At 44.5% G+C, this 144,179-nt stretch overlaps 1 protein-coding gene across 1 annotated transcript; it reads right to left on the bottom strand.

Annotated features, from left to right (window-relative positions):
• Positions 1 to 75,329: 75,329 nt before the first annotated feature.
• On the bottom strand, positions 75,330 to 127,269 carry LOC146772942 (intelectin-1-like). Its single transcript, XM_085637464.1, has 8 exons — positions 127,165 to 127,269; positions 123,470 to 123,540; positions 121,941 to 122,111; positions 100,969 to 101,216; positions 99,723 to 99,881; positions 94,033 to 94,153; positions 78,506 to 78,609; positions 75,330 to 75,808 (listed from the first exon to the last, which is right to left on the bottom strand). The coding sequence occupies exons 2-8, from the start codon at positions 123,525 to 123,527 to the stop codon at positions 75,656 to 75,658; spliced, it is 1,014 nt and encodes a 337-aa protein (XP_085493590.1). The 5' UTR covers positions 123,528 to 123,540; positions 127,165 to 127,269; the 3' UTR covers positions 75,330 to 75,655.
• Between the last annotated feature and the right edge of the window lie 16,910 nt (positions 127,270 to 144,179).

Here is a 144,179-nt window from a genome sequence, read left to right as displayed (position 1 = left end):
AATCCTGAGACATAGACTAGTACATATTTTTTTAGCTTCATACTCTGCACAATAATATCTAATCCCATCAAGATAGCCGAATACCAAAAAAGAGACACCAAAAAAAGCACATAGTTGGGTTATAATATGGCCAATAATTATAACTTTGAAGAATGCTAAAGTTTGTAGCTGGATTTTTTTCCCCTCCCCCCTCCACCGACACCACTCCCCCCTCGCCACCCCTCTCCCACCCCTCCCCCTCAACCCCACCCAACCCATGGAGCTTAGGGACAAATATCCCTTTTGATGTAGAGTCGATCCCTCCCATAGACCTCCTCCCTGATGCAGTGCGAACCTCAGCAAGAGAAATATCATATCTAACTTAAAACAAACAGAGATTAACAGAGTAACAAGCAGATCAGAGAATCAAAATGTAGCCTTCAAAAGAACGATTTAAGAGCACATGGTTTGCAAAAATTCATTAGCTTTCACTTCAGAAAAAAAAACCTGTGTACGATCTTTAAAGGTTACTTTTAGCCTAGACGGATTTTGCAAAACAAATTGTGCCCCCTTAGCCTGGAATAGTGGGATTAGCTGACGCATTCTCCAGTGGGTCTCAACTGTAGCCTGGCAAAAATCCGGTCTTACAAAAAATTTGCAACCCTTTCCATGGGCTTTTTTATGAGGGTGTGCCAAATCATATAGAGCTTCTCTCGCTAAAAAATGATTGAGTGAAATAAGAATAGCACGTGGTAGAGACTCATTCTGACCCCTTCCCTTCTTTTGATTAAATGGAAAGCGATGCGCCCTCAAGACCTCCTTTTGCCAATCCCAGTCCCCCAGTCCCGGGAAAGCCTCACTCAATAACTCAATAACAAATTTCCTAGCATCAGAACCTTCACTTCCCTCCGGGACCCCCAAAATGTGCAAATTATTACATCTGGCCCTATTTTCTACGTCAATTAATTTCCATTGGATATCGTCTCTCTGAGAGCTTAATGATGCTGTTACTTCTTTCTGTGCTATTAAGTCATCTTCTAGAGTTGATATCCTGGTTTCAGTCTCGCCAACCCGTGTTGCGATATCAGAGCAAGTCTTAGATACTCTTCGTATTGCACTTTGTAGCCGCTTACATGCACTCTGAGAGCGATTACTCTCAGCCTGGGTTTCTGCTCTGTGAGCCATTATGAGGTCGTGAATGGTAGTAAGTGTAATTTCCCCCGAGCTTTGTTCTTTCTCTACGGATATAAGCCCACCCACATTGGTAGGAAGAGGCGCTACATTCGGAGAGTTCTGATAATCCCACGACAATGAAGCATCGGATCCCTGTTGACTGTCCACCACAAGATTATTCTTATTATGCCCAGTCCCATGCTAGACAGTAGCATATCCCGGTATATCTGAGTTCCCTTCATCATCATCAGCATTGGAGTCTTCCAGCCATTCTTTGACTAGACTCTCGACAGAGGAGCGCTCAGACAGTGAAAAAAAATCATCCGTGTTTGAGATTTTGTCAGGAATATCCAGACTATCAGGGGCCTCCAGGTTTTCAGGTGCATTGCTGGCCTCGCTGCTCATACCTGCGTCAGTATTGTATTCTATTGTTCTCAGATCTATTAAAGACATAAGTTCATGCAGACATGGTCCCGATGGAACTTGCATCTCCCGTAAGTCAATAGAATTTTCAAGAGAGCCTGCATTTCCTAGAATGCATTGTTTTGGCAGATGCTCACTAGAACTTTCCGGGATAGTTTCAGCACACGGAAATCGGGACCCAAATCTGTAGCCACATCCAAAACCTGGGCCCCCCTGGCAGATATGGAAGTTAACCGAGCCTGGAGAAGAGAAGTGATCTCACCAACCACGCCATCCGTATCACCCTCCACATCGCTACACACCATGCTACTACCTTCCATAGGCACGACCGCTGATTAAGAAGCAGGTCCTCTCTTCGCAATCCGCGAAAACATTGCAGGTACAGTTGTAGGTGCAATTTGAATGTTTGATTGTGTGCCTAACACACGGCCGGGCGGTACAACATTGGAGTCCGTAACCAAAGATGGAGGGGTCTGCATTAGAGAACCCTTATGGGTCATAGACCTGGTAGTTTTGACGGTTTGCTTGCTCGCAGTCTTAACTCTCGCAGCAGCCGTAGCGTATCTGGTCTTGACTGGAGTCCCAGCCACTGGTGCAGTGCCTTTACCACGCTGAACTTGAGTAGCTTCGAAGCCATCATTGTCCATACGCTCAAACACCACGGCACTCCACCGACGAGGTAATACAGAGACAAACCTCCGTGGTCTCTCCAACCTCGGAGCGAGAACACTCTCCAGTGCATTGGCACCTCTGGAGCTCAAAATCACCTCCTACGGGTCCAGCCAGTCTTTTTTCTCGAGAGAAACAGTTTAAGCTTGCCACTGCATCTGCATCATCGGAGAGAAAGCCGACTCAACCGGCCGAGATGTCGGCCACCATCTTGCCCCCCGGACCTCTGTTTTTCTCTGTCGCTAGTTAACAGATCACTCAGAAACTCTCCAGGAAGGAGCAGAGGTGGATGAGATTTAGGTTTGGAACGTTTTGAGGGCATTTGTCAAATGGTGCCAAAGTTATTAGCAGACTTGAAAATCCATTTGATTTGGAAATGTGGTCCTAACTATAACTATCCACTTGTATGCATACCCCGGGGAGGCCGATCCAAGTTGTTTTTTGGGGGCAGGAGGGCGTGTAGCTCCCCTTTCCAAGCCTCAGTGAGGCATAGAGGACTATTTTCCCCTTGGCCGAAGTAATAATGAAAGGAGGGGGTTGCGAAACCTCCCTCCCTAGCCTCAAAAGGTCCTGGGGACCCCACCCCCCGGGGCCAGCTCAAGCACTCTGGCTCAAGTACTCCATCCCGGGGAGCCCACTCGTGGGACAGAGTAGTTTTCATGCCCCCACTGACCTGTCAAACTTTCTCCAGATGGTCAGTAATAGTGATTTTTTAACCTTTAATCTTTTGACTGTAAATGACTGTTGGATGTGAATTATCCCTTTTGGAACTAAAATAGGTGTGTTTAGATTCACCGCTGGCGTGAGCCGCTGCTGCAGCCTGCTGCTGCAAGCTATGAACCACTACAAGCATTAAGCCATTGCCACAGAATTCGTACGAGGGCGAGTGGGCGGCGTGCAGAGTGAAGAAGGTGTGGGAGGAACAAAAGGCTCGGCAGAAGCCCAGCGCATCCACGAACGGAGGCCCCGCATGTAATGCTGGTTAAGTGTTGTGACTCAGGGGTTCCCTTGAACAGCATGGCAACAAGGGAGGGTTGCTACAATATGCAGAGGGGTAGAGTCTAACGAGACGCGAAGCGGACACTTTAGAGAACAGTGCAGCTTATGCTGCAAGATTTCCCTCGCTTCCCTGCTTGCATGAGCTTTGAGGCTGTGGCTGAGGCTGCAGTTGCCACTTCCCACCCTCACCCCCCTGGCGGAGCAGTCAGAGGATCAGTCACGTGCCTCAGACCGTCAAGACGGAGGTTCAACCCCACATGTGCTGCAATGTGGTGTACTTAGATGGCTGGGTTAGGACCAAGGAATCCGAGTGAAGTAGCCAGAAGAGCTTGAGACACCAAAAAGAGCCCACAGAGGCATCAACAACAAGGAATTGTAGCAATTAACCTGCAACAGATGCCACTCATCATTGCTTACAGCTGTTTGTTGGTCTGCAGAAGGTGCGGTTAGAATAGACTGTTTAGGAAGATCAGGGGGGTCAAGGTCCAGGAGGACCCCGCTGCAACAGTACAGTACAATACACTACAGTTCACCCCAGCCCTCTGCTCCACTTCCCTATGCCCCCGTCAACATCAACACCACCATCCACTCCAGCTATGAAGCAGTTGAGGTTGTGAAGTGGAGGGAAACATAGGAGGTGGAGGTGGAGCCTTGCAGAGGGCAAACAGAGTTATATAGAGCATGAGAAGGGCAGCCCCTGGCCACAAGGTGAGCAAATAGGGAAGTGTACTATATGATATAATGGAACACTGAAGATAAAGCGCTAAAATTAGTGCCAGGACAAGCAAGCTGTTCCATGGTAGCTCATGCAGCTCAAACAGCTCTATAATAATCCAATGCCCCAATAGTTAACAATAGGTCAGGGAGAACCAGAGCAAAGCCCAAATTAAGCCTAACTAAAAAGAAAATACAGCAGGTGGACACAAACCTGAGTATGAAGGACACAGAGTAGTGCACGCAGCCAAACACAGATCCAACTTCTCTGCTGTTGCAAATTGTAGAACTGTAGATCTCTACCAAAGCACTCTTCTGAACCTTACTTATTCTTAGAGGACGAACAAGCGGATGTATTATTTTTAACCGCAGCCTGGCTCCATACGGAGTCTGAACCTGATCTGGTGCAAACCCACCCCCCCTGGCTATAATATCCAGTGGAAAGACCATGAAAAGAGCAAAGGTGGAGGTATTGCTATCATTTTTAAAAACTCCTAAAAAACTCGAGCATAATCTTATACCTGATTGTGAAAGTCTATCCTTCTCTATTTTACTCTGCCACTCATACTTTATCAGGGATCCTAATCTATCGCTGCCTGGGTGTCTGTGGACAATATCTTAATTCTCTTCCTGAAATAACGGCTACTTTAGCACGCTCTACCCCTAATATCACCCTTTTGGGGGATTTCAACCTGCATTTTGATGACCCCAAAAATACAGATGCCTCGAATCTTGCCCAAAACCTATTAGCCATTCAGCTTTTACAAAATGTGAAAGGCCCCACGCATAAGAAAAGCCATATTTTAGACCATGTTTTTTCCAACAACAATGAGCTGTCGGTAGGTGACCCTCTTCCCTTGCCTTGGTCGGATCATTTTTTGATCCCTATTTCCCTGAATTCACTACCTCAACCCACCACTACTGACCCCATTAATAGGAGAGCCCACCCATGGTCCAAACTTTCTGTAAAATCCTAGACCACAGCACTTGAAATTCTAAGCCTAAGTTAGACCCCAGCTCTATCTCCACCTCAAATAATTTTACTCACTGGATAGAGTCCTCATTGGACACAGTTATTCCTGTTAAATCCAGCTACAAAAAGGTGAGAGAGAGAATGTCACTGTGGTATTCGCCTAAACTTCTATCACTCAAACAAGTTTGCAAAAGCCTGGAGAGGAAATGGAGGAAAGACTACTATGAATTGAGTACGCAAAAATACAGAGAATCTATAGAACTCTACCAAACTGAAATAAAAAAAGCGCAAGCACTTTACAATGAAGGAAAAATTAATTCGGCAGCTAAAACTCCTCTGAAAATCTTTCGAATAGCAGAGAATCTCCTAGAGTTTCCATCCTCAGGCACACCACAAGTTGTCTTGTCAGCTCGCTGTAATGAACTAGCGGAATTCTTCCGTGGAAACATTCAAAATATTTACAATGCTTTTCCTTCTCTCCATGCCCCAGTGATCATCTAGTAATGGATAAGCCCCCTCCTCCAATGAGCATTTACTAGAGGAATTTCCTGCCATGAATTTGGATACCATATTGGAAATTTTCTCCCAAATAAAATCTGGCTCTCCTCTTGATCCAACATCCCCCCATTTCCTACACAAAGTCAAAGAAGTGTTCCCAGTCATATTAGAGGTGATAAACCTATTTATCTCTTCCGACATGTTCCAGCTCCTGGGAAGCATGCCATGGTGAAGGCTTTACTCAAAAAGTCAAGCCTAAATCCTGATGTCCTAGGTAACTACCGTCCCATCTCTCTGCTTCCCGGGATCTGCAAGATCTTAGAGAAGTACGTTAATACGATCATTTCCGAATTTTTAGAAACTCACAACATATTACATTACTCACAGACTGGTTTTCGCCCTCAACATGGAACAGAAACCGCTCTTCTTGCTGTAATCGAAGAATCTTAGAGAATTCTTGATCAGGGAGGAGCAGTAGCTATCATCCTCCTTGTTCTAAGTTCTACATTCGATACTGTCAATTTTGATATTCTTTTAAATAGACTTAGTAGCGTCGGAGTGCCCCAGGGCTTGTCCTTAAGCCCCACACTATTTAATGTGCACATGAGACCGCTTGCAGATATTATTTTACCATACGGGATCAAAATCGTCACATTTGCTAATGATATGCAGTTGGTGGTTGCCCTTAACCACCATCAGAACACTCCATCTGACCAGGAAGCCTGCTTAGAGAAAGTAGCATCATAGATGGGTCATGTCTTAGACTCAACAGAGGAAAAACAGAGTTAATGCTCGTGGGAAACTCGCTGAATATGGATCTTAATCATGCTTGGCCAATTGGTCTTGGCCCTGCCCCGACTCCCAATACCAAAATTAAAAGCCTAGGTGTTTGGTTGGACAAGTCCTTTAAATTTGACCACCAAGCAGTGATGCTGGCAGGAGTCTGCTATGGCACTCTCAGACTGCTGTGGAAAGTCTTACCCCTCCTTCCCATGAGGGCAAGAAGAATCATGGTCCAGGCCTTGGTTCTCTCTCGTCTGGACTACCGGAACTCCCTTTATCTGGGAGCCCCTACTCCAACGATAAGGAAACTCCAAGTCATTCAGAACTGTGCTGCTCGGTTGCTGCTTACCCCTAAAACTCAGTCAACTAGGCCAGTTTTGAAGATTTTACATTGGCTTCCGATTGTGGATAGAATACATTTAAATCTCTGTGTATAGCCCACAAGACCTTATGGGGAAAGCGCCCTTTAATCAATGGCTCTCTCATCACTTTCTACCACCCCACGAAATGCCATTGCTTGGCTAATCCAAATTTAGCTGTAATCCCCAAAACTAAAAGGGTGAGATGTGAAGGCAAGTCCTTCGCATACAATGTAGCTAGACTCTGGAATACTCTTCCTTTACATCTTTGTCCAGAGTCTGGCAATCTCCCTTAGTGAAATCTCCTCTAAACATGGTTGTTTCAAAATGCCTCTCTATAAAGCATCTAGCTCTTCCCTGTCTTGTTGCTAGCGCTGGGATGTCTAAGGGTAGCTATGCGCTCAATAAATGCTTTTTAAAATTAAATTAAATGTTCAAAAATGAATCAAAGTTTGTACAAAAACCCAGCTCTAAGATGGATAAGGACATTTCCTTTTCATTACTGTCCAAAAGCCAGACAAAAGAGCCAGTCTCCTACCACCTATGTACCCAATTCTAAGTGATACAACAAGCTAAAAAATGTGGTAAGCTGCAACACCCTGAGGGGACATGGGCAGAGCACGCTGTCACTCAGCAGTAGTGACAAAATAGTCATAGAGCAGCTGCCATATGTACAGGACCTCTCCACCCCAACATTGCAGGAACATACCATAACTCATGCATGAAAGCTGCTGCCAGAAGAAGAAAAGCTCCTTGGCTCTAATAGACCACAAGGAGAAAAGAAACTGAATGTGTTAGGTTGAGCAGACCAAATGGCAGAACTATTCTAGGCCATGGAGGTTGTCAGTCTAGGACACCAGCTAATAAGCAGTGCTTAGCAGTCCACAAAGGGAGATTATAAAGAGGTAATGGTCATGGAGGGCAGCTATAATCTCATGGGACAACTATTAACAGGATGAGAAACATGGATATCAGCCCAAACAGGAGGTGAGACTGGTGAAGAGGCAGGAAAGAGCAGGTAGGGAGACCTGGCAGAGTCGGGAACAAGAATGTACAGATAAGCTACTCCACAAAACAACCACTGCAACAGAAGATACAGATAGAATACAACCCCATGGGGCCCACACTATCAGCACAGGACAGGCAAACAGTACTGCAGACTCACAGGCAATTCTACTAAAAGGTTTTCAATCAATGGTGGCTGCCCTTAACTATCAATCAAAAAATGTGGCCTGCAAGTAGGCCGGCTAAACATGCTGGCAGTTATTTGTATCAGGGATAGACAGTTAATTGGGTGAACTGAGTAACATGGTAAAAAGAGTGCAAGACAGTTTGTCAATTCAGAAAGTGAATTGTCTGTGCTCACCAATAATAGACAAACTCACTAGCCTGCCTGCAGTTCCAAATAGCTACAGACATGCCCAGGCCTTGCAAGGCTTGTGGAAATGTGCGCCTGATAGAACTTGATTCAGTGTACAGAGTGATTCACAGCCTGAGTAGACCTTTAAAGGACCAGAAGGGCAATCTCTCCAACCTGCACCAGGATCTTTCAAGGTGCACAAAGATGCAAATGCCTAAAATCCTGACATTAACAAATTATCAGTGCCTGGCCAAGGGAGAAAATGGACCAAGCTTACAGTATATTAAAGCAAATATTCATTACTGTGCAACTCAACGTGAAAGTAGTTTCAATTTAAAAATTGCAAATATAACACAGAATAATTCAGGAATAGCATGATTACAGGAGACCCATGCCATGGGTTTGACAAAAATGCAGCGAAGGAGGCAAACGACAGCTAGAGATAAGGGATCAAACCACAGTGAATAAACATAGGGCATTGAAAATGTTCCCCATATTTGAACCAGCAGGGAGGTATGAAATGGACAGAAATAAAGAAGAAGGAAGAAATATGGGGGCCTTGCATGAAATGTCAAAAGGAGATCATCGAACAATAGGAGCGGATCACATAAAGAGATCAAGTCACCCCACCAACGACAAAACAGCTGACTCCCAATTACAACCAGATGGGATAAGACAAATGAATTAGAGGAACCATGAGTCCAGGAATCAACCGAAAAAACTTTCCGCCATCGACCGTCAAGAAGGGCAGTCGCGTGACAACAAGCATGAAGTCTCTGAACATAATGAACAGTTAAACAGTGCAGCATAACTGGGCACTGGTAGATGTGCAGGAGGTAAGGTCATGAAGGTTAACCTTAGAGCCTAGTAATCAAACAGAAGAGACCTTACCACCATTAAATGTCAAGGAGGGCAGTGACATTACAATAAGGATGAAGCCTCTGAAGACAATGGACAGTCAACCTGTGCAAGAGGCAGGGTCAGGAAGGCAGACCTTATTAACCCAGGAATACCGGGCAAGTGGACCCGGCTCCATTGTAAAGTGTGGAATCAAAGGAAATATCAATAAACATATCTTGAAGCCATATAGAAACAATAGAGTTTCAGCCACCACAAGGAGACAAACAGTACAGTGCTACCTTAGTAACATGGGCCTCAGCAAGGGTGGCTAGAGAGATCCTTGTGGAGGCAAAAAAACTCAAACAGTGGAGTAAAAAACTAACCCAGTATTAGGTACCAGGTTACCATTTGGAAGACTGGTCAGCACCTGAAGGAAAAACTACACGTCCCAAAGGGAGGATGGTCAACACCATACTGGGGAACGCAGAGGGGAAAACAATTTCAGCAAAGGGTCAAACACATCAAGAGGTTTACAACATATCAAGCAGTAACAGTGCAAATAACTTGGACTGGGGATGTCTACCAGCTGGGCTAAAAGTAAAGCCCCAAATCTGAAACAAAGTTGTAGAGCGAAGCGCCTGCAAAAACACACAAATTCAGTCCCTAATCTGTTCATCGAAGGCTTATCAAACAAATGCATAATACCGATTGATGTAACAAATAAATCCAGGTCACAAATTGCTTCGGAAATGATGCTCAAAGGGAGGCTTGGTAACCTATGTTAGTGCATCAATTCAGGTGGAATGTGACATAAGGCCACTTGAGGACTCTGCAATCTTGGTGGAACCAGTGTGAAATTATAATCAGGAACACGAAGTAAGACCTACACTGATAAATGTCTACATACATCCAAATTAGATCTCAAAATAAAATTTAACAGAGAATCTAGTAACACTAATAACCAGGCTTGATTGACCATATAATTTCAGGGAACTTTAATATGAACCTAATCCACATCTCACAGTGAGATGAGCAATATCTAATCAAAGACCTAATGTGGAATGTCCAACCACAGGAAAAGTACCATTCAACCTGAGCTGACAAAAAAGGGACGTATTTTGCCACAGACCAGCTGGGTCTAAATATATTGAATGGGATACAAAAACCAATAGGCCAAATTTGCTAGGATATATAACAATAATCAATATTGTATTTTCTTTAAACATCATCCATATGTAGGAGAGAGAGAGAAAGAAAACACAAGTGAACACGTTATATATGAAAATCAATTCAATACTTTGTATTTTTATATTATATTGAAAAAAGTTAATTGGTATACAAAAAGTTAATTGGTATACAAAAAGTTAATTGGTATACAAAAAGTTAATTGGTATTCAATAAATGCTTAAAGGTTGCTCAGATAGGTGCATAAGGAGGTGCTCGTAGAAGTGCTTAACTAATGTGAAAGGAGTAGAAAGGGCGAATCTGAAGATTATTTACAAAAAGTTTTAAGAATAGTATAGCAGAACCGTGTTAATTCAGAAACTTTGGAATGCCTGTCTAGAGAAGGGTCTCACATATTAGACAAAATGCATCCATATAAGAAAGAAAAGGCCGATTTTATCAAGGCTCATCTATCTTTGGGTGATGCGAAAAAAGATCCAGGCACTTATGGTTATATCGTCGATGTTTCGGCCCAGGTATTAGATGCGGCAGTTAAGGACCTAGTAAGCGGATCTTCATCGGGACGAAAATAAAGCAACCTACAAGTGAGGGGAGTGTATGTACAGTTAATCAGTGAAAATAAAACCTGTGTTCTCTCTCTAAAACAAACAAAAGATGGACCACTGACCTTCAGTGGCGTTGGAAAAGCGCACACAGATGTGCTGGTTGGCTCTTTATCTTAGTCTCCTGCGCATGCGGGGAAACAAACCAGAATACAGCTGTAAGTTAAAAGATGGTACATCACTATTAGTCAAATAAATGTGCCTATTGGTTAATTGAGGAAGGATAATGAATCACCACCCACCCTCTTAGCAGTGAAAGACGCACGTAGAACCCATAGGAGAACAATGTACAAATTAATGGCAACACAAACTTGCAAGAAGATGAGACCATGTTTTCAAAGCGACCCCATGCGTAGATGCTACCACAGAACTATGAAATTGATCCTTGGAGGTAGGGTTCTCCTTCCATTTAAAACAAAGGTTCTTGCAGTACACGTTTGGAAACCTTCCCTCACTTGATAATATGCCAGTTTGGCTAAAACTAACTGAAAGCACAGTATGTAGACTGTGTGGGCTGGGCGGAGAGGACCTAATTCAACTAGTATGCATCTGCAAAGTGCTGATGAGAAGCCAGAGGTCCCTTCTGCATCTGACTTCTGTAGGGAGGAGCATACACACATGAAGGGGAGCAAGACTAGCATGCTTCGACTTGAAGGACATAAGAAGGATCTGAAATACCTGAGACTTGTTGAAACTGATTTAAAAGCAGCTGCTACCCCTGTCGGTTTGAAAGTCTGATCGCAGCTTCTCATGCAGTGCTAGTAGGGCACAACCAGTCAGCACTCACGGTACTCTGACGGCTATTACATCATCAAGATCCAGATATCTTTTTGAGAACTGAGCCACCACGATTTCAAACAAACTTGTCATGATCATTGCCACAAAGTTTTGAATTCATATCTGCCTCGATCAGTGTTCTTGGCATAGCAAACACAAAGAGACGATGGATGAAGTGCTTACACTTTTCAGACATTCACCCCCAGTCACAGATCTGGGTTGAATCCATCACGTTCTTTAACTCACTTCGCCATCCCAGTTCAGACCCGGCCATATGTAAATCAGTCTGACCCTCTGCCTCATGGGAGCAGTCCAGCCCGAACTGCCAAGCCTGGTCTTCCCTGGACCGGAAACAAGCACCCTGGGACTGGTTTCAGGGAAACACCCCTCATCAGCCAGGCTAGCTTGAGTCCAGTGGCAAAGTGAGCAAGGGACCCACGTCTGGACTTACCCTGCCAACTTGGGATGAACAAAGCAAATACAAGGAGACGATGGACGGAGTGCTGAAACCTTTCAGACACTCATCCCAGTCACAGATCTGGGTTGAATCCATCATTGTTCTTTAGGTAACTTCGCCACCCCAGTTCAGACCCAGCCATATGCAAACCAGTATTGACTCTCTGCCTCATGGGAACATTCCAGCCCAAACTGCCAAGCCATGTCTTGCATGGACTGGAAACAAGCATCCTGGAACTGGTTTCAGGGTAACACCACTCCTCAGCCAAGCTAGCTTGAGTCCAGTGGCAAAGTGAGCAAGGGACCCACATCTGGGCATACCCTGCCAACTTAGGGCGAACAAAGCAAACGATGGACGGAGTGCTGAAACTTTTCAGACACTGACCCCCAGTCACGGATCTGGGTTGAATCCATCATCGTTTTTTAGCTCACTTCACCACCCCAGTTCAGACCCAACCATATGCAAATCAGTCTTGACTCTGTGCCTCATGGAAACAGTCCAGCCCAAACTGCCAAGCTAGGTTTTGCATGAACTGGAAACAAGCATCCTGGGACTGGTTTCAGGGTAACACCACTCATCAGCCAAGCTAGCTTGAATCCAGTGGTTAAGTGAGCAAGGGACCCACGTCTGGGCATACCCTGCCAAATTAGGGCGAACAAAGCAAACACAAGGAGATGATGGACGGAGTGCTGAAACTTTTCAGACACTCACCCCCAGTCACAGATCTGGGTTGAATCCCTCATTGTTCTTTAGCTCACTCCGCCACCCCAGTTCAGACCCACTCATATGCGAATCAGTCTTGACTCTGTGCCTCATGGGAACAGTCCAGCCCAAACTGCCAAGCCAGGTCTTCCCTGGACTGGAAACAAGCATCCTGGGACCGGTTTTGGGGTAAAAGCCCTAATCAGCTAGGCGAGCTTGAATCCAGTGGCAAAGAGAGCAAGGGACCCACATCTTGGCATATCCTGCTAACTGAGCGTGAACAAAGCAAACACAAGGAGACGATGGGCGGAGTGCTGAAACTTTTCAGAAACTCACCCCCAGTCACAGATCTGGGTTGAATCTATCATCCCTCTTTATCACCCACTTCCCGCCAAACTGCCCCTAAGACATTTATAGTCAGAGATGGAAGTGGGAGTCTGACTATCCACAGTGAAATGGTTTATTTTAGTAACTTGTTACATTATTTCACGGGCATACTCCACAGGGACATATGTTGTCTCCTCCCCTAAAATGATTAGTTACTGAATTATACTAATTGCAAAGGCTCAGGTGAAGGTGTATAGCCTTACCTGCTTGGTGATTATTTCATCCTTTCTTTGGCACTTTGGGGAAAATATCCGGTCGCTTAGTATCTCCTTTCACCCTTTTGTTGGGGCAACCTATGACCTAGGTGGAAGACCAGGTTTTTTTATTAATTCTTTGCGTTCAGGCAATGTACCACTGCTTCAGCACAGTGGCGTAGCAAGGGGGGGACGGTCTGCCCCCATCAACACCCACCCCGCTCTTAATCACCAGCATCCCCAGCTCTTCCATGCGGAGCGGCAAAGGCAGGGACGGCCACAGGCGGCAAAGTGGCTAGCTATGCCACTACTTCAGCATGTACCTTCCCTGGGTGAAACAGAGGTGATCTCTTCTGCGGCGGGGCAGTCTCGCTCCAAAAACACATCGATTGACATAGCTTGGATATGATAGTGACTCCTCCTCAACCTTGTCTCAGGAGCTCATTATTAAATGGCCAATGGCCTACAGTAAAATACTCTAGCAGATCCCCTTTAAAAACCCTGATTACAAGAGGTATCTAATAACTGGTGGGATGAGTAATTGTGATGGAATCATGAGGTCTGGTAAATTACTGTAGACTTGTCATGTTTCCTCCTGAGATTACAGCAGCCAAGGCAGGTCGCTCCCCCCATCCGCCACGCAGCCCCCTGTGGGATGAACCTCCGTTGCCGCTTTTGCCGCCTGACTGCTCGCTCCCTTTTTTATTCTGTACCCCTGCGCTTGGCTTTCTGTGCCACTTTGTTTTTTTCATTCTGTGCCCCTGTGTCTTGCTTTCTGTACCCCTGTGCTCTGTTGTCCCTCTCCCGCCGTCTTTTCCCGCCGTTTTTTTTCCCCGGGTTTTCCCCAGGTTTTCCCCCGCCGCTGAGCCCCTGCGGCCCCGCCCCCTTCACTCCCATTGGCCGCCCCGCTCCCACCTCCCAGCTGTTCCTCCCTCGCTCTGCCCTCTTATGGCGGCCGCGAAGCGGGCGCGCCGAAGGCGCGCCTAAGGCAAGCTCGTCTGCGCCCGTCCGCGCCTGGACCGCACCCAGCGCCAGAACCCCTGGACCCCGCACCCCCCGCAATGCCAGAATGCACTACGACGCAAGCACCCTCCACGCACTCAACACCAGACGAGACCACCCCTGCTACCGGGCCACCCCGAAACACACCCAGGGGCCTTTCACCTGCCGGAACTGCAGATTCACCAGCATCCAACCCTCCACACCACCAGCCAGAGAACCCAACCACCTCCGCTGCATCCTACTCAACACCCGCTCCGCTCGCAAGCACGCCATCGAACTCTGGGACCTCCTAGACTCTACCGCCCCCGACGTCGCCTTCCTGACGGAGACCTGGCTGAATGCCACCTCAGCACCAGACATCGCCATAGCCATCCCACAGGGCTACAAGATCTCCTGCAGAGACCGCACCAACGGAGTGGGAGGAGGAATTGCCATCATCCACAAAGACTCCATCAAAATCTCAACGAACACCGATGACACCCTTACCACCGCCGAGCACATGCACTTCCAGATCCACACCGACCCCAACACCACCCTCAGAGGAACTCTCATTTACAGACCTCCCGGACCCCGCCCACAGTTCAGTGACACCATCGCTGACCTCATCAGTACCCACGCCCTCGCTTCCACGGACTACATCCTCCTCGAGGACCTGAACTTCCACCTCGAGAACAACAACGATGCCAACTCCACCGCCCTGATCGCCAACCTCGCCAACCTCGGACTCAAACAGCTCGTAACGACACCTACCCACGCCGCTGGACACACGCTCGACCCCATCTTCTTCGCAAGCCCCCACGTCTCCTTCAACCACACCACCGAACCACACTGGACCGACCACAGATGCGTCCACTTCACCTTCAGAAAACCCACCACACACCACCGCACCCAACAGCTACCACGCCGCTGCTGGGGCAAGGTCACCGAGGACCAACTGACTACCGCCCTCGCCCTGAGACCACCCACCGACCCCACCGACCCAGACACCACCGCGACCATCCTCACACAGTGGATCAACGACTGCGCCAACACTCTCGCCCCTCTCAAGACCTCTACAACCAACCACACCAACAAGAAAGCCGCCTGGTTCACCGAGGACCTCCGGATCTCCAAGCACACCTGTCGGAAGCTGGAGAAGAAATGGCTCCACGACCGAACACCAGACAACCACACAGCCCTCAAGAGCGCCACCCACAGACACCACCAACTCATCAGGACCGCCAAGAAGACCGCCTAGACAACAACGCACACAACACCAAAGAGCTCTTCAGCATCGTGAAAGAACTTTCCAACCCCAGCTCCAACACCAACGACATCCCGCCATCTCAAGACCTGTGCGACTCCCTGGCCACCTTCTTCCACCGCAAGATCACCGACATCCACGACAGCTTCAACTCCGACACCCCCGCACCCACCACCGAGTGCACCACCCCTGTGACTACCACTCGCACCAGTCGCCTAACCGTCTGGTCCAGCGTCAGCGACGAAGACACCATCAAAACCATGAACTCCATCCACTCCGGATCCCCATCGGACCCCTGCCCTCATCACGTCTTCCACAAAGCCAGCGCAACCATCGCGCCCCACCTCCGGAAAACAATCAACTGTTCCTTCGAGGCAGCAACCTTCCCAGAAAGTCCCAGAAAGCTGGAAGCACGCCGAGATCAGCGCCCTTCTGAAGAAGCCCATGGCGGACCCCAAGGACCTCAAGAACTTCTGGCCCATCTCCCTGCTCCCTTTCCCGGCAAAAGTGACCGAGAAGATTGTCAACAAACAGCTGACCCGCTACCTCGAAGTTAACAATATCCTGGACCCTTCCCAATCCGGTTTTCGCAGCAACCACAGCACCGAGACCGCCCTCATCACCGCCACTGACGACATCCGGACCCTGATGGACAAAGGAGAAACAGCCGCCCTCATCCTCCTGGACCTATCAGCAGCCTTTGACACGGTCTGCCACCGCACCCTATCAGCACGCCTCCATGACGCCGGTATCCAAGAGAAGGCCCTGGCCTGGACCACATCCTTCCTCTCTGGCAGAACCCAGAGCGTCCGCCTCCCACCCTTCCGCTCCAAAACCACCGAGATCATCATCGGCGTCCCACAGGGATCCTCCCTCAGCCCGACGCTGTTCAATATCTACATGGCCCCCCTCGCCCACGTCGCACGACAACACAACCTCAACATCATCTCCTACACCGACGACACCCAGCTGATCATATCCCTCACCGAAGATCCCCACACCGCCAAAGCTAACCTCCACAGAGGAATGAAGGCCGTAGCCGACTGGATGAAGGACAGCAGACTGAAGCTGAACTCAGACAAGATGGAGGTCCTCATTCTCGGACCCACCCCATCAGCCTGGGACGACTCTTGGTGGCCCACGTCACTAGGCACAGCCCTGGAACCCACGGAACACGCACGCAACCTGGGGGTCATCCTCGACTCCACTCTCTCCATAACCAGGCAAGTCAACGCCATCTCCGAGTCCTGCTTCAAAACCCTCCGTATGCTCCGCAGGATCTTCAAATGGATCCCCCTCGACATGAGCAAAACCGTTACCCAGGCCCTCATCACCAACAGACTCGACTACGGGAACGCCCTCTACTCAGGAACTACAAGCAGGCTCCTGAGACGACTCCAACGCATCCAGAACGCCTCGGCCCGACTCATCCTCGACGTCCCCCGCCGCAGCCACATCACACTCCACCTGAGAGGCCTGTACTGGCTCCCCATCAACAAAAGGATCACCTTCAAGCTCCTGATCCACGCACACAAAGCACTGCACAACACCGGACCCACCTACCTCAACAACCGACTCAGCTTCCACACCCCCACCCGAAGCCTCCGCTCAGCCAACCTCGCCCTCGCCACAGTCCCCCGCATCCGAAAAACCACCACCGGCAGCAGATCCTTCTCCTACCTCGCCGCCAAGACCTGGAACACTCTCCCCACAATCCTACGACAGACCCAGGACCTGCTGGCCTTCAGAAGACTCCTCAAGACCTGGCTCTTCGACCAGTAGCACCCTCCCACCCCAGTGCCTTGAGACCCTCTCGGGTATGTAGCGCGCTTTACAAATGCAGTGATTGATTAATTGATTGAAAATGTACAAGAGAAACTCATAGGGTGGAATGAGGAATTATTGTGTGAATTGGACCCCAAATTACTGAATCCCTGTTATATGTCTTTATTAGTCTCAGATCCAACCCATAATCCCTGTTAATCTTGCATCTGAAGGGATGGGTAATTATGAGAGAATTATGAGCCCTGCAAGGTTAACTCAGACTTATCATATTTCCTGTCGAAATTACAGCAGGCAAAATCTCTGGGATTAATTCTAGAGGTGAATGAGCAATTAATGTGAGTTTAACCTTTAATTTCTGGCTCCCCCAGTAATTTCTCTGTATTCCTTAGGGGATTATCAGACTCAGCCCGAAATTCCTGTCAATTCCGCACCCCCAGAATTAACATAGTCACCAGTATAGTTGAGGCGGACGTGGAGCTAACATCCCTCCACTCTGGGACCCAAAAAGGTGTAAATTAATTGCTTGGCCCATGCAACTAAACCAGGAGCTGCAGTGTCTGGTATTCCATATTTTCATAAATTGCATATCCGGCAACGAGCAGCAGTTTTTGATACAAATGTGTTACTGCCTGCCTCTCCACCTCAGGCTATGTCCATGGCTGACCCAATTCAGGCAGAATCTCAAAACCTGGCTCTTCGACTGAAACACAGCACCCCTCAGGACCTGCATCCATATAGTGAATGATTGACTGGTGCATTGATGGCAATGCAACGCAGAGAATTCCCACACAGTCACACCAGAGATGCTGATCATTTTTTAATGGTCCGAGCAAACGATCTAAAAATCACAGATACACAAGCACCTGGAATTGCCAGAATAGTAGTGTAACATTTCTTATGGAACAAGGGAGACCCTAGATTACAAAGAGGCTTGGAGTAGCAAGTAAGAAAAGTAGTGATGGTTGTGAGCAGCGGCCCCACATTTTGTACGACCGAATCTTCGACTTTGCTCAATCATCTGTGCCCTATGTTAGATTAACAACAAAAAAAGTTTTTTTCACCTGACCCTCATTTCATTGCAATGCATTTAGGGAAAATCTGAAAGTGCTGATAAGTGACACAACTGAGCTCTCGGGTTATATAAATAAGTAGGAACAGCAACTGACAATTTAATAGCCATTTTTGTGATCAAAGAACCATGTTCTGGACGTGACCTTCCAGAACATCCGCATGCCCAAGGTATTTCAATAGCAGGTTACCGTGCCAGCATGTAATGCAAGAAGAATCTTTGCCAGGCTGTAATAGCACGATTTATTCAAAAAGCAGCACCATGAAATGGACTGGGCATTGCGTGTTGAAACTCAGCAGTTTGTTATATAATAAACTTAAAAAAACAGACACCTGCTCATTTAAAACAATGGCACAGAATAAATGACCCAAGAAGTCAATAGAGCACATACAATGAGGCATTGTTTTATGCTCTTAAAATCCAGCTGTATTTTGGACACTGCCAACCCGTCTCCAAGTTGGCAGAAATCGTAACTTTTTTAAAACATAAAGCACATGGGAGGGGGGCGGGTTAGGTCAGAGTGGGATAGTTTATTTTTGTTAGGGGAGATTAAATTTTATTCTATTTACTTATACGATGTTAATGTTTTGTGGTGGGTTACAGTTTTCAGAATTCAATCTAAGTTACATGGTTTGTTACTTTGTTTCCGTGCTGCTGCATGCCCACAGCCAGTGTTTGATTTACAAGATCTGCCGATTTTGTAACACACAAACCGATAGATGCAGTACCCCTCACTGACTTATTTTTAATTGTCATAATAGTACTGTCAGTCTCTCCTCCTAGTCCATATCTCCCACCAAACTTATCTTACCTGTGATTGATGATGAAGTTCGGCACACTGATGGCTGCATGGTTGGTTTCCCAAATTCACAGAGAAGATGCCATTATTGTGGTGGTAGTAGTAGAAACTGGCAATAGCATTTGAAAAATGAAATAGAAAGTCACTTGACTGAAAGACTGGGAGGAGTAGTAGAACAGAACACAAAGTAAACTACAGCATGGGTGGGCAAGCAGAAGAAGATCCTTGCCCTGCCTTAGTTGAAATTCAATTAGTGTTGCTTTCACCACATCTGCCCCAGCAAGCGTGTGATCAATTGGTGTACATTTATCATGACATCACACCTCAATATAAATCACACAGCCCGGGGAAAGAGGGTTAGGGAGTGATGAATGGATGGGAAGTGGGGTTTTGGGAAAGGTTTGAGAAAGAAAAACAGACAGTATGCATGGACACAACAAAAGTAAAACACAATCTTGTAAGACGACCATGATCCATTATCAAATAAATCCAAGTATAAAGTGAGAAAAAGCGAATGCATGCATGCTGAGGAAGAGAACTTGATGGTTAATGATAATGAGTTGTACTTACAATAACTACTATTCCCAATGAGACAGTACAGTCAGGGAACAAAATTGAAATTTGCCTTGCCTGTCTGCCGCCCTCAGAGCTCAGACCGAACCCAATTACATGCTGTACCGGGCTTACTTTTATTTTTCAAGCTAGTAAAGGAAATTAAAAAATAGTTGTATGGATCAATTACCAAACAAACCACAACACACAGTCGTAATGATTGAAGAGAAAAAAGCAATCAAATAAATTTAAAGATGAATGATGAATGATACTAAAGTTACTGTATTATCCTGGTCCAAATGTGGAGTTGCATCATTCTCGTCATTCCTCTTGGTCCTCCCTTCCATGGACACTCCGCACATCAATCTTGGGTACCACTGCCTGCCTGATGCGGATTGGTAAGGTAAGTGCGAGTCGTTTCTCCCACTATAGCACAGGTTAAAGGCCGGCCTGTAAGTGTAGACGGAAAAACAAACGGGGTATTGAAAAATTACTGCATTTAAAACAATAAACTCAATTACAGTGGAGTGCAAGACGAGAAGACAACACTCTGGAGAGAACACTTTCAGACTGAGGCAGCTTGGATAGGATATATAGTCTCTACTCTACAGCATTAAGGTACAACAACAACGGGACAGGACTCAGTAGCCAGCACAGCCACAGAACAGGAGAACCGCGGCACAGGCCAGGCACCCTACCCCTTACTTACATTTTGACCGAGCCAGAGAAATGTCATATGCACTGCAGCAACCTAGCATTTTCCAAATGAAGTGACTAAATCAATGCGCCACTGTCCCTCATACCACTACACTCTACTCCAGTCCACACCACTACATGCACATCTAGCCTAGGTCTGCTGTGGTTCTTGTTCAAACTGTTTACCTTTTAAGTCAGGCCATGAAACGCAGTTATTCCATCAATTTTCTCCGATCCAACTGACTGTGTGCAAAGATAGTATGCTCAGCAGCATCATGATGATGACCGTGTGGTACGTATTCTCCAACACCAACTCAGTCTGTAGTGACTGATTAAGTTTATAATATATTCCATATTACAAAATTGCAACGGATATTGGCCGGCACCTGCAGTGGTAGGAGTACAATGTGGTTATTATTAAACAACAAGGAAACATTAACTGTCACCACACCCAATGCATGTCACCATCATTCACAATAATCACTCATTACCTGTCTTGGTGTTCTCTTTGGCTGTCTGATCTGATGCCTGCCTAGCCTTCTGGCAGTCAGTGATGAGTTTCTTTCGGCTTGGAAACAAAATGGAATATAGCTGGAGTCACGTTTCACTTCTTATGGAGGGACTGTTAGAGGCAACATGTATTGTACTATTCTCCATCTCCATCCAATGTCTGTCTTGCTTGAAATGTACTTAGGGAGAGTAAGGAAGATGGAGCAGGACCCTGAGGAGTGGAGTGGACAGTTATGCACAGACGTGCAACTCCAATAGGGAAATAAAAAGAGGAGACTGTTGATGGATTTGTTGTGATTAGATTTTGAACCAGAAAAACAGATACACAGTCACACACAAATAAAGGATGGGAGAACAATTTGAAAGCCTAGTTGTCAGGGAAGAGGAGCTTGTCCTCAAACTCTGGTGGTTCGGACAGAAGTACGTCTAACAACCCACTACTTATGTTATCGAAGTCGCTCTCCTCTTCCTGCTGTGATTCACGTATTTTGTACTCCAGTGGTATAAAGTGTTGATTCATTTTGATCATGGTTAACCTCTCAACGCTTTTGGGCGAGAGACTGGTCCTTTTGACAGTAACAATGGCACCAGCAGCACTGAAAACACGCTCTGAAGAGACACTTGCAACAGGGCAAGCCACATACTTTATCGCCAGCCTGCTGAGCACTGGCCATTGGCTTCTTTTCCCATACCAATACACCAATGGGCTTTGCTCCATGAAGACCTCTGTTGTGTCATCTAGATAGGCCTGAACCATCCGCTCAATGTTCAGGGGTGCTCAGATTTCCTGGGCCTCTTTTGCCTTTGCATCAGTCATGGACGTACAATACCCTTTGCGTAGAAACCAATCACCTGCCGTTTTTTTAAATGTGCCTGATGATCCTGTTGGTGCTGTTGATGTTATTGCTGGCAGTGTTGTTGACTGCTGGGAGGCAAACGCACTGCTCTTGGACTCTGAAGTAGAACTTGACTATGGGTGCCCTGCAGTACTTTTTCTGCCCTGGGGGGGCGGGCCTCTAATTAAGATCCTTTCGTTTTCAAAGTCAGTGGCTTCCTCAGCTATCAAAGTTTTGTACTGGGCAACATCCACTTCTGAAAAAGGAATTACTTCATTACTGCGCAGCAATAATTTGAAACGTGGATCCAAAATTGAGGCAGTAATGTAATGTGGATGTGGCACAATGTTATTTTGAATCCTTGTATTGTCAGATAAGCGAGCGGCTAAGGTGTCTGCCAAATAATATGCGTCTACTTTGTCTTCCACACCTGCGTACATTTCTAACACCTCCTTCAGCTCTTGCTCTAGCATGTACAACAATGGGATAGCTTCGCCCATAGTACTGTCCTCCCTGCTCACTTCACATGTGAAGACCTCAAAAGGAAGTAGCATCTCTGTCAGGCATTTGACGAGGTCCCATTGGGCCATCTCAACTCTCATGCCTTTCACAGTAGGATCCCCTGACCTTTTCATGACATAAGCATTAAGTGGTATGTACTGCTCAAACAGACGCTCAAGCATGTAATACATTGAGATCCAACGTGTTGGCACCTCCTGGATGAGTGCTTTGACTGGCATTTTATGCTCACGTTGAATGACCCTCAGCTGCTTCCGGGCTTTAAAAGAATGGTTGAAATGTGTGCATATTCTTCTGCAGGTGGTCAGTAAGCTGCTGACTTTGCTTTCATTTTTCAGAAAGTCCTGAACAACAATGTTAATGCAGTGTGCCAAACATGGCACCCTGAAATAGCCACCATCTTTCATGGCCCTAACTACATTACTGCCATTGTCCGTGGCAACAAAACCAATGGTAAGCCCTCTTGGTTGCAGCCACTCAAACACCTTGCTGTTAAACTCATCCAAAATGTTTGCAGCAGTATGAGATTTCTCCATAGCAAACATGGCTACAGTTGCATGTTTGCGAGTGTCTTTAAAAATCTCAGCGGTGTCAACAACACCATCAGATATCTTATCTTTAACACCCGAAAAAGAGACCCAGTGTGCAGTGATGCACATGTAATCAGTGGCTTGGCAACTGGTCCACATGTCTGTTGTCAGGTGTATACTCTGAACAGCACTCTGTTTTAAGGCTTTTCCAAGCAATTCCAGCACGTCGTGATGTAGTGCTGGAACAGCAACTCTTGCGAAATAGTAGCGGCTGGGAACTTTCCATTTTGGGCAGATGGTGGTCACAAATTCAAGAAAACCCAACCCTTCAACAAAAGAAAAAGGGAGAAGGTCCAGTGCTAACATTTTAGCCAGCTTTGCATTGTACAAACGTGCTATCGGGTGGTTGCATTCGTACTGCCCCTCCGGCCTACTAAACATGCTAAGAATGGTAGGCTGCATGGTATTCCTTCCTGTGGTCAACGTCGCACTTTTTTGGCCAGCAGTACTCCTTGGTGTCTCAGGCTGACTCTTACTCTTGTGCCAATGAGATGTGGCTGAGGATGCGGGCGTTACCACTGCAGTGCTGGGGACAGGGCTACTTTGTGTACCACTACCACAGAGAATGTCTCCCTCTTCTTCCTGTTCCACCGTGAGCGGACTTTCTACTCGTTTATGCCCAACAGCAATGGTTCCACTTTTGATAAGACTAAGGTGCTCCTCCCACTGGATTGCGTGGTGTTTTTCAGATGGGTCATTTGGCCTCCGGTACCATAGTTTGTACCAAGCTTACCACGACTAACAGAGGTATGACAAACGGAGCATATAGCAATGTTCTCCTCCTTTCCGCTAACCGTAAAGTAGTCCCACACTGGGGAGCTTAACTTTTGTCTCCTGCTGGAGGTGCCACTCCCACTTCCAATGCCGGAGGAACTGGAGGGTGTGTGTTGAATTTGACTCTGTGCAGTACCACTACCTACTTCTGCTGAGGTGGTGCTTGTGCTGGATGTAGGACGCTGCCGGCCCTTTGCTAATGTAAATATGGAATCTGGAGGTCGTGTTGGTGTTACCTGTGTTGGAGGTATGCGTGCTACATCCCTCGCAGCCATTGTGGATAGTGTAAAAATGTTGGTCTCCATCTCCTCAGGCCCGGGAGTGATGTTTGTGATGACTGGCTCATCATCATCATCATCATCATCATCTTCCTGCTCTTCTACATCAACATCCATAAGTGTAAGGCTTTCTGGAACCTTCCTTTTCCCATGCCTGCTCTTGTGATGTGTTTCCCTCTCAGACTCAGTTTGTGGCTTCCAAGTGGCATCTAGATCATCAGAAGGGGGGCTTGGTGAAGAACTTGATGTACTAACCCTCCTTTTCCTTGCTGGGGATTTGGAAGCCAATGGAACTTCTAAAGGAGTGGCTTTCTCTTCCTCCTCTGCATGAGGCTCAATTTCCTGAACTGCCCCTACTTCGGGAGGAACAACAGCTACTATTGCGGGCGGTGGCTGCGGCTGTTGACCACTTATCTGCTGTATTCCCTCCTGCGTTGATTGTGTACTACTTTGAGATAGCGATAAGTTTAGTTCAGGCTCAGCATCACTGCTTTCCACCATAAGACTGGCTACCTCTTCCACACTCATCTGCTTGGGCCTGGGTTGGTGGGTTGGGCCCACTGATGTGGAGGTGCTGCCCCCAGCTTGGCCCCCAGACACCGCTGCTGCAGGCGTAAATTTTGGTGTACCAAAAAAAGTTTTGGGAGGCACCCCAGACTTAAGTAACACTTCCTTCTTCTTCTGTTCCTTCTTCTCCATGGCAACTTTCTTGGTACCGGAGGACCTGCTACCTGCTTTCTTTGGGGGCATCTTCAACAGATGTCAAAACAGCACTCAGTTGCAGAGATGCCTGGTCAGGTCACTGACACGTCACGTTGTGTACAGCAGCAGGACGTCGGTCTGGCACCACAACGGTGGATGATGATGACACACCTCCTCTGTCTTTTGTGCACCTAAAAGCAAAAAAGCCAGAAGAACATCAGTCAAAAGATCCATAATATAATATATAACTTATTAGTGTCTGGTGGGTGGTCACAATTATTAAATTTTATGAAGTCAGTGAACAACAACAGTATAGCCAGCCATTAAGAGACTGACGAGGCCAAGGATCCTGTTGTATTTGTACTGTGTACACTCAGGAAGAAGAATAGCAAAGAACGAAAACATAAATGTAGTCTAGCCTGTTTGCCCTAAATAAAAATTTGTGCGTCTTATGGGATGGATACAGCATCAGGGAGCAACAACAACAAACATATACACAAAAACTAAAAGCATTTATTTACAACACCCAAAAAGTGAAATCTACCCCCGTAAAAAAGTAAAGGCCACATTTTACAATTCAATCCAAAGCCATACATGATGTTGAAATTTAACGCACAACACAAAAACTGTTGTTTAAATTCCATGCACCCGTGATGATTGATGAGTAGTACCCCTGGGCCTACTGTACGACTAGGCCACAAGCTTGGCCTATGCAAAAAGCACAATGCCTGCCACCCACCACAAATGACCAAAAAGTGATTACAAAGGACAGGAACAGGAAGTTGTAGTGTCTGTGGAACTTACTTCCTCTCCTAAAAATATTTTCAAAAAAATAAAAGCTTCTCCGTGCTCCAAACCTACAGCTGAATGACAACCTGAGGATTTTTTTTAGCAAAATGCACAAAAAAAGCGTTTGAGAAGGATTTATGTGGCTCGAGATATTGTTTGCCAGATTGCAAATGCTGCGTGTTCGGGATCGTGAACTGTACAAAAAGGCTTTATCGCGAGCGCAAACACGCATATTGAGAGCGCGAACATGACGAAAACTGTAAGTCCGCGTTGTCGCGCTGTGCAGAGTTACCAAAAGTATGCGAGCTGAATCCCTAGGGTTACCTACTGGCTAAAAAGCCCTATTTATTTAACACACACCCAAAAAATGCTATTCCACCCCAAAAAAACACCTTTTTCAATAAAATCCAAAGCCATCCATGGTGTAAAAACAAAAAATCAACAGACAACACAAACTGTAAATTTAAATAACGCACCAAAGATTTGAGGATGACTACCTCTGGGCCTACTGGCAGAATAGGCCACAAGCTTGGAACAGTCAATGTAAGCCTATGGCAAAAGCACAATGCCTGCCTTCACAAAATGTCCGCCACACACATGGCCAGGAGGACACAACAACAACAAGCATAAGCCAAGGGGAACAAAGAAAAGAAATGCAGGCCTTTATGGAAAAAGAAGCACAGACTACTAAACTACCACCACAAAATTGCCACAAGCCACATGGGCACTCACAGTCACAACAGGCCATGGAAAACAATGAACTGAAGCAGGCCTATAATATATGACCGGACAAAGGAGGCCTGCTAAACAACACAGCTTTAATACAAAAATGAAAATCAACAGGGCTACGAAAGGATTGGAAAGAAGTTACACATCAAGCACACACATCCAACAAAGGTATTTCACACACACACACACCAACAGTGAAATACACCACAGCCACATTTAGCATTTCAAATAATCCTATGCCATCCATGTCCTACATGATGTTGAAAATTCTACAGACACCACGAACCATGGACCCATGGGTACCCTACTGGCTGAAATTGCAGAGAAAAACAACTAGGCCCCTATTGAAAGCACAGGCCACCCGCCACAACAATAATTTTAAAAAACAATGAAAAACCCAGAAAAATGTAGGTAATACAAGCCCCAATGAAACAAACACACCAATTCTCCAACTTACTTGTAGTAAATTAAATCTCAAATCAAAAAGTCCTCAAATAAATCCAATCCAATGGTATGATGCAGCAGACAGACACAAAAAGTGATCCTTCCAGCTCCAAATCCAAATGAAAGTGAACAGCACATGCACAAAGCACTGGGAGGAGCCTGCTGGACAGGAACAGGAAGTTGTAGACTCAGGGGCACTTCCCGCCTCTGGAAAAAAAAGAGTTAAAAAAATTAAAGGTTTTATGAAGATCGCGAGATATTCTTCGCCAGATTGTAGTTTTTGCATGTTTGGGATCGCAATCTTACCAAGACAGCCGCCGGAAGTCAGCTCGCGCGCCCGAATGACGTGTTCGCATTCGCACACTCTCGCGGGCTTGGGCAGCCATATTACAAATCTCGTGGCGCTCGCGAACGGACAGAAAAGCAAGTTGGCGATCGCAGAATCACGGTAAGACGTTACCGCGGGCGCGAGAATGAATAATGAGCACGCGAGGAAGCTAAACCACTACGCTACGCGCTAGATTGCGTAGCAATCTGCAACTTTGCGCTCTGTGCGAATCGCGAAGTTGCCTAAACTTCACAAGCTCCGCGAAGGGAGCGTAGTTCAACGCCCAGGCTTACCCAGAACCATAGAATAGAGTGAAAAACAAGATGGCCACGCCCATTCGCGACCGCATGGGTAACTTCACGCGATATTTCTCGCGAACATGTACTATTCATCGCGAACAAGTAAAATGCGCTCTCGAACACGTCAATGCACATCGCGAACACGCTATCCGCGACCCGGAACAGGAAATAAGGCATCGCGAGCGGGCGGGACAATAGAAAAACATGATGGCCGCGGCCGTTGGCGACCGCATGGGTAAGATCGTGAGATATATCCCCCGAGCATGCAAACAGCTCCCCGAACACGCTCACCGTGCTCCCGAACAAGAAAAAGCCATCGCGAACGGGCGCACCAGGCAACTACGCAAGCTCGCGAAGCTACGCGAAGGTCGCGTAGTGCAAGTACATGTTCGCGAAGCTTCGCGAAGCGCGGCTACGCGAACTACGCCCAGGGTTATGGGATCAAGGTCTCCTGAAGGCCGAAACGCGTCATGGCGGTAGTGCTGGGAGTTACTAAATAAACTAACCTTGCACAAACTTTTGGGTCCGTATTAGTCTGTACCTGTTGAGCTGGACTTGCTGGGCAAAATATGCTGTATATATATAGGACAGCCCTTGCGGTATAAAAATGTCCTCACCCTCCATCTCACCCTCTAATCCAGTATGCGCACATCTCAGAGCAGAACCTGCCCTCCCTCTATGGCCTCTCACTCGCACTCCAGGAGCAGACAGGTGGAATCCTTAGATATCAATCTAGATTCACATCCCGTAGTATGGGAAAGGAATAATAACAATAGGGAGAGAGTTTTGCCTCTTTTGCATCAGGAACGACATTTATGCGTTATTACAATAGCAAACTCTCTTTAAAATTCCTGATGTAGCATCTGATATGTATAGGTTCCCGAGTATGTGCGCAGCAGATATGATGGATAATTTAACAATTCTATGAATAGAGGAAGGGGCACTACACATGAACTACTTGTGTCGCTTTTATGTCTATGTTTGGCATTTTATTTACTTCACACACGTTGTCACGTCCACTATGGAGGTTAGGAAATAAATAGTATAGACATATCTCCTTTTATTTAACATGAGTGATTAGTTTAACTCGATTTACAATGTTAGGGGAACACTATTGTCCTATACATTATTATGTTGTTTGTGTATATATATTCTTTTCCCCACTGTGTTTTAATTTATGCACTGTCATGTATCAGTCTCGCTGAGGAGTTTCTATATCTATGAGAAATTCTGGTTGCCATGGTAACCAAGGGATAATGGCGGTTGTTTTCTTTAAGTTTGACATTCACAGAACTGTTTATGCAGTGAACAAGGCGGTCTTGCCGCCGAAACACGTCTGACCATGTTTGAATAAATCGCCTTCTGTGCCAGAATTACTCACGGAGTTGGTGCCCGTTTGTTGAAAGACTGTCAGGATGGCAATATATTGAAGAGGTTCGCCGGGACCTGAACACCGACCCTCCTTGATCTGGAGCACTGAGTACACGGATCCATTTGTAACAGTTCCTAGCAAAAGGAAAACTCAGCACCCCCCAGCAGTAAACAGGAAGAGATCGTATTCACGACTTAGACACCCGAAGCGCCGCGGAAGGGGAGAGTGACTGATCGGTGTGGGAGCTGGAGGGCATTCACATTATCAGGTAAGCTCCTCTGAGTGGTAGTGTTTTTGGTGCAGAGTGAGAATCGAGTGGTGCTTGCTGGGAGAGGTAGTCCCGTGTAGCAAAGAAAACGGACAGTGAATGACACAGAAGGTAATCGCATATTCAAAACAATTGCTGAGGCATGGATAAAATAACGTGAAGAGGCAGCTCTCGATGTCTTTAATGATGTGGACAATGACATAGAGCAAGCGCAGTCTGCCAACAAAGACACAGAACCGATGGCAATAAACAATAGTGCCAAAATGCTCCATGAGTTAGGAAAACTCCGTAAAAACGAAAAAGCAAAATGGTGGGAATGTAAGTCTCTACAGAGATATATGGATGTGTGTAGAATTCCCAGAGACCTCCGGATTCTTGTGGCGCCTACATATGAAAATCCCGACCCTGAAATGCTTAAGGACTGGGCTGACAACAGCACTGAGTCCTCCAGAAGGATGCTCCAGACCTTGATTAAGTATGCCGAGAGTGACCGAAAGATAATACTAATGAAAATAGAGCCATTACTTAAAGACCTTGAAAAATGTTAAAATCAAGAAGAAATCAAAAAGAAACTGGGAGAAATGACTATTAGACTGACAAAACACGAAGACTCAATCAAAGAAAGAAAGGTCACGAAATTCCAACGTGATAGGAATGATTACATGCAAGGCAGAGTATACACGTTTTCAAAGAAATTCGAAAATATACGAAGGCAGCAATTGTCAGCCACTGCTGAAATGCTACCAAAAGAAACAGACCCAAGCGCTTCGGAATTGAGCTCAGAAGTTGAATCTGAAACAGAATTAACAAGCAATACGGCGCAAATACGCAAACCGCCGACAGTGATCCAAGAATTGGGTTTTTTACGCTTGGAAAGACTTACGAGCCTACGCCCGCGGCCACCACGCCAAGATCAACAAAAAGGTACAAACCGGGAACAACAACGGGATGAAAGAGAAAAGACAGACGCTGGGGCAAGCAATGCACAAATACAACAACAAAAAACAAACAAATAACAATACAGGAGAAACAAGCGCAGATAAAAGAAAACCGAGAAATTAAAAACACAGTAATCAATCTAACAAAAATGGATTTAACGGAAAATGAACGCAAAATACTCGACTTAGGCCTTTCCTTTTGTGAAAAAGCAAACTTTGAATACTCACAGACACGAATAGATCTCTTTCAATTTGTGAGGAAATTAAAATTGCAAAAATATTTTTCAAATAGTACGAACAGAGATACTATTCAGTCTACGTGCGAAGACTCAAATAATGGATTGATAGTAGCAGATGAGACTCTACTACAGGATCTATTACAAATGCAACATGAGAATCAAGATACCTCAGAAGTTTGGATGTCAAACACAAGGCAGGAGGCACAAGGCCCAATACGCACTCCTTTCAAGCCAAAGTCAGTGTTCACTCCGATGATGCCCAAAGATGGACTGGACATTTTCACCGAAAATGTGGTCAGAGATCTTAAAAACCTAGTCCTCAAAAGCGACAAAGAATTTACCAAGACACACAACATTAACCCCTTCAGTGCCACGCCCTTTCCCCGCCCTGTGCCCAGCGTTACATTAGCGGGTGGGGTTCATGACGAGATAGTCTCGTCATGGGCACAGCGCAACCGTGCTCCATGACGAGACTATCTCGTCATGGGCACTGAAGAGGTTAACAGGACAAAATACAACAACGTTATGAGCAAAATTAAAGAACGCCAGGATGTTGTGGTCAGATGGTTGGACAAAGGGGGTAATGTGGTCCTGTGGCCCCTGGATGACTACAATGCGGAAGCAATGATACAACTTAGCGACAAAGATTGCTATTGCAGTATAGCGCCAACCGTCATTGTAGGCTTAAAGGAGAGATATCATAAATCACTTTATGAATGGAGAAGTGCCAATTTGATCACTAAATCAGAATTTGAATATTTAAAAACTGATTACCCAGTAACACCGCAGCTGTACCTAATGCCAAAAATTCACAAAAACGCCACAAATCCACCAGGGAGGCCTATTATTGCAGCTATTGGGGGCCTATTTGAAAGTACATCACAATTTATTGACTTTTTTTTTCTACAGCCACTATTCTGTGAACTTCCATCTCACATTAAGGATACTGGCGATTTTCTGACTAAGATTTATGATGTTAATTGGAATGATGATTATGTTTTGATGACCCTTGATGTCAACTCGCTATATACGAGTATAAGACACAGGGATGGTCTCAATGCTCTACAACACTACTTGAATAAGAGACCAATCAACTTGAAAGAACACTCTCAAATGTTGTTGCATATGGCAGAATGGTGCCTTGAGAACAATGTGTTTATTTTTGACAAATTGTTTTACAAACAGCTACAGAACACAGCCATGGGTACTTGCTTCGCCCCCAGCTATGTGAATTTGCATATGGGCTGGTGGGAGGAGCAGGTACTCATGACGGGACAAAAACGGCTATGACAGAAAATGTGGACATCTATGTCCGTTACATAGATGATATATTTATCCTATGGCATGGAACTATGGAAAGTGCCGAAACATTTGCCAAAGAACTTAACAACAACAATCTCAATTTGTCATTCACCAGCCACACCAGTAAAACCAGCATTCAGTTTCTAGATATAGAAATGTATATAGAAAATAGTTGTGTACAGACCAGAACATACAGAAAAGACACAGCAGGAAATGCAATATTACACGCTCGTAGTTTCCACCATAATAGTGTCAAGGAAGGTATCCCCTATGCAGAGTGTCTCAGAATGAGACGTAACTGTAGCACAGAAGAAGGTCTAAGGAAATCTACAAAAGAGCTCTTTGGCAGACTAAAGAGGAGAGGGTACAAAACCAAAACCCTAGACAAAGGTAAAAATAGAAGTGAGCTAAAAACAAGAGAAGACCTATTGTTTAAAGACAAAGAACAAATTAAAAGTAATGAAGCTGGTACACCCAGACTCATCACAGGGTTCAATGCATACCACACTACAGTTAGAAAAATACTCTACAGACATTGGAACACTGTTCATAGTGACCCGGTTTTGGGACCCACCTGCCCCAAAGTCGCAGCTGTCAGTTTTAGAAGAGCTAAGTCTATGCGCCAGGAGCTGGTATGCAACTCACCCTCAGTAGTAAAAATCCAGAACTGGCTACAGTCACCCAAAGGCTTTACCAAGTGCAGTAGATGCAAGGCCTGTAGACATGGTACTAACATGTAATCTGTCATCATGCCTTTCAGACATACACCATACTTAATTCGTGGTAGCTTTTATTGCAAAACAGATTTTGCTGTATACATTTTGCATTGCACGTGCCCTAAGATCTACGTAGGCAGTACTATTCATCAGGTTCAGGTTCGCATCTTACAGCATCTAAGGGCTATTGCGAATGATGACCAGACATATCCTGTGGCACGCCACATAAATTCGTGCCATGGAGGTAAGTCCCAGGACCTCTCCTACTTTGTCATTGACAATGTCCCAAAAAATCCAAGGGGAGGAAACCGACAACTGGTATTACGGAGATTGGAATCAAGATATAAAATTCTCTTCAACTCCAAAATCCCACAAGGGATGAATGCCGATGAAGCGCTGAATGGTCACCTCTGACCCCGTAGTCAGGGACTCACGCCTCTCCTCTTTTATCCAATCCTGAAAACATAAAAGTTCTTACACTTTTACATATTTTCTATTGCACCATTATCCCTAAAAGCGCTCACCTTCAGTTTATTATTATTTATTTAATTTGATACAATTTATTTCCTGTAACACTACAACACACTCTTAAGCCCGGTTGGGTTTAGTTTTGACAGAGTCTATTTGGTTTCCCTACCATAGATTTCTTATTGGCACCGCAAGGCCACTTGGGCAGGACAGTCCTTGTGGTATGAAAATGCCCTCACCCTCCATCTCACCCTCTAATCCAGTATGCGCACATCTCAGAGCAGAACCCGCCCTCCCACTATGGTCTCTCACTCGCACTCCAGGAGCAGACAGGTGGAATCCTTAGATATCAATCTAGATTCACATCCCAGAGTATGGGAAAGGAATAATAACAATAGGGAGGGAGTTTTGCCTCTTTTGCATCAGGAACGACATTTATGCGTTATTACAATAGCAAACTCTCTTTGCAATTCCTGATGTAGCATCTGATATTTATAGGTTCCTGAGTATGTGCGCAGCAGATATGATGGATAATTTAACAATTATATGAATAGAGGAAGGGGCGCTACACATGAACTACTTGTGTAACTTTTATGTCTATGTTCGGCATTTTATTTACTTCACACACGTTGTCACGTCCACTATGGAGGTTAGGAAATAAATAGAATAGACATATCTCCTTTTATTTAACATGAGTGATTAGTTTAACTCGATTTACAATGTATGGGGAACACTATTGTCCTATTCATTATTATGTTGTTTGTGTATATATATTCTTTTCCCCACTGTGTTTTAATTTATGCACTGTCATGTATCATAGTCGCTGAGGAGCTTCTATGTCTATGAAAAATTCTGGTTGCCATGGTAACCAAGGGATAATGGTGGTTGTTTTCTTTAAGTTTGACATTCACAGAACTGTTTGTGCAGTGAACAAGGCAGTCTTGCTGCCGAAACGCGTCTGACTATGTTTCAATAAATCGCCTTCTGTGCCAGAATTACTCACGGAGCCTGTTTGCTGAAAGACTGTCCGGATGGCAATATATATCTTTATATATATATATATATATATATATATTCACTGAAAAAACCATAGGTTTCACACATGTTATAGTTAGCTGGAAATTTTACTGATAAAAAACCTATGAAATTCCCCCGTTATAGTTAGTGCAGGCAACTATAACTCACGCGACCGCAATCCTCTGCTGATGCTAATACTGTATTTAGACACTTATTTGCCCATGTCTTCTTCCATTAAATTTTAGCTATACATATATTACAATTATTTTTTTTTCATAAAGACACATATGTCATCAGCAGAGGATTGCGGTCGCGTGAGTTATAGTTGCCTGCACTAACTATAACGGGGGAATTTCATAGGTTTTTTATCAGTAAAATTTCCAGCTAACTATAACATGTGTGAAACCTATGGTTTTTTCAGTGAATTTGCAAGGTTTTTTAAATGCTAATTCCTAACTATAACGTGTGTGAAACCTATGGTTTTTTCAGTGAATTTGTACGGTTTTTTAAATGCTAAGTTACTTTACGCCATTCGTGGCGTGCGCGCCCACTTAACGCAGTTCGTTCCGTGCGCGCACCGTGCGCGCACAGTGAGCGCCAACTTTACGCAGTTAGTGCCGTGCACGCACGGTGGGCACGCGGTGCGCTACGCGCACCGCGTGCCCACGTTACGCTGGATGGGCCATGTACGCACGATGCGTTTCGCGCACCGTGCGCACATGGAGGGCATATTACGCGCTTCGTTGTGCAAGGTAAACTTTTACATTTTCATTGCATACAGATGCCATGCACAAATGGTGCCCTTCGGCCACCATTTGCACACGGGGTGGGGAGAGTATGGTTAATTTTTTTGTTTTAAACATTTACATTTCCTTTGGTGTTATATGCAATGCACAAATAGTGCCCTTCGGGCACCATTTGCACACGGGGTGGGGAGAATATTGTTAATTTTTTTTTTTTTTTTTTTTTTTACAGTAGTCGTACGGTAAGCGTAATCGCCGATTTTTCGTAAAAAATAAATATTGCCTTTTTGCCATTGGGGGTTCTTTGGGGACACCTACATCAAATCTAGGTGGTTAGGAGCAGTCTATACAGCTCCTTTATATGTTTTTTCCCTTTGTTTTGCCTCCCCCCGTCTGAGTGCGAGAGAGAAAATGGCGGCCGCCGCTTCCTGGTTTCGACCGATTCGAATGTTTACTAAGATCTAACAGCCAATCAGAATCGCGCTCGCGCACGTCACCGTACGCGTACGGTAAGCGCACGGTAAGCGCACCGTAAGCTGCCACAGATATATATATTGATTTAAATGCTATTTTCTCAGGAACTACTGAACAGATTTACACCAGACCTACAAAAGGCACTTCCTTGACCTGAGGACTACCTCTCTGCCAAATTTCAAGTAACTCTGTTCCGCTGTTCGGGCTGTAGCTGTGTCTAAAGGTCCTGTGGAAAAATGCATGGGAAAAACGTGTTTTGGGACCCCCCTTTATTCTCAGCCCCCGCTTGACGAATCCCCCCGAGACTTTCAGGGTAGGAGCGGAGCGTAGCGCCCCACCTATTTTGAAAATTTCGCGAGGATTCGTCGACCGGCGCCAAAGTTATTCCAAATAGAATGTTGCGGATTTCCTATGGAAACAGGGTCCTAACTATAACTACCTACTGGCGACCGCCAGTAGGTAATATATATATATATATATATATATATATATATCTATTTTTATAGGTACACCTCCACTTTACTGGGGGCCCCCAGTCCTTCAGGGCGGGCTCATTTGCAGGAATGGAGATCCTGGGTCAATGTAGTTTTGCCACGAAAAGAAGAATGAGCCCAACATCGACTTGGAGAGCAGCTAACTTTATTCGTTATCACAGCAGACAGAACGCACTCAAAGTCTTCCTTACGCATTTCGGCGTCGCTGACGCCTTGATCACAGGTGAGCGCTTTAATTCAAATCCCAGTGGTCACGTGCCTGTGGTGGTGTACCACAGGTCCCAGCATGCACCATAGTGAGTCATTTGGAATACACACTGAAAGATCTTGTTTTTTTAGCTTGATAGCGTAATTCTTCTTGCAGTGTTGCCATGATTTTCATAATTAAAAAGTGCATTATCATTGTAAATATACTGCTTGTATGCATAGTTCTGTCCCACAAATGCTTTGCGTTGGTGCTTCTCCTGCGATGTTGTCAGAAAAGAGGTTTCCCTCTTTCCCTGTCCCTTACTCTTCCGCCGTCACCAAATTGCTGCGTTTGTACCTTTTAGCTGGCAAAAGACGGAGAGCGGTCCATGCCCCCACAATAAACATTACAAGGTACACCTCCACTTTACAGGGGGCCCCCAGTCCTTCAGGGCGGGCCCATTTGCAGGAATGGAGATCCTGGGTCAATGTAGTTTTGCCACGAAAAGAAGAATGAGCCCAACATCGACTTGGAGAGCAGCAAACTTTATTCGTTATCACAGCAGACAGAACGCACTCAGTCTTCCTTACGCGTTTCGGCGTCGCTGATGCCTTGATCACAGGTGAGTGCTTTAATTCAAATCCCAGTGGTCACGTGCCTGTGGTGGTGTACCACAGGTCCCAGCATGCACCATAGTGAGTCATTAAGAATACACACTGAAAGATCTTGTTTTTTTAGCTTGATAGCGCAATTCTTCTTGCAGTGTTGCCATGATTTTCATAATTAAAAAGTGCATCATCATTGTAAATATACTGCTTGTATGCATAGTTCTGTCCCACAAATGCTTTGCGTTGGTGCTGCTCCTGCGATGTTGTCAGAAAAGAGGTTACCCTCTTTCCCTCTCCCTTACTCTTCCGCCGTCACCAAATTGCTGCGTTTGTACCTTTTAGCTGGCAAAAGACGGAGAGCGGTCCATGCACCCTCAATAAACATTTCAAGGTACACCTCCACTTTACTGGGGGCCCCCAGTCCTTCAGGGCAGGCCCATTTGCAGGAATGGAGATCCTGGGTCAATGTAGTTTTGCCACGAAAAGAAGAATGAGCCCAACATCAACTTGGAGAGCAGCTAACTTTATTCGTTATCACAGCAGACAGAACGCACTCAAAGTCTTCCTTACGCGTTTCGGCGTCGCTGACGCCTTGATCACAGGTGAGCGCTTTAATTCAAATCCCAGTGGTCACGTGCCTGTGGTGGTGTACCACAGGTCCCAGCATGCACCATAGTGAGTCATTAAGAATACACACTGAAAGATCTTGTTTTTTTAGCTTGATAGCGTAATTCTTATTGCAGTGTTGCCATGATTTTCATAATTAAAAAGTGCATCATCATTGTAAATATACTGCTTGTATGCATAGTTCTGTCCCACAAATGCTTTGCGTTGGTGCTGCTCCTGCAATGTTGTCAGAAAAGAGGTTTCCCTCTTTCCCTCTCCCTTACTCTTCCGCCGTCACCAAATTGCTGCGTTTGTACCTTTTAGCTGGCAAAAGACGGAGAGCGGTCCATGCCCCCTCAATAAACATTTCAAGGTACACCTCCACTTTACTGGGGGCCCCCAGTCCTTCAGGGCGGGCCCATTTGCAGGAATGGAGATCCTGGGTCAATGTAGTTTTGCCAAGAAAAGAAGAATGAGCCCAACATCGACTTGGAGAGCAGCTAACTTTATTCGTTATCACAGCAGACAGAACGCACTCAAAGTCTACCTTACGCGTTTCGGCGTCGCTGACGCCTTGATCACAGGTGAGTGCTTTAATTCAAATCCCAGGGGTCACGTGCCTGTGGTGGTGTACCACAGGTCCCAGCATACACCATAGTGAGTCATTAAGAATACACACTGAAAGATCTTGTTTTTTTAGCTTGATAGCGTAATTCTTCTTGCAGTGTTGCCATGATTTTCATAATTAAAAAGTGCATCATCATTGTAAATATACTGCTTGTATGCATAGTTCTGTCCCACAAATGCTTTGCGTTGGTGCTGCTCCTGCGATGTTGTCAGAAAAGAGGTTTCCCTCTATCCCTCTCCCTTACTCTTCCGCCGTCACCAAATTGCTGCGTTTGTACCTTTTAGCTGGCAAAAGACGGAGAGCGGTCCATGCCCCCTCAAACATTTCAAGGTACACCTCCACTTTACCGGGGGCCCCCAGTCCTTCAGGGCGGGCCCATTTGCAGGAATGGAGATCCTGGGTCAATGTAGTTTTGCCACGAAAAGAAGAATGAGCCCAACATCGACTTGGAGAGCAGCTAACTTTATTCGTTATCACAGCAGACAGAACGCACTCAAAGTCTTCCTTACGTGCAGCAAATCAATCTCCTCGAACGTCCGCAGCGGTGCGCACGCAGCAGCAGTGGCGAACAGAGGAAAACGGACCCCGATATGATGGCAGGTAGATTTTATTCTACTCCTTCTCTCAGTGACGCGTTTCGAGCACAGCCGTGCCCTTGTTCACACACTAGGGAACAGTCCGCCATTACATTTTAAATATGCTGAGTGAGTTGCTTACTGTGTCACGTGACCATAAACACAGAAGACAGGTTGCGTAAAGACACTCGAACGAAGGCCATGATTTTCTACACACAGTTTGTAAATTGAATAATGTGCAAAATATTGCTGTATAAATACAAAAGCATTGCATAAAACATATATTTATAGGCTCAAATTATAAATGAGAAATAAATATGACCTAAATGCAAATATATATGGTTATATATACATATCAACACTGGAATGGATTAAAAAGCAACACTTTGTTAAAAACTGTCAATAAATAGGATATAAAATATCGCTAATACATACAGTATCAATATAGTGCCACAGAATCCAGACATGAGCCAGCGAGAGTCATTTGTATATGCAATTGGTAATGATATCAGCCTAAGTGCTTGTTAAATATATTATGGTGTAATTTTGGCCCGAATTTATTTCATAGTGTGTCATTCACGTCATGCATTGTCGTCTGGAATACGTTAGAAAGTGCCATTAAATATGTGCAAAATATTACTAACAATATCCTTTCCTGTCAAATATCATCTCCATTAAGAGAAAGGATATTCTAGTGCAAATAAACCCATAAAAAATGTAAAAAGCCAAATGTAGAAAGTTCTAAAAGCAGCTAAAATTTCATAATGCATAGTGCGTACAGACAAAAACAATATCTACTCTAAAAATTAGCTACCAATGAAGGAGTGTTTGAGAAACCACATAGGGAAGTAAAAAAAGAAAGAAAGAGGATCAATGAATACTATGCAAGAGAGAATATCAAATATATCACAGTGATCACCACCACATGTTCCTATAAGAAATTATGCATATCTTCAGTCGTATTCAACCCATGTGGTGCTTTACTGTCTAATTCCAGAATAATGCGAGATTCCAGTTGTCTTAACTTCTTTTCTTTGTTGCCACCCCTCCTTAGGGGTGAAATGGCATTAATCACAAAATATGAGAGGCAGCTCAAGTCATTGTCATGTTCCCGTTTAAAGTGTCTGGCTACAGGGTAAGATGAATCGTTATTCACTATGGCTCTGATGTGCTGTAAAATCCTGACGTGCACCTGTAGCTTGGTACTGCCCACGTAACGCAAACCACAGGTGCACGCCAGGACATACACAGCATACTCAGTACGGCAGTTGTAATTGCCTTGAATGGCACATTTTTTATCCGAAAATGGAGTAGTGTAATGGGTGGTATTAACACCAAACTTGCACGCCCGGCACGGGGAACATTTAAAAAAACCTTTCCTAGGTTTTAATCAAGTGCTGGTAATTCCTGTCTCTGGACTACTTTTGACTAACTGGCTCCTCATTGACCTCGCTTTTCTGTAAGTTATAATAGGAAAATTGGGAAGGCGTGGTCCCAGTACCCCATCCGTAAGCACAATAGGCCAATTTCTCCTTATAATTGATTTAATTTTTCTCTCCTGCTTACTGTACATTGTGATCAATCTAGGACAGGTGTCAACTTCAGTTTCGCTGGCTACCTTAACTGTCTTGTGCAATAGGGTATCTCTTGATCTGTCTTGTGACTTAACAAGGGCACGAGACAAAGTTTTGTCACTGTATCCTCTTAACTTTAGTCTCTGCATTACATCGTGTGTGCACTTTTCCAGTTCTTCCGCTGTACTGCAAATGCGCTTAATCCGCAGCATTTCACCGAACGGAATACTGTCAATCAAATGTTTAGGATGGCTACTACTGGCATGCAGAGTACTGTTGCCAGCTGTGGGCTTTCTGAATAAAGTTGTTTCTAGTTTGTTGTTTGAGACCAGCACTCTAACATCAAGAAATTCTATTGTAGTTGCACTGATTTGGGAGGTAAAATGCAAATTCATATAATTGTGATTAAGAGTGGTAATAAAATTAATTGCACTCTCCTCATCCCCTCTCCAAATCAAGAAAACATTGTCAATATAACGTAACCAATGCACAACATGATGATTAAAGATTTCCAGATGTTGCTTCTTAAGGACCTGTTCCTCCCACCAGCCAACATGCAAACAAGCATAGCTGGGGGAGAAACAGGATCCCATAGCCACGCCTCTTAATTGTTTAAAAATGTCATGCCCAAACAGAAAAAAGTTATTATGAAGACACCATGATATCAAGTTAATCAGCATCTTGTTGTGTTGAAAAATTTCACCACCCCTAGTATCAAGAAAATGGTTAACTGCATTGAGACCATTAGTGTGATTGATGCTCGTATACAATGATTCGATGTCCAAGGCAATCAATAAGAAACCTGACTCCCATGTAATATCTTTGATCTTTTTTAAAAAATCATTACAATATCTATATATATTCACTGAAAAAACCATAGGTTTCACACATGTTATAGTTAGTGGAAATTTTACTGATAAAAAACCAATGAAATTGCCCCGTTATAGTTAGCGCAGGCAACTATAACTCACGCGACCGCAATCCTCTGCTGATGCTAATACTGTATTTAGACACTTATTTGCCCATGTCTTCTTCCATACATTTTTAGCTATACATATATTACAAATATTTTTTTATCATAAAGACACATATGTCATCAGCAGAGGATTGCGGTCGCGTGAGTTATAGTTGCCTGCGCTAACTATAACGGGGCAATTTCATTGGTTTTTTATCAGTAAAATTTCCACTAACTATAACATGTGTGAAACCTATGGTTTTTTCAGTGAATTTGCAAGGTTTTTTAAATGCTAATTCCTAACTATAACGTGTGTGAAACCTATGGTTTTTTCAGTGAATTAGTACGGTTTTTTAAATGCTAAGTTTTTTTCCCTTATAATAAGCCCTGTACATTTGGTGGCCTACGGCCACCAAAAGCACAGGGGGTGGGGTAAGTGTGGATAGTGTTTTTTTCCATTGTAATAAGCCCAGCACATTCGGCCACCAAAAGCACAGGGGGTGGGGTAAGTGTGGATAGTGTTTTTTTTATTTTTATTTTTTTACCGTACGCTTACCGTAAGCGTACGGTAAGCGTACCCCGCGAAATTGCCGAAAAAAAAATAAAACCGTTTTTGCACTTGGGGGATGTTTGGGGACTCCCTCAACATGACTATGTGGGAGGGAGTTGTCAAAACAGCCCCTTTACATGTTTTTGGGCTTCCGATTTTAAAAATCTCTCTCAGTGCGAGAGACAAAATGGCGGCCGCCGCTTCCTGGTTTCGGCCGATTCGAATGTTTACTAAGATCTAAGAGCCAATCAGAATCGCGCTCGCGCACGCCACCGTACGCTTACCGTAAGCGTACGGTAAGCGTACCGTAAGCTGGCTCAGATATATATATTGATTTAAAGGCTATTTTCTCAGAATCTACTGAACAGATTTACACCAAACCTACAAAAGGCACTTCCTTGACCTAGGGACTACCTCTCTGCCAAATTTTGAGTAATTCTGTTCAGCCATTCGGGCTGTAGCTCGTTCTAAAGGTCCTATGGAAAAATGCATGGGAAAAACGCGTTTTGGGACCCCCCTTTTATCTCAGCCCCCGCTTGACGAATCCCCCCGAGACTTTCAGGGTAGGAGCGGAGCGTAGCGCCCCACCTATTTTGAGAAATTCGCGAGGATTCGTCGACCGGCGCCAAAGTTATTCAAAATAGAATGTTGAGGTTTTCCTATGGAAACGTGGTCCTAACTATAACTACCTACTGGCTATCGCCAGTAGGTAATATATATATATATATATATATATATATATATATATATATATATATATATATATATATATATCACCAAAAAATGCCCTTGCATTAAAGACGCACTCCTCCAGTTGGCAAGTACAACTTTTATTCACCAGAGGAACAGGGTTACAGCTCCGCAATTTTGTCCATTGCCTGACGCGTTTCAGTGCATTCGCGCTGATTAAGATCAATTACCTGGACCCTTTACAGCCCCATTGGCTTCCAGAGCTGAAAACCTGTTCCAAAATTATGCAGCACCAACTGCGCCATCCTTAAAGTCCTGTCAGTCAGGCTTGACGGTCCCTTTCATTTAGAGGGAGGTGCGAACTTTCACGGCTGGACAAGGGCATTTTTTGGTGATTTATACACGGCTAGTCCAGCCGTGAAAGTTCGCACCTCCCTCTAAATGAAAGGGACCGTCAAGCCTGACTGACAGGACTTTAAGGATGGCGCAGTTGGTGCTGCATAATTTTGGAACAGGTTTTCAGCTCTGGAAGCCAATGGGGCTGTAAAGGGTCCAGGTAATTGATCTTAATCAGCACAGAACTATCGGAGGTTGCAAGGAGGCTTGAATTTCACTACAAGTTCCGGCATGCTTTGGAAAAAAATCGGCACACCGGAGGCTAATATAAATTGAGTAAAGCAATGCACTGGGGGCTTGTGGTGAGCCTGAAAATGGATGTGCTTTTAAAGACTGCCTCTGAAGAAAGTGCGCGAATGCACTGAAACGCGTCAGGCAATGGACAAAATTGCGGAGCTGTAACCCTGTTCCTCTGGTGAATAAAAGTTGTACTTGCCAACTGGAGGAGTGCGTCTTTAATGCAAGGGCATTTTTTGGTGATATATATATATATATATAATACAAAATACGCTGCACTCAGTGATTCCTGTATACCGATATAATTCAAAACAGTGCTACTCCACCAACACGTTTTGACCTCACATGGGTCTTTTTCACTTTTCACGGTGAGTTGGACTTTTCTTATTTTTTATTTATACTCTCTCCATCCTCTGCTCATTATGAAGCATGATGGGAGTTGTAGTTTATAACAAAACATCACATTAAAAGCATGACATTTTCATTAGCATTTTTATACAGAACAAACATAACTTTTTCTCTACAAAGGTGTTTTGCGCATAAAAACAATTAATTTATCTCATTATAACTCAGTAGTTAATTCATTCGTTGAGTAATTAATGACGGGGACATTATACCACCAATTCGCAGTTTTTCAAATTTCAATTAAAATGATAGGTATATTTGCTGTTACATCCTAGGTGTGATACCCTCAAGAGACTGTGCAGAAAAAAACATTAAATGTACTCTGCATCTTATCCTTTTTATGCCAAGTTCATTGTACGCTTCAAGTAGCTCAACCTTCTTTTGGTTTAGTACCAATGGCTCTGAATACCCAATAGAACAGTTTATTTATATTCACTGAAAAAAACAAAAGTTTCTGGGACGTTATAGTTAGACTGACAGTTCACTCATACAAAACCAAAGAAATTCCGCCATTATAGTTTGCTGAGCTAACTTTAATCAATTCTGTTCACAGATTGAGAAAGCCAGGAAGAATGTCAATAAAGCTGTTTCTGCTTACTTCAGAGACCATAGGATGGTCTCCATCTATAACAACAATCTAAGTTTTGATATGCATGACATCTACAGAAGTGATGGAGTTCATTTCACAGATGAAGGAAACAGTGTTTCTCAACAACCTTAAGCTGTGCAGCCGCACTTATATATAGCTCCAACAAAGTCATAATGAAAACAGCAGCTCTTTTTAGAGCCACCCTATAGCTCAGTGAATCTTATTTATTTTTTAACATACATACTCTTTTTAAATATTTTCCTGATTTGCGAACCCATCGCAAATTTCCAAAATAAAAGCATGAATTCAATGAACTAGAAGACAATGTAACTTTTCAAATGTAACTTTTAATTTGTATGTTATATATTGTTTCTAACTATCAAATGTAATGTAATAATTAACTTCAATCTCACTAGCTCTATAACAAAGTTTGCAAATGCAACACTACCTTCTGAATTATATACTAAGACATTTTTTATTTGAGATGGATCCGCGAATCCACTGTGATGTTACACTGGGGGGTTGTGCTGAGAGCTGAGATTGGGTCACCCCCCCCTCCCGGGCCATTTTTGGCCCCGGGGACGCCATCCCCCTGGGCTTGACCAATGTTTTTTTTTTTTAAATGAATAGGGGGGCCTGCGTGGCCCTCCTACCTGGGCCCTTTTGGGCCCCGGGGACCATTTTGGCCATTGTTTGGGTACCGTGAGGGGAGCCCCAATGCCCCTGCGGTCCCTGCCGGCTCCCCACCTCCTGAGGGAGCCAGCATTGCTTTTGGACAAAGGGAGCTGCTAACATGAAGCTGCTAACATGAAGCTGCTAACATGCAGCTCCCTTTGCCCAAAAGCAATTCTGCTTCACTTCATGGAAGCGAGAGCAGCTTTCTAGCTCTTGCTTCCATGAAGCAAAGCAGAGTTTGCTTTGAGGTCACATAACGAACTGCAATGTCCCGGCGGTGGGCTCCCCGTGACATTGCTGGAGCCGTCCCTGGGGGGTGGTGGTCCCCAGGGCCAAGGAGGGCTCCCTCACATCTTCTGAGTAGCCCTGGGGAGGTGATAGTCCCCAGGGGTCCACAATGGACCCCCACACTTAATTGATGTATGCCCTGGGGATGTAGTGGTCCCTGGGGCAGTGTGGGGGGCTCAAGCCCCACCTACACTTCATTTTTTTAAAGTAATCCGGGCAGGTGGTGGTCCCTAGGGCTTGGGGGGCCCGCAAGGTGCCCCCACCCATTGATAAAACCCCAGGGAGGTGGTGGTCCCCGGGGCAGAATGGGGACAGGCAGGAGCCCCCCACACTGTTTTCTTTTAAAAAATCTTTGGGAGGTGGCAGACCCCGGGGCTGCGGGGGACCCGCATTGCTCCTGCATTATGATTAAACATTGCCCCAGGGACCTGCCCCACCCAGGGGCTTGAAGATAAAGCGCGGGAGACCGCGTTTTTTTTTTTATTTCCAAAGGATTCGCGCATTGTATGTGACTCCAGCTGAATTTCTTTTTAAAAAAATGCTTTTTTTGGCCCATGGGGTCCCTGTGGGATCCCCTGAGCCAAAGCAGGCCAGGGGGGTTGAAGGATTTCTACCCTGCCGCCATTTCTTGTTATTTCACCATTTTTCTTGTGACTCGGTTCAACCGAGTCACAAGATGGCTGCCAGCACTTCCTAGTTGGAACTGCTGGCAGCCAATCACAATCAAGCTTGAGATCGGGAGGGTTCACGGATCCACAGTGGTCACCAGATATTGATATTTATAAATATATGAATTTCTCAAGAACTACTGAATGGATTTACACCTTTACACAAAAAGAGTGCACTCTGGACCAAGAGCTACCTTTCAGCCAAATGTGGTGTAATTCCGTTTAGCAGTTCGGGCTATAGCTGCACAAAAGTTTCCTATGGAAATTACCATGGAGAAAACTTGTTTTGGGACCCCCCTTTTTCCTCTGCCTCCGCTTGATGAATCAGCCCAAAACCTTCAAGACAGGAGCTGACCTGAGTGGGCCATTAGTTTTGAAAATTTCTCAAATATTCGTCGAACTGCGCCAAAGATATTGGCAAAAAAGAAAACTCTTTTCCTATGGAAACTAGGTCCTAACTGTAACTACCTACTACCGATATATTTATATATATACACACACACACACATATATATATACACACACACACACACACACACACACACATATATATATTCACTGAAAAAACCATAGGTGTCAGGCCTGATATAGTTAGGAATTAGCATTTAAAAAACCTTAGAAAGTAACTGAAAAAACAATAGGTTTAGGGGTGTTATAGTTAGCTGGACATTTCACTCGAACAAAACCATTGAAATTCCTCTGATATAGTTAGTTGTACTAACTACATCTCGCGCGCCCGCAATCCACTGCTAATGATGTCACATATTACATCATTCATGACATGGTCAGTGACATCACTAATGACATCTCAAATGACATCACTGATGACATTACTGATTACATCATCCAGTGAATGTGGTTTGTTTCGTTATTTTAATATGTATTATATATATATATAGCAATTTGCATTAAAGAATGAGAGGATATATAAATATGTGGATGGAGGATTTAGTAGCAGTGAGATTGACTGTTTACTTTACTAATTTATAGTGTCTCACTAAATATATTGGATAGTGACTAAACTGTGTGAATATTTGTATCACGTTGTCAGTTGTTGTGTAAACTGCTGCACCAGTTGGTTACTAGCTACGTGAAAGTCTATATTATTTATTGATTAGTTAACTGAGTATTTGTATGGGAGAGTGAATGTGTGTGTGGTTCGGTGGGGGGGTGTGACTGCCCAAAGATGTGTGAATAGTTGATTCAGTAGGTATATGAAGTTAAAACTACATGTTATAACAGTTGTTTGGGTGAGTGAATATCTTTATGGGTTTGGTGATGAGCCAATATATGTCTCAATGGTACATGTCCAACAAACTAGAAAAATAAAAGCCAGTGTATGTGTCAGTTGTTGTATATATAAGTATACATAAGACTCAGTGATTGTATGAGTGACTTATGGATAACTGTATACTTGTAATAGTGTTTTTATAACACACTAAGTATGAGTTATTATCTATATGAATAGATGAAGTGGTGTTTTTATAAGTGTATAGCTAAGTAAAAGTAAGTATGATCCATTGTTTGCATAAGTGAGTAGGATGACTTCATAATTGATTAGGATGTGTGCTGGTGTGTAATGTCGATATAGGTGTATAAGTATATTTGATATTGTTCTATTGATCATTGACAGCATGTATGAGTCAATCTATAGGTAAGTGATTAGATGTGTGTATAGATCTAGGAATCACTGAGTGGGTGTTTAGAAACTTGTATTGGTGTGTCAATGGTTTCAAATCTGTCACTCTGTATTTTACAGTGAGTGAAGAAAGGTTATACTAGTGTATGATGAGGTGTATCTGATTGTCACATGGATGATGTCATCAGTGATGTCATTTGAGATGTCATCAGTGATGTCACTGACCATGTCATGAATGATGTAATATGTGACATCATCAGCAGTGGATTGCGGGCGCGCGAGATGTAGTTAGTACAACTAACTATATCGGAGGAATTTCAATGGTTTTGTTCGAGTGAAATGTCCAGCTAACTATAACACCCCTAAAACCTGTTGTTTTTTCAGTGAATTTCTAAGGTTTTTTAAATGCTAATTCCTAACTATATCAGGCCTGAAACCTATGGTTTTTTCAGTGTCAAGTCAAGTCAAAGTCAAAACCACTTTATTCGATTAATTAAAATCATAAAAGTATGCTAAACAGATATATATATAAAATCTTACAAATCACAAATATACAGTTAAAAACATTCCAATTAAAATTTCATGATCGACCATAAACAACTTGATTACTTAGTGCAGGATCAGTTTCCTAATGTTAGATGGGATCCACATCTTGTAGTAATTTTAGTCTAGCCCTTCTTTCTCTAACAGCGGCTGCTAAAAAGCTAGCAACACAAAACATAATTAATGGACATTCAAGCAGGCTTAAATACAATAAAGCTGGCTTATACTGTGTAAAATTCCTACTTTTTAACAAAGGAATAATAAACTTTTTCCTGGCATATTTAAAAAAAGGACAAAAAAGCATAAAGTGCGTAGTGTCTTGTGGAGAAAGGTCATCACACTTACAAGGGGCAACATCTTCTAGTCTATTCCAGCCAACCACATCCCAAAGAACTATATGTAATTGGTTGAACCGCAATTTGGTCAACAGCCATCTATGAAAAGGGTTGGATACTATTGTAAGGTATAATGACAACCCTGAAGACTGGGATACCAGGACATGTCCCCTTACAGAGGGTTTACGAAGTTCATCTTCTTCACGCTCGGCCTCCCTTAATTTCATAAAATTAGATTTTACCCACTCAAGATCTGCCTTACATAGAGTTTCAGGGTTAAAAAAGATTTCAGGTCTCCCAATGTAGGCAGATAACGACTCTATATTAGACAACCATTGAATTTTATTCATGTTGTCAAGTCAAGTACAGTCCTTTAAGATTTTATGATTTAAAGTAAGGTTCGGGTTTAGCCATATTTTAATCCATAGCAGCAGAGGGGCTAATTTGATCATATCTGCTATGTAACCAATCCCGAGTTCCAGATGGACTGAGTAAGAAGCGGTTGATTGAGGGAGGCCAAGGAGGGAGCGCAAGAATTTATTTTCCTCCGTTTGGATCACGTCGTGTTTAATGTAACCCCAGATTGACGCCCCATACCTTACAATGGAGATAGTTTTAGCTTTATAAATTGTTAATATTGCCTCTATCGGCTTTCCTCCCAGCCTTTTAGCAAAACCAAGTACTGCCGCAGATTAATTTCTCGCGGAGTTTACCTTTATGGAGAGCTGAGGGGTCCATGAGCCTTTGTCATCAAAGACAACTCCCAAGTAAGTGAATACCTTCACTCTTGAGATTACAGCTCCCCTACAGAAAAAAGGCTTTACTTTATTTTTTGCTTGTCCTAACGACATAACATGAGATTTGCCGTTATTAACCACCAAGTCCAGGCTATGCATGAAGTCCCCAAACGAGTCCAGCAGTCTTTGCAGAGCCAGGGGGGTCCTGGCCAGCAGGACAGCATCATCCGCGTAAAGGAGGACCGGAATCGGGGTACCTCCCATACGCGGAATGTCCTGCGTTACTGCCAGCAGGTCTTGCTCCAAGGCATTTATGTATAGGGTGAACAACATGGGAGCTAAAATGCATCCCTGTCGTACCCCTCTGCTAGGCTTGAAGCTGGACGTACACTTCCCATCGGTCGTCATCCTTATCGAGGCATTCAGATCTTTGTGGAGCTCTGAAAGGAAATACACAAGGGGTGGGTCAAGTCCCATCTCCAGGAGCATTGTCCACAGCTTTGACCTATTTACGAGATCAAAGGCCGTGGACAAATCCATAAATCCCAGATAAATGGAACCCCCGGCCGCCCTAGTGTATTTAGCTGTTATTAGAAGGAGGTTCAAACATTGATCCTCCGTGCTCCGGCCGGCTCTAAAGCCATATTGTGCGTCTGACAGGATGTTATTATCAGAGGCCCACTTCGTTATCCTAGCAAGTATAACCTTCCCCAAGATTTTTATGGAGGAGTCTATCAGGGATATGGGCCTGTAGCATCTAGTGTCAGCCCTTTGGCCTTTCTTGAACACCGGTATTATAATGGAACGAGACCAGGATTTAGGAAAACCCACGCTAGCCGAGGTGTTAAATACATTGTCAGTATGTTGGCCCAAAACACCGGATTGGCCTTGTACATATCGGTGGGGACACCGTCAGGGCCAGGAGCCTTCTTTCCTGCAGAGTCTTCAATCGCTTTAGTAACCTCTCCTATGTGAAACCTAACTGGTGTCAGGATGGAAACTGAGGCTTGCCCAGTAAAGGTTTCTAAATCGAGGTGGCTACCATATATATTTTTAAAATGACTCAACCAGTCCTCCTATGCTATATTAGTTTCCAACACACCGTTTTTAACGTTGGAAAAAAGAGGGGTATTGATAATTGACCAAAATTTCGCACTATCTTTTAAGGTTGCTTTGTCCATAAGATCGGCCCAGGCATTTTGTTTAATTTCTTTTTTCCGGACCAGCATTGCTTTTTTGTAGTCGCTTCTTAACTGCGACACCAGGATTTTATTCCTCGGGTAGGCCTGAAGCGCTTTTTTGAGATTATTATGAGCTTTGGTACAATTATGATCAAACCAGCCAGAAACTACATTCTTGGGGGCTGGTCTACTTTTGCTAGTTAGGTCCTTTGCCACTATGGAGCAGATAACTTCGAACGAGGAAATAACTTTCTTCCCCGTGGAGTGTTGGTCGCCACAGATTTCCAGGTCCAGGGCCGCCTCTAACCTAATTGATTTGAAGAACTCCTCCGGAATTACCTTGGACCAGTTTAGCCTCCTCCCCTGGTCCTTTGCCTTAACTTCAGTGTCCGTCATATGTGGGGTTGAGATATTTAAAAAGGAAAAACCATCTAACAGTTCAATTACCACTGGATTATGATCGCTAAAAATAGACTGTATAGCATTATAAAAACATACATATTTTAAAAGACCAGAAGAAAGAAATATGTAGTCAATTATTGTGTTACTATCCCTTCCAATAAAGGTGGGAACCCGTGAGTTTTGATCATAGAAGCCTGGATCATACAGCTGGTTTTCGGATAGAAGTTTTTCCAGTGCTTCCCCCTTACTTGAGTGCTCAAAATGTTGAGGGGATGTCAAATCTGGCCCATCAATGTCATTTAAGCAACAGTTATGACTACATAAGTGTACATTAAAATCACCTAACAAAATATAATGACAGAAAGTGGTTTGCTTCGAATTATAAGTATTTAAAAAATCCGCCAACCATAACAAGTGAACATTCGGCGAATCCCCTTGCTGAGAATTATAACAATTTACCATTAATAGTTTTGTGTTATTGGTAAGTTTAAATTCCAGTATAAGAAAATGATTACATGAGCAAGTTATCCTGCTAACTGTTCCTTTTAGTTTCACCGAAAGCAGAACCATTAAACCCCCTATAGCCCTCCCAGATGCTGATTTTAATGCTGGAACAAAATAGGACGTATAACCGTCTAACCAGAAATCACATTCAGTTTCCCAGGTCTCTTGAAATGCCAGAATGTCATAATCTTTCAAAAAACTTAACCAGGATGTATCATCTCTCTTGGAGCGTAAGCCCGCAATATTCCACGTTAACATTTTAATTGATCCCCCCTTACAATTATCAACAGTCAAGTGACTAACATTAATACATACGGGAGATGCAGGAGGTTGATTTTCTTCATGAGAGGCCTGAACGGGGGATAACTCGTCCCCCCCACGAATACCAGCCTCCTGTCAATCACACATATCCAATAGAGAGAGTGCCTCAAAACGGTTACACGTGAGGATATTAGGCCCACCCATAGACTGATAATCAGCTCCTACACCCTGATGGGGAAACGGCGCCAATTCCGTCACTGGAGTGTGGTTTCTCCAGTTTGTCAGATGAGAGCGATCTCTGGGGGGGGGGTGGGTATAAAAGAAACTGAGGGGACGCGCCTGAATACTATTTACATCTTGTGCCAAGGATGCTGCCCTCAATAGAACGGTAGCCACATGTTGTGTGTGTCTAAAATTAACTATGACACACTCACCAGTAGATGATTTTTTGGAAGGCCCGATACAATTTACTCTTCGAGTACTTAAGATGTCATTAGCAAAATTGAAAGGAAACCCACACTTCCTATGTAACCACAAGACTGTTTTTTGCTTGAGGGAGTCATGCGATTCCTTATGCAAAGAAACTGAGTGCCTGTCCTGGGGTGGTACATTAGTTAGAATCACGACATAAGGGGAGCATGCCGGGGGTAAATTTATGGTTCTACTTTTCATTTCCACCTCATCTTTATACGGGACCGACTCCTTTACTGCTGGGATAACTGGATTTGAGGCTAAAGTAGTCGCTGGGACAGTTGGCGTGACTATAACATTAATATTAGAGGGCTGAGATGGTAACTGTTGATGTTCAACTCTATCTAAGCTTTCTTGCCCAGCTACACACTGCCCCTTCTTTTTGTTGCTGTCTACCCAATTTAAATGATTTGTTATTAATCCTCCCAGCCTCTTAACCTCATCAGCGACCATATCGAGTTTCTGTACTAGAGGTTGCATGAGTAGTTCTAGTTTAGCATCGAGTAAAACCTCAATGGAGCTGAGTAATTGGGAGAGTTGGTCAGGGAGTAATAGGGTATTTACACCATAGCTGCTGTTTAAAGGCTCGTCTAAGTCGGTCTGTGCTTTTTCCGTAATGTCGACCCTTTTTTTTTCCTTTGTATAAGCCCCCCCCTTTCTACTTTGTTGCTTTCTACAATTCCTAACGGGTCTGGGAGCAGAAGTAACCTCGTCTATAACTTCACTCGCTGTATTTAAGTCTGAGGCTAAAGGATCCATATGAACCTGAACTGTGGCCATAACAGTGGCGTTGGCTGGGGGAGGGGGGTCACAAGTACCTTTATCCAACGAACCCATCACAGCATTTAAAGGGTTTTGAAAACTATCTTGGGGGCTATCCATCCCCAGAGAGGCCCTTCGGTCACTATTAATTTTGTTGACCTTTTTCACTAGGTAATTGTCGAGAGGACCTATCCCCGATACACATGGTTCCCTTTGGCTTATAGGCATTTTAAAGGCAGAACAGGATTACTAATGTCAATAACAGTGGGTTAAGCCCTAGCTTGGTAGCACTACTGAGCAGTATACCAGTTAACAAATTTACCAGTGTAGATGTCTTCGCAGTCCTAGTAATCCTAAGCTCAATGGTAAAGGGTGTGGCCCATCCCTGCCTCAGACAGTCCCGGACTGTCACAGACTGTCCGCCCTTTGTCCGGGCTTCGTCTGGCGCGCGTCCGCTGCGCCGAAGTGGCAATGGTCTTTAAGGGCGCGGGCAGGCTGGATAACTGCGGCCAGGTGCGGGTGGTTACAGCGGGCCCCATGGGATCAGTAGTCCACGGCGTGGTTGTAGTCCTTGGCAAGCGAAGCGGCTCCCACGCCAGCGGGAGCGGCGAGGCGCTTTTGTGGGCGCGGGCAGGCTGGATAACTGCGGCCAGGTGCGGGTGGTTACAGCGGGCCCCCTGGGATCAGTAGTCCACAGCGTGGTTGTAGTCCTTGGCAAGCGAAGCGGCTCCCGCGCCAGCGGGAGCGGCGAGGCGCTTTGAAGGCGCGGGCAGGCTGGATAACTGCGGCCAGGTGCGGGTGGTTACAGCGGGCCCCCTGGGATCAGTAGTCCACAGCGTGGTTGTAGTCCTTGGCAAGCGAAGTGAATTTCAAAGGTTTTTTAAATGCTAATTCCTAACTATATCAGGCCTGAAACCTATGGTTTTTTCAGTGAATTTCAAAGGTTTTTTAAATGCTAATTCCTAAGTATATCAGGCCTGAAACCTATGGTTTTTTCAGTGAATTTCAAAGGTTTTGTAAATGACAATTTTTAATGTATTAAATGTTCTACTGATTTTTTTATACTGATTAACTACATTTTTTAAACTATTTATTTTTAGATATTTTTTTTTAATTACATTATAATTAAATTATACATTACAATACAAAATATACTTTCTCAGAATGAATTACTTTAGTTTAAATACTTTGCAAATAGGCAATAGGCTTTTAAGTACAGTAGTTACAGTTGTTGCAATGGGCAACACAATTTCAAACACAATGCAACATTGAGCTCAATGTGAATTTCTAGTCAAATGCAATTAGTTACTTTATGGATTACTTTTCTAACCACAGGACTGGATCCTAGATTCAGTCCTTTGACATCTCCTGTAAACAGTTGAGTAAAAGCGTTTTGGTTACAGTAGTGATTTTTAAGGAATATTATTGTATTTTAAAAGTTGACACTTAGAAGTATTTTCACATAGAATCACCAATGTTATCCTATGGCAGAAAATTCACTTAGCAGGTAAGTAGTGTTATTGTTACTTTTTCTTACTCAGTGGTGGATCCTGGATCCAGCACTGGTGAATCTCCTGTAAACAGTTGAAAGAATATGTTTAAGTCATACAGACGATTTTTTAGGAATATTTTTAGTTTGTGAAAATAGACATTTCGAAACTTTTCTGGTGAAAACCACATAATGGATTCCTATGGAAGGAAATACAAGTTACTGGTAAGTACGCTTAGAATTACTTTTTAGGGTCAGTGCTGGGCTAAAAGATGCAGCCCTGGGTTCTCTCCTGATAACAGGTGAGTAAATCAGAATTCGTAGTTCGGCTGATTTTAGAGGAATATTTGTACGTTTCAAAAATGGACACTTGGAAACTTTTCTGGTGAAAACCACACAATGGATTCTTATGGAAGGAAATACAAGTTACTGGTAAGTACGCTTAGAATTACTTTTCAGGGTCAGTGCTGGGCTAAAAGATGCAGCCCTGGGTTCTCTCCTGATAACAGGTGAGTAAATCGGAATTCATAGTTCGGCTGATTTTAGAGGAATATTTGTACGCTTCAAAAATGGACACTTAGAAACTTTTCTGGTGAAAACCACACAATGGATTCCTATGGAAGGAAATACAAGTTACTGGTAAGTATGCTTAGAATTACTTTTCAGGGTCGGTGCTGGGCTAAAAGATGCAGCCCTGGGTTCTCTCCTGATAACAGGTGAGTACATCGGAATTCGTAGTTCGGCTGATTTTAGAGGAATATTTGTACAATGGTGAAGGAAGGGGGTGGGGCCTGAGCTGACATGTGCAAACACACCCTGTGGCGCGTTTTAAGTTGGGGAATTAATTCCTCTTCAATCCTGCGGTCCCCTGGGGGCCAACTAGCCCACCAGGTACCTCCAGTAGGTAATATATATATTATATATAAATATATATGTATCAACGCTTCCCAACTAAGTCCATGTCTTGCAACAAAGTTCAGCACTCGCGGGGAGGTTCCGTATCAGTTTATCTTTAATCAGCAGATGAACAAAACAGCAAACAGACGCGTTTCGGAAATTCCTTCTTCAGTGTCTAAGTACAGACGCCGCGCACGGACATTTAAAAATCAAATTCATTGACATCACTTCCGCCGTAACAAAACAAATGACGGGCATACATGCCTCAATGAGATGCTATTTTACGGCAGCCATCTTACAACGGTGTGGACAACATGAGAACTATTTACATTGTAACAAAGTATTGCATTCATCAATGTCCAGACAGCGTATTTACATCAATGACATCCAGCTCCTCATAACAGCAAGTTTAGAAACACTGTATAGTATTCGACTCTCATCACCTTCTATAAGGGTATAAGCGCCAATTTACACATGTTGGTTAAATTGCATGGCAGCCCTACAAATTGTAGTGTAGAAACCCCATTGAATTCTGCCGTGTATCGGCAATTGGTTGTCCAGAATCCCGCCAACTATTGGCTCCCTTCTTGGTTGCTATACTCTCATTAATATTTGATATTAGGGGATTAATTGCTATTGATCTGCAAAAAATTAGGATACTCTCACATTTCGCCGTGTATCGGCATTCAATTACCCTCAATAACGACATGTATTTGACTTAATGCTTCCTTGCTATACTAATGTGAATACATGTGATAAGGAAACTTGTCGCTGTCGGAAAAGAAAGTCAAAATTACTGCAAACCTAGAGAAGTGGCAGAAATGTAAAAGTTGGAAAATGTGGCACATAGCCACGTGACTCGGGGATACGTATTAGATATGTCCTGATTTATCTTCCAAGATGTACAGCTAATTCCTCTCCACTATTAAGACCATAAGGCACTTTGGTATGTAGATCTATTATATAACGGGATTCCAGTCGCCGTAGTCTTTGTACTCTATCTCCGCCCCTGGGATTTATAGGTACATGGTCCAGCCCAAAATATTGTAGCAGCTCCCTGTTACTCTGATGTTTAAGGGCAAAGTGTCTAGCCACTGGGTAGTTGCCATCTTTGTTCATTATGGCGCGCTGATGTTCAAGGATGCGCATTTTGACATTATGGATGGTGCTTCCAATATATCTCAGCCCACAAGGGCATAACAGACAGTAGACCACATGTGTGGTAGAACATGTAATGAATTTATCTATCCTTTAAGGTCTTTTCACTCCCTCGATGTTGTAACTCAGAATTTTTTTACTGTTAGTACAGGTCCTACATTTTCCACATGGGAAAAAGCCTTTCATATCTTTGAGTGTACCTCTTGTTTGTGTGATAGATGGCTAATGACTCTGGACCAGTTTATTTTTGAGTGACCGTGATTTACAAAATGTTATTAGTGGCACCGCTGGAATATCTTTGCCTATCACAGAATCAGTCGGGAGAATATGCCAATTTCTATGCAGCATTTTCCTGAGGACATTGGCATCATCCGAAAAAGTTGTAATCATGCGGAATTTGCTAGCCTAATTGCTTTTTTTCTTTTTCCCAACTGTATTAGCATCTTTTTTAGTTAGAAGTTCTTTTCTAGGGATTCTTTCCACTTTCTGGAGTGCAGATGTCAGCACTTCCTGATTGTAGCCCCTTGCCTGAAATCTTGTGATACAGTTCGCAGCAGCGGTTTTAAAATCAGCCTCTCTAGAGCAATTACGCTTGAGACGGAGAAGCTCTCCGTAAGGTATACTGTTGATGAGTTTGGGAGGATGGCTACTGCCGGCATGCAAGATGGAATTTCCGGCAGTTGATTTCCGATATAATTCAGTCTCAAGACTTCCATCTCTCACGTATACCTTAAGATCTAAATAATTGACTGCTGTAGAACTGATTTCATATGTGAACCTAAGATTAAGATCATTACTGTTAAGTTCACATATGAAGTCCTCCGCCTGCTCGACCGATCCTCTCCAAACTAGGAGAAGGTCGTCAATGTAGCGGTGCCAGACAACTACATGTTCCACCCATTTTTTCTCTCATTGCTAAGGGCCACCTGCTCCTCCCACCAGCCTACGAAAAGATTCACATAGCTGGGGGCGAAGCAGGTGCCCATAGCTGTCCCCGAGATCTGTCTGTATAGCTGACCCTGAAATAAAAAGATGTTATTAAATAAACAAAATTGAATAAATTCAATCAGCATGTTATTGTGTTCCGTGAATTTCAGGGATCTCTTGTTAAGGAAATATTTCATTTCCTCTAAACCCTGACTGTGATCAATACAGGTATACAGACTAGTAATGTCTAGGGCAATTAATAAAATAGTGGGTTCCCATTGAATGTCAGTCAATTGAATGATGAAGTCTTTAGTGTCTTTAACATAAGATGCAAGTTGTTTAACCAGTTGAAAAAGAAAACCATCTATGTAAGTGGACATGTTTTCTGTGAGACCTCCTTTGGAGGAGACTATCGGCCTCCCAGGTGGATCAACTTTATCCTGATTAATTTTTGGAAGTTGGTACAACGTTTGTGTCACTGGGTCACTATTGCGCAGAAAGAGAAATTCATTAGTGTCCAACATCCCTTTGTCACGCCATTTAGAAATGAGGTTATGGTACAGGGTGATACTTTGATGATATTATTCCTTGTTCGTTTTTTCATAGTATCTGTTGTCATTTAACTGACTATAGGTTTCACGGCAATATTGTTCTCTGGTAAGTAGTACTACGTTTCCTCCTTTATCTGAAGGTTTACAAATTATTTGGTCATCCATTGCTAAATCTCTAAGGATCATTTCTTGTTCATCAGTCAGATTTTTCTGTTTAGGCTTGTATGGTATAGCCTTAGTTCTACATTTCAGGAGGTCCTGTAGTACAGCGTCAGAAAAAGAATCAATCGCATCGTATGGCATTTGCGGATTGAAGAGTGAAGGAGGCTTGAAGGTGGTAACTGGTGTTTCCTGTTCGATGCCCACCCGGCATGCTCTCAGAACTAAATCTCTGCTCTGACTGCTCCTCCACTCTTCTTCTACTCGCAACTCTTCAAGCATCTCAAGCATGCTCAGATCCTGGACCGTTAGGATATCAGTCTCTTTTTGGTGGAATTTTTGTTTGAGTCTCCTTGCTTCGGTTATTGATGGTTTGAGTTTACAAAATGTATGCAGTTTGATTTTACGTATAAATTTGAACAGATCTATTCTCGTCTGTGTGTATTCCATGCGGTCGTTGGGACAAAATGACAGTCCCAGTTTAAGGGCAGATTCTTCCGCTTCTGTCAATACTCGTGATGTGAGGTTAATGATGGTAAGGTCGTCCACATCTTCTACCATCTTTTGCCCCTGTTGCTGCGTTTTGCTCGAGATGCAGCTCTGCCCCTTCCTCTGCCTCGTCCGCCATCAGCCACCTCTTCGTCCGTCTTCAACAAATGAGTGATGTAATATGTGACGTCATCAGCAGTGCATTGCGGGGGCGCGAGTTATAGTTAGCTGAACTAAATATAACAGGGGAATTTCTAGGGTTTTGTACAAGGGAAATGTCCAGCTAACTATAACGCCCCTGAAACCCATGGTTTTTTCAGTGAATATATATATATATATATATATATATTCCTCCAGGTGCCCCAGAACATGAAGACGCCACTCCACGGAGGATGATTTACAAAACGTTTTATTGCAAACCACGGAAAGCAGCCCAGTCCTTGCTGTCCCTTACGCGTTTCAGTGTAACAAACACCTTAATCATAGGGGGAGGGGGAACTTGGCAAGATCCGGTGAGTACTTCACATCTTTTTATCCCATAGCGCAGTCACTTTCCAGTAAGTTGCATGCTGGGTAATGAAGTCAAAATTAAACCTTCCCGTAGGGTCCGTTTTCTTGCCAAAATGTTTTTAACCCCAAATGTTGTACGCGGCAGGCCCCAAGCCGCGGAAGATGCACCACCTGAAAATGACAGGACTGCGAGGCCGTGAATCTTCATTGCCTGCCAGCACGAGGGATGCGTAATTTGAATCAGGAAAGCAACCCAGCAGCCCACCGGAGGGCTGTGCAAAACGATAAAGAATATGGGGTTAAAAACATTTTGGCAAGAAAACGGACCCTACTGGAAGGTTTAATTTTGACTTCATTACCCAGCATGCAACTTACTGGAAAGTGACTGCGCTATGGGATAAAAAGATGTGAAGTACTCACCGGATCGTGCCAAGTTCCCCCTCCCCCTATGATTAAGGTGTTTGTTACACTGAAACGCGTAAGGGACAGCAAGGACTGGGCTGCTTTCCGTGGTTTGCAATAAAAGGTTTTGTAAATCATCCTCCGTGGAGTGGCGTCTTCATGTTCTGGGGCACCTGGAGGAATATATATATATATATATATATATATCAACCAGACTCTCTCCTCTTTTACTAAAAAGAGTGCGACACTGCTCCGGGGGTAAATCAGGAACGGCTTTATTTGAAAAACAGTGCGTGCATTAAAGAGTCTCTGGAAACGCAGGGCAGACGCGTTACCGCCTCAATGGCTTCATCAGTGCCCATCCAGATTGTATGTTGCTCTTCCGGGGGTTCCTTACTTGTAGTTGTTCCGATCATGACTACTCCCAGTCACGTAATCAAGCCCCACCCTTGCCTCACAGGTGGAAGGCACTAGGCGCTCCTCACTTGTACTGCTATATATATATATATATATATATATATATATATATATATATATATATATATATATATATATATATATATATATATATATATATATATATATATGTATATATATATATATATATATAATCTACTGGCGGTCGCCAGTAGATAGTTATAGTTAGGACCGTGTTTCCATAGGAAATCCGCAACATTCTATTTGGAATAACTTTGGCACCGGTTGACGAATCCTTTCAAAATAGGTGGGGCGCTCCGCCCCGCTCCTACCCTGAAAGTCTCGGGGGGATTCGTCAAGCGGGGGCTGAGAAAAAAGGGGGGTCCCAAAACGCATTTTCCCCATGCAATTTTCCATAGGGACCTTTAGTCCAAGGTACAGCCCGAACGGCTGAACAGAATTACTTGAAATTTGGCAAAGAGGTAGTCCTCAAGTCAGGCATGTGCCTTTTGCATATATGGTGTCAATCTGTTCAGTAGTTCCTGAGAAAATCAAAAGTAAAATCACATACATATCTGGGCGGAGCCAAACCACACATCTCATCGTGAGATCTGATTGGCTGTCAGTACTTCATCCAAGAAGTGTTGGCAGCCATCTTGGGACCAATATACAGGATAGCACCTCATTAAAAAGCATTGCAGTTAATAGAAGGTTTTAAGACTTTAGTTACATTATAAATCATTTGTTGATGGTACCATACTCATTTTAGGAATTGTGGTGTGTTCTAAGGTGATTTTACCATGTGAAAAAGCCTTCTGCTGTGATCTCACGAACCATGTTTGAGAGAAAACTATTTTCTTATACTTTTCCCACAGAGGTTTGGAAGGTGATCTATAAGCTAAACTGAGAGCATATTTTCTGTAAATTCACATTATCTTTCTCAGTCATGTAAGAATGAAGTCTGACATTCTCAGTAAAGCATGTACATCCAACAAGGGCAGAGACTGTCAGTTGATTCCTTTGTGTTCTACTGCAGCTTCCCAGAGTGCTCTAAAGAACAACTAAAGCGCTAACAGTCTTACTTATGACAAAAGTATGGCACACCTGAAGCCATTTTGATTGGAATAAAGTGGTAACACTTAAAACATTTAATTTACAAAGGAACAAAATGAGGGGCTTCATTTTGCCATATAAATTATGATTAGTGCTGCAGAAAGAAAAACTAGGGCACATTTTGACTTCTGAAATCCTCTTATTTCATAAAAACATTCTGACATGCAGACTGAAACATGCACTTTTAATACCAGCAGCAGACTTTTGTGGTGAGCAGTAGCTTTACTACAGTGATCTAATGAGCAACTAGAGTGCTAACATTCAGAATTTATGGCAAATGTGTGACATATCTGAATACCTTCTTGATGGAATCAAAGTAAAAAACTGAAAGCATTTCCTACTGAGGAGACTGCAGTAAATGAGGAAATTAGGAAACTTCATCACAAATAAATCTCCCAAGATGGCCACCAGAGACAAAAGAGCCCAAATGTAGCCCAAATATCACCCAGATGTAGCCCAAATGTAGCCCAATGACAGAAGTGTGCAAAACACTTATTTTTTGTGTATTTGCAGTTTTATATAGTGCAGACTTGTCAGGTATTGGAGTGCTTTACATGAACATTGGTTACATCACACAAGATCAAATTCATTTTGGTTGTAGACATGGGGAGATTAAGTGATTTGACCAGAATCACAGAATCTTGAGCTGAAGCAGACATTCCAACCTGGTTCCCCAGTTGCAAAGTCTGCAGCTCTGGAAGTAACACTACACCCTCTCCCCTTGGATGCAACATTTAATCAAGTGGTCAACTGGATAAAAAAACTAAGATTACAAATAATTTAAAAGTTCTTTGTCGCTATTTGAAAACTCAGAAAATATGTCCTCATTTTAGTTTTTTAGAGCACTAACCATAATTTTGATGCAAATAAGACCCTCTCATATATGTAATTTCTAAAGGAAATGCTCTAGGCATTACAGTTTTGATTACATCAAGATAATGTCAGGCATTCCACACTTTTGTAATAAATATAGAATGTTAGCAATCTAGTTGTTCATTGGGATACTGTTGAGAGGCAGAGGCCAGGGGCACGGACTCTGAAAATTGAAGGCAGGTACGAGAGTGCAGAGGCAACAATTTGACCACACTAGGCAGGTAGGAAGGGCAGTGGCAGCACAACAGACTTTGGAGGGCAGTGGAAAGGGGGTCAGGGGCAACAAACCAACAATACAGGACTGGCAAGAGAGGCTGTGGCAATATAATAGACCATTGTGGGCAGAAGGAAGAGGCAGTGGTCATACAACCATACATGCCAACAGACCCGTTTCAGCCAGGAAACGTCCAATGTTTTTAAGCTCAAATGGGCTTTACTTGATCTGTTTCCTGTCTACAATCTTCTCTTTTTCAATATAACTCAAAGGGGAAAATCAATACCCCAGTTTTATTTCAAAATCTCCCTCTTACCAAGTTCAAAATGTTCGCAAGTATGGTACATTGGATCATGGTAGGCAGGAGGAATTGGAGTAGGGACATGGACTCGGATAACAGAGGACAGAAGGGACATTGAGAAGTGCACCAAACTGACCCTACAGGGCTGGCATCAGGGTTTGCAGCAGCACAATACACCACACAGGGCATGCGGGACGGGAGTGCAGCACAACAATCCATAGCAAGCAATAGGGAGGGGACAGGACCATGCACATGGACAACAGACAACAGAGGGGAAAGAGGCAATGGTAGCTAGCTGACCATAATGGACAGACAGGAGAGAAAGCTGCAGCATAACAGACCATAAAGGGCAGGAGGGACGGATCAGGGGCATTACAATGGAACCGACAAGCCAGGAGGGAGGGAATAGGGGTCTGCACATGGAAACAGAGGGCTGGGGGCAAGAGGGCAGGAGCAGCAAGATGACCATGGAGGTCAGGCAGGATGGGTACTAGAAACAAGACACACCATGGAGATCAACAGTGAGACTATGATGGCATACACACAGACCATGGAGGGAAGGTGGGAGGGGGTCAGGAGCAGCTAGCTGACCACACAGGGAAGGTGGGAGGGGCCATGGCAGCACAGAAGACCATGCATGGCAAGCGGGAGGGTTAGTGGCAGCACAATGGCTATGATGGGCAAGAAGGAGGGTGCAGGGGCATGCACAAAGGACCATGGAGGATAGAAGGGAGGGTGAGGACCTGGGCACAGACAAGAGAGTTCAGGGGAAGGGGCCTCACAACAGACCGCGCGGGGCAGGCAGGAGGAGCAGTTGCAGCACAACAGACCAGGGAGGGCAGAAGGGTGTGGCAGTAAAATGGACCATGGAGGACAGGAGGAAGGGGATAGGGGCATGGCATGTGGACAGGCAGGGTGGAGGTGGCAGGGACAGGTTACAGTCATCTGACAATGCTAGGCAGGTGGGAGGGGAGCTCAACAGAACACTCAGAGTAGATAGGAGTGGCAGGTCCATGGAACATGGTGGTCAAAAAGGATGGAGCAGGGGCATGCACAAAGACATCAGAGGGCAGGGGGAAGGAGAATAGGGGCAGCAAGCTAAGCACAGAGGCTAAGCAGGAGGTCAATGATGGGCCATAGAATTGGGCAATGGAGGGCAGGAGGAGTGGACTGGTACATCATGCTAAATGGAGGGCAGTGGCAGCACATCAGACCATGCATGGCAGGAGGGAGGAGGCTAGTCCATGGATTCAGACAACAGAGGATAGGGAGGATGTGGATGGGGCAGCAAGCTAACTGTTCATAGAAGGTGGGTATTAGGAACTTTATTGTTTTTAAAATGTGTGTCTGTGCGAACTACTTAAAATATGAACAAGTATGCAGCATAATCTCACTTTTATTCAGGAAGAAGAGGACGTTTGGGACTGACTCCGGGCTCACTTGGCAGAAACATCCCCTGACCCTCCACCCCCATCGCAAAATGTAATGCCAGTGAAAAGGGTAGGTGGACGCAGTGTTATATAGAACATAGTCCTGAGAGCACGATTGAAAATGAAAACTAGATATAGTATATGGTATAAACTATGCACCAAAAAGTGTGATATAAGATGAACCGGGGCGTGAAATATAATATGCAATACATTGTGCGCAATGACAGATTCATTGGAGAGCGCGAGATAGCACAGGCACTAGCGCTTGCTATGTGATATGCGCCTTGGAGTGTAATATGCACAGGGCAGTGTTGTGTAACCTAAGTAGTCTCTAAAGTTGTAATATAAAATATGTGCTGGGTAGTGTAACATTGCATATGCACTGTGACAAAGATATGGATCCCAGTTTGTAATATGTATGGCATAGCGCTGTGCTTTATAACATAGGCATCGAGGAAGGCACGTTAGATGGGGCAATATAACCCGTGCGAAGGCAAGTGTGGCATGACATTCACGGGGTGGTGTTACAGTGCACATGGGCTAGAGAGTGTCATAGCATACGCACTAGCCGGTGGAATACAACACAGAGGTGAGTGGCACTCGGCGGGCACTGGTGGGTGTAACACAGCATTGGGCTCAGCCAGGAGCACGCTGTGACTCTCAAGTGAGGTTTATCTCCTTTCCAGAGAGTAAAATAAAAAGTATTACACATCCGGCGGTGGATGTGTGTTTTATTAACCGTGAGGGGGTTTCTTGCATAGTTTGGTCGAATTTTTGTCGAATCCCCTTTGAATGGCTCGGTGTGCATGTGTATTAAATGTGCCCGTCAATAGCTACCCATGTTTGTATAAATAAACGACAAGGGTGTCTACTTGGAGTGTACCCACCAGCGGGGGCGCCGGGATTAGGCACGGTAGGGTGTCAGACATGTCAGAGCTTAACTAGCGGTGTGAATACATTCTACGTGGGTTCATTGTATGCATAGTTGCCTTTTAATGAATATCACGCAAATCGTCATGGAGATAGGTACATACGGTATGTCCAGCATGTCCTAGGTGTTTCTATAAATATTTATATATTTTTTTTAAATAAAAAACAAAGGCCGGCCCCGGGGGATGGGGTCCCCGGGGCCATAAGTGGCCTGAGGAGGGGGGCAACACAGCCCCCCTCCTAAAGAATAAAAAAAATTTAAAAAGGCCATGACCTGGGGGTTGGGGTCCCCGGGGCCGATTAAGGCCTTGGGAGGACCAAATTAATTTTTTTCAACAAAAAAAATTAGGGTGCAGGCCCTGGGGGATGGGGTCCCCAGGGCTAATAAATTAGAAAAATAAAGGGGGCCACACAGCCCTCCTTCTTAAAAATAAATAAATAAAAGACCGGCATCACGCCGGAGGCCACGCCCCCTCCTTGAAGCACTCTGCAAACGCGCCCCCTGGCCAGTTGTAAGTTGAGGAATTAATTCCCCTTCAATACTGAGGGTCCCTGAGGGCCAACTAGCCCAACAGGTATCTCCAGTATGCGCCAGGGAGCTGCGTTGCAGACAGGTGTTCTGAGGCCACGCCCCTTTTTACACCTCCATGCAACGCAGCTCTGTGGCGCTTACTGGAGGTACCTAGTGGGCTAGTTTGACCCTAGGGACCCTTAGGATTCAAGGGGACTTAATCTCTCAACTCAGAACGCCCACAGGCCCTGTGGCGCGTTTTTAAGTTGGGGAAATAATTCCCTTTCAATCCTGAGGGACCCTGGGGTCCAACTAGCCCACCAGGTGCTTCCAGTAAGCACCACTGCTCTGCGTTGCAGAGAGGTGGTGCAGGCCGTGCCACTTTTTACACCTCTCTGCAACGCAGCTCTGTGGCGCTTACTGGAGGTACCTAGTGGTCTAGTTGGACCCTAGGGACCCTCAGGATTCAAGGGGACTTAATCTCCCAACTTAAAACGGCTACACGGCGTGTTTACACAGTGGGGAAGGGAGGGGACGGGGCATGAGGTGACGTGTTCAAACACGCCCTGTGGTGTGTTTTAAGAGGTAGTTTTAATCCCCTGCCCTATTATATACTAGGGGCTTACAGAGGAGGTCATGCTAATCACAGGAAGACCCCAAAACATAGTGTGCCCTAGTGTATGTAGGTGTTTTCACTGTATTCTGAGTGTCTTTTAACATAGCACTGGCTCTAGGACTGGTTAGTCAGACTCAGTTACCACCAGTATCCGTCTGAAAAAGTTGAGGGTACAGGATGATTTTGCAACAAGGCTTGTTTCTGCTCTTCTGTTTGTTCTTTCTGCACGTTATACTTCTTCCTGCACTTTTCTTCGTCTTTGAGGACTTCTGTTGCTTCTTTCTGCATTTCTTTTTTTTCTCTCTGTGCGTTTTTCCTTCTTTCTTCACATGTCCTATCTCTGTAGGCATAGCTAGAAATTAGCATTTAAAAAACCTTTGAAATTCACTGAAAAAAACATAGGTTTCAGGCACGTTATAGCTAGGAATTAGCATTTAAAAAACCTTAGAAATTCACTGAAAAAACCATAGGTTTCAGGGGCGTTATAGTTAGCTGGACTTTTCACTCGTACAAAACCATAGAAATTCCTCCGTTATAGTTAGTTCAGCTAACTATAACTCGCGCGCCTGCAATGCACTGCTGATGACGTCACATATTACATCACTCATGACATGGTCAGTGACATCACTCATGACATCACTGATGACATCACTGATGACATCATCCTTGTGATAGAGTGGCAGACCTCCTCTCCCCCTAATATAACCTTTGATACACACATTCAAAAATAGAAATTAAAATTTTCAAAACAATGGAAATACCAATACCAGTTACAACAACCTATTCAGTAATTGTAAGATCCATGTCCACATCCACTCATTCACCAACAGTCCTATACAGTCACTCATACATGTACTCACTCATATGTACTCATACACCTATACATCCTGTTACACAACACCACTCATCCATAAAGTTACTCACACACATAGTCACTCATGCTAATAAAGAATCAAACATCTGTTTACCTGCAAATACAGTTATACACACACCACCACACTTACTTCTACAGAAACTTACACATACTTAGTCTTTTTAACAATCACTTATAGAAACACATACTTATTCATACATGAACTCTTTTAATCTCTCACTCTCACATATACTCACTTATATACACCAATAGTCACATATACTAGTTTAAAACATATGTAGTTACTCATAGAGACACTATTGAGACAGTCATTCACTCACTAACACACCCATGCACACACTCATCCACCCATACAGTCCTGCACACATGCTGGCTTCAACACATACAAACAGTGAGTCACTCATTCATGCACCTATGCACTACGTAATACCCCCCACCGAACCATACAGACATCAGACACTTATACTGATACTCAAAAAACCAACTAATAACCTATATAGACACTCATGTAGCTACTCACCAACCCATGCAGCCACTTATACACAAAGTGAGAGACTGATAAAGATATTTACATATTTAAACATTACTCACTAAGCCATGTATTCACTATGATACACTTAGTCAGTTATACAATCAATTTTTCAAAAACAAATCATCCATTTAGACACTTATATACCCATTTATACTTCCATCGACCTTGAGATATACATATATAAAACATATGTAATTTTCAGAAAAACACACATTCACTGGATGATGTCATCAGTGATGTCATTTGAGATGTCATCAGTGATGTCATGAGTGATGTCACTGACCATGTCATGAGTGATGTAATATGTGACGTCATCAGCAGTGCATTGCGGGCGCGCGAGTTATAGTTAGCTGAACTAACTATAACGGGGGAATTTCTATGGTTTTGTACGAGTGAAAAGTCCAGCTAACTATAACGCCCCTGAAACCTATGGTTTTTTCAGTCAATTTCTAAGGTTTTTTAAATGCTAATTCCTAGCTATAACGTGCCTGAAACCTATGTTTTTTCAGTGAATATATATATATATTAATATTATCGCAGGCTCAAACTCCCTCCAGTCGCAAAGGAAATAGGCACTCACGGGAGATGTTTAGAAGATTATTTATTCCGATAAATCAAACAGACGCGTTTCGGCGAATTGCCTTCCTCGGTGTTTGATCGCACACCGGGAGGACGCCATTTTAAGTGCACGCAAAGGCTGTCATCATGAAACAACAATCATAGAAAGCGGACTTACACATGAACAAAATAAACGTCCGCCATTGCTAAATATGCAATGATAACTCTTTCAAGTCGTGAATACACATCAATTTACACCATTGAATTGTTGAATATGTTCTGAAAAAAATCATATACATGTTCGCACGCACTTGGCCATATAACAAAATTACGCCATATATTGGCTACGGCTCCTACGCAACGTTGCTATGCACAGATTCTGCAATGGATTTTAGAGAACCCGTCATCTATGCACGAACAAGGCTATAAAAATTATTACTCAGTTAATATTTGAATTTGAGACAGTGCATTGCAACGTAAGTGTCATGGGTCCCAATATTAACAAAGTGAGCATATAGATCTCCATCCCAAGCGTGGCAGATATTTCATCCGATTTGGCCATATATTGGCTGTCATTGCCACCTCATCATACATAATTATAAGGGTACCTAATCAAAATCACGTTATCTAGCATTTCATAACGCCGTGTATCGGCTATGGTGCACCATACTAAATACAATATATAAAACCTTGTCATCAAGCAATCCTGATACATTACATTTTTCAAGTTAGTTCGTTGGAGATAGCTCTACTGTCAATACGACAAAAAGTACCAATGCTACAGTTGAAACACTACACTTTCTCTCTTATGATATTCTCATGTGCCTAAATGTGATGCCAGTTCCTCCCCACTATTTAAACCCTTCGGAGATTTGGTTTGGCAATCTACTATGTACCGAGATTCTAGTCTACGTAATTTTCTCAATCTATCGCCTCCTCTCACATTATCTGGTACAGAATCTAAACCAAAAAATCTGAGTAGATTTCGATTGCTAGAATGTTTCTCGGCATAGTGTCTAGCTACAGGGTATGCCGTATCTTTATTGGCAATTGCCCTTTGATGTTCCAATACCCTGATCTTTAGTGGGTGCAAAGTGCTGCCTATGTACCATAGATTACACGGACATACAAGGCAGTACACTGCATAAGGAGTACTGCAGGTAATGAATTTGTTGATAACTCTAGTTATCTGTGTTCCCGGTAGATTAAACGAAAGGACTCGTCTACTATTGGAGCATGCTTTGCACTTTCCGCAAGGAAAGAAACCTTTCATTTCCTTAAGGGTTCTAACCACCGATGATGCTCCCTCAAGATGACTGTGTACTAGATGATCCCTTAAGGACCTAGCCTTTCTGAATGTCACTTGTGGATAGTTTGGAATATCATCATTTAATACAGGATCAGTTTTCAAAATATGCCAGTTTTTTCTCAGTATACGTTTTAATTGATTAGCTTCTGCTGAGTAGGTAGTGATCATCCTAAATTTTCCTTGATCACTATCCTCTAATTCATTGGCTGGCTTCTTTTTGTGGGCAAGCAGATTCTTTCTAGGAATGCTTTTAACCTTGTGTAGTGTGTTATTCAATAGAACAGGATTGTAGCCCCTTAAGGTAAACCTCTGTAAGCATTCACGTGCTGACACTTCAAAGTCGCAAGGACGTGTGCTATTACGTTTAAGACGCAATAGTTCCCCATATGGGATACTTTGGATCAGTTGTGGCGGATGATTACTGGTGGCAAACAGGGTGGAGTTGCCTGCCGTGTCTTTACGGTGTAGTGTTGTGTGTAGCTGATCTTCCATTACAAAAACTTTCAGGTCTAGATAGTCCACTGCCACTGAACTAACTACGCCTGAAAATTGCAAATTAAGATGGTTGTTATTCAAGATACTAATAAAGCCATGAGCAGATTCGATACTGCCTTGCCACACTATGAATAGATCGTCTATGTAACGATACCATTCGACCACCCTTCCTGTTAGATTTCCACACTTGTACGTTTTCGGCACCTGCTCCTCCCACCAGCCTACGAAAAGATTCGCATAGCTGGGGGCAAAGCAGGTGCCCATCGCTGTCCCTGATACTTGTTTGTAGTAGCTGTCCTCAAACAAAAATATATTATTCATCAGACAAAATTCTGTGAACTGTATGATCATTTCATTGTGTGCAGCGAATCTCAACTGCCTTCTATTTAGAAAGTACTGCAATGCTTTCAAACCATCATGATGATTAATGCAAGTGTATAGGCTAGTAATATCTAGCACCATCATTAGATACGATGAATTCCAATTGATTGCGGAAATTTTGTTCAGAAAGTCTTTAGTGTCTCTTATGTACGATTTCAGTTCTATCACAAAGGGGAAGAGAAAATGATCAATGAACATTGATAAATGTTCCGTCAGACTACCCTGTGACGAGACTATAGGTCTTCCAGGGGGGCGGGCAGCATCCTTGTGTATCTTTGGGATGTGGTAAAACGTAGCTGTCACCGGATTAGGACACCTTAAAAACAGATGTTCGTCTTTACCCAACATTCCTTTCGAATTCCACGTTTTAATCATGATGTTATACTTTTCCACGCTTTCCAAATATACTCCTCGTGTTGTCGGCATGTAGTATTTTGTATCTGTGAGTTGTCTTAATGCTTCTTCACGGTATTGTGATTTTGTTTGCAACACTACATTTCCACCTTTGTCTGAAGGTTTAATGATGATCGATTTATCTTCCATCAAATTGGTTAATGCCAACTTTACTTCTTTGGATAGGTTGTCTCTACCAGTAGTACGGTACTGTTTGCCTCTAAAGTTCAGTAAATCTTTGACCATAGCTTCAGAGAATACATCAAGCTGTATGCCAGCTTTCGTTGCCCTTTCTGCCATGGACAGATGTTTGTCCATGGCAGAAAGGGCAACGAAAGCTGGCATTGAACAAGGGATGCAAGAGAGTCCATTCAAACCCAAATCGTTGTTTGTTCCGCAAATGCCTTATGATTCAATTGATGTATTCTCTGAAGCTATGGTCAAAGATTTACTGAACTTTAGAGGCAAACAGTACCGTACTACTGGTAGAGACAACCTATCCAAAGAAGTAAAGTTGGCATTAACCAATTTGATGGAAGATAAATCGATCATCATTAAACCTTCAGACAAAGGTGGAAATGTAGTGTTGCAAACAAAATCACAATACCGTGAAGAAGCATTAAGACAACTCACAGATACAAAATACTACATGCCGACAACACGAGGAGTATATTTGGAAAGCGTGGAAAAGTATAACATCATGATTAAAACGTGGAATTCGAAAGGAATGTTGGGTAAAGACGAACATCTGTTTTTAAGGTGTCCTAATCCGGTGACAGCTACGTTTTACCACATCCCAAAGATACACAAGGATGCTGCCCGCCCCCCTGGAAGACCTATAGTCTCGTCACAGGGTAGTCTGACGGAACATTTATCAATGTTCATTGATCATTTTCTCTTCCCCTTTGTGATAGAACTGAAATCGTATATAAGAGACACTAAAGACTTTCTGAACAAAATTTCCGCAATCAATTGGAATTCATCGTATCTAATGATGGTGCTAGATATTACTAGCCTATACACTTGCATTAATCATCATGATGGTTTGAAAGCATTGCAGTACTTTCTAAATAGAAGGCAGTTGAGATTCGCTGCACACAATGAAATGATCATACAGTTCACAGAATTTTGTCTGATGAATAATATATTTTTGTTTGAGGACAGCTACTACAAACAAGTATCAGGGACAGCGATGGGCACCTGCTTTGCCCCCAGCTATGCGAATCTTTTCGTAGGCTGGTGGGAGGAGCAGGTGCCGAAAACGTACAAGTGTGGAAATCTAACAGGAAGGGTGGTCGAATGGTATCGTTACATAGACGATCTATTCATAGTGTGGCAAGGCAGTATCGAATCTGCTCATGGCTTTATTAGTATCTTGAATAACAACCATCTTAATTTGCAATTTTCAGGCGTAGTTAGTTCAGTGGCAGTGGACTATCTAGACCTGAAAGTTTTTGTAATGGAAGATCAGCTACACACAACACTACACCGTAAAGACACGGCAGGCAACTCCACCCTGTTTGCCACCAGTAATCATCCGCCACAACTGATCCAAAGTATCCCATATGGGGAACTATTGCGTCTTAAACGTAATAGCACACGTCCTTGCGACTTTGAAGTGTCAGCACGTGAATGCTTACAGAGGTTTACCTTAAGGGGCAACAATCCTGTTCTATTGAATAACACACTACACAAGGTTAAAAGCATTCCTAGAAAGAATCTGCTTGCCCACAAAAAGAAGCCAGCCAATGAATTAGAGGATAGTGATCAAGGAAAATTTAGGATGATCACTACCTACTCAGCAGAAGCTAATCAATTAAAACGTATACTGAGAAAAAACTGGCATATTTTGAAAACTGATCCTGTATTAAATGATGATATTCCAAACTATCCACAAGTGACATTCAGAAAGGCTAGGTCCTTAAGGGATCATCTAGTACACAGTCATCTTGAGGGAGCATCATCGGTGGTTAGAACCCTTAAGGAAATGAAAGGTTTCTTTCCTTGCGGAAAGTGCAAAGCATGCTCCAATAGTAGACGAGTCCTTTCGTTTAATCTACCGGGAACACAGATAACTAGAGTTATCAACAAATTCATTACCTGCAGTACTCCTTATGCAGTGTACTGCCTTGTATGTCCGTGTAATCTATGGTACATAGGCAGCACTTTGCACCCACTAAAGATCAGGGTATTGGAACATCAAAGGGCAATTGCCAATAAAGATACGGCATACCCTGTAGCTAGACACTATGCCGAGAAACATTCTAGCAATCGAAATCTACTCAGATTTTTTGGTTTAGATTCTGTACCAGATAATGTGAGAGGAGGCGATAGATTGAGAAAATTACGTAGACTAGAATCTCGGTACATAGTAGATTGCCAAACCAAATCTCAGAAGGGTTTAAATAGTGGGGAGGAACTGGCATCACATTTAGGCACATGAGAATATCATAAGAGAGAAAGTGTAGTGTTTCAACTGTAGCATTGGTACTTTTTGTCGTATTGACAGTAGAGCTATCTCCAACGAACTAACTTGAAAAATGTAATGTATCAGGATTGCTTGATGACAAGGTTTTATATATTGTATTTAGTATGGTGCACCATAGCCGATACACGGCGTTATGAAATGCTAGATAACGTGATTTTGATTAGGTACCCTTATAATTATGTATGATGAGGTGGCAATGACAGCCAATATATGGCCAAATCGGATGAAATATCTGCCACGCTTGGGATGGAGATCTATATGCTCACTTTGTTAATATTGGGACCCATGACACTTACGTTGCAATGCACTGTCTCAAATTCAAATATTAACTGAGTAATAATTTTTATAGCCTTGTTCGTGCATAGATGACGGGTTCTCTAAAATCCATTGCAGAATCTGTGCATAGCAACGTTGCGTAGGAGCCGTAGCCAATATATGGCGTAATTTTGTTATATGGCCAAGTGCGTGCGAACATGTATATGATTTTTTTCAGAACATATTCAACAATTCAATGGTGTAAATTGATGTGTATTCACGACTTGAAAGAGTTATCATTGCATATTTAGCAATGGCGGACGTTTATTTTGTTCATGTGTAAGTCCGCTTTCTATGATTGTTGTTTCATGATGACAGCCTTTGCGTGCACTTAAAATGGCGTCCTCCCGGTGTGCGATCAAACACCGAGGAAGGCAATTCGCCGAAACGCGTCTGTTTGATTTATCGGAATAAATAATCTTCTAAACATCTCCCGTGAGTGCCTATTTCCTTTGCGACTGGAGGGAGTTTGAGCCTGCATTATTTGTGGATTGCATCGCCACACCGAGGGCACCCACCCGCGAGTGAATTCCCGACTTTGAAAGGATGCAAGCTGAGCTGATATTAATATTATCATATAACTTTTTTAAATTATAAGTATTAATATTTTTTTTAAACCTGTAGATTAGTGATTAAAGAAGTTTGTTATCTGTTGTGGAGAGGTAACTTTACTTGGGGATTACTAAAGGCCCGACAAAGCTTCACCAGTTTTGCTGGCCTTCCTCCCTTCAGCGGCATGCAGAAGGTATGAAGGGGTCTCCTGTCAGGTAATAATACAGTCAGTTCTAAAGATACACATCACCAAAGATGTCCTATTCATTTTAAAATTAGGATCCTAGGATGCCCAAGTGACAGAAGCATTTAGCTAGAGGGGTCCCTCAGTCATTCCTTTCTGACACCAGCAGGAGATGATGTTGTTCTGAGATCAGCTAGGGAGTGTGGTACCGTATTTCGCTAGGGCTAGATCTGATAGAGCTCCCAAAAGGGTAATCTGGCTTCGGCCCTTTAAGATATATGTCATGGAGAAAGTTTCAATTATGCAAGAAAGGAATTACTGAAAAAGAGGACAGAATATTGATGAAAACTCTGCAGTAATTGGGTTGGTTATGTATTTAATCACTGACCAGCGCACTTAATAAAAATGGCACCCCACCATCAGCCCTCAGAACATTTCTAGAAAAAAACACCAGAAGATGGAAGACTCCTACCTAAGTTTCGTATGAAGAAGCCTGTGGTAACATCTACTTTTCGCCTGAACCCAGGGACTGGAACTACTCTTCAGGGATCAGTTGAGTGATTCTGTGAAACTACCTTAGGGGCACTGAAGAATACTAAATGATTGCTTTATCCTTGTGGGAGAATCAGTTACACAGTAGGGTGTGGACTGCACTGACCAAGTGTTCACTCTGGCTAGAGAGAGAATTGCTTTTCCAGCATCTTTAAAATTGTGATTCTTGGCTGAATTGACTGAGAGGTCTATCTCCCCCTTGGAGCTGCTGCAGGATTCTCACAATCATCAAGAATATTGAGAACATTATGTTGTACTAGCCTGGAAAATTTCTGATTTCGCTTGTGAATTCCTGTCTGTATAGCAGAATTGTGTGCCAAAAAGCTTTTCTTGATATTGGTACAAAAGTGGCCTCTTGTGGTCTTTTTGGGTAACACAACTTTGCTAACTGTGACTTGTATACCCTCCTTTGTTCATATGAGCTTTTTTTTTTAACTTTTTCTTTAAACAGTCATAACTTGAGTTCCCTTCAGCCACTTTTAAGAATGTTTGTTTTAATGTGGAGCTCTATTGTGCTTTGTTCTGAACTTTGATGTTGATTGGTGGTGCATGAATGTATCACACATTTCTCTGAAGAAAGGGTGTTGCTGCTGCCATAACTACTAATTAATAATCAGAATTTTATCAGCGTACTACATTGTATTCTACTTTGTGTTTTATTTAGTTGTCAGGGTCATCCTCTCCCAAATTAATTGCCCATATGCTGACAGTACACCAAGATGTTTAATACAGGGATGTCCTAGGCTTACAAACTAATTACTGTGTCTTAAGAATTACTGAAAGATATGCATTAATTACAGTTAAAGAATTGAGCTTCACTTACTGTCAGGCGTCTGCAGTGTCTTGTTGACATATTACAATTTTCTCAATAATGTTTATGCAAGAAGATCCTCAGAGAGTTATTTAGGCCACTGTGAAGTTATCATCTTAAGTGACAGTATTAAATCATCCACAACAAGCAAGCTCAGTAAAAGTTTGCAGGAAGTGAATTACCCCCATTCACTACCACCACATCACTGGCTCGAAACAATAATTCCCCTACATTCAACTTCACAGTTCCCACAAATGCCTCCTTCATCGATAAAAGCATTGACAATTACTTCCACACTTCCATAGACGGATCAAAAATGATTACCAAAACTCAGTAGGAAGATGATCTTCAACAATCCATTCCTGTTCAGTCATGGCAAAATATGTGGTCTAAAATCCACACCGCATTTAGCTTGGCAACCACCACACAGACACTATTTTATCAATATAACAGGTTATACCTTACCCCTTTACGTTTACATAAATACAAATTATCCACGGACAATAAATGTTGGACTTGCCAAACAGAGGGGAGTAATCTTGTTCATATGTATTTTGACTGTCCCCCGATCAGTCGATCCTGGATACAAGTTTGGGTTACCATTACTGATATTTCCATGATTTTATCTCCATTTGATAAAATGCATACTTTTTGGGGGGCATTAATTCTCCTTTATGGAATAACTCTGTCATGCTGGGGAAGTTTGCAGATGTGTGAATTGCAATTGCTTTCCAGGTTATAATGTCCAGCTGGAAGAACGCCCAGGAGGCTACGTTCCTTATATGGTGGAATATGCTCTACAGTCACCATAGGTTAGACTGTGGCGCAATCACTTCCACTAAGCTATTAATCAAGTGAGATATTCTGGGGATGCCTCTTTCCTCCTTTCTTTCTCAAATATTGCCTACCTCCCCTACTACTACTCATCTGTTCAACCCCCTTAAGTATTTCTTTCTTCCATTGTCATTGATCGACAATATGATACGTTGTAGCTTACTCCATTCTGTTCCTCCTAATGGGCTTCTCCCCTCCACTTTTCCCCTTCCCTCACTTCTTCCTATTATAGAAATGGGAAAATACTAAGTTATACTAATTAGTTGTTACTAGAATGTTTGTTTGTTGATTTTATATATAGCAGTTAATAAACATTGATTCTGGTTGTGTTATGATGACAATTTTATTTACAGTAGTTTAGTGAAGATTGTTTCAGTTATGTTGTACTCCTACTAATGCAAGTTTCGTACTTTTTTGATAAAGCATTTCAAATTTAAATAAAGACCTAAAAAAGAAATCCAACAAAAACAATCAATTTAAATGAAGACTTGTATAGAATAAACATGATTGAGGCATTTGGATGTAATTGACAACATGATTAATACAAGCTGGACACTTTCAGGTGATTTCTTTATTTTCACAGGATTAAAAACGTTTTATTTTATTGCATAGAAACAAAGCATTCAATGCTAGCAGTCCACATTTTGCTTCCTTGATTTTTCTTTATTTTTCATGTGATAACCTTTGACTTCTGTATATATAGTACCACAGTGTATAATTCTAGAAATCCATGTTGTTTTAAGCGCCTTTGTCCAAAATAGAACTTCTACCTAATTTTCGATCTCATATAACGATGTGGATTGAGTTAAATTGAAAATAAAGGGAATTCAATACTTCCCAATAGATGGGCAGTGGTGTTTCCTGTCTTCCACTGATTAGCGGTACCACAGCAGCACCGCGGCCTCTGTGATCGCTTTGCTTGCACTCGCGCCTGCACCAGCTCCATAACCACTCCAATCGAAGCCGGTGAAGTCTCCGCACTGCTTGGGAGCATCTTCAGGGAAGTGTCCTCCACCACCGATGCAATGCTGCAAAGAAAGCAGGGGTAGATAAAACATCAGAGTTATACCCATAGAATGAAAAAACTAAAACAATGGCCACTTACAGATGATTATTTGGTATTTTGTAAAATAGGTACAGTGTACAAGGTTTGTAAAACTGCGTTCCCAAAGTGACTGAATATGAGAAAACAATCATCTCTTAGGAGGGCATGTTTAACCTGTGTTTTGTTATGTGGCCATGTGCCAAAATACATCAAGTCCTACATCAACGAAGGTATCATCTGTAGGCCTAATGGCATGTTGTGTTCCTTTTCCCTTCCTTCTAACCTAATGGACATTCTGCTGCATGTCAGAAACTATTGTGGGGCCTGGGACAAGTACTTAGATCAAGTGGAAGTCTGCAATGGGTTGCCAATGGGGTCTTTTATTTTTGTGCTATTTTTCATCGTTTTGATGTCTGGATATAGATAACCTAATAAAGGGTATGTAGCTACACAGTAAACAACTCGATAAAACAAGCATTTGCAATGCAATAGGTCTTGCATTTACGCGAGTTTATGCTATTGGGATTGTAAATGACAATGCGTTTTTATTTATGTTTTATAAACCAAAACCTAAATAAAAGGTATTGTCATTGACAATGCCAAGAGCTCAAGCTCGCGTAAATGCGAGACCTTGTTGCATTGCAAATGCTTGCTATACCTTGTAACACTGTCTGGGAAAAGATATCACCTTAATGGTACCAATTTAACACCCAAATGCAGCAATAAGCAATGGAAAGATGACCAGTCAAAATTTGTGAAGGGCCTGTCGACTTAGCCCCCCCACCCCGTCACGCCCCTACCTCACCGCGTTTACCTGTGCCAGCCACCACTGGATGCAGCTGTGGAGCAACTGAGGCTTCTCAGTTGGCTGCTGAGATGAGATATGCCACCTGCTTAGTTAAAGTTCTCACTCCGGCAGAGGTAAGGGTCTTTATCTAGGTTGCCGCTGTGACAGCAGATACAGTAAGTGGCATCTACATTTACTTGTCCATACGCTCTGGGGCCATGACTACTTTACCCCATATTGGCTCACTTGTGAATCTATGCTCTACCATCAGCTAAATTCTTTGGGATGACCCGAACACCAGTGGGTTTTCCCCCCTCTCCGATGATGCAATTTGCCCTATCCCAAATGGTCACCATGTTAATAATTATTATTGCTGAGTCAGTGCAAAGGTTTTTAATTCTGCACACTCGCCTAATTATTATTATCCCCTGGCCTGTGCACCTAGGTAAGCAAAGTGTTCATGCAAACATTCTGCTACCATGCAGACAGAAAAATAATTAGATCAAATATTGCCGGGTAGAGAAATGCACTGAATGTCACCTCTAATTTGGTCCTTGGCCTGACTCAGAAAAAATATATTTTAAAAGAAACTTCACAGTTCATGCTCCTACAAATCTTGTTCTGTTTCATGTTGGAACAGTGCAGGGCACATTGCATTCCCATGCTTTTCTTGGCCTCTTGGATATAGCCGTACACTGCAATTTACCTCAGGCATTTATAACACTAACAAATGTCACATTTAGAGTGTCAGATTGCTCCATGGATGCCCAGTATGACATATACTATCCTGGCAATTCCTTTTACAATTCTGGGGAACCAGGCTCGCTAATCCAATCAGCTGCATTGAAGCATTGCGCTAATTTGATATATGAAAGGCCAGGACTTTCTGACCTGACCTGATCCGGCAACTCTAGTTGAAGGGCTGTCTGTATGCATCACTTTCACTCGGTATATTTTTCTACAAAGGACACAGATTTTTTTTTATTCTGTTGAGAGTTCCAACTGTTTGTTTTCTTATTTTCAGATGAATTTAATGTGTATTCCGTGTTAACATTTTTCAACAACATTCATGAAAATAGAAAATCTGCTGTGGTATAAATTAGTTGAATCTGCCTGGCTCCCATTTTCATTACACCTGTTTACAATTCCATGCAGACATGAATGACCTCATACACTAAATGAGATATTGAGGGCTACAAAAGCTAATATCTGTACTGTATTGTCTATTGCTGATAGTAATGTGATTTGTATACGTTTTTAGCCTGACCCTCAAATTTATTGACCCTCCCTAATGAGGTGCTACTGGAAACCAAGCGTAGAAGTCAATGGCTCCAGCCATGCTGCAAAAATCTATGACTGGTGATGATGTCTCAAGCTGTTATACGAGTAATGATCATTAATGATTTTAATAAAGTTTTAAGGATTTTATCGATTTAATTGTTTTAATGTCTTCATGTGAATTGTATTTATGTGTACTTTTATGGCAGTATCTGCCGAATAAAGAATATGATAATATAAGATAAAAGCTAATAAAGCACTTTGATATGGATACCTTATTTCAATATGACACACGTGGCATTAGTACAAATGCCTGGCACCAGAATGTATTCTTTGAAGGAAAGGTTTCTTTTTTTAATACCATAACTAATGGAAAAAACAGATTCCATATTAGCATGTTTCAGCAGCTTTCATCCTGCATGACACTACACGGCTTTCTTCTCTTGCTGCACTATTTCACAATTCCACTTCCACTTCCCAGTGCCTTGATTTTTCACCTCCAATATATTGAGTGAGAATACCAGATGTGACATTGAGGCAAACCTAAAAAGAAACCTTGCTCCCTCCCTCTGTTCCTTTCGAATGAACATCTGGCTGATGATTGCCACAACTCACATGTTCACTGTCACAACCGGTGACCTTTATCCCGGAACACATTGCCAGGGCAGCTCGCTCGTTGTTTATCACTCTGAACTGGACATACCCGGCAGTGAATTGACCTGATGAAAAAAAAGACAAAAATATATGAATCTGTGGGTAGACAACGTTGATGCATCCGAAAAGGAGTAACATATGCAACTGCAGTTACAAGCAAAATTCAGAGTGATAAAATGTTTTATGTGTTTGTCTTTTATTGTATACTGAACTGAAATATTTAGGGCTCCCAGATGTTCATGCTTACACATTTCTACAGGTTTTAGAAGTTGTTTGCATTATTGAATTGGGAAAGGTGCAATATTTCTGTGAGAATTCTTGGAAATAAAACATTTTGACTACAGATTTCAACATGTTAATATAAACAGAAATCAACTGTTTGCCGGGTCTTTATTTTTTTTTAATTAGAAAATACAAAAAATTAGAATTCTGTCCATACTGTACATCATGACTACCAGGCCAATCAATGGGTGTGCGTACTGGCAACATCCATGTTAGAAAAGGGTGCGATGTGCTGTTTAATGTGTGCTTCACACGCCAAATTGCCTGTTTGGGCACATGCCCTACATTACAGATTACATTTTTATCCATTAGTGCATATTTTATTAGGTTGTTCCAATAAGAAATATGAAGAAACGTTACAATATTTTTATTTCACATTTTCTGACAGGAACAAAATCACAAAAGTTACCATTGTGCAAGCTGATAACAAGGTGTAGAAATCACCAAACTGTGGCTGCACCTTTGCAAACAGGGGGGTACACCAATTATTTACTACCTCACATTTTTTTATTTCTATTTAGGGAGTTTTGTAAAGCGCTTGGTGACGCACAGCGGCGTGTCCCCGCGCTAAGTTCATGATGGACTCTGACTGTAATCCTGAACTTTCACCCACAAATCATTGATTTTAGATTTGTTCGTCTTATTTTTTGTTCAGGGGAAACAACACATAAAAACAGCATTTGGAATGCATGAGGCTATCACATAAAAATGGAAGACTGGTTGCAGTGTTTACAATAACCTGGGCAAAGGTACCTACCCTAAAATGAATTTTATGCACCAGCACACTTTTAATCAATCAGTCAATCAGAGTTGTGTCTTGTGCGCTAATCACCCCGAGGGCTATCCAGGCACTAGCGTGATGTGAGTCTATTTCAACAGCCAGGTCTTGAGTCTGCTCCTTGACTCGGCGAGGGATGTTGATACTCAGAGGTGGATGGGGAGGTCACTCGAGGCTTTGGCTGCGAGGTGGGAGAAGGAGCGATCTCCTGTTCGGATGCGATGGATGCATGGGACGGTGGCGAGGGCCATGGCGGCAAACTTCAGGTGCCTGGTGGGCCGGTGGAAGGTCAGGCAGTTGTTCGGGTATTCTGGTCCAGTGTTGTGGAGAGCTCTGTAGGCTTTTTTTTTAATGCAGCTCATCGCACGCTTTTGTAATTTAATGGTGTGTGTCTGCTCTTCATTGCTGAATGTGCATTACTTCACATATCTCCTTTCTACCTCTTCAGTTGAAACCGAAAGGAGGCTTGCGTTTCCTCCCCAACTTGGTGGGTTGGAAAAATATAAATGTTTTACGACCAGTTTTCGATCGCAAGGCATTGATTCATATGACAAACAATCGGTGTTTGGAAGGGGCACTTAGAACACGCCTCTTCCAGGTACCGAATAGGTATCCATTTCTAAACACATTTAGCAATTTGAAAAATATATTCCGAATCGCTAAATGCATTTAATATATAAGTAAAAGGGTTTAAGCTTTCGCAAACCCTCTGATTTTCTGAATTGGAGGGTTTGCAAACGCTAAAACCCTTGTACATCTGGTCCTAGGTGCCTTGAACTGTACAGTCTGCTTGCAATGGGGGGTAGAGGATGTGGCGTTATGGCCAGAGTTGCTGACTTTGGGACTGGGAAACCAGATTCCAGTCCTAGGAGTCAGCTCAACATCCTGTGATTCCAGACAAAATCAGTTAACCTCCCCGTGCCCAAAAATTATAAATAAAAGGACTTTGACCTTGTGTCACGTAATTAACACTCATGTAAAGCGCTCCAATGCCCTTGGGCCAAATTTGTGCTTTATAAAACTGCAAAAAGATTTTGACCTTGGGGTCCCTGCCACACCCTAACCTGTTTGGCAGCTCTCTCTGGTTCTGTGGTGCTGCAGCCACCAAGAACCCACGCCCAGATATTTTCCACCTGGTAGTATCCCCATGTCAAAGTGTGGCTTGGCTTTATGGCCTCACTCTAGCTTGATGCAGTTCAAAGGCTTCGATATGAATGAGTCTGCATCAGACATTTCCAATATGGTAGCCCATTTCAACCTCTGAAACCACTCTCTTACAACTTCACAATTACCACTTTTTGTACCGAAAAGGGTTTAATAACTATTTTCGACAGCCAATAATGTACTACTATGAACGTGTTTGTAGACAACTGTTAGACCTGTCAGCCCTAGGGTGGTCTTCCCCTACATTTTTTTCCCTTTTTGCCTCTTATCTGACTGCCCTTTTTTTGTTGGACATAGGACTCTGGGTGCCTTACCGCTGCTAAACAGTGCTGAGGTGCAGGTGCACTCTCCTAAAAACATGTCTGCCACCGGCCCCTGTCCCTGTGGTGAGGCCACCGTTCTGTCTGCGCACTAGTAATTGGAATAGTCTGGGGCTGGATGCTACTGTAACTCTGAAGGCCCAGCCTCTTGTCACCATAGACAGACAGGACACAGGGAACAGGGAACGCCACAGAGTCTCTAGATTCTTCCAGGACCTTCCAACCCCCGAGCTAAGGGTATAAAGAAAGGGAGGGAACCAAATATCCCGGTTACACTACTGGACCTGGAGATGCTCTGCTGGAGTGAAGGCTGCTGAGCTAGGGGGATTGCTACACTACTGAGGCTGACTGATCCTAGGAACTGCTGCCCCAAGTTAGCTGAGTTACCCTGCCTGCCTGTTGATCTTGCCCTGAGGGAGAGGAACCATGGATAACATTTCCAGTGTGTCTCCACCAACAAGGCTAACTGACTGCCTGATCATGGGACTCTGACCCAAATGCAAGAACTGTCCCTGTAACCCTGCCCGAGGTAACTGACCTGGCTGTGGCTGCATAGCGCTGTGGAGGACTGAAGCGCTGTGACCCTGAAATTACTGCCGCCGCCCAGGACCTGGCTGTGTAGTGCCGTGAAGGAAAAACGCTATTCCCCAAAATCACCACAGCTGGCCAAGACGCTCGACTGCCTGGTGAGCTGAAAGCGCTGTGTGTGCCCGGGGCCTGCAGGAGCTGTGGGAGCGAAGCGCTGAGGCCACGAGTCCCCGTGGCCGGGAGGCGCTGTGGCAGCGGAGCGCGGTGAGGAAGACGCACTGTGTGGCCGTGGAGTCACTGCTGCAGGCCCGGGGCCCCTCTCGCATTGCCAAGCAAGGTTCCGGTTACCTCGAAATCACCACCGCCGGCCCCGGAAACACCGTGCAGAATCCCCAGCGACGTCAGGCAAGTGCCACGCTGGGATTGGTGCTGCCGGGAAGTGTCAACTGGCAACCGGGCTACCCCTGAGGCACGCCCCCGCTGATGTCAGCATCAAGCGGGGAGGGGAATAAGGAGACGCCGAGCCCTGAGTCCGCTGAAGTGCGTAGGGTGAGCTGCGGGCCCAGGGCTGCATGGGCAGCCGCCGTCGCCCAGGATGCCAGGAGAGACCGGAGGAGCCTCGTCCCTCCCCAGCGCCAGGTAACATCCCGGGCGGGTGGCTTTCCCTGATACCAGCGGGACTGCCGGGGACTGAGCAATGTGCGGAATGGCAGCCCCGTAAAGGCGCTCCAGCCAGCGGGGATTGTGCAAACCTACCTGGGCCAAATAACTCTGCCTCTCTCGCCCCAAGTTGGTAGAAACACGCTCCCAATGAGGAACAGTAATTAGTCTCTGGCATTTGGAAACTGTCTTTGCTTGCCCCAGTCCTTCTCTCTTAGGAGGCCTTTACCACTGGGCATTGACAGCCTCCTCACAGACATTACTATTGGAAATGTTAAAACAGTACAAGTAAAGTTCGGAAAACGTGCATTTTGTGCCTATTGATCTAACTTGCTCACCGACATTTCTGTTACTGAGAAACCCTAACTACCTAGAGTGGACTTTTACCATTTTGAATCTTGCCAAAGTTCTAGATAAAGATTCTTCCATCTTGATATAAAAACCGGTGTGGTGTCCTTTTGTGAGTGCTTTTACTGTGTCAGGGTGGATGCGTGCTGCACAACTACTTTACACATAGCCTCGTGCGTGACTACCTGCCTCGCGCCAAGCTACCTTGTCGGAATCAGTGGTCCCTACTTGGACTAGAGGGCAGACTCTGGCCAAATGGAGACCCCGGTTCTAACAACAACATGTACTCTTTTATGTACGCTCTTTAAAACGGCTGTTCACTAATTGTCTAACAGGTCTCATACCAACATCATCACATTTTTAAATAACAATTACATGGCACCTTTCCAGGGACTCTCACCACAGCACATACATAGGTGCCAAATGTTCTGAATGTATACGTGTTACATTCTAATGATTGTGGTGTGCCTCTGTGTGACATTTGCATGGCTTCAGAGACACTTTGAGTGACCCAATTTTCACAAGCTGAAAAGTGATACAATGGTGGGATCACTAATCTTATTTAGTCCCTGAAAGAGGCAATCTGTAGCTGTCTCACATGAAATATAAATGAAATACTAGTATTTTTATAGCGCACAGCTACCTTCGGAGAGGTGTCCCGATGCTGGGGGCCATCGGGAAGATTAAGCAAGCTATTGCCCAGAGTCCCAAGGTGCTGGGCTAACCTGCTGCCGGCGATCGAACCGTAAGTCCCCGTGTTCTGGAGTCAGCCGCCCCCGCCGCTGCACCACACCTCTACCCTATTTGTGTTTACAGAAACACACAAAAAAGCATGGCACAGCTGGCACAAATGCTATTTGTATGTGATAGCACTTTGAAGTCAGCCCTATTAGCTTTTTCTGTGCTCATTGAAGACTGCTGCCTATTTTATCAGATATAACAGAAGGCAGTCTTATGACTAGGGCAATTGGTTTCCACATATTGAAGGAATGCCCACTTCTGCATCCAGGTTAGCAGATAACAGTCCTTCTACTTTGACTAGAGTTCTATTAATGTTGAAAAGACTAACGTTTGCCATATAGTATAGTAGATGCCAACCTATTTACTGTATCTATAGTCTTGTACAAATGAAAAGGCTGCATTTAGCAGTAGGTATCACTTTTACAATGTGTGTGCCCATTCAAACACAGAAAAGGGCACCACCTGCTACATGTAGCATAGCAGGCACTAAACTTTGGGATGGACTTGGACCATGCACTAATTGGGCTTACATAGAGGAACAATTTTTTGTCGGATTTTCCACATTATAATTTGGAGGAAATTTCTCATTATCTTGGTTGAGCTTCCTCTAGTTTGCAGAACGTTAAATAAAATTGATAAAAGTCATATTCAGTGGTGTTGGGGTTATACGAATTTGTGGCACTATCACAAAGTTACACATCTGCACCAACAGATTGACTAGATCGCATGGGTGCAGATTCACGGTTTGCACACACTCACAGAGCTTTCCATGCCTGAAAATCTGAGACAATCGTTCTTTTTCTGGTGTGCTTCTGGATAACTCCTGTAAATTCTTGTTTTTCATTTGAGAAAATACACTTGTGTACACAAACAAAAATGTTCATGTGTTTAAAAAAAATCTCCAATGTGAAGTTATTTGTGACTGCAGAGAAGCCTTACTTCTCGCTCCCACCCCTATTTTTTCAGGATGGTTGCTTTCACTTGACTTTCTAAAACAAGCATTGGCATAGCCAATAGGTCTCGCCTTTGGGACCTTATAAGTGTTTTGCCATGTAACAGTTGTTGTTGCACCAACGATATTGTTCTGCATAACTAAATACTTATATGGTCCCAAAAGCGAGACCTATTGGCTCTGCCAATGCTTGTTTAGCTTTCTAATTCATTAATGGGGGAGGGAACATTTTATTTTGGTGCTTGGGCCTATTTTCTGTCCCAGTCCAATCCTGGTGGCTACTGGCTAGTGCGTCAAAGACACACTAAGGCCCGGCCAATTCATTTTTTTTAACTCAATGCATGTGATGGAAAATTTTACAAATCCAGTTTGTGTGGCACTCATGTAACAGATTAGGCCAAATGCAATAGTCAAAAGTTTTAAACATAATTATAAAAGGGAATACTAATTGACGATGTGCACATCTGCCTTGTATGGACATTCCTTTCTGCTGTATCAGTATCCCTTGCTGCGATTTAGAGCAACGTACTACAGAGCCCATTAATAGTAGGATCGCACGCTGGCCCATAAATGGCATCTCCTTGCAGCTGGCGCGCGTGGCAATGCTTGCAGCATGAATAGGGCCACTTCTGGAGCCTGGGTGGCATGGAATCAACAAGAGTAAAACAAAGGAGCACACAGCACGGCACATTCAAAAACATTTTTCTACCACAAGCGCCAACTCAGGGAACCATAACCTTCAAAGGCAAACCACTTCTCAAGACAGCAGCGCTCGTTCCTTTTATCCTCCCTATTGATGCGCGTTCGGTGTCCCTGTTCTTGGCAGGAAGGAGCTATTGAAGCATTAATAATGTATGCGCTTTGTGCTGTTCGGTACAAAATAGAGTGGCTAAGTGTGTTTTTAGGGAAGAGGCAATTAATTGAAGGGGGTTGCAAGGCAATAAATATATAAATAAATACATAAATAAAATGTAAAAAGCAACAAAAAAACGAACAGCTGGAGTCATGGATCACACGTGTAGCTATTTTCCCAGCAACGTGCGCGTTCATTTAAAAAAAAAAAATAAATAAATAAATACGGCGTAGTTTTTGAACGTTGCCACTCGCCAGTCGCCACACGAAACAGATGTAGTATTTTTGTGTCAAAAATAACAAGTCACGAAAGCGAGCGCACACGAACCATGTTCCGAAAGGGGGGGAGGGAGATGCGAGCAAGGCATATGGTGATCACTTTCGCGGCCGCTTTGATGTTCTCAGTGGCCGCACGGCTCACTGAGAACATCAAGGCGTCCGCGAAAGTGATCAGGCAGCCGGACAAATGGTGCGCGCGCCCAGCGGCGCACATGCACTGGAGCTAGAGGCCTGCAAAAGCCACTAGTTTGCACTTCCAAATCCCGCTTACTAAAGCTCTCGCCAGAGCAGCGCTAAAGCGCTGGCTCAGGCGAGACCTAAAAAGGGATTTACACCTTCTCAGGGGTTGCTCTCCCAATATTTGGAGGGTGGAAAAGGGTTGGAAAATGGTTTGTGATATTAGTTGAAAGTTTAATGCTGTCTACAAACGTCAAAGCATTCGTGCCCCGGAATGCTTAGTACCCAACCACATAAAACATATAGGCCCTCATTCAGGAGCGGGTAAAAGAGGCAGAGGAGGGGCTGGGGAGGGAGGGACGGACGGACGAGGGACAACAGAGATTAAAAAAACATTTACAAAAGAGGCAGGAGTGGGGGAATGAGGGGACAACGAAGAAAAACGATACAAAATTAAACTTACCTACTGCCACATCGCGACGGGCTCTTCCACTTCTCTCTGACGCTGCAGGCAGGCACAGGCTCCCAGCCTGCCCTGCGGCCAACACTGAAGCTGCTCTCACATGAGAACAGCTTCAGGATTGGCCTGAGTGCCGATAATGTGCGCTCCAGGACAGACTGTGAGTCTGTGCCTACTCTCTGCAGCCCCAGCAATGCAGCTGGGGTTGAAGAGTGGTCACAGCGCATGTGTTTTTCGGCTGGCCTGAGACCGCCGGCCAAAAACCACATGCGCAGTTTAGATAAAGCTCACCACTCCCTGTCCAGCCTATCAAAACCCTGGCCCCTCCCCAAGCCCTGGCTCAAGCAATATGAAACAATAAAAAAGTGTTTTTTAAACCCGTTTTATTATTGTTTTAGTTTTACATTTTTTAAACGGCTGGCAGAGAGGGGGGGTAAGCTACTCCGTCTTAGCGGAGGATCCACCACTGCCCTCATTACAAGTGGCCATTCAATTGTGATCCAATCACAAATTCATTTTGCACATGGATCGCATTTACAAGAAGTGCGATGTCTATTGCACCTTGTAAATTACCAGCTGTGATAAAGAACGTATCGTACATTAAGCTTCGACTGATAAAACCTTCTGGAGTTCAAAGGCCAAGTTTTTACTGGAACAGGCAGATTTTGGAGCTGTAAGAACCAAAATCCACATAGATGTTTGCCAAAAATCTGAATATGCATTAAGTGCCGATAAAATCCCTAACACATAGGTGTCTGATTTTATCCATACACTAATTATTGCATCAAAATACTGGGCAACTCCACAGAAACTTCTCTGAGTGTAAACATTTTTAAGAATGCTAATCAGCCTGGCAAAGGGGGTTTACACATATAAATCAGGTTATTTGCTTGCGTAAGTTAAACCTACATGTTTGTGAATCTGGCCTATCTTTTTTTAGGTCAAGACTGGGCAGCGCATGCGCTGCTCTGCGAGACAAGCTGTATTCGGTCTAGGGGCTTCAGACAAGCCTATCGATTCTTGGGGCATATTAACAAGCCAGGAGATAAAATTATCGCCGCTTTAGCGGCAGAAAACTGCCGCTAAAACGGCGATAATGGCCTTGATAATATGCTCTATGGAATTCCAATTGAAGCCCATGTTAAATGTGAAGGACGTCTACATGGGCTTCAATTGGAATTCCATAGAGCATACTATCAAGCCCATTATCGCCGTTTTAGCGGCAGTTTTTTGCCGCTAAAGCGGCGATAATGTTATCGCCTGGCTTGATAATATGCCCCCTTGTTCGTTGGTTGGCCTGCCCTTCGAAAATTGCTTTTACTCTGCTTGGCCAATAGTGTCCGCCTTTAGGTCCTCGTCATCATGGTATTTTTACAAAATGCTAAACTAACACAAACCGGGCATCAGAGCGCTTCAGTAAACAGCGCTGGTACAAGGTAAACTACTAAAAACCTACCATACAAACAATGCATAAATCGTCAGCGTCAATCTTGTTTCACTCTGACTTTTTGAATACTTGTATACGTTTAATACACCTTAGCTTCATCTGGCACGGGCACCATTGGATACTTAAATACATGTCCCTTGAAATACAGAATTAAACTTTTTAGGAACTGCGGTCACACGTGAAAGAGAGAAAAAGAAACAACAGCCTTTTAACGAGGTGTCAGTATTTCACTTTGTTTATCCAAAGACGCATTCATGAAAACTGACGCTTGACGCAAACACAAATCTCCTATGAATAGAACAGAACCACCTAAGCTAGTTGTGCACGAGAGCAGAGCAGTGCAGTGCATACATTACATCTGTAGTGTCCTGCAGGACACGTTCTAGTGTCTCGACAGACACTGTTTTAGTAGCCACTCCCCTATGGGAGTGGACACACACACACACCCCACACCCATCCATCACCGGCGTCACGAGTGACGTGACCCGGCGAATAAAGGGGCCCGAGTGCACGTGCTCGAGGCCAGTTGAATAACGGTAGCCACGATGTCCGTGTCATTTATTCCTTAGCATGTGGGCCCAGGGCCCACACCATCACAGTGGCGACGAGCGGGATGATCCCGCGTGTGCAGCCGCATGTTTGAAGGTGGTGGAAGGGGGAGAACGTTGCCTGTGGCGAGGGCACCCCCTGGAGCAGGCGAGAGAAGCACCCACTCGCCCACGGGGCGTGTGAAGAGCTCTGAACGTGAGGGGTTCGGGAGCCCACCCCGTTCCTGCAGTGCCTGCATCGACTGTGCCCCCCTGCGCCGAAGCGCTAGACGCGCCTGCCAATCCGAGAGGGTGAGAAAGAAGCCAAGTAAGAGTCCACCCCAAGTAAGAGTCCACCCCGCATGAGACGAGCCTGCTGCCTGTGAAAACGGCGAGGTAAAGCCCGGGGAGAGCTGACGACAAGGCGGGCGGGGCTGGACTGCTGAGACTTCAGCCGCCGATAGCCGGAGGCCAAGTGACGCCAGAGGAGCAGGCCAAAGGTGAGCAACTGCGGGGGACTGCAAAGCGAAAGCGAAGCACCCCGGATGAGCTGAGGTCAACACTAGACTTTAGTAAGGCTGCGTAGCACCCAGGCCATAGCTCCGACGCCCCCCGTGCAGCGCGCGCACTAAATGAAGCTGCTGCGGGCGGAAGGGGTACAGAGAGAAGAAAGAGGGTGGCCCGCGGCCGTCATGAGCTGCAGCCAGGCCCCCTTCCCCGCTCCAGCGCAACGTGTAAGCTGAGCGACTGCAACGAATATCAGACTGGGCTGTCGCGAAAGCCCGCAGGGACAGTGGAGTCTTTCCAGTTCCGCAGCATACCTAAATATCAAGGGTGCACATCGGAAATAAGTGCAGGCGGGCAAAGACACAGTAAGCGGCGTGTCACCGCATAGTTGCCCAGCAACTCGGCCGAAGCGTGTACGCTTCCCGCAAGTGTAATTAGCACCGGGAGTACCAGCCGAAGTGGAGGAGTAACCGGACAGAGGAAGCGGCAGGACAGTAAAGCCCACAGCGTGTGCCAAGCTGTGGGGGTAAATCCGGATGAAACGAACGACGTGGCACCCCCAAGGAGGCCCTGGCTGCAACGAAGGTAGAGTGCTAAAAAAAAAAAAAAGGCAACTGTCAGTAGGTGGAAAAATAGTGTAGGCACCTACCAAGAGCGCTGGGTCTCAAGGAGTTGATGTAGCCGGGGGAAGACTTCGCGCTGGTGACAGGAAAAACAAAGACAGCGCGAGGCCTCAGGCATCTAGAAACCAGCCTAGATCACGCTTGAAATATAGAGCCACTGCCATCTAGCGGCCGTCTAGCGGTAATGCAGCTGTTTAACAAGTAACGAGCAACAGAACGGGGACAGAATGATTAGAGAGTCCTAAGGTTACTCGGAGAGAGACAGTTCAAGGCTGCTGTGACCCACCGAGAAGAAGTGGCTAAGAAAGAGCTGCCCGGGTGGCAAGTAGGTGCATGAATAAATTAAGTGCCAGGGGGAACAGCAGCATGAGGTAGCAGCGAGAAAGGCACCAAAGGCACTATGTGAGTTGTGCGCAGGAAAGCGTCTGAGCACGTGAATGCACCACAAGGACAGTTTTTGCACCCACTGTTGAAGCACACTAAACAAAAAATAAAAGGGGACAAGCAGCCCCATGTTGTTCTTGTGCGAAGTGAAACAAATAAACTGTGGCAAGAGAGGATGCAAACCCATAGTAGCCATCCACAGCCGGTCAGCCAGCACACACACACCCATGTGCATCGTAAGCCACACAGGCCCCTAGGAGCGAATGCCCATTATTGCGGACAGGGGCGCAGGCCAGCAAGGTACCAGTGGGAGCACTAGCCCACCAAGGGGTACATTTCCGAAACAAAGGAAAAGTGGAAAGGAAAGGGCACCGGTAGAGTTCAAAGTTACCTCTGACCAAGGCAGGACGGACTACCACCTCTCTGCAAACTACGGGAAGAAACTGACGAACACCATAGGAAGGTGACAGTAACATGGAAAAACCAAGCGGCAAGGACCGTCCTCGGCAAGGTTTGCTGATCAAGCAGAGGCTCAAGGGAACCCTCCCTGCTAAAAGCGCAAGAAAGTCTGGTACAGAGAGAGCGCCACCAGCGGCGGTCCACCGCCACCACAGGTGGGAGGAGCGCCACATGCCCCTGGCGGTGATTGAGCACCACCACAAGGAGGGAATGCAGGCACGCCAGGTGCGGGAAGAGGGCGCCCCAAAGAAGACGCAGTGTGCGCAGTCCGCAGTGCGGGACACATGCGCCCAGAAGCATGAATACCCAGGGGGAAAAGAGACATCTCTGAAGAAAAGAAGCACTGCCGGAATTGGCAGGGAGATCCCTTACATCTCCACAGCAATGAAGCCCGGAAGAGGCCAAACGCAGCACAGTGTCCTCCCTCACGCCGCCTCAAGCAGGAGTCGTCAGTGACCCAAGGCTGACGAGAGGAGAGCCGTACACCACAAGTGGCCAGCCGCCACCACAGCTCACCACTGCCCGTGGAAGCCATTCCCTGGAGAGGGAACACCCGGAGCAGGAGCTTCAAGAAGCGGCCTGAAGAAGGAGCATCCACGATGAATGGCTGTTCGCCATGCAGCCGAGAGGAGCGACTGAAGGTTCGCCTGAATGGTCAAGAGACCATTGAAGTTAATGGGCCCGTTGGCCTTGTTAGAACACAGTGCATGTCACTGCACCCGGAGGAGAAGCAGAAGAAGAAAAGTGAAAATCGTGTCACCCAGAAGAGCTGGCCACCCGCAGGTGCGTCAAAGACAACGAGTGGAGAAGCACAAGGACTCATAGCACCACAGCCCAAGAACACCTCCAAAGACACCAGACCGACACCAAGGCGGACCGACGGCCCTGGCGATAGCACCAAGGGAGAACCACACGTGAGCCGCAGAAAGCGCAACCAGAGTATCATCCCAACGCTTCCCCAGGTGAGCGCCAATCGGCGTCCCTGGATACAGCCTCAAGGGAGAACCAAGAGTAAGCCGCAACCCGAGTATCATCCCAACGCTTCCCCAGGTGAGCGCCAATCGGCGTCCCTGGATACAGCCTCAAGGGAGAACCAAGGGTAAGCCGCAGCAAGCGCAACCCGAGTATCATCCCAACGCGTCCCCAGGTGAGCGTCAACCGACGTCCCTGGATACAGCCTCAAGGGAGAACCGAACATAAGCAGCAGCAAACGCAAACTGTATATCATCCCGACGTCTTCCCAGGCAACCATCCACCCCCGAGTGTCAGCAGTCTAAGTCAAATGGCAGATCTTTCCCTGGCTGCAGATGCCATGGGTGAAGATTGGTATCGAGTGTCTTTCTTCCTCACACCGCCTTAAGACGAAGTCGGCAGTAGCCCCAAGCCAGGCAAGAGAGGATCTACACACGCTACGTGTCACGCCATCACTGAAACGCAACCTCAGCAAGGCGGAGACACAGGGTTGCCAAGTCCCTCCTGACATCCAACTCTCCCAGCAAGCCACCACCACCTGTCATCCTGAGTCACCACATGGCTGGCAATCGCCATCACGCCCGCCATCAGCGCATGCGTCAAACACCACTCCCAGAGTACCGATGGACTGGAGTCACCAGTTGTTGCCACACCAGTCGAGAAAAGAGACCAGAGGCTACCTGTGACCCAGGCACACCCGAGAACCGCGGTAGCGAGAGCAAGCATCGGCCAAGACATCTCCACCCCAGAGGGTTGTGCATGCGACCAAGTTACGGCTCCTCAGTGGTCCTGTAGCTGCCCCTAAATGGCACACAAGCAGCCCCCAGCGTAGCCTTCCTGCAGTCCCGTAGCAACCCCGGCAACGGGCCTTTCCAGGCGGGAGAGTGAAAAGAGACTTTGCCCCACCGACGGGTCATCGGTTGCAGCCAAAAGGGTCCACAGAGACAAGTGATCAGACAACGCCTCCACGAACCGTCAACGTGAACTCCATCCATGCTCATGACGCATCCCATTGAAAGAACTCTTTGAACTCACCACAGACCATCACCGACGTCCACGAAAGGCGAGCCATGCAGGACATGTCATCACAAGTGAACTGACGCTAAGCAGCGGACGTCTCCAAGGCAGCGGTCGTGAATCCTTCAGGTTAGACTACGAGTGCCGACCGATAAGGTCCTGCTGCAGGCAGAGTCATCAGCCCACGGCTGACGTCTTCCGGCCACCTGTCTCAGAAGACTGATGGACTCTGTGGTGGTTTAGTTAATTGTTTTCCCCACAGGTTAGACTAATGTTTATTGGTTCGTCAATAAAGTTGGGAAGGAATGTAGTGTCCTGCAGGACACGTTCTAGTGTCTCGACAGACACTGTTTTAGTAGCCACTCCCCTATGGGAGTGGACACACACACACCCCCCACACCCATCCATCACCGGCGTCACGAGTGACGTGACCCGGCGAATAAAGGGGCCCGAGTGCACGTGCTCGAGGCCAGTTGAATAACGGTAGCCACGATGTCTGTGTCATTTATTCCTTAGCATGTGGGCCCAGGGCCCACACCATCACAACATCCATGGACTGTGGTCGTGCAGTCGTTGCAAAGCTATAGACAGAAAACGTGATAACATTGTGCCACTATTCTATGTTTTCAAAACCAAGGAATGGTACAGAGTAATTAACATTTATTAATCGATGTTCTCAGATCTGGTTAAAAAAACGCTCAATTATGAAATAACTTTCTCCAATTAAATTTCACTACTGTTCTGCTATTGCGCACAATTGTAATTCAGCCAGTGACAACAAATATGAATTTGCCGCAAGAAAGTGAGCTCCAAGCAAAGAGTCATCCAAACACTTAATGTAGATCATCACATTAAATGTAGTAAGTAATATCAGTTGTCACGTGCATGTTTCTCGCTACTTCATAAATCATTTATTTGCTGCCATCTCGCGGTACATCTAGGGAAAACACCGTGAAGCGAACCAAGGGTTTTCAGATCCGGTCCTATTGACAGCTTTCTGTGGTAGTGTTGAGCACATATTTTCCATAGCTTTCACAGAAGTTTAACTTGCTCCAGTTCTTTCTGTAGACATTTTTTTTTTTTTTCGCTTTTAATAAATGAGCATGGGTCAAAAGTACTCTGGTAATATCTTTGCAGCATAGATCCAATCGTCTTGGCACTTTCAACTTTCGTCACCAATGTTGGATCAGCACTCCTTCTTTGTTGGAGGAACTGCTTATGATATGCACATGGCAAAATGTACTGTCCCAAAGATGGAGCACTGAAGCACTATGATTATGACTACCTCGAATTCTCTGAAAAAGAAGCGTGTTTTTTTTTTCGATCGTGTACTTTTAAAGGGCACAGTGGGTCACGAGCTTGAGGCATTTTGCTTTTATTTCAAATTTAAAGGTGCTTCATTTGTAAAAAAAAAAAAAAAGAAGTGCTGCTCGGCTAAATACTTATAGTTTATACCTATACTTATAGCTGCCTCTCTGGTTTCATCAGTAATCCCTCATTCTAAGTCCTCTATGCAGTGCTGCAGCTGCATCTTTGGTCCTCTCAGTAATTCCTCATTCTAAGTCCTCTAGACAATGCTGCTTCTCTAGTCTCATCGGTAAATCCTCATTCTAACTCCTCCAGACAGTGCTGCTCCTCTGGTCCCAGTGGTAATTCCTTATTCTAATTCCTCTAGGCAGTGCTGTAGCTGTATCTCTGTTCATACATCCACCACACACCAAACCAAAACACATAGGTCAAATACAGTGTCATCAACAACGCCAATAGCTCTAACTCTAAAAATTGTGAGACCTATTTCATTGCAAATGCCTGTTAATTTTGTCCCCCTTCAGATTTTTAAGGACAGGCCTGGTTCAGGAAGTAAAACTTGAGAAAGAGGACATTAGGCTTCTGAGATTGTAGCTTTGCAACTTTGGCAACCGAATAGCCTTTACTACAATAGCTACCCAAATTCTATTGAATTACAGACCATGCCACAGAACATAAAAAGGAAAAAAAAAATGTATCATACCTCGCCCATTTGGTGAGTAATAATCTGTGACCGTCTGGGCATTGCCTTTGTCGAAAACAATTGGCACAGCTGGGCCATTGTCAAGTGGGCAGCTTGCAATGCCATATCTTACTGGGTATTTCTGGAAACCAAGACAGGAGTAAAATGAGAAAAATAAACATAGCCATCGCAGGACAGTTCTTTCTCTATAAACAGTTGTAAATATTGTTTGCCCCTAAAATGTTGCAACATTTGAGATGTGAGCTAATGAGTGAAAACAGTGCTTGTAACCTGCACTGAAAACATTCAACTTATAATGCAGCTATTTTCAAAGCCAATTGGTAAAGTGCCGCTACTCTTAAATTTGAGCATTTTCAGAAATGCCTTCCTGCCATATATGAGTCACTCACAGGGGTGGCTCTTCCGCTGAGGCAGAGGAGCGTCACCCAAATGCTCTGAGAGCGTTAGAAAGGAAAAAAAAAATGATATTTACCCTATTATCATTTTATTTTTCACTACGGAGCTAGGTTAGGACAAGCTGGCAGGGCTGGGGTCACAGGGGAAGAAATGGTTTGCATTTCTTAAGTTGGCATGACTGTTTGGCCGGCCCTCTTGGACTGGCCAAACAGTCATGCCCAATTTGCATGTTCCCCACTAGGCTGCATTACGCATCCTGATGAGGAACATGCCCAGCTTCCCATTCCCTGTCTGAGCGCCGAACCACAGCACTCAGACCAAGCACAATGCTGCAGTGTTGTGATTGGCTTAGGGGAGGGAGCCTGTGTGCTTCCTTCTTTCGCCGAAGCTGAGGAGAAGGCGGCGTGGGAAGGGACCGCAGCAGAGGCAGGCCGGCGGCCGGCAAATGATCAGTGTTTTTTAAAATAAATGTTTGCCCATCCTTCCGTTCCCCCGCTCCGCCACCCCCGTTCCCTGCCAGCCGCCATTGGACGATCAGTCAAATATATAGAGCCTGATAGAGTGTTTGGCTGCTGGGATATTCTTTCACTGAGGAGACACCAGCTGAGGAGAACCAGAACCAGAACTCCAAATATAGCTTTCCTTAGCCCTATGTTCTGTCAGGGCAGCTGATGACAACCTGAGATGATCCAGTAAGCCCTACCAGTATAATGTGAACCAACCTAAAGCAGTTGTCTGCACATTGCAAACCTATGATCCACCTTTTGAGGATAATACATTTTCCCCATTTAACCTGGGCACCAATGCATATTTTCCATTCAGTTCAGTTTTCCTTGTGTGGCCACTTCAGGGAGGGTTTAGGGTTACTTTATTTATCTTGCATTTCTTTTGAGCATTTTTTCGTTTCTGTGATGTCATTTCCAGTGAATTTGTTACTGTCAATAGTCCTGTGACACTACTTCTTTCTAAAATCATCAAAAATCAAATTTGTTCTCACTCCTAAGAGTTTTGAAAACTCAAGAGCACTCTTGTTGGGGCATGGAAGGGAGGGTGCAAAGTAATTTTACAGAGGGGTACTTGTAGGACACTTGTGGAATGCATCTCTATTGCCCTGAAGGCTCTCAGCATTAAATTTGATGATTATGGAGATCTTGTGGTTCACCTGGCTTAGGATGATTTGTATTTCTTCACTACAGGTGTAGATTCCAGAGCCTCGTTTGATTGGTCTATGGCAAGTCTTTGGCCCCAATCGTAGAGGGGCAACTTAGGAGAGCGTGGGTGGGAGAAATTAAAATATCTACAATGTAGAAGCTCTTTTGTTGCCAACATGGATTGTTCCCACCCCTGAGTCAGTCACCAATGAGATCCTCAACTGTTTAGGATCCTTTTGATGCTTTCTTACACTCAGTGTCTGCTTGGTTAGTATCCTTGATGGCCAGGTACCTTACTAGGAAAATCAGCTTGCACCAGTGCCTTAGGTAAGACATGACTGGCAGGTTTGCAAGTCCTGTTTCATAAGGCATGATTTTGCTGTTGAGCAGAATCAAGTTTTAAGGCTTAGGGCCCTATTATGATGCCGGTCGGACAAGCTTCCCACTGGCACCAAAGGGGAAGCGGGTCTGCCCGACAAGGAGTCAGCGGTCCTGCCTCCAATATTTGGATGCAATCACCTTTGTGGCAGTCAGAAAGTGTGTACTTTCCATTGCAGCTTGTGCTGTGAGCAGCAGCACAAGCCACAAAGAAAAGATACACTTTTAAAACATTCATGCACCGTCTGGCAGGGCCCATAGCAGAAGACCACAGGTGACAGGGGCTACAAAAAAGCCTTTCTGACACCCTTTTCATGTCGGAAGACCCGACATGAAAAGGCTGGTAGAAAGGTGGATCGTTTTCCCCATGACTGTGCCTGAGAAGGTACAGCCTCCATTGTGGGAAAGGCGATTAGACCACCCGAAGGGCTCCCTGAGCCCGCCGGAAACTGCCAGTCTGTCCCTCCACCAATGCGATCTGACTGACCACATCGTAATGTGGCAGTCTGACAGCGGCCGCAGATGTCGGTGGGACCGATAGCGACCTGTTGTCGGTGTTGGTCTCACTGACATCGTAATGAGGCCCTTTGTTTTCTTGTAGTAGACAGTGGAATTGTACTGGTGACAGTCTTCTTAACATGTATTGCCGAGAAAGCTTTTAACAAATTGAACTTGTTGCAGGCTTACCAGTGTTTCTCTGGCATAATTCTGAGCAAATGATGGCAGTTCTTTGTGGAGGAACTTTAGTATGTAAACGATTGTCCTTGAATGTTCCCAGTCCAGTATAGATGAACTCAAATCTCTGACCAATGGGAGCTGTTGCTTGGGACCAGGGGAAGAAGGGCTCATGAAAAGTAATTCCAACACAGTCATTTACTTTAGAAACCAAGAACTGCACTATAGAGTAGCACCAAACATCGGATCTTTGTGTAAAAGCTCCAAGTTATAATATGGGTGTAAAGTTCCAAAAATTACTGCCACACTCAAATTCATATCTGCCGAGTTGTCTAATTTGCCATAATGGGGACCCATGTCATGTTGCGATGCTAAAGAACCTCACTTTGGATCACAAAATATTTCCCTTAGCCAAATAGATGTAAGTTATCTAATAGAGACGTCCAATTGACTAATTTCTGGAATTCTGAGCCTACACTCATGAGCACCGAGTGTCAGCTTTTGCAATTTCAGAGAACAGTACAAATCTACCTCTTCCATTATGCTTCTGATTGCAAGAGTATCTACATTTACTTCTTGGGTACAAGACTTTGGCCTGGTCATGCATCTTAGGCCTGGCTTTACCTTTGCTATTGAGAAGATGTCTAGGGATAGAGAGCAGGCCAACATATCCTAAAGCTTCATCATCAAGTCAACGCACCAAGGGGCTTATACTGAGTAGGGAGTGCTTTCAAACCTGATCTTATGTACACATTTTATGCACTAAATTTGATTAATCCCATTTCCCTTGTACGCTTAATGTACTATGAAGTGGCAAAAAACATTGCCAAGCAGTGCCATACAAAAAGAATAATAGCTAAAGTAAATCCTCTGCCCGGTGAGCCTTAACTCTATATCTACTCCTCATCGTATGGGCCTTCTCAAAGGTTCTGTCCTGATGACTCTGGCCCTCCATCTGTATACCACCTTCCTGGGTGACTTGACATCCTCATTTGGATTGGTCTACCTTCTGCTTGGTGTTGGCATACGAATCATTTTAATTCTGACCCCTAAGCTCACTCAGTGAAGCCAAAGTACCCTACTGCCTCACTGTTACTCATTATTGATTGGTGAACGTATTATGTCTCATTCTTCCAGCCCATCCTTTTAAACATGAAGCTTCATGTATCTTCCTTTACTTCACCCACAAAAGTACCATAACTGCTTTCTTTCTTGGAACACAGTAGTCTTATATTTCATCTTTCGCCTCCTCAAAATCTGCATGATGCAACCAACCAGTTATCTACCTGACCTGACCTGGATTGTGGCTAATTCGCTGATGCAGAGAAACCTGAATGATTGGAAGAGTCGTGGCATTGACCTCTCACACATCATATTCTTACAAGTTGAGATTGTCCTTAACTTTATCACCTTTACCTTGTTTAATCGCTCACATGCAACCACCAACTCCTGCTTCACCTCCAGACAATCTGTCTCTCAATTCAATTATAAAGAATTCATATTAAGTTTTAGCTTGCATGTTCTACCTCAGTCTGATAATCTCTGTCTACACTCTCAGTGCCCTTCCATTCACAAAGCCTTAGTGCCAGAGGCCCCTTATTACTATCCAGATTTCAAAACGTTGCTGCTCCCATAATGTTTTTTCACTAAGCCACCCTCCCTTGGATTTAAGGCATATCACCTCCTTGCTTACATTCAGAGTCATTTCAAAAAAACACCTCTTTCTCCAAGAGGGTTCTGACTTAAGCTCATCTCATCCTGTTTGACAGTATGAGCACTATTCACAGTATTGGCTCCCCAGGAGAAATTGGAGCATACTCCCCAGCAAAGCATCCCATAAAGCTGCACTCAAGGGCTCCTGAGCATCCTGAAAATCCATTTAACTCCAGATACTCTCATTCAAGTTATGGATCACACTGAAAATATTTATGTATATTTTCTTTGTAAATAAGCATTGGTGTATTTTGCTTTAATCGTGTATCCCTACACCCTGCAACTCCATTATAGTCGATCTGTATCAGACTTTTATGTACAGCTTGTTGATGTTTGTGCAGTGTTTCTTGAAGAGGTACTTGCAATACCTAATCCATACAAACATATCACAGATAAACTCTGAAAAAGGAGGAGGTGCCAGGGTGATTCCGTATCTCACAACTCTTTTCTCATCAGAAGTCAGTCAGAGAAACTTCGGTGTCCATTAATTCTCCTAAGTGGCAAATTTCATTCCACTCACAAAATTAGCAGAATTTGGCAACTCTGCGTTACTCTTGTAATGCGGAGTTCCGGCTAAATGTCACCAATCGGCACATGACTGAAGTTTTTCTCATGTAAGGCTCCAGAAATACGAGCTTTTGAGTGTGAGCAAGATTTAGCAACCCCTAGAGTGACTTCCAGTCACTAGGAGGACTTCAAACAAGATTTTCTAACTCAGGAAGTCACATGTGTTTGCGATTAGAACACTGCTTCTCGAGTAGATTTTCTACTCGAGTGGCAGCAAAATCAACTCGAATGGCTGCGCACTCTTGCGCACCGCTTAGTGCTAGCACCAGTGCTAAATCGCAGTGCAACCAGTGTGATGGGCATATTTCTGCCCGAACGCCACAGAATCCCGCAGAGTTTTTATGTAACTCCGTGGAATTCCGTGGAGTGAAATTCCTTGAGTGCTGCCCATCCCCATCCATAAGATCACATTCAAAGGTGTTCCCATTTACTCTTATCTTAATCAATTTACCTGACTAACTACCTTGCTTTGGAGTGTTCAGTAAAGTCAAAGCAATAAAGTATGTAAATATCTGGGGGTTTTGGGAGGTAACATCCAAGCCCACTTTCTTCCTGGTAATCCATATGTTTTGACTCTAACTTCCAACCCCACCTTCTTCCTTATATCTAGCTATTTCTGTGATTTGAGTCTCTTTCTGATGTCACTTCCTATTTGTTAAGAGACAGATGACATGAAAATATATGTATAACATTTGCAGGACATCTTAACAATAAACTGAAGTGCCTTCTCTCTATCTTGGTAGAAGCTACAACTTTATTGTAAATAAAGAAACAAGAAAATTCACACACACCTTTCCCCTCTGACATTACCTCAAAAAGATGGAACAGATTCCCTCCTTCAGATGGGAGAAAGGCAGTCTCAGTGTGGTATCTCAGTATAGCGGCATTTCTCCAGTCTTTCATCGGTGTGACATTTGGCACGTGCCACACAGCTAGGTCCTTTGCTTTGATATCATAGTAGCCCGGATTCTGTCAACAAAAAATACATTTATACATTTAGAAAATACATATAGTTAAGTCTCATTTGTGACCAAACTGCTCCTAATCATTTGCTAAGACCTGTAAGACATATTGGGGAAACAAATAGAATATTTTTGTAGACCAATATATAACGGTCATTGATGTTCAATTGTTGCTCTGCATGACTTGCTTATATAGAAACTAGACACATCATATACCCTCCCTTTAAAACACAATTATCTTGGAAAATTTCTAAAGAAGCAACATCACTGCTTCATTTATTTCTTTTTTAGTATGTTTCTTTTCAAGTCCATAAGAAATCAAAAGATCAACAAAAATATGAAGTAGGGAGTCTTCCATTTATTGTATTTTGCTTAAATTATAACTTCCTGATTTGGAATCTTGAAAGAATTCTTATGTTGGTGGATATGCAGAACCTTTTCCCTTCAGTGCCTCCTTGAGCTCCTCTATCTGTTCTCTTTGGCCAAATAATGGGTCTCTTCCAAATTCCTTTGTCTGCCTCCTATTTAGTTCTGAAAACTGAGTATTAGGAATTGACAGTATTCCACCTGGGACCTTAGCCAACAAAATTCTAATTGTGGGCATTTGTTACTTACAAAATTATAGGCATGAAAACATCTGCACTTCCAAAAGTGGAATAGCTTCCAATATCTTAATGGCAGAAATGTGTAGCTTACTCTAGAAAAAACTGAAATGATTTCCAAAATTTCAGCATTGGAATTTTATAACCTAAAAATTTGAATGTAGGACTAAGTACCATTATTTTAACAGCAGAGATTCCAGGAGGCGTGTTTCCATGCCGCCCATGGCACTCATTGTAACTGAACCCAATCTATGAATTGATTGCTCTGAGAAAAGCTTGGCCATAAATGTTAGTTTAGACTGAATAAAAGGTAATCCTTCATAGCACTTCAGTATGCCATGCAGAAGTGAAGGCATGTATCGTACACAAGGTCCACCCACAGTTCTACTGCCAACTGTAAGAGCTGACCGTATTAAAAAAGCACCAATGCAATTTAAGAAGCATAGGCGACTGTCCAATGCACACTGTATGAAATTCAAGAACATGTTGTACCTTATAGTCATCACTTGTAGCTCCACTTGCACTGCCAAATGTGTTGTAGTTTGCCCAGTTACCATCTCCTTGAGGCAGATTTTGGTTGCTTCCTTGCTGACTGGACCAGCGGTCTCCTGTAGTGCACTTCCCATGCATGTTATTTTCATGGACACTTGCTACCAAGGTCCAGCCACCTCCGTTGGTGGTCATGTCACAATAAGTCTGATATGGAACACCATCCTCAGTTTTAAGAGTGTAAAGTCCATCTGTAGGGAACACAGGAAATAATGTGAAATGTTTTTAACACTTTTCTTCTAGTATTACAGTAATATGGAACACACAAATGTATTGATACAAGTGTTAAGTATTTTGACATATTGTTAAGAATATTGATTTAATTAGACACCGAATCAACAACTGAAGAGACAAGTTATCCTGAGTTGTTAATTCAGCCAGGTTTCGTTTATAAGTGCGGCGAAAATTGTTATGTGGCCAGTAGCATGAGGTACTGGTCAGAGTGGGATTACAGGATTTGCAGGAACACAGACTTGACTTTCATCGAGAGATTGTGGTTGCTGAAAGCAGACAAAATTCCAGGTGAAATAGCTGGCATGCTATGAGGAACACATATTGAGGTCATGATGTAGAGTTTGGCGGGTGGGTTACTCCATCACAAATGTCATGGAAATCCCAAGAGCATTATATCGTATGGCACTTGTAATAGGGTTTACACAAAATCCATCACATTTGTGACACAGTAACCCATCTGCTAAACCGGGCTCTAAGCTGGTACCTTTGCTTGATTGAGATGATCAGAACGAATGATTCATGTCAATTCCTCATTTCTAAGCGGTTCTTCAGGGTCCCACTTACAATACCCATTAACTGTGACTTTCTCCATATAATTACCAGTACCACAAGTATCGATAACGCCAGAGATAGAGCTAAAGGTTACCAGGGCACTCCAAAGGAGGGAGCATGGGACATGTTACCACCCCAATCAATAGGTCTTTCACATACTATCTTTCAAGAATATATTGGATCTTAGAACATGTCATGTAAATGTTATGTTATGTTATGTTATGTTAAGTTGATATGTAAAGCGCACTAATCACCTGTGAGAGTATCCGGTGGCTTTGGCAGGTGTGTAGGTGTGTGGTTGCTTCTGTGTTTAATCGAAAAGCCAGATCTTCAGCTTCTTGCAGATCTCAAGAAGTGAGGTTGGAGGCTCTGATGTGTCGAGAGAGGTTGTTCCATGTTTTGGATGCGATGTAGAAGAAAAAGTGATCTCCAGCTCTTTTTTTTTGCGGATGTGGGGAATGTGTGCGAGTGAGAGTGAGGCAGAGCGTAGGTGTTTGGTGAGTTGGTGAAAGACTATCAGCGGAGATGATGGAAAATAAAGGCAGTGATTAAGAAAGGAGAAATGTATTGCTTGATTCCCCATCGTTGGCTTACAAAAAATGCAGTTAAAGGAAGAAACTTTTATAAAAAGATGTTTGATAATTCTGAATCAGAGTTTAAATTTAACAATCATTGGCAAAGCCAGTTGTTCTGGCTTTAATATGTTATTGCATAAAAAGAAAGGCAAACACAAACACTGTTGGCATATATTGACAAATTAAATCCAGACCTGTGTCCTTTGCCAATGCCTGCTAAAAGCTAAATTTAAAATTTTGAACAGTACCAGGCAAGACAAAATGTTACATAATGCGGCATCTGTTGTAATTGAGGTAAATGGTGGAAGCGGATAATGTGGCATCGTCTATGCTTGATGTAAATGGTGTAAGAGTACAATGTGGCACGGGCTATACTCGGTATAAATAGCAGGAGAGTGGGGCATAATCTTTTTCCACGATAGTGGGAACGTGAAAAGGGAGGCTGCAAGTTGACCGAATGAGTAACCGGATGTATTTGTACAGAACGGAAATGCAAACTAACCGTACTGCTGCCTTTACTTCCAAGATGAACAGCGAAGCACAACACAGGAACTGTCATTGTAAGTGCTCGTTGTCCACAGGCCAACATGTGTTCACAACTTTGCATGTCTCTTTCTTGAGGCACAAGTCGCCAAATATGTCCTAATCAAGGTTCATTTCTAATGAAGGTCAATTTCAATCACCAGTGGAAAGTGGCTGAGAAGAAAATGTCTCAGCCCAGGCAGATATCTGTTTTATTTTATTGCTGTGAGATATTTTGTGCTCACAAAGTATCCCACGGGCAAAACAATTGTCAAAATGAAAAATAAAACTGTGAAGCATGCAGATTTCACGAGATTGCAACTGTGTGAAAAACATTTTGGCCGGGCTTAGAACCAACCTGAAAGTAAACCACTGTCAGTTTTCTCAATATGTAATTATAGCCTTTTCATTTGTTTTTCACAGAAGACCTTTATTAACTATTAGTGAACCCAATCAATCAATCAAGCAATCAATCAATCAGATAGCTTTTTCCGACCACTAAATATGATCATAAAAGCAAATACATAAAATCATACTTGATTTTAAAATCATTAAAACAGTGTGTTAACTTTTAGTAAACATAAACGCAGTGTGACATAGCATGCTATAAATGACGTCACATCACAATGATTAACTCTGCAAACAGACCCAATTACTCACCAACCATATCATAAGATTACAAAGTGCATTTATCATGTCCACTGAAGCCCCATCCCCTTTTTATAATTAGACTACTGCAGTTTCCTCTTTTAAATCTTTCTCTCTATCCCTAAAATCCACCCACTCCCCAGATTTAATTAAATATTTGCATAGGTCGTACTTTGTATATTGGTACTTCTAGAATCAATCTGTGAACCATATCCCTGTTCTTTAGATCTGGCAGGTTTGCATTTGTCCATGCTTTGGCTATGTTGCACGTTGCGACCACCAAGCCCCAATGTAGCACCGCCAATTGGTTTCTTGGTCAGAGGGTATGTGAGGCAAGACAAGTTTGGGGGTCGTTCTCCAACTGCCATTCTGTCACTTCTCCCAATATCCGCATCCACCCGTCCCAGAACAGTCTGATCCACGGGCATTCCTACGTGGTTCGAATAAAGTTCCCGGGTCATCGTAGGTGTCTCGGGCAGTTGGAAGAATCTGCCCTGCCGACTCACCAGAGTTTATAGCATGTGATATATGAACAGTGATGATATTTAATTAAATTAGATGCTCCTGTACTGAGTGACTGTGGCCACACCATCACCTGTAGCTCAACTGGTGTCCCTTTCCAAAGCATGCCTCAGAGCTTCAATTGCGTGTCGTGCGAATCACCACAGAATGATAAAGTGTGGAGACTTGTTTGCACCCCATATCCCTCATCGAGAGTTTGGCCTCTAATGCAGTGGTTCCTAACATGCGGTTTGTTGACCCCTTTGCAGCCGAGATGACTATCCAGGGGGTCTGCGACAGTTTAGAAATTGAAATAATATTAGCAGATTAATAAAGTATATATACATTTGGAATCCAAAGGTAAAATGTAACAGTTAAAACATTCTATAACTATGAAGGGATTTGAAAATGAAGACTAAAAACTAAGAGCCTGATTTAGAGTTTGGCGTACGGATTACTCCGTGACAAATTTCATGCAAATTCAAACGCTGTATGACAGTTTCATTTTATCCTTTGGCACTTGTAATAAGGTGGACAAGATATCCATCACATTTGTAACACATCTGCCAAACACTAAATCAAGCTCTACGCGGGAATCCTTTGCTTGATTCATGGGAGCGGCACAAGTACAGCAAACGGAAAATAGTAAGGATGACGGGTGGTGTCAACGAAGAGCCAACAAAAAGACATCATGCACTAGAAGCAAACAAGATAAAGCGATGTGCTGAGTCTAGCATGTTGTACCCTTTTAAAATTAAAATCCAAATTTAGACAAGGTCCGAATTTCCCATTAAATGAAAGTTTCTATTTTACAATACTTGTTTGTGAATATATCAAATATTTTGCCATTTCTAAATTTGTTTCATGTCTACTTGTTTCTGTATTGTTGGCATTGTTTTGAGGTTGAACTCATAGAAATTGCTTAGACCCAGGTCTCCAGCTTCCAGTAATAACTCAGTGGGGGTCCCTGGACTCCAGAAATTATGCATTGGGGTCCTCAGTAGTCGAAATGTTAAGAATCGCTGCTCTAAGGGGTTAAAGTCAGGGAGTTTAGTGATGGCATTTTCAAGTTGGCCCTAATTGCTTGCGACACATAAAGTCAATCTATCATATTTGTCAATGTGGCAGACACAGGCATATTTTGACTCAGCAATGAATTTATTCACACAGTTTAACAAATCAAAAATTGTTTGAATTTAAAGATGACAATGCTGATAGAGAAACCATATAAAAGTCTTGAAGCAGGAAAGGAGATAGTGAGGGCAGACAAAGATTTGTGTTGCCATAAAATCATTAGAGTATAGCTGTTAAACATCACCTTTGCACTATATAAGAAGACATAGAGCCTCAGTGTACTTTACTATTTACTTTCATTTGAAGTGAGTAAATCAATTGAGCCAGGCTATGTTAATGTCATTTATATTGGGTTGCATTGCTTATAATTTCCAAAGAGTCTCAAACAGGTATGTTTTGAAGGAGGTATACGAGTTAGACTTTTGGCTAATGTTGGATGTAAATAACAGAAAATGTGCAGAGATTTGAAGCGCGAGGCAGGAACCCAGAAGTCATGGGTGTGTTAACGATATGCTAAGCTTACCAGCAAGAAGGAGCATGGCAAGGCGGGAGTCAATAGTCCCTGGCCCCATGCTCATTTTGCTACATTTTATTACATTATAGATTTTGAAGCATGGCTGCTCCATTCATTGTTGACAAGCCACCCAACATGACTAATGCCACTAGATGGTGGGGAATGACCCGGACCCCGTAATAACCTCTGAAATGCCTGGTGTTGCTTGTGTACTGTTTAGGAAGGTTGTTTACAGGGGGCAATATCACACAGGCCAAGAGAGTGTAATGGCTGGGAGAGTGGAAGTTATAAGAGGGACTATTACCCTAAGGGTACTAGAAGATGGGTGTTGGAAATGGGTGTTTCTTACTAGAACTGATATTTTTTTTACACTGGTTTTTTATTTTCCTTATTGAAAAATCAATAAAAAACAAAGGAGTAAAAAATAGCAATGGATTCGAAATAAAAATACTCAGGAAGCAGGGGGAGTGAAACTGTAACCTGTGGCATAAATCTGGTAGATGAAATTTGGCGTAGTGGAGAAAAGTACATGCGTAGTATCAGACAGCAGAAAGGCAGCCAGTTACATGAGCAGTGAGTGAGCAAAAAGGCGAGCGCAAGGAGACTAAAATGTGAGTATCATTGGCAAGGAGATGGCAGGTAGAAGAAGAAAGTCAAGTTCACTACTCAAAGGGGGACTGTGCACAAATCATCTTGCAGTATGTTGGCATGCTTTAGGGGATCTCTGAGAAGCAGAGAGATTTGTGTTACTGCTGTGCTTACAATTAGCAGTGCCTCATCTGGAGGATACTCAACCCCAGAATACACATTCCCAGAAGAACACAGAGAGACTTGACATGATTTAGAGAGAACTGCCAATATAGTGCATGGCACGTCCTCGAAAGAAAGGTTAAACTATTGAATGTTATTTATAATGGAGGTAAATAAACGGGAAATATTACAGTAACATTGTTTGTATGTAAAAATATCAAGGACAAATAATCTCATGGGGCCAAAATCTCAATACCTTAATATTGAGGACCAAAATATTGTGAAGGGAAATGCATACAAGTATGGATTTAGTATTCCTAACTCCACATCTACGTACCTTAAAGATGTCTATATCCTCAAAGTGCATATATGTGGAGTTAAGAATGGTAAACCTATACTTACCTATATATACTTACCTTCAGGATATTTGGCCCTAGATATTTTTGCCTCAATAGTTTCGCTCCATGATACTCTGCATTCAATATTCTGCAGAATACCATCACATTTCTAAACAGAGAGAAAGGACAAAATAGCAAAATAATTGGTTCTTTTTACATTAGTAGTAGTACTGTCAGATCTAAAGGTCCACTTATGGGCACCACAGTGCTAGGCTCATTCAAAGATTAGTTAGGAAAAGATCAACATTCCAGGATCAGAGCTCCTAGAGTGAAAACAGTAGGGTAACATATTAAAGGTATTGAACATAAGGGTGGGATAGTAAAGCTGATTAATTACATGTACAGATGGAAAACCGCATGGAATAAGTAGGAAGGGGGTGGCTGATGGACTTGCTAATCGATCTGCTGTTGAATTCTATATTTGCATATACTCGCTTCATAACCGCAATATTACTGCATCCATCAGTCAATCTTATCTAGAAGCGGGACTGACTCAAATCCTATTCAAGCAGGAGCCACTTAAAATAATTTTGTGATCATGGTCATGGTATTTTCACAAAAAGAAAATCTCTGATATTTGTTCATGTTTTTATGAAGGTATGGAGAGGCAAGCAGACCAGGAGCTGGCGTGCCGCGATAGAGACTTGTGTGAATGCTGACAGAAACGTTCACTTCAAGAATGCAGTCATTTTGGATATCCGGGTCCATCATGAAGCAGCAGACTTTCTTTTTCCTACAGGAAGTTAGCTGAGTTGCAGATGAGTGCCTTAATCTGGTTCCGGGCTGCAGGTCATGCTTTGTACTCAATGTTACATGATTTAGGAGGATGAGGAAGATGATCAGCTGTTGTCACTGGAGACCATGTGGCACCGCCCCCAATGACTATCCTGCTGGGTTTTCTTCTTGATCACCTAAATGAATCAAGAAAAAAAGCAAAGCTGATAGAGTGCCCAGTGACAACAGCAGTCATCTCAGCAAAGAGTTGTCCATGCCTGTCCAGACGCTACCAATCCATTCTATCCCTAGTTTAAAAAATGACTTTCCTTATTAGTCTTTCCTAAAATGTCTTCAACAATGCAGGGAATCATTCATTCCAAGGGGTTTAAGCTTTGGTTCTCTAGAGCTAAAGATGTGCCACTATCGTTAATGCAGCAAGCGCCCAGGATGGTGGCTGGACTGGCATCGCTTGACCAGCATCCCCTGTCAGAGAAGCATTATATCCTCTGTCCCACCCACAACTCTTGCAACTTCTCACACTGAATTTACCCCTAGCAAGATTCCCTTGTGTAAGCCTCACCACACCCGTTACCCAGAAGTCCAGCATACGCCCCAACCTTATTTTCGGCCCATCCCTGCCTTACCTTTTTACCTCTACTATTTATATACTTGTTTCCAGCACACTCAATGTAATGCATGCCAGCAATGGGAGTGGAGTAATAACATCAAGGAACTGAATGTATCTTGTAGGAGTTCAAATTAAGCACCCTCTATGTGCCTGTGTTGACCAGTATAACCAATGCACAGAGATCAAAGGGGTGAAACGCGCATTGAGGCTTAGTGCAGGTTGTTGAGGCAGTAGAGCTTCCCTCTTAACCATCATGCTTACGACAACCTGTACACAAGTCGCTTGCTCTACACTTGTTCAAATAGGACTAGATAAGTGTTGGACGAATTATACTTAATAACTCAGTAATTGTGATGTTTCTAGCTCTGTTCTTGTCATTGGCAGTGAGAAACGTCAGGATCACAGAAATGGGGGACTAAAAAAACAAATGTTGCACATAAATTGCCCTATTGACTTCTACAGTACCAGCCTACAGCTGCTTGTTTTATTTGCCCAGAGCCTGAACAAATAAGACACGCAGCAGTAGGCTCCAGACCTTTTGAGCGGTTGCATGACAGATATGAATAGCTTGTTCGGTCTTGGTTCTATCTTTGTGCTTTATAATTTCGTTTACTGCTGTTTCCATTATAATGCAGGACTACAAGTCACAGAAGGCAAAAAATAAACAGGAAAAGGTGACATTTTCACATCTGAGGTTAGGGACCACTTGTGATTGGTGTGGACCACTGTGTAGCATGTCACCTACTCTAATGACCAACATCCCACAGACGCCCAAGATATTGCAAAAAGGATAAGTAAATTTTGTGGCACAAAAATTATAATTTTGCAGCACAAAAATCTACATTTTGCCCCACAAAAATCAAAACTTTGTGGCACAAAAATCAAACTTTTGTGGCACAAAAATCAAACTTTTGCGTTTTTGCAGCATTTTTGTGGCACCTTATTTACGTAACTTTTAATAGTCATGTCCTAATAAAAATAGAATCTGGAGGGAAGGAAATGGTGTAAATCCTCCTAATCACAACAACATAGGACTCGTCTTCACAGTGACACTATGTTGGGTCACAAGTGTGGGTCAAAACCTTGGCGGAGAAGAGCTCTTGAGGTGTAAAATGTTTACAAGAGTATCCTATATGAGGAGTGGTGAGGAGGGTGTGGGTGTCAAAGTCTAATTCATTGGAATGGGAAGAGAGGGAAAGGAATGATGTAAAACTGCTGAAAATACCTACAGATGCATCCCAAACTTTATTTGTGTCCACAGTGGGTGTCGGTGTGAGGAATAGCCCTGTGATGAAGCATGCGACCCTTGGGTGGAAGAGGGATTTTGTCCCTAAAGCAGATTAGGTCCATACATTTGGGACTAACTCTTCGATTTGAGACAGATAACCTGAAGTATTCTTTGTAGTGCGATTCAATAGCTGTGCAAACTTTTAGCTTGTGATTGATGGTGGACCTTTGAGATGATGCATATGGTGTTCATATTTTATTGGTGGACTGGGAAGATGTGACTGCTGGTGGTCACTTTTTAAAAATGATGGTTAGCTGTGGGAGATGGTAGTGCTACAATGGTCCTTCAGCAACACTCACTTCCAAGTTCAAGTTTTTGTAAATAATAAAAATCTAAAGGCATGGGAATGCTTCTGATTATTATACCCCTAACCACACTTCGCCGCATAGATTCCCGCATGCAGTCCTTTATTTGGGGAACTATGCGACCTCATTTATCAGCTGCTAAATTAATTGCTCGTCGCTCCCATGGTGGCTTAGGTTTGCCATTGTTGGAGCACTACTCTCTGGCCTTAGACCTTTCACAGTTGCCTTACCTACTCTCAGGTGCAACTGACTCTCCTCAATGGGTCACAACTGAACACTCTATACTTGCGTGTGAGGATGGTCTTAACTTCTTTTACAGTACTCGTAAACCTCAAACCTTCCCTCCACACCCTGTGCTCTATGCCAAATATCAAGCATGGCAACGTGCACATCGTCTATTAGGGATTGCCTATCGTTTACATTCCAAAACCCCAATCTTGAAGAATGAAAGTATTCGTATCAGTGGACGAGTACTTTCCTGGACTGATTAGAGTTCAAGAGGAATCCTGATATTAGATCAAATCATAATAGGCGGCACATTGAAATCTTTTGATCTTCTTTGTGAAGAATTTGATCTCCCTTTACATCAGGCTTCAAGGTATTTACAACTTCAACATTGTCTGAGGAGATGTCTTGGTCCCTCCCCTTGGACATTACAAACATCGCCGATATTGAATTTTCTTTATACTTGGGGTCGACATAAAGGTGTAATGTCGGGATTATATAGCACTCTGATTAACCATCTATGCTCACAACCACTTCCTAATGCTCTTTGCGACAAAAGGCATGAACGCCTACATGTTACTATAAACGAAGATATAACCGGGCAGACATATTGGAAGCCCTGGACAAGGGCACCCGTGAAGCACGTATGAAATCTTTTCTTTTTCTTTTAAAAACTTTGCATGATTGGCATTGGACTCCATCAAAGTTGCAATGACCTGGATTGTCATTGCATTCTAGGCGTTGGAGATGTTCTTGAGTTAATTGTGACCTTCTACATATATTCTATGAATGTCCCTTTATACAACAATTTTGGTTACAAATAGGAGATACGCTAATGGAAACTATTTCTCTTACACTTCCCCTTACACCTACTACTATTTTGCTACATGATCTTAAAGGTTTTCCTACTATTTCACGTCCTCTGAGTCGACTCTTACACACTGCACTTTCTACTGCTAAAATCCGTATTTTAAGATTGTGGCAATCACCCAGCCCTCCCTCCAAGGAGGATTGAATGGTTGCGATGATACAGACGGCATCACATGAACCTGTAATATATAAGTTGCAAGACCAAGAAGAAATATTTCAACAAGTGTGGACCCCCTTTCTCCGAGACTCCTGAATCTCACTGTCTTCCCTCCCTTTTTTCCTCTCTTTCTTCTTTCTCCTTCCTCCTCTTTTCCTTCTCCTTCTCCTTCCCTCTGCTTCTTTCTCTTCTTTACTTCCTCCCATTCTACCCTTTTATTTCCAAGTAAGGAGATGGTTTGATTTTCCTTTCTACTCTTCTCATTTTGCTATTTATTCATTCTTCCGTTTCTCAATTCGTCTTTTTTGCTCATCGATCTTCACAACTATTTATGTTTATTTATTTATTTATGTATTTATTCACCTATCTATTTATATATTTATCTGTTTATTCATATATTTACTTAATAATTTATATTACCTTGCATCATCCTAAGACACACTATAGTACCTGTACATACATATAATATGGTTCTAAATGCATATTCTTGTTTCATAATCTACTCTGTCTAATTCTTTTTAGAATTATAATTAATCAGATTTAGAATGTCCTAACATGTTATGCACAATTCTCTTATTTCCATAATTAGCTTCCAGTCATTTATTCTATTCCTATTTTCCCCTTCCTTTCTTTTCTTATACATGATTTTCCTTCCTTTTTCCATTTTTATATTGTGTTATGTGTGTATTTTGCTAGACCCTTACTGATTTATGTTGTTTTACACTTTTATGAAATTGTATACCTTTAATTTCCAATAAAGAATTATGATCCAAAACATGTTTTAAAAAAAACTATAAGCATAATGCACAAATATAACCGACCATTATGTCATAGATCTATACATTTTGTATCAAAATACTTAGTGACTAATTTTCCAATATTTCATGTTTATCAGCAGTCCCCGAGTGATTGACTTATGTCTGTGCACACATAAGGTTACCCAATGACGCCATGCCACTGGGGACACTTTACTCCAGTGCTGGCCTTTCCTTCTAGAAATCACTGTTTTCAGCTGTGTTGGTCCCATTGATTCAATTGGAATTGTATTGCATTGTAATTTCATTTATATTGCTCTTACTACAGTCCACAAGAACTTGAAGAGCTTTAAGATGAGTAGCACACTACTCAGGATCACAATCTTAGTGGTTATTCCAGTGGTTGTTGTTGGATTTTGGGAATAGTCTTGTGCTCTAAAGGAAATCCATCCATGCACTTACTACTGTTCGATCCTCTATGGGTAACCGTGACTACTGGACCCATTACCCAATGAACAAACTATCTCACTGGAAGTGGGACCATTTGATTACAGGTTCTGTGCATCCAGCACATGCATTAGTCTGGTGTTGTCTTGTAATAGGGTTGGAATGTATGACCTGTAGGTGGGTTTCAGGCACATCTCAGTGGCAGGTGCATTAGATCCTGAACTGCCTTCTCAGCTCAGATTCACACATAGGAAGAAGCTGTGAAGGCCACTCCCTAGCAGAGGATCAGGATGTACATGGGAGCCCTTCTCCACCCCACCACACTGTGCGCTGGTAGGGAAGTCCTGCTTCCGAAGGGCTGCAGATCGTGACCTTATCCAATGTAGTCAGGTTTGGCTTATCTGCGCTTCAAAGTGGACAGGAGGGAAACGCTCTGTACTGACGCACACAGAGATTACTGGATCAAAGTGAGAAGAGTAAGTAATTAAGTACTTCTTTATTGCTTGATTAATACAAACTGTAGCAATGTAACACATAATAAACACCTATACAGTAACACACACAATCGAACGTTCCCCATAAATTAATAGCAATAAAATCAGTTAGCACCTGTTCCTCCGGCCCAAGGAGACCCTTTCCCTATGCATGTACTTCGGTGTCAAAAGGTGCTGTGGCGTAGTAAGGGTTAGAGTGTGAATGCTCATTTTAGAGACCAGAGCAGGCGCGGGGATCGATAGAGTAAGCTTTAAGGGATCATTACCCTACTTAGTTTAAAAATATAGGGGCATATTATCAAGCACGGCGTTAAAATTATCGCCGCTTTAGCGGCAGAAAACTGCTGCTAAAGCGGCAATAATGGGCTTGATGATATGCCGCAGAGAATTCCAATAGAAGCCCATGTTGACACCAGAACATGGGCTTCTATGGGAATTCTCAAGGGCGGATGTATGACGTTACAACGCACACTTTTACAACGCATGCACTTACAACGCATTTTTTACAACGCATAATCCATTACAACGCATGACATTACAACGCATGACACTACAACGCATTTTTAAAAAATACCTTTACAACGCATTACCATTACAACGCATACTACCTTTACAACGCATACCATTACAACGCATAATATTAAATTACATTTAAGGTAAGTATTAGATAGTATAGGGGTAAAAATTACTATTCTAACTCCAGGGGGTGCAACAGTAGGGTAAGTGTTGGATAGTATAGGGGTAAAAATTACTATTCTAACTCCAGGGGGTGCAACAGTAGGGTAAGTGTTGGATAGTGTAGGGGTAAAAATTACTATTCTAACTCCAGGGGGTGCAACAGTAGGGTAAGTGTTGGATAGTGTAGGGGTAAAAATTACTATTCTAACTCCAGGGGGTGCAACAGTAGGGTAAGTGTTGGATAGTATAGGGGTAAAAATTACTATTCTAACTCCAGGGGGTGCAACAGTAGGGTAAGTGTTGGATAGTGTAGGGGTAAAAATTACTATTCTAACTCCAGGGGGTGCATCAGTAGGGTAAGTGTTGGATAGTATAGGGGTAAAAATTACTATTCTAACTCCAGGGGGTGCAACAGTAGGGTAAGTGTTGGATAGTATAGGGGTAAAAATTACTATTCTAACTCCAGGGGGTGCATCAGTAGGGTAAGTGTTGGATAGTATAGGGGTAAAAATTACTATTCTAACTCCAGGGGGTGCATCAGTAGGGTAAGTGTTGGATAGTATAGGGGTAAAAAATACTATTCTAACTCCAGGGGGTGCAACAGTAGGGTAAGTGTTGGATAGTGTAGGGGTAAAAATTACTATTCTAACTCCAGGGGGTGCATCAGTAGGGTAAGTGTTGGATAGTATAGTGTAATATTATGCGTTGTAATGGTATGCGTTGTAATGGTAGTATGCGTTGTAATGGAATGCGTTGTAAAGGTAGTTTTTAAAAATGCGTTGTAGTGTCATGCGTTGTAATGTCATGCGTTGTAATGGATTATGCGTTGTAAAAAATGCGTTGTAATGGTAGTGCGTTGTAAAAGTTGCGTTGTAAAGGTTGTTCCCCCTCAAGGGCATATCATCAAGCCCATTATCGCTGCTTTAGCAGCAGTTTTCTGGTGCTAAAGCGGCGATAACTTTAACGCCGTTTCTTGATAATATGCCCCATGAGTGCTTATTTTACAACCATAGAAGGATAAAATCTCAGCACGACCATAAAAGCAGCGTCCATTTTGAGGTGAACATGCAAATGCTCATTTGAGCTCTCTAGGACAATGAATTATAAAAATCTTAAGGTGCAGGTGTTAATTTATATAATCTAGTTTTACAAAATTTGGTGTGCAGATGCTAATGGTAAAATCTAGAGTGAACGATGGGCTTGGGAGTTGTGACCATTTTAGAAAAGAAAGTCCAAAGTGCTCATTAAAAGGTCTGAGGTGGTGCATTTTTTATGTTAAAGTGCAAGTGCTTATTCCTCAGGAATCCATGCAAAGGGCATTATGGAATTTTGACATGAGTGCGGCCATTGGGTCCAGCTGGAAATTGAGGTGGTTTAAGAAGTTTTGAGGTGTGAATGCACGTAAGAAAATCAGGCACAATTCAAATCAAATTCCCGTCTTCCTGCCTTGCTCGCAAACATTTTATCAAATCTATCTAGGAACTTAACCATTGTGCAGTTCAGACCAATGTCTGTTGGTTCAAAACAGTCGACACCGCCTTGAAACATGACCTTATACCCCGATCTCTCCACTTCCTGCACAGGAGCTCACGTCAATCCTCCATGCATGAGTATCACAGGCATAAGACGTGAACAATGTGCTCCAGCTCTTATTAGCATAGTTGACAGACGTTTTTCCCTGGCCTCCTTCTCCATGAGGTAAGATGTCTTAATACGGGGTAATAGTCCCAGGCTATATTTCAGGAAGTGTGCGTTGGCCTGGCTGCTGTTTGTTTCACTTAGGTATCCCTGTGGGTTTAGCCTGGTGTAATTTTGAAGTGTAATCCACCCATGACTGTGCTTGTACAGTCTGTCTTTGTTCTCAAGCATTGATAGCAGCTGTGTACTGGATTTGGTTTGTTTTTTTATCTCCAGGTGACCTAAAAATTAATCCCAGGCACTGGATAGGTCAATAGAGCACAAGGCCTGATTTAATAAGGCTCATGCCGGAGAGCTTGTCCTAAATTCCAGTTTGTGCCAAATGTAACAGCCCAAGGAACCCGACGGTGCTATCTTTAGTCTATCACAACAAATCGCAAAGACTGCCTGCCAAGCCAGATATTGTTTGACAATGCAAAGCTCCAGCCTAATTTGTGCAGGTGATGTGTTTGGTGGTAGTTGAAAGATTGGTCTGTATATTTTGAGTATCATTTTATCCAAGGTGGCACAAACCCTACTCCAGAGTGCCTCGTGCCCAAAGGTCTGAGTAGGGAGGATCTTAGCTTGCACCACCTGCAAAATTGGTGTGAGTGTAGAGTCATTTAGTTCATTGTATAGAGACCTCAGGTCAAAAGCAAGTGCATTATGTTTCTTCGTTATTTCCTCCAGTAGGTCACTATATCCTTCATTACAATTGAAGTAAACTGCAAAGTACCTGAAGCTTTTTACTGATTTGATAGTTTTGTGTCCAAGAGACCAGGTGTGCTTCTGTGCCTTTTTTCCTTGCACTATTAGTATTGTTCTTTTTTCCTATTGGTCAGCCCATTTCTTGCTGAGTTGGTGAGATTTGTATCAAACAGACACTTTATACCAACCTTGGTTCTGCTTATGAGAACAAGGTCTTCCGCGTACAATAAATTTGATGACTTGGAAACCCCCCAATGTGGGTGAGTGAGAGTTTACTTCATTTAGTAAAGCAGTAAGATCAGGGGGGAACAGATTAAATAAAGATGGGGCCAAAACACATCCCTGCTTCAGGCCTTGCAGTGTTTTGATTTCCCTTGATAAATGAGAGGATAAATTACAGGAAACGTCAAAGCATCTCCACATCCAAGAGACAGCAGGGGTGATAACTGAGGATGAAGCAATAACATTTTTACAAAGCAGCTGAGAACCACCCACCAATGACAGGAAAGTCTCAGATAAAGTCAATACATTTGTGTACAAGAAAATAAACAATACTTTCAAACTTTGTGGCAAATAATGCTCACTGTCTTCTCCCACAACCACTGCAGCTGACGGGACACCTGACTGAGGTGGCAAGTCTCTGAAAGCTTTAGCCAGATACCCGGCTCAGCTCAATGTCTTCCTGTAACCTCAAGCCCAAAATGAGCTGAGCTTTAGCAGAAGGGGATGCGGCCTAGAGGTTACAGCTACAGCCCATGTAACACAGAGAACCAGGTTTGCATTCTGGCCTTGGCTCAGCATCCTGTGAATCCTGTCAAAAAATACGTGAAAGGATGTTTTTGTCTGTTGTGAAGAGCTCCTATGTCTTTGTGCAACGGTCACACAATGTAAACCACCAGAAATACAATGTGGATTCTAACTGTCGCCCACACTCTAATCTCATCCTCCAAGACTTAAAGTCAAAGCATTAAACTTTGATGTCAGACAGAAAATGGGGGGTCAATCCCAGCTTTCCCTCCTGACCAAAGGATGCTGCCCTATCTACAAGAATCCAGGCCACATATAGGGAAAACAAGACAATCAACTAGCCTCATACGTCACTAGTTTATTTGTCCTCATGGCGGGGGTAGGAGTGCTTCTCAGTGCATGTTAAAACTCTCAAATGTAATCAATAATTCTCCAAGGAGAGGTTTAATCTGGTGAAACCAAGGTGAAACTTTTTTGCATTTGAAGACACTTTGTCTTATCCCACAATATCGTTGTTGCATGACTTGCATGCTAAATATTTCCAGGGCCCGGCTCGTGCATGGGCTCGTAGAGCCAGAGCAGACCCTTGGCTTGGGCTCCCGGGCTAGCTCTTCTTCCTTAATCCTCAGTTGAGCAGGTCAAGGAACGGACAGAGGGATGGGTGAAGCGGGACTAGTAAAACAAATATAAATAAAGTAGAGCTCATTGCAGGTTAGGAGCTCCTGCTCACCTTCTGGAATCACTGAAAGAAAATACTGACGCTGGCCTGGTTTCCACTCTCCCCACTCGACAAGCAACTCCAGTAATAAGGACGAGGGAGATGAGAAAGAGCAGGGGAAGGCCATGTAGCATTATTGAGCAACCGTCTTGGATGGTGAGCGATCACCAAAAAGACATGTCGTTCTGCTGCCTTTCTAGCATGCAAAGCGTGCTGAGTTCTGAGCCTTTCAGGCAGCCTGAAATACAACAATAATTAAATCGAGCAAGGCAACACTTTTTTTTTTTTCATGGTACCCACTGAAATTGCGGGCATCATGCACCTTGGCCGATTGTGAGATAAATCCACGATTTGAGAAAGATGGGGGCCTAACTGTCCACAGTTCCACACACATGGTCCATCAGGATGTCACAGTGCATGAGCATCCTCCACATACCAAGAGATGAAGAGACCACAGAACATGGTAAATACAGAAGGAGCAACCCTCAAACATAAGGCGGATTAGTGATCCGATATACCCCTTTTCGGACGAGAAAACATGTAGAAACTGGGGAGGTAACCTAATTTTTGGCATATTATTCCCGATTACAGATGTCAATCACATAATTTACGCAATATCGTGCATGAAGTGAAAAATATATCACAAATATATCACAATTTTTCCTCACACAATTAGGGTGAAGACAGGTAATGATAATATCAAAGAACACCAAGACTACTAATTCTTTTTGCTTCTATCCTTCCAGATTGTCAAAATTAAGAAATTGTATATTTGTTCTATTAAAGAATATTACCAAGTAGGTATTGAGCGTATGTTTTGCACTGAAGTCTATTAATCAGGAACACCTAATAGGCTAACAGCACTAGGCATTAGTCAGAGTGGTAACAGGGATCATTGCATTTGGTCCTGAGGAAGAAGCTTACGGGTAGGCTTCGAAACATGTCAACCAGCGAGGGAGCTGCTCATTAAAGCTTTTTCCCTCCGCTTTCCCCGTTTTTATCAATACCAGCTACAGGGAGCATTAAAATTTTGTTTTTCCATAAAGCCAGGTATTTTTTAAATTCACTCATTCCTGACCCTTCCACTCTCACACCAATACACATAGTTTCACTTCACTCCAAAGTGCTCCCACATATCCGTCGGTCGTAGCACGCCCATCCCGCAGCAGGGCGGGAAGAACCTGATGATGAAGCATGCCATAAAGGGACCTTTTGGTAAGTGATGGTTATTTTAAAAAACGTTATTGCTTTCCCGTGCTAGCAACCAAACGGTTCACTTGTGTTTAGTCACTTTTTGGACGGTTAGCACTTTATTTTTATAAATTCTGAGTGGACTCTTTTTGTTTTTTCATTTTTTACAGATGTAGAAAATCTTAATGACATGGTAAAAGGACAGAAATACTAACCTGCTTTGGTACCACGTGTTCAGTATTAGTATAGATGTTTATAGCCCGTTATTCGTCTTTGCAACCTCTCTAAAAATGAGAGGAGCCCTCGGGTGCACTTATTTTGGGGATGTATGTGTGGCTGCCAGGGCTTTAAGTGGGATGTAAAAACTGAGGGGTCTCTCAAAGGGGTGTGGCCAATGTAATTATGGGCCTGGCTTAAAACACGTAAGCTAAAAATCTTAGCATAGTGTGCCAACCAACTTGTATTTTGCAGAATCTGTCATTGCATCCAGATATATGATGCAACAAGTAACATCATACCCACAGCAAGTGAGGACTATTGGCTTTGTCAATGGTTGTTAGTTGCACAAGATAAATATGTAGCAACTATGGCTTGTATATAATATTGAAAAAGCATCCGCTAAGGCCCTGGTGACACCATGACAATGTTGCTGCTCCTGAGATTCAAAAAGAGACGGGAAATCCAGAGAGAAAATGACTCTCTTTAAAGGATTTCCCTTCCCCTACAATGCTCCCCTGGCATGACGTCCACTAGTGACTGCAGTCCGCAAAAATATGGGCTGCCTGTGCCAGGGCACAAATCAGAGCCTGATGGAGACCCGTTTCAAGGCCCCCTTTAAAAATCTGCAAGTGCTCAGCACCGGTGTGACCTGGCCCACTTAAAGCCCTGGTGACTGCCTATCTGCCGAAGCAGCATTGGCATTTATAAGCCACCCTGCTCAGCTTTTGGGAATACCACAGAAATCAACAGAATAAAATCGGCACACCATACATATGCGGACCCCATAACAACCAAAAATGGCCCACTTTTTGACCTGTAAGACCAGCCCCTCTGGCACTGGATCTTTGCCTTGTAGGCCAGTCCGATCCTGTAGCAAGGATTGTTCTACTAATTTCCCCAGTGCTTAAATTGTGATCAAATAAGTGCCAGGGCCCTCGTCGGGAGGCATCCGCAGCTTGCAACACCCACTGCCACCAAAAGCGTTTAAAAATGGCTTGGGTGGCAGGTATTTTTTGTTTTTAATGTATACCAAATTAATAAACAATTGCTGTTCTGCTCATCTCTAAATTATACAAACAGTGCCACTATGTGGCATCTGTCATAACTGCCAGTGCAGAGCACTGGAAACCACCGGCTCAAACTAAGCACTGATTCCCCCAGGAATTAATCTATAAAAAAATAGCTTAGCACGGACATTCATATCAGTCACAGTAACTAGGACAAACATAAGCACCAGAAAAAGCAAGCACAAATTGATGCTCATCTAGGATGGCCATTTGTGAGAAGGTCATTCTGGACAATGTTTCCAGTGCAGGACTTTCGGCCACCAACTAATTCACTCTAGGAGTTGTATTTTATTCTTCTACCATTGAACTTATGAGACTAACACATTTTAAATCACGGATTTCTAGGTGAAAAGTACAGAACTGGGGACAGTGTCCGAAATGAGCTGAAGGGAGGTGGTCACCAGGGCCGGAATGGGAACTCAAAGCAGCCCTGACAATTTTTTCGGACCCCCCTCCCTGAGCCTGGGGGGGTGTGAGTGGGAAGGACTGCTGCTTTTGTTACTGGGGGCCAATATTGAAGCACCATTGCAAATCCAGCACCCCATAACAAAACCGGCCCACGCCACTGCAAAACCGGCCCCCACCCTTCCAGCCTCTCAGGGAATCGCCTGTTGCCTGGTACAGTCAGTCTGGCCCTGCTGGCCACCCCGATTCCGGCCCCTTCAGAATTAACTGGCAGCTCATGATGAGGCCATCAGAATAAGTGCAGGCCTGGTACTAATGTTGCACAATTCCAGACATCTGCATTGGACACTGCTAGCCAGTACATTTCAAACAAATGCCTTTCCCGTCCTTGCTTCCTTTAATTGACAGCACTATAATATCAGAATCATGTTTTCCACCTCCTGCAAGTGAATTGTCTATGCAGTTGTGCAGAGCATAATATGCTATGCTATTTACTACCTGAGTGTCGGTATGCAGCTCCGTAAAGAGTAATATACAAATTACTACCATTGTTGTGTGTGAGCCACAAGACCCGAAACCTGGAGTGGGACACCATACCCTCTATCCCTAAACAATAGTGATAAATATCACATTGCACTTTCTGCATCTGCATATGGTTTATGCCATGAGCAAGTTTCATGGGATTTGTTTCTGGAAAAAATAGGAATTTAACCAAAACCTGGGTTGCAAGGGATTACATTTATGCAACATGCAGAGTCCTTCTGACTATTTGGAGAGTTGATTCCTAGTGTAAATTAATGGTTGCAGGCAATATGTGAGTCAATAATCCGTGTTTTTATAATGTCACTTTTGCTGTACTTTGGTAATAAACTTTAATTTGAACTTTGAACTCTGGGATTATGAGTGTGAGTGTACATTTATTAGGAAAGTTGCTCTAAATAACATGTGTTATTAGGCCACATTTATTTTCACTTTCATGGCATAAATATATAAATATTAGGGTGGTGTGGTGTTGTCAGGAAGCTTCCACCCAGGATCTATGATTGACACGCAGAGTTCTTAAGTTTTCTTGGCTCGTGTGTGAGTAGCTCATCAAGTGCTGGCTTTTTCTCTGCATTCTGAGATTTGTAGCCTAATGAATCCCACACACAAATGCACCTGGCAAACCTGAGAGCTCATCCTGAAAAGAACGTTGTGCCTCATTTGTGAGGCCCTACAGGCACTTTTGCGCCCCCAGACTGTCACTTTTTCTACGTTCCGGTGGTGCAATGTGCCACTGGCATATTTATGAGGCCACGTAAAGCCACGCCATGTTACGTGGCTTTTCATGGCCTTATCAATATGTGCCCCTTTCACACAGAAACCTGCGTGAAAGGGGCGTTCCATGGATGTTGCTGGAAGCGTTCCCAGCAACATCCATGGCTTTTTGACACTGCCCCATATTTGCAAGAAATCATAAGCCTTAGGCAGCGTTAAAATCTTACACCTCCCCAGGGGAGGCAAAGGGAAGGTACAGATATTTCTCCTCGATTTTCCACTTTTTATGTGTGCTGCTTTCTGCCACACACATGGAAAGAGGAAAATGCCTCTTGTGATTGATTTTGTGCAGGAAGGTTTCCCTTACTGCACAAAAATAATCATACCCGCAATGCAAGCACCCTTGCACCCAGGTGCAAAGCTGCCAGCGTTGGTGCACAGCAGCCCAATTTCCGCTGGCGCTGGGGAAAAGGACAGGAATGCGCCCTTTTCTCTTGCCGTAGGGCAAAAACCCCATAAATGAGGCCAAAAAGTGTGTTGGAAAGGAGTACCGGAAACCCTCCTCTAAAGTGATGGGCCCTTCTTTCTACCTACCCTGGGATGTCTTATTGTGCGACTTGATCTCTTGGCAGCTGCGCATAAGCCTCATTGCCTCCATGGGAGTGTAGCCATCATACTTCTGCTCGCACTCATCTGCGTTCCACTTGGCCAACAGGTCCAGGATGGCCAGCTTCTTGCAAGGAAGATCATTGGCATCACATTCATCTGAAAGAAACAGATAGTGTTCAGAAAACTCACTACTTCTTGGTACCATCTCCAAGGAAAGTTAACCCAATGTGTGACAAAAGCAGAGGATGGTATTTGACCAGAATAGTGCAGGTGAAATATTGTGATATACAAACAGATATGGGTTTCAAAATATTGTGAGGATAAGTCTACATGAATAAGTATACATTTACTGTCCAAAACTCCATATATAGGTATCCAGGCAACGTATTTATCATCCAGTACTTGAATATGGAGGTAGAAAAAGGGAAACTATGTTTACCTGCATTTACCTCCTTTCACAATATTTTGACAGTCAATAGTTAGGCCACAATCATTTTTATCATAATATTCCTGTCCTCAACATTCTGGCATACAAACAATTTTTATACAGCCATTTCATCTGCTACACCGTCTTCCACTAATCACAAGGTAACTACGTAGTTCTTATTCTTAACTTCACCTATGCCTACATTGGGAGGTAAACATAAGCAGTAGCGGCTTGCACAGGTAAGAATGTTGAGGTGGGGTGGGGGTGGTGGAAGTCGATTGACAACAGGATAAGTAATAATAAATAAATAAATAACATTTACTTTGCGCTCGCCGGTGCCGCGAGCGCAAAGTATGGTCTCATTTATTTATTTAATATTACTTATCCCGTAGTCTGTCGACTTCCACCACACCCCACTCCACCCCGCCACCGCACCACGGTTCTTACCTGTGCGAGCTGCTACAGAGCATAAGTGAGGTAAAGAAAGTTTATTATATACTTACCTTGCAACAGGCTTGTAAATTGATGTAGTAGATGCAATATCATCAACATGCGATATGTTGCATGTGATATAGTGACGGCCTCCACCCAACAAATGCAATATCCTCAGACGTCATAATGCAAAGCACTAAACAGATGTATTTGCATGAGTGGGCTTATAGTCAGTGGGCACTGGATTTCCACACTTATTCCCTCAAGTTTCAGTCCTGTTGATCACACAGAGATTTTGCTTCCTAAAAATGATGATCCGGAGGGCCAATACCTTCCATCACCAGCACCATCAGGGTTACTGGAGCACTTGGAATGAGGCCCTCAGTAGTGGACTGTAGATAGCTCCCAAGGCTGGGTGCAGCATTAAAGAGGATTTGAAGCTTTTATGGCTCAGAGAGTCAACAATGTCGAAAGAACCAAGTAACCTCTCTGGCATCACCCCTCATATCGAACCAGTAATATACAGCTCTGAAGATCTCAAGTTGAGCCCACCCTTATCAGGCCTTTGATGGAACATGGCTTCAGGACATTGACCCCTTTCCCTGCCCTCGCTACCCACAAACAAAACCCATGTGCCTAGTTTGAAAACTCCTACCTGCGGCTGAGCTCCAGGACACGGAGACCAGGACAAGCACCAGGCAGAGGATCTTCATTGTACAGCTCTCCCTGAGGGGGTGAGGGAGAAAAAGGAATATTGTTGAGGAAGCATAATTTGCCATTGGAATTCCAAACATTTGGAGAAGTATGCCTAGAAAGATGCACCAGGCACAGGCTTCCAAGTATCCTGGTTTTGCCATGTGACATACCCTGAGGGATCCTCTTAGGTCTGTCTCACTGTCCCCCGTTCTGGAACCATGTATTTTTAATCAGGTGAAAAAACATAATTGATTACTATGTTCAGTGCTGACTTTGTAAAAGACAAACCGTAATGACAGGGTCTCTATGTTTTTCCTAGAAGCCTCACCAGTGTTCGTGGATACCCGGGTTGTGCAGGTTTGGGTCCACCACATACCTTTATCTTCCACCCCCTACACTTCTCGTCTTTATCTCACTCTTGCAGTTCTTTCATCCCTGTTTTCTCCATTTCTCACAGCTTTAATATCTTTTTCTGATTCCCTCATTTTTCTGTCTTTTTCCCTGTTGCTCCGGATCAAAATCTGATGATTAAAATGACACAATTTAAGGATTGATTATAACTTTCATTTTATGTTACCTGGAACACTGAGACGCTCTTCAATATTGCGGAACACTGAGACGTGCTTCAATAACCTGGGCCACTGAAACGCGCTTCAATAACCTGGGCCTCTGAGACGCGCTTTTAAATCCTAGGCCACTGAGACGTGCATCAATAATCTGGACCACCGAAACACTCTTCGATAACCTGGACCACTGAGACGCGCTTCAATAACCTGGACCACTGAGGCGAGCTTCAATAACCCAGAACACTGATATGTGTTTCAATAACACAGAACACTGAGACGCGCTTCAATAACCCTGAGTACTGAGACATGTCTCATATTTCAATCACCTGGGCCACTGACACGTGCTTCAATAACCTGGGCCACTGAGAAGTGCTTCAATACCCTGGGCCACTGAGACATGCTTCAATAACCTGGGCCACTGAGACCCACTTCGAATAACCTGGGCCACTGAGATGCGCTTCAATAACTTGGGCCACTGAGATGCGCTTCAATAACCTGGGCCACTGAGACGCGCTTCAATAACCTGGGCCACTGACATGCGCTTCAATAACCTGGGCCACTGAGACGCGCTTCAATAACCTGAGCCACTGAGGCATGCTTCAATACCTTGGGCCACTGAGACGCGCTTCAATAACCTGGGCCACTGAGACGCGCTTCAATAACCTGGGCCACTGAGACCCGCTTCAATAACCTGGGCCACTGAGACGCGCTTCAATAACCTGGGCCACTGAGATGCGCTTCAATAACCTGGGCCACTGAGACGCGCTTCAATAACCTGGGCCACTGACATGCGTTTCAATAACCTGGGCCACTGAGACGCGCTTCAATAACCTGAGCCACTGAGGCATGCTATACCTTGGGCCACTGAGACGTGCTTTGATAACCTGGGCCACTGAGACCCGCTTCAATAACCTGGGCCACTGAGACGCGCTTCAATAACCTGGGCCACTGAGACGCGCTTCAATAAGCTGGGCCACTGAGATGCGCTTCAATAACCTGGGCCACTGAGACGCACTTCAACAACCTGGGCCACTGAGGCATGCTTCAATACCCTGGGCCACTGACACGCACTTCAATATTTTGGGCTACTGAGACGCGCTTCAATAACCTGGGCCACTGAGACGCACTTCAACAACCTGGGCCACTGAGGCATGCTTCAATACCCTGGGCCACTGACACGCACTTCAATATTTTGGGCTACTGAGACGCGCTTCAATAACCTGGGCCACTGAGACGCGCTTCAATAACCTGGGCCACTGAGACGAGCTTCAATACCCTGGGCCACTGAGACGCGCTTCAATAACCTGGGCCACTGAGACGCACTTCAATAACCTGGGCCACTGAGACGCGCTTCAATACCCTGGGCCACTGAGACGAGCTTCAATACCCTGGGCCACTGAGACGCGCTTCAATACCCTGGGCCACTGAGACGCGCTTCAATACCTTGGGCCACTGAGACACGCTTCAATTACCTGAAACTCTGAGGCAGGCTTCAATAACGCGGCATCATTTGAAGGTTTGCTTATTGGAGATGTTTGAATGTTTACCAATTCATTACATTTTCAGAACGTGGTCATAAACCTGAAACCAGCGAATTACCCTAACCATTAAAAAAAGCAGGGTGTTGCAAGACTACAACAGGACCTAATTCTGGAGAGTAAAGTGGCTCCGCTGCATCACAAGTCTGTAATTAAAAAAACAGCTATAATTGGGGTTCAATGGGCCCCTCATACCGCTGGGCCCTGGTGTCACTGAACCTGCTGCACTAATGGCATTAGTTCCTCTTTGTACCCGACTTTCCCTATCTCATCCCCATCTCTGTGCTGTCTCATCTCCGTTCACCGCTCTTCCTATCCCTTCCTCTGTCTGTCTTCCCGCCCTGTCTCTCACTCGAAACCTTCAGGTCTTTCACTTTTTCCCTCCTCGCTCCCCTTCAACCATCTCCTCTCTTTCGCTCCCACTTTTGATTCTCCATCATTGTCCTTCATCGCCTCTTTTAGCAGTGCCCTACTTTTCTTCCTCCCTACCATTCGATTCCTTAATCTACAAATTCTCTCCATCCCCTTCCTTCTGACCTCTAACACCTATATCTTGCCATCGCACAACTCTTTTCACTCTTTTTTTCGCCTGTTCTTTCACGGACGTCCCCTTTCAAGCCACTTTCTCTCCCACTTCCCCATCACCCTTTGCGCGTCTACATCTTTCTCCATTTAAGCATCGTTCTCTTATCTTTCCTCTCAATCACTTTCCTTTACCTATTGCTCTCTTTTCTCCATTTTCTCCAAGTTCCGTTATTAATTTCATCTCTTCTCCGTTTTCCTTTCCCCCCTCTTCCAGTCCATCCAACCCGCCTCTCCGCGGTGCCAGGCTCTGTGTTTAAAGCATTTAGGGGCATATCAACAAGGGCTTTATCTCTGCTTTTTTGGCTTTTAAAAAGCAGAGGTAAAACTAGCGCCCTATCAACAACAGGGTGCTAACATGCAAATTTGCATGTTAGCACCCTTTTACTCTACGCTTCCCCTTGCATCTCTAATGAGATGCAAAGGGGGCGTTCCGGAGTAAAATAATAGGAGAAATGTCGCTAAGCGACATTTCTCCTATTATCAAGAATGTCGCTAACCCTGTTAGAGACAAAAAAAGCAGCACTAACCGCTGTTAACGCTGCTTTTTTACGTCTGCTAATTTTCAGACTTAGCCATGATATCCTATGGAAGGAGGATATCATGGCTAAGTTTGCCTGTCCCAATCAACAAGGTAACGTGAGATTATCGCTGGGTTTCCAGCGATAATCTCACGTTAGTCTGTTAGCGTGTAGATTTTTATCGCTATTGAGATAAGCGTTGCTAATAGCACGCTATCTCAGCAATAAAAATTCACGCTTGCCGGCGATAATTATCCAAGCGCTAAGTGCGCTTTGCGATAATTATCGCCGGTTGTTGTTGATATGCCCCTTAGAGCAGATGACCTGTAATCTGCAGCCTGTACAGGGCAGGCTGGGCCCCCCACTCACCTCTGGACCCCGGTGCCACTGCACCAGCTGCACCACTGATAACTACGACCCTGCAAAAAAGTTACAGCCTCCAATTACCTGCTTCTCCTTTCACGAGAAACGTTGCTCTAGCCTGAGACAACCTCTGCCTCGGAAGCTTGTCTCGGAAGCCGTCAAAGCGAATGCAGGGATGCACACGACAGCTCTCCCTTTTATAGGATTCCTCTTATCAGCGGCCCCATAGTAAACCGCAGGGCAAATACGTGACATGACTGGAAATTAACCAGACTTGTTTTCTGCAATTGTAGAACGCACGCAAGGGTGTGGTCGAGAGTGCAAACAACTGGATGTATGCAAATGGGATGAGTCGTCGTGCTGGCCCATTCTGGTTCGTTCTAGTTAGGGATGGGCCTAGCACCAAAAATGTCTACCATGCTTCCGTAGTTTATGAGCTCTTTTCTAAAATGATTGTTATATTTTCAAATTGTCGAAAATCTGGTTTGAAAATACATAGATGGGCTTGGTGAAAGGTCAGGGTGTGAACACCTTTCACAGCTATGCTAATAATTTTTTTCAGAGGGTAGGATTTTTCCTGTTTTCCAGCATTTCCCAAAACGTAGAGGTCGGGCTTCTCATCCAGAAAAAACTACTGGAGGATGTGTGGCCACTTCAGTGGAGACTGACATGATTTGGCATCAAATACTAATATTTTCATGGAAATTCTTGAGGGTATGCACTTAACCTTTCAGGTAATCCACGTGCAAGGCACCATGCCATCACTGCATTACATAAACCTCTGTGGAATTACAGGTGGGCCCCAAACATATTTGAGCCAGCCCAATGCTGCCACACACCGAGTGCCCAGGCCCTGAGACCAGGTCCTTTCTGCATTGATTCTGTAGAAGTGCAAGTTCAGCAGTGACAACACTGGTGGTCGTATATATTCCCTGGACAACACCAGATCTGCGCTTCCAGGAGACCAAGGCACTGGTTTAGAGTGTTGTGCAAATGGTTAATATGTGTAGAAGCAAAGTTCTGCACAGGTTGTGCCCATAACCAGTTTTTTTCTTTTACCTCGTCCACAATTTGAGTTGTTTGTCAGAATATGTATACAGAAATATCATCTGACATAAATATAGTGACCTAAATATAGTTTACAAAAATATAATCCCAATAGTGTAGATGTTGTACACAATATTCATGCCAGGTGATATTCCGACAACGAGATTTCAGTACCAAAGTACAATTTGGGAAATCTGCATCTAAGTAGGGAAAAAGCAATTTTCCACAAGGGATGTCCTTCATACCAAAATTGCTTCAGTCTCGATCATGCCACAGGTCAATCATAAAAGAGGAAGGGGTGGTCTCCTAATCAATAAGTCACTCACAACTGCACCCACCGCAATACTAGCCTTCTTCCCTCGAGTCGGCTCCTACTCTGACTTGTTCTAAACCACCCACCAGGAAGCATCAAATCTGATGATTATCTTGAAGTTTTAAATCACAATTCCCATCAATCATTCTTGGAGAGCTCAGCATCAATCCAACAATCATCAACAGACTCCCATTCACTCAATTTCTCTCTGGCCACTCTCGTAATTTACTTGATCTGATTTTGATTTTTTAAAACACTTACTCATGCCCCACTAATCAACAGCCAATCTCCCACTGACCAAACATCACACTCGTCGGCTTCCATCCCTCCAACCCCAAACCGTTTAGAGAAGACCCCTATCACCACATGCTGGCACTGCTGAAATGCTCCTCCATCATCTCTAAATCCAACTCATAAGACAGCTAAACCCATATAGAAATCCTTAACTTTATATCAACACCACAACACATTGAGAAGAAAAATCATTTGGCTGGCAGTGTCCTCAGCTATGGACTGCTACTACTACTTCAAAAATCAAAGGCTCTGGAATTCTTACGAGACCTCATTTAGAGGTGGGGGTAACTGGAAATCCAACAGACATTCCCAGTTGTGCTACCCAACAAGCTACATTTTTTTGCATTGTTTTTAATGGTGTTTGTGATGATGGTGCCAGCTTCATCATCAGAAACACAGTTGTTAGAAATGGGGGTCTCTAATTGGCAGAGGTAGGTACCTTTGTATAAGTAGGGAGCCTTGCTTCTAGTCAGGGTAAGGGGGATACAACCTTTAGAGAATTCCTGCTCACCCCCTTGGTAGCTTCGCACGAGGACACAGGTTTATCCCAAAGGCAATGTGTAAAGTATTTGTACACAAAACACACAGTAATACAGTGATAACAACACAAATGGACACCACACCAGTTTAGGAAATATCTTTATCTAAACTCAACAAGACGAAAACAACAAAAACCCAACATACAGGTAGTAGAATTGCACTTAAAAACAGTTATTTCGTGTCTCGGGACGACGCAGGCAGGGTAGTGGCGGCGGACATACTCCCCCGAGGGCTTTCGGACCACTCGGCAGTAGCGGTGACGCTGCATGTCGGCCCCAAACAAGGTCCCTTCCGTTGGCGTCTTTCTGTTTGGAACCTCCAACAAGCGCAATATAGGGCGCATATGGGGGACGCGGTAGAGCAGTATCTGCAGCGCAATTTGGGGACGGTGTCGACGGCGGCGTCCCTGTGGGAGGCAATGAAGCCCACGCTCCGCGGGGTTGATATTTCCTACTGTGCCTCGGCACGTAGGGCCCGTAGGGACACGCTCGTGCGGGCGGAGGCGAAGATTTTGGACCTGGAGGCGCGCAGTGGAGGCCCGGAGGGACGACAGGCCCGCCGTCAGCTGCTGCAGGCGCAGCGGGAGCTCTCCTCTCTTTTGCTGGATGAGGCCCGGCAGGCGTGGTTGGCGACCCGCAGCAGAATTTACCAGTGGGGGGACAAATCCAGTAAACTCCTGCATAGATTGTGCCAGGGGGCGACACGGCCCCTTGTTCTCCCGGGGGTGGCGGGACCTGGGGGATTGCCGTTATCAGACCCGCTGGCTATTGCTGAGAGCTTCGCGGACTACTATGCGGAGCTCTATGCGCCACGAGAATGTTTGCCGGCTGAGGCTATTGACCGGTTCTTGGATGATCTTCCACCTAAGATTTTGACAGATGACGCGAGCGCGGAGCTCGACCGTCCGTTCACTGCGGACGAATTAACTTCCGCTCTTCAGGAGTTGCAGTCTGGTAAGGCACCGGGTCCTAACGGATTCCCAAATGAGTTTTTTAAAAGATACTTCCAACAGCTGGGCCCTCACTTTTGCAGAGTGGTGGAGGAGGCCAGGGAGGCGGGCAGCCTGCCCAGGGATTGGCGACATGCGGAGGTTGTGGTATTTCATAAACCCGGCCGACCCCCTGAGCATCATGCCTCTTATCGCCCCATTTCCCTTCTCAACGTGGAGGCCAAGGTCCTGGCAAAAGCACTTGCTAATCGTCTCCGTCCTCACATCTCGTCTCTTATACACCCCGACCAGGCCGGCTTTATGCCTCAGCGGGCGACCCGCCATAATATACGCAGGGCGCATGTGGCCATAGGTGCTGCGGGTCGTGTGGGGGTCCATGCGGCATTATTACTGGCGGATATGGATCGGGCATTCGACTGGACGTATCTGTTTGCCCTCCTGCGCCGACTGAACCTAGGGCCTCGTTTTCTCTCCTACGTGTCTCTACTTTACACAGACATTACCGCATCCGTGAGAGTGGCGGGCTCTGTCTCCGCTGTCTTCCCTCTTGGTCGTGGCACTAGACAGGGGTGTCCTCTGTCACCCTATTTGTTCGCTCTGGCGATGGAGCCCCTGGCGGCGTGGGTGCGGGTTGACGCGCAAGTATCGGGGTTTGAGTGGGCGGATGGCCTGTCAGATCGTATTGCCCTCTACGCCGACGATGTGTTATTCTTTCTTACACAACTAGATAGGACTGGCCCGCGGTTGCTACGCATTATGCAGGTGTTCGGGGAGACTACGGGCCTGCGTATGAATGAGCGCAAATCTACTCTTTGGGTCCTGGGGAGCGGGGCGGGTCCGGGTGCTTGGGCGTCTGCGGTTCAGGTGGCGAGTGGAGGGTTGAAATACTTGGGAGTACTCCTGTCCGACGTTCGGTTGACCTCGTGGGAGGGCAATCTGGTGCCTGTGTGGAACAGAGTGCGGGAGGATGTTCGTGTTTGGTCTCACATGCCCCTCTCCATATATGGCCGCTCGGCCATCTTCAAAATGGTGGCCCTGCCTCGGTTGCTTTACCAACTGCAGAATCATCCCTATCCTATTCCCGGGGGCTGGTTCCGCCAAGTCAACGCAGTACTGGGTCAGTTCCTTTGGGGTGGAGGGGTAGTGCGGGTGGCGCTGCGTACATGTTTTAAGTCAACATATTGTGGGGGACTTGCCACCTCAGATATTCTCTCCTACTATATGGCATCCCACCTGCTGGTCCTGAATGAATGGTGGTATGGCGACAGGTCGGATCCGGCATATAGCCTTGAACGCCGCCTAATGGGTGATCACTCGCTCCACACCCTCCTCTATTCCGCTCCGCTGCGACGGCTACTACCTAGTGTGACGCAACTGGTCTTTCAGATTTGGAGGCAGGCGCTGCGGAGGACGGGGTGGTGGAATCGCCTTACGGGGGAGACTCCGCTCTGGGGAAATGGGGGTCTGCCGCAGCTGGCGGCCCTCCCCGGTTTTCGGGACTGGGATGCGATAGGGATTTCCACCCTGGGTGACGTTATGAAGGGGCCCATTCTGAAATCCTTCCAGGAGCTTCAGAAGGACTTTCAAATGCCGCGTACCCAATTCTTTAAATACCTGCAGTTCCGACATGCTCTTTCCCCAAGTCTGGTGGGGCTTGAGGTGTTGGACGATTTTAGTCCAATTGAGGCGAAGGTGTTCATGGGGGACCTACGAGACCACAAGATTTCGAGAATATATCAGTCCCTGGTAACTCACTGCTCCCCGTCGTTGCAGCACCTCCGAGAGGTTTGGGAGGGGGATGTGGGTCAGCTGGAGGAGGAGGACTGGACAGAGGCTCTGGCCTCGCCACGCGGGGCGGCTGTTGCTGTGAGCCTTCGGCTCATCCAGTTTAAGTATTTGCACAGAGTCTATTTCACTCGAGTTAGGCTGTATAAGGCGGGCCTGGTGGCCTCTCCGCATTGCCTCCGCTGCCTGACTGCTGAGGGGACGCTGCTCCACACGATATGGGACTGTCCTGCGTTAACTAGGTTCTGGCGGGGGGTCTTGACCTGTCTGTCGGAAGTGCTGGGGTGGGATCTCCCACGGTCCCCCAAACTGGTGCTCTTGCATGTGATGGAGGATATAGGGGGCAATGTCTATAAGCGCCATCTGATGCTCCTGGGTTTTACGCTAGCTAAAAGGGATATAGCGAGGGCGTGGAAGGCGCCAGTTGCACCGTCCATATCTGTCTGGAAGACCGGTCTCGATTTTTGTATGGGATTGGAGGCCCCCATCTATGTGGCGCGGGGCTGCCCCCGTAAACATTATAAAATATGGAAGCGCTGGGCAGACTACAGGGGACTAGATTTAGAGCCCATGTTGGAGGAATAGTTGGGTGGGGGGTGGACCGTCTCCTTCCAGCCCTACAGAGGCATGGCACACTGGAGTGCCGGGCGCAGCCGAGCTTGGGGGGTATGGGTCATGGACGGCACAAAATAGTGGTTGAGCATAGATCTGCTGCCTTGACTGGATGGACAGTGCGATGGGTGGGGGAGGGGGGTGGGGGGTGGTGTTATGTTTTTTTAAGGGAGGGGACTGCATTGGTTCTGCATGTCTCTTTTGTAATTTACACACGATATCTCATGAGGAAAATGTCAAAGCTGGTATGTTGTCTTCTGATATGGCTGAAGTCTCTGGGTCACGGAGCTTCGCATGACGTGTCTTTGACGAATAAAATTTGTTTACAAAAAAAAAAAACTGTTATTTCCCCCAAAAAACTTGTAGAAAACAAATAGCTCCACCTGGGGCTATTGCGATGTCGTGACAGCAACAAATCCAAAGTACAGCGCCGACCGCGAGGAGTACAGCATCGGGCACGGAGTCAGATGGGCCTCCAAACAAACAGTACCTTGCAAACAAAGTGTATGGCGATGCATGTGTTGTGGAGGTGAGGCATCCCTGCCGAGGTCAAGGCCGGCTTGCCGGTTGCCATGAGGGAGGCTAGGCGTCGTGTCTGTGAGGAGATGACATGTCAAGTCCAGGACAGGGGAAGATGGTTGCATCAGCGGTGAGGCGTCGGTTTTGGTGATGGTGCAAAGTCAGCGAGTTTGTGGAGTCAGCCTCTGCGGTTATCAGTGCCGCGATAACAGGATGCAGGTGCTGGCGGTGAAGAGTTGATGCGAGTGCTGGTGTTGGGAATGCCGATAACTGCAGGCATTGAAGGTCGTCAGAGCTGCGGTGCAGGCCGGGCAGTGCGTTGTGCACTTAATGAGCGGTGCCACTGGCCTTGGTGCAGGTTGTGGCATCCCAGCGGCATCACTGATGCCATCGGAGACAGGTTTTCTTGCTTCTTTCACGTTACTTCCAGCTCTCAACAGCAGGAATAACCTCCAGAGGCTCAAAATTGGAATAGACACCCCCTGACAGGTCAAAACTCTCACCAATAGGTTTCAGGGGAGCTGGGGTGAAGCTTTTTGTCCCTGAGACTTCAGAACAGGAGGCCAGAATACCCCAGCCCTTAGAGATTCTTTTTCATGGAGGTTCTCAGCAAAGTTCCAGTTTTTGGCCTTTCCTTGGCAGAAGCAGCAACTGCAGACCAACCCTACACAACACAAAGCAAAGGGGCAATACTCCTCCTCACAGCTCTCCAGTTCTTCTCCGTGGCAGAGATTCCAACTTAATGCTTTGGCGAGCACGTGAGAAAAAGTCTGCCTCCTGGTGATTGGCTGAATTTGGCTTAAATTCCATGTTACAAGATTAACACGGAGTCGCCAAAATTCTGCCGATGGAATGGAATATTTTGTCTATCAATAATTCCACCTGCTGGTCAGTACACATATTTTTATTGCTATACAATTCTTTATTAAGATTTTACTGGGTATGATAGAGGTAACACATCTCTACAGTCCAATTTGCAATGCCAACTGCAGTAGTATGCAAACATATGAACAGAGAAGCCCACACAGTATGATACAATCAACTATGGCAAGCACAAAGGGGTGCCGTTAGCGAGTAGTATATTTCGCCCCAGTCAATGAGGAGGTGTTAACAGTATGTTTGCCATCTCAGGGGGACCTCCCTCCAGGAGATAAGGGGGTCCAAGGAAAAGGTTCCTCCCTATGCTAATTATTGATACAAGCGTCTGATTTTTTTCTCATTCCTAATGTGGTTTAGCGGGTATTTACTATGACACCTCAGGGGACAAGAGGAAGAGGAATAGTGGGGGTGTGAAGTAGGTTTGGGCAGGCATTCCCATCAATGGATGGGAAGGTGTTTACCCCTAGGACTTAGTGATATCTTACAGGTGGTAGTCATCCTGATCCAGGTGATGGTTTGGTAAAGGGTTACCATATTGCTTCAGAGAGTGTTATATGGTCATTAACTCTGTAAATAATACGCTCACACTCAGCAGCCCTAGCAGGTTCATTAGCCACACCGAAAGGACAGGGAGAGTTGTTTTTCTTTAATGGCGTAATATGCACACCTTGGCCGCGGCCAGGGCTGTCACTAGACATTTTTGGTAGTGTGTATTGTGAAGTGTACAGGCCACCGTATCATGAAGGAAGGCAAGGTGCATCAAGGGTATGACCTGGCATGTACCTAATTTAGTCCAATAAGGAGTAAGTGGCACGTAATGCCAGAGGACATTTGGGAGCTTACAACCACACTCCCCGCCTCTCCAACAGATATTGTGCGGTAAGAGGCCAGCCCCATGAAGTTTCGGGGGGGGGGACAATCCTAATTATGAAGAGTATTAAAATATGTAAATTTCAGTTGGGCCTTTTGAAGCATTGTGTTGTGGTTGACAAGGAGTTCTGTCCAGGCCTCCGGGGTGTACTCCCATTGTAACCAAGGCTGTAAGTGTACTCTTACTTGTTCTTTTATGGGAGCTAAAAAGAGATGCTCGACCAGTTGGTTATGCAAGCTGGATATCACCCCTTTGTAGCCACCCCAGGTCTCTAAAAAATAACGGGTAGGGTAGGTGGGAGGTTATAGGTATCCCCCCTCAGACGACTACAGACGTAGTGCCACAGTTGGTGTATGTCTGAGATAGGAGCGGTGGTATAAAGCCAGACGGCTGTGTGCATGGTTTTACAATGTCTGCATGGCTTTAATTTCTGGATTATCTGCCTCTCGCGGGGAGGAGAATGGGGTCTGTAGAGGGCTCCAAGATTCCTGTTGCATAGAAGTAGATCACTTTCCATGGTGACCTAAGAGACAGGGTTGAGGTAAGTGTTAAGCCAGTGCACCAACTGCGACTGGTGATGTGCTGCATAGTAAGAAGCCATATGCGGCTATCTGAACACCTCCAATTTAGTGTGTGCATACAGTTTGTTAATTTTCAACTGTGGATGGTTGGTCACTCAAGTGAAGGATTTAATGACTGTGTCTTTTTGCACTAGCAGCTTTTGGGGAATTAATAGTGAGAGCATCCCAAACACGTAGTTGTATCTGGGGATGACCATTTTACCCGCCTGGGCTTGGCACCATCTGGACTGCTGGAAGGTGAACCTTGTCAAAGTTATTTTGGGATTTAGTCAAGAGGGCCATTCACGGCCTGACTGGGAAGGGAAACCAGCCCTGGCAATTCCACTTGACTGACCCTGTGGGGGGGGGCACTGAGACGCTCTTGTTGCAAGTACCACTGCTTACCACTGCTGCATTGTTTCTGGGGGGCGATATTGAAGCACTGCTGTAAAACTGTCCCCAGTGAAAAAAAATGGTTAGGTTATCCTCTACCATATTGGAAGACTTCTGTTGAGGAGGATCTTGAGATACGTCATCCCATTTGGAACTCATATTAAGTGGAAGCTCTCAATGCAGGCCCTAGTGGGGACTAAGGATGTAGGCATCACCTTGCATTTATTCCAGTTCACTTTATACCCACAGAACTGAGAGAAGGAGTTCAGATGTTCTATGAGGACAGGTAATGAGTCTATTGGATTGGTGACAGTCTTGAGTATGTCTTCAGCATATAGTAGTATCTTCACAATAGATGTTTACACTGTCACACCACTGGTGTGGTGAGAAGGTCTAAGCGCCTGCGCCAAAGGTGCTACAGCAAGGCACAACAAAAGTGATGAGAGAAGGTAACTGTGTTTCGTGCCCCATCTTATGGGGAGGCAATGCGAGAGGAAGCCCCCACAACTTAGTTGTGCTTCTAGTGTATAATCCTGCCGTCAAACATTGTTAATAAACTGTTGCCCCAATGGAAACCTCTCCAGGACTTTGAATCGATAGGGCCTTTTAAGTTGGCCGAAAGCCTTTTTCAGTGCTTCCTGGTCCGAGTCTCTGGATACTGATAGCAGATGTGATAGTATCCTCATATGATTCCTGAATGATTGGCCTGGGAGAGAGCCAACTGGGGAGGAATATATCAAGGAAAGTATTACTTTGCCTAGCCTGGTCGCTAGTATTTTGGCAAAAAATTGTAATGCCACAATTATGAGGGATTTAGGCCTGTAACATCCACACTCTAACAGATCTTTTCCCTTCTTTGGAATTAGGATGATGATAGCTTTTCTAGACAGAGCTCCAAGTGAGCTGGACTCCTCAGCCTCTGAAGTCTTTGTAGAGCATGAGTATAATCTGGGGTTTGTGGCATTTAAAGAATTCACTCAGGGTTGGATTTTCGCTGGGGAGTTGCAGGTTGTGAGTTCTGAGATGAGATGTCTCTCTCTAAAAGCTTTCTAATTTTTGCTGAGAGAGAAAAAGCAGAGAGGGAGTGATTTGAAGAATGTATCTGCCTTAGATTGAATATAGTGTCTGATGCTTTCTAAAAGGGCTCCTAATAAGATGGAAATGCCTCTGTGGTAACTTCGGGGTGCATGAGGAGGTGTCCCCAGCCATTAGGTGCTGCAGGTATCACTAGCTGAGAAACCTGCTGTTGTAGCTGAAGCATTTCATAATGGCACATTTCAATTTTGTCAAGGCATTTTCTGTCTTGCTGGTATAGTGGGTTATGGAGGGTGAATTCCTCCAGCTGAAGCTGGTGCTGTATAATGGTCTGAAAGTAGCCTTGTGTTTTGCCATCAGTTTTGTAATGTTTTCATCCAGGTGTTTCCTCACTGTTAGGTTCCACTCTTTTTGAGCGCAGTGTCCCTCATCATTGGGTCTCTCTGAGTTACTTTACCTGCAGGCCATTATATTTTTTGGGGGGGGGTGCCGCAGAGTGTGAATTCTCTGCACAACCTTCCTTTGCCAATGGCTAAACCTGGCATTTGTAAAGCACAGAGTTTTTGTTTACTTACGCCACTCTTACATTGATCTTCTGAACAGTCTTCTAGGTCTCTGACCTTCTGCATGAGGCACCAGATTTCTGCCCTTAGACTGGTTGATGAGTCACTTGCCTTTTAACATCCTCCATCTTGATGTCCACTCTGTCTAGTCAATTGTGCACTGATGTAAAGTCAGAGCACATATGTTTTATGTCTGTTGCAAGGCCAGGGAGAGTGGAGTTGAAGCCCACCATCTTGGAGTAGAGATCTCTTTGAGGATAGTGTCTAGCACCGTCGCAGACACAGCATTTTGCTTTGGTGTGGCTCCAACCTTTTTACCTGTTGTAGATTATTTGATATGATCAGGAGGATTGGAGTTCAGCTGTTCTCTGGCCTCATCCAGTCGAGACGTTGTGCTGATGGAGATGCGCCCAGTTGTCATGCCTGGATCTAAACGGCAGTGAGTGCTATGGATTAGGCTAATCAGGCTCCACTTGCATTGTGCTGCCTACTTCTCTGCCCTTCAACAGCAGGGAATCTACCCTGTTGTAAAGCTGTGCGGTGGAGAAGTGAGACGGGGGCAATCCGGGTGCCCTAGACTCTGCAGGCCTAGAGACAGCAGATTGGATGCCTCCCTAAGGAGGCTGACAACTTATTTCCCATGACCTAGTATGAGCTGTCACTGGTCTCCAGCAGGTGGTCAAACAAGATGCAGTAGATCTTACAGGATTATCGTAGGCCTTCAAATCTAATGCAGTCAATAGGTTTCTTCCCCGGGGAGGCCTAGACTGCTTGCTATAGGGCCCTTCTAGCGTAGGTCTTCAGCCTATAGTCATCTGGCTTACTTTAAGCTTGAGGTTTGTTTGTGGTAGTCGGTATGTGCATTCACCCAGTGGTATGCTTCCATATACATCAAGTGCTGCTGCAAACTGGGGTGGCGTAGTGAGCAAAAGAATGATGGATTTAACTCATATCTCTTGACTGGGGGTGAATGTTTGATTTATTCATCATTCCATCCATCATTTATTGCCACAGCACTTTTCAACCTAAGTGTGATGGATATGCCCAGAAATTGGGTCCGCTGCTCGTTGTGCCACTAAATTCAAGCTAGCCTGGCTGATAGGGTTGAAACCCCGAACATGGTCCCAGGAAGCTTGTTTCCAGTCCAGGGAGGACCCGGCTTGGCAGTCGGGCTGGACTGTTCCATGAGGACCAAGGTCAAGACTGATTTGCATATGACTGGGTCCAAACTGAGGTGTTGTAGTGAGCAAAAGAACAATGGATTTAACCCAGATCTCTTGACTGGGGGGGAAATGTTAGATTTTGTGGCATTCCGTCCATCATTTGTTGCAGCAGCACTTTTCGCCCTAAGTGGGATGGGTATGCCATGACGTGGGTCTCTTTCTCGCTGGGCCACTGGATTCAAGCTAGCCTTGCTGATGAGGGGTGATACCCCAAAACCGGTCCCAGGATGTTTGTTTCTGTGGCATCCATGCTGAAATAGAGCTTGACCTTTAAAAAATCCTTTCTGGCTCCCCCCTGTCTGAGTAGTACAGAGGTTTGCAGAAGTTTGCATTAGATTGTGCCCTGGTTCGAAGATTTGATCTCATGGTGATATTTAGCAAACCTACTTCTTGGATATGTTTTTCTGGAGTATTTGTTCTACTTAGATATATTGATCGGGCCGTCTGTCTCTTGTAAAACCAGGATTTGCAGATAAACTGACAAATAAACAGGAAGACAAATTGAAATAGCAATATTGCCCTAGTGGTGTTGCGTCTCCCCAGTCCTTATTACATTTTATGTTTTTTTATACGTTTTTTAGGCTGTATTTTAACCTATTTCTAAAACCTTTTTTAAAGCAGTTAGGTGTGCTTTAAAGTCAGTTCCCTTCTGAAAGGAGCGGTCAAAGCATGTAAATGTATGGAAGGATAACCGGCTATTCGTTTTTTGATCTAATGTTTTATGTCTGTACCATCAGCTAACTTCCTACACAAGTTTCTTTTTAAATTCTGTTCATAGCGGACCCTTACAGGGTTTTGTTACCAGAATTGTTTGCTGTTGGCGTTTTCTACAGTTTTTTGTGTTGTTACTATCTACTCCAATGTATTCCGCACTTTTAAGCTGCACATTATGTATGCACTTTATTAGTCAGTCAGTCAGTAAGTCAATTATCTTTATTTCGCAGTATTTCTACTGCATATAAAGTGCACAGAGTAAAAAGAAAGCCAGGCACTTTATGACCTTCCCTGGAATGCTATTGGATACCTCAATGGATGATGTCTTTTGTATGATTTTATTTAAAATCAAATAAAGGTTTCTGAACTGAACTGAAAATCAATATAGAAAACAAAGGGCCTCATTTACAACAAAATAACGCAGTGCGGCGCCGCAAGCAATTTTGCTGCAGTGAGAGGCGTCATTTTAAAAGCACGGAATGTGTCATATTTACAACAATATGATGCCTCCCTGTGCTTTCCCATGTCCTGCCGTACAATTGGCTGCCATGCGCCAACACAGGCACCCTTGCGTGGTGCAAAGGTGCCTACGTTGGCGGATGATTGTTTTTGTACAGGAAGAGATACCGTCCTGCACAAAAACAATCACTGATAGTGTTTTCCTCTCTCTATGTGTGCTGCAGCATGCATAGAAAGAGGAAATAAAAGTATTTCTCCTCGTTGCGCCTCCTTGTGCCTCCCCTGGGGAGGCGTAGAATTCTGACGCACTCCCAGGTTTATGACATGTTGTAAATCTGAGAATGCAGCGGATTCAATAGGTGTTTGTGGAAACATCGACAGCAACACTCATGTTACTTTTCACACAAAGTGATGGGTGAAAAGGGGCCGTATTTACAAGGCCATAAAAAAGCCACTTGCATGGTCTTGCAAAGGTGGGCCAGAACACTGCGCCGACAGTGCGTCAAAAAAAGTGACGCACCAGCAGTGCAAGGGGCTTGTAATTAGAATGTCTGTTTTTTAAATCTTTTATTTAAGGTTATTGCACGTGCAAATCAAAATGCATAAAGACAGAAAGAAAAGACATCAGAATGTCTCAAGCACAGTCATAACTGTGTAGTCAAGTTAGTGTGCTGAGGCTGGACGAGATGTGTGAAGCAAATAGAAGAATGCAAATAAAGAGGGACGGCCTGCAGACCTTAAAACAAAGAAAGCTGATATGGCTCAGGAGTTGGTTTTGTGAAAAATAATGTAAGCACAGATTTTATGGATGTTACATGATGGGCGCTAGTAAGCAGAGTGATGGTCGCAAACATATGATAAGGAAATAAACAAGGAGTAAAAGAGGACACCAGGAACAAGTGCAAAAGACTAATAAAAAGGGAGAAAAGGAGGCCGGCAGGGAACTGCCAATTATGGGGTAACCTACCAGAATATCATGGCCGAAGTATCGTGTGATAGAAAGATTGTGTCCTAAACATTGTTGCGAAAAATATCTTACGCGTTAATAATAGAAGCTCTGGAGGAGCCTAGCGCGCAACCAAGATGGCCGCGTAGGTGCGAGGCTCCCGAGGACCTCCGCGACCTCCTATGACTATCCTGAACATATCCTGTCCCAGATGAGGGGACTGTGTTGGTGAGCCTGAGCTGAGGTGGCACCCGTTTTCCGCTTCCAAATCGGACCTCGGACACCGGCTTTAGCACCGATTGAGGTTTGCGGCCTTCTCCTAGCCGAACCCCGGATTTGCGCTGTGGGGCGATCCAGTGACAAAGTGAACAACAGCGGCGGGCAGGGCTTGGTGACTCGCGTACCCCGCACTTTCACTTTCGCTTTCGCACCCCCCCTTGCTGTCTCTGCGAGGTTGGGTCGCGGGGCTTTGTGTGTTGGTGTGGCCTCGCCGGGGGACCCTGGCTGCCCGCCGGCTGTGATCCGCCCCGCAGATCTGGGGTGGCACCCCCCCGGAGCCCGTGGACCGGCCTGCCTGCCCTTCACGACGTGGCTGGCGCGACCGGGAGACTGGGACCATGGCCACGAAACAAGATGGTGACTGGGCAAAGATAAAATCGACCCGGCGTGGCGCAGCCCATCAGTCCAACAGCATGGACCGATATACCCTCCAGAAAGGATCTCCCGAGGTGCCACGCAGGTCCCCTGAGGGCCCTACTGATGCCCCCGATCTGCCCACGGATCTGACTCTGCGGGATGTCATGGGCGCCATCGCCGAGATGAAGGCCTCGGTGGGCCAGCGTTTTGATACACTGGCGCAGAAGATCGACTCGGTCCTCGTGGATGTTGGCCTGGTAAGGGCCGATCTCTCCAAGACCAACGACCGAGTCGATTCTTTGGCCCACACCGCATCGGGCCTTACGACAGATGTAGCGGCCCTACAAACGGAGGTGCGCCGGCTTGCCCGGGCGAGTGCGCTGATGGATCGCCGCCTGGAGGACTCCGAGAGTCGGGCCCGGAGGAACAACATCCGTATCATCGGGGTGCCTGAGGGACGTGAGGAGGCGGCGGCGGACCTTTTCGTGGAAGACCTGATTGTTACCCATCTCCAGCCACGGGGGCTGAGTAAATTCTTTGCTGTGGAGAGGGCCCACAGGGTTCCCGGGGGAAGGCCTAAGGTCGGAGCCACTCCGAGACCTCTCATTGCCCGGATTTTTAATTTTCGGGACAGAGACGCTATCCTGCAATCCTCCAGACTACAGGGACCGATTAGACTTGACAATATGGACATTAATTTTTATCCTGATTTCACCCCAGCGGTCCAGAAGCAGAGACTGAGCTTCCTCGGTGTCAAACGCCGTCTTCGGGACCTAAACCTCAAATACGCCATGCTTTTCCCAGCTAAGCTGCGAGTGGAGGTGGATGGTCGCACGCACTTTTTTGATCGTCCCGAAGCGGCCGGGGACTGGCTGGATACTCTGTCTGGGGATCGGGATCGGGGTGGCGGGGGGGAGCGGCGGGGGGAGAGGGCTCGCCGGATCAGGACTGAGGGACTAATATTAGGCCTTGCTCGGGACAAAAATGATGCCACTTTTGACCATACGTCTGTTCGCTTAAGTTCCCCTCCTATGGAGGTTGTGTGGGGTCTCTTGGGGGTTCTCCCTCCTCCTCTGGGGGTCTAGTTAGTTTAACTATCTATGGGGCGACAGGCACACTGCACATTGGGGGGGCTGTCTGGGCTCATGCAGGGGTGCAGGGAGGGGGGAGTTCTGTTGGGGTGGGTGGGCAGGGATGGGGTGTTGTGCGTTATTATCACAAGGCAAACTTTTTTTTGTGTTGGTTCTAATGTGCTCTTGGGGGGACGAATGATGGTTTCTGTGTATGATGGGGGTAGGGAATTAACTTTGTTGTCTTGGAACGTTAATGGACTGGGGGACAGGATCAAACGAGGTGTGGTCCTGCAGTTTCTGAAGCGACTCTCGCCCGATGTAGTCTTTCTGCAGGAGACACACCTTATTGGCAATTCCTTCTGTGCCATGAATCGGCGTGGCTACCGCCTCGTGGCCCACTCGGGCTTCACGTCAGGCTCAAGGGGTGTGGGTATCATGGTAAAGAACTCGCTCTCGTTATCAATTGATGAGGTGCTCCACGATGATAGGGGACGTTACACTGTCTTGGTGGGGAGAATGGAGGGCAAAGTGGTGGTCTTTGTGTCAGTGTACGTCCCACCGGGGTTGCAGTCGACCACCTTTGCAGACCTGGGGCGCCTCCTCCTTGGCCTTCCGGGGGGGCTTCTGGTGGTGGGGGGGGATTTCAATGCGGTGGTTTCTGGGACTGTGGATCGTCACCCCCCTAGGGACCTCCCCCGGGCACAGGCGTGGCTATCCGGCCTCTTGGATACACTGGGATTGGTGGACTGCTGGCGCTTAAAGCATCCCACACAGCTGCAGTACACTTTCCACTCGGGGGCCCATGGTAGTCTCTCACGGCTTGATTATGTCCTTGTCCCGGCGGCCTATGTCGGGAGGGTGGGGGAGGTGCGCCATTTGGCACGGGGTATCTCGGACCACTCCCCGCTCCTGTTACATTTCGATGTCTTTCCGAGGGGTGAGAGCAGGGTGGTCCCAATCAATTCCTGGTACCTGCGCGACCCCACCATTCGCGCTGACTTGATTAAATCCCTCCAGCGCTATTTTGATGAGAATGTGGGGTCAGTGCCTTCGCCTATCTCCCTGTGGGAGGCCTTCAAAACAGTACTCAGAGGGGAGGCCCTATCCCTTATTTCCAATGCCCGGAGGCGCGAGCGGGAGGAGGTGACCCGGGTGGAGGTTGAAATAGCTGAGTTGGAGGGTAATCTAGAAGATGGGGTGACGGATGCTGCACTACATGTCCTCCAACTCAAACAAGCGGCTTATAGGGCCCTCGTCACGGAGGCGGCCAGGGGCCTTAGTAGAGAGCAACAGGGGCGACTGTATGATGTGGGTGATAAGGCTGGTAAACTGATAGCGTGGTTGGATAAAAAGGAGAGAGCGAATCGTGTGGTCCCGCTGATTGAGAAAACGAATGGTGTGTGTGTAACTGAGCCAGAAGAAATTGTCTCCTGTTTCGCGGATTATTTCCGCGAGGTGTATTCCCCGGTCTCTTCTTGCTCTGAAGAGGATTTCCGTGCCCTGCTCAGGGATATCGCGCTGCCGTCCATTTCCGGGGAGGACAGGGTGTCGCTGGACGCCGCTCCCACCTCCGACGAAATCGCCCTCGCCATACGCTCGGTCGCTTCTGGCAAGGCCATGGGCCCGAATGGTATCCCTATCGAGTTGTATAAGTTGCGACCGGATACATTGGCGCCCCACCTCCGCGC

The sequence above is a fragment of the Triturus cristatus genome, chromosome 12 (genome assembly GCF_964204655.1).
Source record: "Triturus cristatus chromosome 12, aTriCri1.1, whole genome shotgun sequence".
Lineage (NCBI taxonomy): Eukaryota > Metazoa > Chordata > Amphibia > Caudata > Salamandridae > Triturus > Triturus cristatus.
This window is presented reverse-complemented; position numbering and strand designations above follow the sequence as displayed.

What these genes read in the sequence shown, in the direction of transcription:
- LOC146772942 (XM_085637464.1), bottom strand. Translation starts at nt 123,527, where the DNA reads ATGAAGATCCTCTGCCTGGTGCTTGTCCTGGTCTCCGTGTCCTGGAGC. An exon ending in GCACAATAAGACATCCCAGG is followed by an intron (nt 101,217 to 121,940) that starts GTAGGTAGAAAG and finishes TGTTCCCTACAG; the next exon opens with ATGGACTTTACACTCTTAAA. An exon ending in ATCTGTTCCATCTTTTTGAG is followed by an intron (nt 94,154 to 99,722) that starts GTAATGTCAGAG and finishes CTTGGTTTCCAG; the next exon opens with AAATACCCAGTAAGATATGG.